This window comes from Eptesicus fuscus, chromosome 9 (assembly GCF_027574615.1).
Source record: "Eptesicus fuscus isolate TK198812 chromosome 9, DD_ASM_mEF_20220401, whole genome shotgun sequence".
Classification (NCBI taxonomy): Eukaryota; Metazoa; Chordata; class Mammalia; order Chiroptera; family Vespertilionidae; genus Eptesicus; species Eptesicus fuscus.
Genome location: NC_072481.1, coordinates 16,340,633 through 16,458,418, shown reverse-complemented (window position 1 = coordinate 16,458,418; position 117,786 = coordinate 16,340,633). Strand labels below are relative to the sequence as shown.

Here is a 117,786-nt window from a genome sequence, read left to right as displayed (position 1 = left end):
TTTGCCTGTGACAGTGCGAACTCAGAAGGCTTATCTGCACAGAGCTCCTTCCCAAACCGCACCCCTTGGTCCAATCGGTTCTGCCTGGTCTTCTGCGCCACAAGGCCCACCAGGACCCCCTTCTTTGATCTCCCTGGGGCAGTGGAGAGGTTAGCACAGAGGGGGGACTGGAGTCCTGGGAGGGGTCCGATGGGGTTTGTTCCCCACCAGGCAGGCCCTTCGCGCCAGCAAAACAACGCTGCGTCCGCCTCGGCTTTGTAAACCTTGATGGACCCCCCAGAGGAGCCCCGGACCCCACAGTGTGCAAAATTCTCCCCATGCCCCTGCTCCTGTTTGCTCCTCCCAGTAGATGTCTCACGCCTTTACACTGAGGGGAAACAGACCTAGAAAGTGCACTGCAGGTCTGTCGCTGAATCTGGACCACTGGATGGGAGCAGCTCAGCCATTTATGCCCTCTGGGGGCTCAGATACCTGGGTTCCTCCTGCCATAGGGGAGGAACCTTGTCATCCTGGCAAAATAGAAAACGGAGCCCTGCCCATTTTCCCCACAACAGAAATGACCCTGCCATACCCGCTCTAACCACTGGCCCAGACGCCAGGGCCCTGCCTCCGTTTCCATCTCTTTAAAGGTGCCATCAGAGATGGGAGGTCCCTGTAATGGGTGGGGCGGAGGCTGGAGGGCTAGAAAGTAGTTCCTACGGATTGGGAACTGCAGCTAACCCTGGGCTCCGGGGGACCCGCCAAAAGTGTGGCCAGTGTGACTACTGCCCAGGCTGAAGAGGAGGAGATGGGGGAGCCGGACCGGCTTGATGTGGAGGAGAACAGGGAGCCTCCCCCTCCATGCTTTCAGGCGCCTTAAATTGAGTGATTGGGACTAGTGGGCGTGACAGCTGGGCTCCTGAGGAGGCAGCTCAGAGAGGAGAGAGAGATCCATGAGGGGACCAGGCTCTGTGAAGGAAGAAAGACTTAGGAGGAGGAGTGAGGGAGACTCAGTGGAGGGCAAGTAGAGGGAATCAGTGAGGGCAAGAAGAGGGGTTCAATGACTGATGGCTCGGGGAGGGGGAGGAGTTTAGTGGGTGCATTGGTTCTAGAGGAGGCTCACAGAGGGGGAAGGAGATAGGGCCTCAGGGGTTCAATGGGGATAATGGAGGCTCAGGAGTTACCAGGTTGCCCCCAGTAAGAAGGAATGTCCTGTTTAATGTGTCATCCCTGTGAATGGTCTCCTTTGTGTCATCAAACCTTGTGTCTTTCTCTGTGCAGCACACACTCATCATCATCATCATCATCATCATCACTCTGGGGAGATTGACAGGTGTTTTGTCTGAAGCAGGCAGATCACTGCTCCCAACTTCTGCGAGATGAATAAGGGGAACAAGACTAGGAAGTACCCCCACTGAAGCACAGTAATTCCTCCTTTAGAAAACTGCTGTTTGAAACTGCTGTTTGAACTACTCTGTTATTCTTAGACAGTCTTTTATTCTGTAGGTCCACTCTGTTATTTTCAGATAGTCCCTTATTCTGTAAAAAAAATGTTTTAGTTTGAATAATAGAAAAAGATAAAAACTATCTGACCTTGCAAGCTAGCCGTCTAACATAATAGGCAAATACTGATAATAATTCCCATATACTCATGCCAAGTGTTTGTTCATTATGTATCCAAGGTTACAAACTGTCTATATAACTTACATAGAGCCTTTGTAAAATCTGCAGACAAAGGGCTCAAAAAGGTATAAACAGAGAACTTCCTCTATGTGTTAGTTCAGAATTTGACAGAGGTATTCTGCTCTGAACCCGCACGCAATAAACGACTCCTAATTAATTGGCTTGTTAAGGCGTCTTGTCTCGCTCGATGATTTACGATATACCACCACCAGCAGCCAGATCCAGAGAACCAGCCAGTTAAAATCCCACACAGGGCCCATCTGGTGACCTTGGGAAAGTCCTTTCCCTAAGTAGGAAGAAATACTCAACCTATTTTTATTTAATGGATGAATGTTCTCTATCTCCCCATAGCATACATAAGAAAGGAGCATAGACTGGCTGGCATGGCTCAGTGGTTGAGTGTTGACCTGTGAATCAAGAGGTCACAGTTTGATTCCGGTCAGGGCACATGCCCAGGTTGCAGGCTCAATCCCCAGTTTGCGCCTTCAGGAGGCAGCTGATCAATGATTCTCTCTCATCATTGATGTTTCTGTATCTCCCTCTTCCTTTCTCTCTCAAATCAATATAAATATATTTTTTAAAAAAGAAAGAAAGGAGCATGAGCAACCTTTTCTTTCTGATGAGAAGCCAAAGCCCAGTGAAGTAAAGAGACTTGCTCAGGGTCACACAGCAGGTAAGTGGTCAAGCAAGAATTCAAACACAGATCTGATCCAACCCGAAGTCACAGCTCATCTCCCTGCTATTCTCTGATATGTCCTCTCTTCCTATCCTCTATGGCACTTCCCACAAGTTATATATGTATTTGTTTATTATTTACTTATTTAATAGTCTCTCACCTATTTGCTTATCATTAGACTCTGCTGAAGTTAAGTAGGATGGTTGGCCCCAGAAAGCATCCAATAAACATTTGTTTGAATTGAAAAACAATACAAGGGTAGTTAAAGTGTGTTGAGAATAGAAAAGTCCCCTTCGTCATGCATTCTTTTATTCATTCATTTGACAAATTTGATCATTACCTTCTCTGTTTGACTGGCTGCTGGAGTTTACAGCAATGATCAGATGGGGCCCTGCCCTCAGGGAGCAAACAGTCTAGGGGGCATACAGGCATGTGATGGCAGTTCAGTGAGGTATCTACTAGGATGGGAAAACACAGAGGTTCTGGGAACACAGAGCAGACATTAGGTCCAGTGGGGTGGGGAGGGAATCAGGGAGAGTTCTCTGCAGGTGACATTTAAACTCAGACCTGAAGGATGAATCAAAGCCAGTGATGCAAAGATAGTTGGGAGTGGAGGGGGGTGGTGGAAAAGGAGACGGATTCACGAGGAGAATAATGCTTGCACAGGACAAGAGATGAGAGCTTTGGCATTTGCTCGCTTTGTTCCTGGCTTCCTTAATTGCCCTGGGCTCTGCACTCTCAGAAGTGGACAGGGGCCACAGCCAACCACCTCTTAGTGCACAGCCAGCCTGGCAAACACAACACTGGGAATTAGGAAGTACATTTTTAGACCGTACTAATCATTGTTTTATTCTGATCCTTTTAAAAATGTTTTCATTGCTTTTAGAGAGAGGGAAAGGGAAATGGAGAGAGAGAAAAACATCGATGTGAGAGAGTAACATTGATTGGCTGCCTTCAGTATCTCTCCCCCCCCCCCCTGTCCCCTGTCCCCCCCCCCCCCGACCACATTGAGGATCAAGCCCAAAATCCAGGCATGTGCCCTGACTGAGAATCCAACTAGTGACCCTTTGGTGCATGGGATGATGCTCAACCAACTGAGGCAGACTGGTCAGGGCTGTTTTCATTTTGTTTTATCTTTATAAGTTACATAGTCCTCTTGTAGAAAAGATGGGAAATAGAAAAATATTAAAAATTTAAAAATAAAGAAAGGAATCTGGAATTAGAGAGACTTAAGTTTGACCTGAAGTTCAGTCCTAGCTGTGCAATCCTGAGAAAGGCATGTTTTCTCTGTAATCTTCAGGGTCTGAGGAATGGAACTGCTAACACATATGGTCTAGACAAAAGCATTGATAGATGCAAGAATTTGTCCAAAATGTCAGAAGCTAGACATATCTGTCCTTGGTCTGAGCAAGAGACCATGAAAGAGAAGGGGCAGCACTAGCCAGTTTGGCTCAGTAGATAGAGCATCAGCCTGCGGACCAAAGGGTCCCGGGTTCGATTCCAGTCAAGGGCATGTACCTTGGTTGCAGGCTCCTCCCTGGCCCAGATCCTGATCAGGGCTTCTGCAAGAGGCAACCAATCGATGTGTTTCTCTCATATGGATGTTTCTCTCTGTCTCTCCCTCTCTCTTCCATTCTCTCTAAAAGTCAATGGAAAAATATCCTCGGGTGAGAATTAACAAAAACAAAATAAATAAATAAATAAATACATAAATAAATAAATGTGATTAAGTGTTTAAAGAGAGAGAGAGAGAGAGAGAGAGAGAGAGAGAGAGAGAGAGAGAGAAAGAGAGAAGGGGCAGCTGAGGAGGACTTGAATCCAGAGTCCTGTCCATTATAGCCACACCTCTCCCAGGGCAGCAGCCAGCAGAGACAGAGCCTTATGGTGGGAGAGTGTGGCTGTAGCCCAAATCAGGGCCCCTCCATCAGCTGAGAGTGGGGTGGGGCAGGAGGTCAAGGCCTAAGAAGTCTACTTCCATCCCAGCCCAGAAGATTCAAGGCCTCTGCTAAGAGATCCAACCTCTCCCTTTCAGTCTCTTCCCTGCAACCTGACCTGGCACCCTCCAGGATGTGATATCAGTTTAATAATTTAGCAGATGCAGATAAAGATAGCAACTCTGAAAATAAACCAGCTGGGCTCAGCCGCATCTCCTCTTTCCCCAGCAGACTCCCTGCCCTCCCCCCAAGGTTTCTGGTTGCCCCCATACCTGTCAGTGCCCCTGCCCACTAACGGGCACCCGACTTGACACCTCCTCCTTTGCCTTCTCCTTCTCCAACCTCCTCCTCGCCTCTCCTTTCTCTCAGTTTTCATATTAAGAGCTTTTATTTTAATTAGAGCTTAAAAGAATCTTGTGCTGGAAGTCAGAAGCTTAGATTTAATTCATTATGTGCACTGAGCAGGTATGTCCCTTCTCTCTGAGTCTCTGTTCCCACATTTGTAAAATGAGGCCTCTGGATTCCCAAGTGTAGCAGGAACAAAATGTTTGGGCCGTGACAATGACCTGGACAGGGGACTAGATGTCGTTCCCATGAAGACACAGCTGCAACGTCAGTGCCATCTCAGCCTGCAGCACTACAATTCATCTGCTGCTCCATCCAGAGAGCTCACAGGTTCTCTTTGTTTTTAACTTCTCTTGTGATGGAAATTTTGCCCTGGTTATTATTCCAAAAATAAAAGGCTGTACGTGACTTGTGTTCACAATGGATGTAGCAGGTCTCATGTGGTTTTGGTGCTTCATCATGTTTCTGACAACAGGAGGGAAATCTTATTTCCCTCTGGGAAGTTGGGAAGAGCAATATGCCTTCCCCCTTGATGGGTCTTTGCTCAAATCACCCCACCTTTACAGGTCTCAGCTTTCCCATCTCTAAAGTGGCCAAGTGTTGAACAGTAAGCAGAACAAGGTAAGTAGGACTCCGCCATCTTTAGATTGTGAGCTCCAAAAGGGATGAGATCACTTCTGTTTTCATTAATTCATTCAACAAGATAATTAGCACTTACTCTGAACCAGCCACTATGGAAGGTGCTAGGGGCACAGAAAATAAACGAAGCATAGTCCCGCTCTAACAAGTTAGGCTCAGTGGATAGAGTGCTGGCCTGAATGATCCCGGGTTCAATTCTGGTCAAGGGCACATGCCTAGGTTTTGGGCTTGATCCCCAGTAGGGGGCGTGCAGGAGGCAGCCAATCAGTAGTTTTCTCTTATCATTGATGTTTCTATCTCTCTCTTCTCTCCCTTCCTCTCTGAAATTAATAAAAATATATTTTAAAAAACAGAGTCCTTGTTCCCTCAAAGCTTACATTTCAAAAATCAAAATAATTAAATCCCAAGGCATGTGCCATGAAGGAATAATAAAATGCCTGCTAATATTTACTTAGTGCCAGGTTCTGATCCTATAAGGTGCTATTATTAACATACTCCACTTTATATATTAGGAAACTGAAGGACAGAGTGACCAGGTAAATGTGGCCAAAGTCACATGGTCAAGGAGTGGCCAAGCCCCATAGGATTCAACATGCAGGCAGTCTGTCTCCAGAGCCTGTTTCAACCACATAGCCATAGGGCTTCCGTAGGAATACACTGGTGACACAATGGAAAGTGCAGTTACATGGTGATATTAAGCTGAGACCTGAAAGATGAGTAGGAGACAGTTATTTGGAATAGGGGAAAGAGCTTTCCCAGCAGAAAAAAACAGTATGTGCAAAGGTCCTCAGACCGAGAGATTGGTGTGTTCAGTGTCTGGTAAGCTAACAGGAAAATGGCAAGAGCTGAGGTCAGAGGAGCAGGGTGGAGGCCAGGGTGAAGGTTTTGGATTTTACTATAAGAGCAGGGGAAGCCTTTGAAAGGTTTAAGTGGGGTTCAACATGATCTGATTTTTTAAAAGATTGTGCTGTTGAAAAAACACACGCAACACTGTGCTGTTTGCTGTGTTGATAATGAACTTAAAGGGAATAATGGAGACCAGTTAGGAGATTACTGCAGTAATCCAGCAGACATAGGACAGTGCCAGGCCAGGAGTAATTTATTCTCCTGCTGATTCTCAGAGGCAGTGGTCTTGCCTCAGAGAGTCCTACCCCGAATGGCTGGGGAAGCTGGGATGGGGCAGGAAGAAGAGGTCAAAATAAAATAGCCATCTAATTAGCACTTACCATGAGCCGGCCCCTGTTGTAATCACCACATGAAACTTACTACATTCACTTTATAGACCAGGTACATACAAGTTCTGTAACTTGGCCAAAGTCACCCAGCTAGTAAGTGGCAAGTTTGGGGCACATATTTAGTCTTTCTGACTGCAGAGTTCACACTCTGAACTACTGTACATCCTACTTCACATTAAGGGGTATGATGAGAAATGCTGAGGTTCAGAGAGGTTAAGCTCACACTGCCGCTGAACAGGGAGGGGTGTATCTAGGACTTCAACTCTGATCTTGTGACCCTGAAGTTCTGGCATTTATGCTGCTGGGTGCTGCCCTCTAGTGTCCCCTATGGGAGAAGCGCACCAAAGGCAAGCAGCAGATACCCACGGCTCCTGGTATCTGGGAGCCCAAAGCTGTAGGTCTCACAGATACTAAATGTCATTCTAAATGTCTCCATATATACAGTCATGCTATTTCTTGGCTATCTTACAAATCCTGCAATTCATCAGATCTAACACCATCTTCGTACTTTTTCACCTCAAATTTGCCCTCCTCAGTCATTTCTTCTTTATTTATTTTTAGATTTTCTTTGGGCTTATGAAATAGCTCTGTATCTTTTCTTTTTAATTTGATTTCAGAGAGAGGGAGAGAGAAATAGAAACATCAATGATGAGAAAGAATCACTGATAGGCTGTTTCCTGCATGCCTCCTACTGAGGATCTAGCAACCTGGGCATGTGCCCTTGACTGGAATTGAACCTGGGACCCTTCAGTCTGCAGGCCGATGCTCTATCCACTGAGTCAAACTGGCTAGGGCTGTATCTTTTTAAAAATATATTTTTATTGATTTCAGAAAGGAAGGGAGAGGGAGAGAGAGAGAGAAAGATCAATGATAAGAGAGAATCATCAATAGGCTGCCTCCTGCACTCCCCACACTGGGGATCGAGCCTGCAACCCTGGCATATGCCTTGACAGGGAATTGAACTGTGACTCCTGGTTCATAGGTTGACACTCAACCACTGAGCCATGCCAGCCAGGCCTCCTCAGTCATTTCCATTCTTCCAGTAGCACAAGCCAGAACCCTAGCCATCCTTGACACCTCCATCTCCCCACCATCGTCTGTCACCAGCTCAGGAGTCTGCATGGTAGCCAAGGAAGAAGACCAGAAAAGTAAACAGTGAACACAGCAGTGTAACAGTGGTGGAAGCAGAGGATCAAGACAATGTCCCCCAATCATGGCACGAGGCAAAACTGAGCTTGGGTGGCTCCAGTTAGAAAGGCAGGTCTTTCTGCTTAGAAAGAAGCCCAAATGCAGCTTTATGGCTGGGAGGAGGGTACTGTGCTGGGAGCCAGAAGGGCTGGGTTCCCACCCAGCTCCACTACTCAGTCATAATAGGGCCTTCGGACTTGATGAGCCTCCGTTTCCACATCTGTAAAATGAATATGACAATGCCAATCTAGGGCTACTGAAAAGATCAAATTAAAAACTGTCTGCTTTGCTCTGGCCCTGTGGCTCAGTTGACTGGAGTGTCATTCCATACATCAAAATGTTGTGGCTTAGATTCCCATTCATGGCACGTACTTAGGTTGCAGGTTCGACCCCTGGTGGGGGCGCATATGGAAGGCAAAGAAGGCAACTGATGGATGTTTCTCTCTGACATCAATACTTCTTTGTCTCTCTCTCTTTCTCTCCCCCCCCCCCCCCCCCCCCCCGTCACCTCCCTCTTTTCCATTCTCTCTTAAAAATCAATGGGAAAAATATCCTCCATTGAGGATTAACAAAACAAAAGAAGTCCTTGAATCTACCATCCAACCCAAGAACCAGAACATCACTAAAAATTAAATCTGCTAATGGGCTCTTTGCCATCTCTGACCCCTCCCCCAACTGACCCCAGGTAATCACTACTCTGAATTTTGTATTCCTTGTTCTCTTGCTTTTAAAAAAATATATGTATTTTTTTATTTCAGAGAGAAGGGGAGAAGGAGAGAGAGATAGAAATATCAATCATGAGAGTGAATCATTGATGGGCTGCCTCTTGCAGACCCCATACTGGGGATCAAGGCTGCAACCAGGCATGTGCCCTGACTGGGTATCGAACCTGGGACCTCTTGGTTCATAGGTTGATGTTCAACCACTGAGCCACGCCAGCAAGGCTCATTCTCTTGCTTAAAAAAAAAAAAAAAAAAAAAAAAAAGTTTTTATTGATTTTGAAATTTTTATTTTGTTCTTTTTTGTTTTCTTTTTAAAAAAATTGATTTTTTTATAGAGAGCAGAAGGGAGGGAGGCAGGGAGGGAGAGGAAGAGGAAGAGGGAGAGGGAGAGAGAGAAACATTGATGTGAGAGAAACATCAATTGGCTGCAGAGAGAGAGAGAGAGAGAGAGAAACATCAATGTGAGAGAAACATCAATTGGCTGCCTCCCATACACAGCCTGACCAGGGATCAAACCCAAAACCTGGGCATGTGCCCTGACTGGGAATCAAACTGGCAACCTTTCGGTGCATGAGACAACACTCAACCAACTGAGCCACACTGGTGGCCAGGGCTCTCTTGTTTTTCTTTAATAGTTATTTTTTCACACATAAGTTATGCTTAACCTTATGAATTTGCCATTTTTTTAGGTCAAAACATGTCAAAAACAGTAATTTCATACGATTCAACCCACAATTATATCCAAACATAACAGTTCTAGTTGTATTTGAACTTTATAAAAAGGATACCATTCTGTATGCACTCTTTTGGGATTTGCATTTTTTCACTCAATATTATATCACCATGATCCAGCCAGCCATATTGCTGTTTTTCATTTTTAAATCTTTTTTTAAAAATATATATTTTTTATTGATTTCAGAGAGGTAGAGAGAGAAACATCAGTGAGAGAGAATCATTGACTGGCTGTCTCCTGCACGTCCCCCACTGGGGGTCAAGCCTGCAACTCAGGAATGTGCCCTGACCAGGAATCAACCCTGATCTCCTGGCTCATAGGTCCACCCTCAACCACTGAGCCACGCGGGGCTGGGCTGAGCTTGTAAGGCCCGGCAAGCGCTGCTGGGGCTCAGAGATGCTAGGACCGCCTCCCACAGCAGGGAAGAACGGGCCCCAGCGTCTGTCCACTCTGCCCCTAGGCCTCACTTACCGGACTAGGCGGAGCACAGCTCTCAGAGTCCGCAGGCTCAGCGCCCAAGCCGGGCCTTGGTGCCAGCCTAGCGCCCAGGGCGGGGCCTTGGCCCAGGTGAGCGGCGGCGGCGGCGGCGGCGCTTCGCGGAGGCAGGAAGTGTGTCCCCAGCGGCGGCCCGTGCAGCGCTCCCGCGAGACGCTTACCTGCACCCCAGGTGAGCGGCGGGTGGGGGGGGTGGAAGGGGGCGGGGGAAGGGGCCGAGCCGGAGGCGCTCACCTGGCGGGACAGGTAAGCCCCGCGCGGGCCCGAGGGGGCGCGAACCGGGGAGGCACCACTGTGTAGGGACATCGGAGGCTGCGCGCGGGCGGGGGAGGGTCCCGGGCCGGGTTCTCGGGGACCACCCTCCCACTTCCGGGGTGCGCGGGCCGGGCCGGGGAGCGGCCTGAGCAGAACCCTGGGCCGGGACGGCTGAGTGGGGTCCGGGGGGCCGTACTCGCCCTTAGGGCTGCGCTGGCTTGGGGCGGGGGCGTGCACACCCTGAGGAAGTGTCAGGGCGGAGGGAGGCTGGGTTCACCGGGGCGGAGGCCTCTGCAGCTGGAGCGGGTGGTGCTCGCCCCCAGGGCGCTGCTGATGTAGGGGCTGCGATAGTTCGAGGGGCAGCCTCGGGGTCTGGTTCTCTCTCGCCCGGGACCAGGTGCCCGCGGATGCGGGAGTCGCAGGCTGAGCCTTTGGAGCGGGAGACCGAAGGTGCAGGGACGCCGGGCGCGAGAACCGACGGCTGTTTCCTGAGTAGGATTGGGTGTCCCTCCCGGCCCGGTGTGCAAGACTTAGCTGCGCATGGGTGGGGGCAGAGGCCGGTGCAGCCGGGCCTGTCCTGGGACCTGGGGAGGAGGGAGGAGGGAGGGAATCAGACCCCGGAGTGTGTTTGTTCCCAGGGACTACGGAGGTGGGGAAGCGCATCAATAAGTCTGGGGAGGGTGGGTCTGGGAGCCTCTGGCCCTGAGGAAATCTCTGCAGTGCCCTGGGGCTCCCAGTGACCCAGTCCCTCCCAGCTGCTAAAGCCCCTGCACGCAGTATCTCATTTAAACCTCACCTGGTGCTTGAAGATACTCATCTCGCCCGTTAAAGATGAGGAAACTGCTGGCCAGGGTAGCTCGGTTGGTTCGAGTGTCCTCCGGATATGCCAAGGTTGCTGGGTTCCATCCCGGTCAACCAATAAATGCACAAGTTAAGTGCAACAACATAGATATTTCTCAAATCGATATTTCTCAAATCGATTTTCCACTCTACCCCTTCCTCTCTCTAAAATCAATCAATAAAAAATAATAAAAAGATGAGGAAACAGCCTAGAGTCTTGGGCTAGACCTCAGTAGAAGCCGGGGCTCTCCCCTCACAAAACCAAATGACCAAGTGTTGTTAGGATTTTGGAGGTGGGGGCATTGAGGGGAAGATAGAGCCTAGATGAAATGGGCTGAATTTGACTTCAGGAGGGTTCAGGGCCTAGAGGGGAGGGGAAACTGAGGCTAGGCATTTTCCTTACCTCAGTTTTTGCTCCCCTTCCCTCCATCCCACTCCCATTCGAGATGTGTGGCACAGAGCAAAGTACATGGGCTCTGGAGTCTGGCGGACCACAGTACAAATCCAGCTCTATCTCTTTCCAGCTAGGTGTCTCTGGACAAGTCACCTCAGCTCTCGGCTTCAGACTCCTCATCTGTAAAGTGAGATATAATATTTACAGGGCAATTGTGAGTGTTAAATAAGGCTCATTTGTGATGCAATCCTCTCGGGCTGGAGCCTGTTTCTGGCCCATTCCATGCTGTTTCTCCAGCATTTAGCACAGCACTGGGCACATAGTAAGTGCTCAGTAAAAATTTGTTGGATGAATTTAACGATTAGTGGCAAATCCTAAAGCCTCAGAGGTGGAAGAGATAGTGATCCAGACTGTCATCAGTAACCCCTTATTCTTATAAGCCCCAGGTACCCCAGAGTTCAATGTGGTTGAAACAGTGTTCATACATTCACCCTTCTCCCCATCCAAGGTCTGAGCCTGAGTCAGGCTCCCTCTGCAGACCCACCTCAGGCAGAGGCTTGTCTATGGAGCTGGCAGCTAGCCACTTTGCCCCCTTTCTCCCAAGTAATAGACGGGATGCGGTGGTGGATAAGAGTATGGATCAGGCAGGTTGGGTACAAATAAATGTGTGGCTTTGACCAACTTATTTAGCCTCTCTGTACCTCAGTATAGTAATAACAACAACAATATGGATCAGGCAGGTTGGGTACAAATAAATGTGTGGCTTTGACCAACTTATTTAGCCTCTCTGTACCTCAGTATAGTAATAACAACAACAATAATAATATCTAAAAGTAGGGTTATGATAATTAATTGGTTTAATATATTTAAACACTTAGAACAATGTAAGCCATCAATAATAAATCACTAGAATGCAAACTCCTGAGGTAGGAAATTTTATCACTGTGTCCATAGAATTTAAAACAGTGTCTGACACACAGTAGGACCTTAGTTAAGATTTGTTAATTGAGTGAATGGATAAATCTATTCCCACCCCCACATTGTTCAAGCCAAGGCAAAGGGTTTTTTTTGGGGGGGGGGTGTAAATATTTTATTTTTTAATATATTTTATTGATATTTTACAGAGAGGAAGGGAGAGGGATAGTTAGAAACATCAATGAGAGAGAAACATTGATCAGCTGCCTCTTGCACACCCCCTACTGGGTATGTGCCCGCAACCAAGGTACCTGCCCTTGACCAGAATCAAACCTGGGACCTTTCAGTCCACAGGCTGACTCTCTATCCACTGAACCAAACCGGTTTCGGCAAGGCAAAGGTTTTAACCATTTGCCTTGCCTCTCTGGGCTGTGAGGGACTATTACAATTTCAGTTTGTACATTTTGGAGAGGGGATTTCACACACACACCCATCCAGACACTGCCACCTCCACTCTGATCAGTCTAGAGCCCAAGTCCTTCTGATTTCCACCCAGTGATCCTTGTTCTACCCTGAGGTCACACAGAATGCACTTACTGTACCCAAACCTGTTTCAGACACTGAGGCAGAAAGGAATTAGACATGGTCCCTGTCCCTCAGGGTCTTATAGGCTTATCTTCAAACAATGGGTTCAAGGCCAACTCAGCTGACAGCCCAGCAGAAGGCTGTGGGGAGAGAGACTTGGGTTCTGGAGAGTTCTTGGAGAAGGAGTGCTGAGTGGGGACAGCAGAGTAGGTTGAAGAGATGTAGGAATAGTTAAAGAACTCCTGTATCCTCATCCCCAGTCACCATGGCTAACAATCCCTCCCTCCCTTTCTTTCTCTGTTTTTAGGGGAAACCTTTTGAGATGTTCCAGACATCATGCTCCTTTATCCCTAAATTCTTCAGTATATATTTCCTAAGAATAAGAACATTATCTTATATAACTATAGATTACATAGATTCAGGGAATTTATTTAACACTGACATATCTTTTAACATTGACACAATACTATTAAATAATATACAGCCAACATTTAAATTTCACCAGTTATCCACATTATCCAATTTCCAATTTTTCCTCTTGATCCAGGATCCAGTCCAGGATCACACATTGCGCTTAATTGTCATGTCCTTCAACTTGGGCTTGTCTGATGTTTCCTCATGATTATTTTTAGGTTATGCATTTTGGGCAGGAATACTTCAAAACTGATTCTGTATCCTTAGTGTGTAGTATCAAGAAGCACATGATGTCAGTACATCCCATTATTGGTGATATTAACTTTGATCATTTGATTAAAGTGATGTTTGCCAAGTTTCTCCAGATTTGTGGGTTTTTAAGTTCTCACTGGCTGCAGTAAGTAGAAAGGAATGGAGGTGGCCAGGATAGGGGTCTTGAAAGTATCTGGGTGAGAGATGATGGTAGTTTTGTTTAGGGAAATGGTATTGATTTGCCCGAAGCACATTGTCTATTAGAGCCAGAACTAGGACTAGAATACAGGTATCCAGATACCTAGTTCTTCTCCCACATCACCAGTTATAGACTCCCCAGTGCCATTAAATCAGGGTTAAAAAGATAAGGGATCAATATTTTAGAAAATCCAGGCTAAGGGAAATTACTGTCCTGCAAATCCCTACATGTGATCAAGGACCCTCCCAGATATATCAGTATATAATGTTTCCCAACTCCCTACAGCAGAGTTATTTACTCCCATAATGCCTCATCTAAACTACATATCCCCCCCCCCAAAAAAAAAAACAACAACAACACAGCCACACAATAATAAACTACATGTTACAAAACCATGTGTAAATTACAAGAACAGGGTCTAAAGTTCATTCATCTTTGGTTCTACAGTGCCTAAAAGGGCCAGGCTCAGTATTTATGAAATGAGTGAATCAGCTCTGAGCTTGCTAGCAACCAAGTCATAAAGGGAAAGACGTATTTTGTGGCTCGGCTTCCTTGTCTAATCAAAGGAAGCAAAACTGCTTGGTGTTAAATGTTTCTAGAAAAGCAAATCTGAGCCAGACTAAAATATTGATGGGGTACTTGTTATATTCCCATCTCTAATTTGAAGGAAGAGAGTAAGAGAGAGAAGATGGTAATGATCAGGTTCTGTAGCAAGTCACATGGAGAGGCATTTGTTGAGCAGCCTCAGAGGCTGTGCTGGATGGGCTTACCAACAGTGGGAATAAACTGGGGAGACCATTCCCCAGACAGCAAGATTCCCAGGAGATTTTTCTTTTTATCTGGTAAAATACCCATAACATAAAATTTATCATTTTTAAAAATTGTGTGTGTGTGTTTTGTTTGTTTATTTGTTTTCTTTTTTGTTTGTTTATTCTTTCCTCTCTTTTTTTGTTCTGCATTTTAACATTTAAAAAAATCTTTATCATATACTAGAAGCCCAGTGCACGAAATTTGTGCACTGCAGGTGGAGGGTTCCTCAGCCTGGCCTGTGCCCTCTTGTAGTCCAGGAGCCCTCGGGGTATGTCCGACTGCCGGCTCAGGCCTGCTTCCCAGGGGGAGCGGGCACAAGCCGGCAGTCGGACATCCCTCTCGCAGTCTGGAGCCCCTCGCTCCTTACTGCCCACTTGCTCGCTGCTCCTTACTGCTTGCTGCTCCTTAGCGCTGCCATGGAGGTGGGAGAGGCTCCCACCACCATCGCTGCACTCACCAGCCAGGAGCCCGGCTTCTGGCTGAGTGGCGCTCCCCCTGTGGGAGTGCACACACCATAAGGGGGCAGCTCCTGCATTGAGTGTCTGCACCCTGGTGGTCAGTGCACATCATAGTGACCGGTCGTTCTGGTTGTTCTGCCATAATGGTTGCTTAGGCTTTTATTATATAGATTCCTGTGGCATTAAACACAGTCATAATGTTGTGTATCCATCACCACCATCCATCTCCAGAACTTTTTCATCTTCCCAAACTGAAACTCTACCCATTAAACACTAACTCTCCATTTCCCATGCCTCCAGTCCCTGGCAGCCATCATTCTCCTTTCTGCCTCTATGAATGTTACTATTCTAGATATTTTATATTTGTTCTGTTATGTCAGGTTTATTTCACTTAGCACAATGTCTTGAGGTTCACCTGTATTGTAGCATGTATCAAAATTTCATTCCTTTTCAGAGCTGAACAATATTTCATTGTGTGTGTACATCACGTTTTATTTCATTCATTCATCCATCAAGGGACCTTTGGGTTGTTTCCATCTTTTGCTTGTGAACAATGCTGCTGTGAACATTTGTGTATACATATATGTTTAAGTCCCTGTTTTCAGTCCTTTTGTATATACCCAGAAGTGGAATTGCTGGATCATATCATAATTCTATGTTTACATTTTTTGGAGAACAACAGACTGTTTTCCATAGCAGCTGCGGCATTCTGCATTCCCACCAGCAATGAACAATGTTTATTAATTGAGTGAATGAATGAATCCAATTTCTCTACATTCTCTCCAATGCTTGTCACTTTCTGTTTTGTTGTTTTGGTGTGTGTATGTTTTTCCCCCCAGTAATAGTCATTCTAATGGATGTGAAGTCCTAGAGATTTGGACATGTAGGTTAGACCATAGAGAGAACTTCCTCCTTGGGCCAACCTGGGTCTGTCCACATCACAGGCCTCTCAGAAACCAGAAATCTAAAACTCCTCATCTCTGCCAAAACCGGTTTGGCTCAGTGGATAGAGCGTCGGCCTGCGGACTGAAAGGTCCCAGGTTCGATTCCGGTCGAGGGCATGTACCTTGGTTGCGGGCACATCCCAGATAGGGGGTGTGCAGGAGGCAGCTGGTCGATGTTTCTCTCTCATCGATGTTTCTGGCTTTCTATCCTTCTCCCTTCCTCTCTGTAAAAAATCAATAAAATATATTTTAAAAAAAATAAATAAAACTCCTCATCTCTGATCCTGACTACTTCCTGGTCTCTCCCCACAGGTGTCTGGCTACAGTAAACCATGTAATGAGCCATGCCCCGCCCTGGACACCCCCGCCCATCATCTGGGCCCCCACGCTTGGGACCCTGGGAGCGGCCAACAGAGCTAAGTTTGGAGACCTATGATGAGCCATCTCAGCCCCCACCAAGCCGCCGCACTCGGAGGCCAGACCCCAAGGATCCTGGCCACCATGGGCCTGAGAGCCTTACCTTCATCTCCGGCTCTGCTGAGCCTGCTGCTGAGCCCCCAGCCTGCTGCCCGCTCTGGCGACCTTGGGTGTGGGACTGGTGCCTGGCTGCCTTCTGCTTCCGCCGCTGCCGGGATTGCCTCCAGCGCTGTGGAGCCTGTGTGCGGGGCTGCAGCCCCTGTTTGTCCCCCGGGGACTCCCCTGATGGGGCTGCCGAAGCCAACTGGGCCAAGGAGCACAATGGAGTGCCCCCCAGTCCCGACCGTGCACCACCCAGCCGGCGGGATGGCCAGCGGCTCAAGTCAACCATGGGTAGCAGCTTCAGTTACCCTGACGTCAAGCTCAAAGGCATCCCTGTATACCCCTATCGCAGTAACACTGCCCCAGCCCCTGATGCGGACTCCTGCTGCAAGGAGCCACTGATGGAGCCCCCACCCATGCGGCACAGCCTGCCGAGCACCCTTGCCAGCAGCCCCCGAGGCTCTGAGGAGTACTACTCCTTCCACGAGTCAGACCTGGACCTACCTGAGATAGGCAGTGGCTCCCTGTCGAGCCGAGAGATCGATGTGCTTATCTTCAAGAAGCTGACAGAGTTGTTCAGCGTACACCAGATTGACGAGCTGGCCAAGTGCACGTCAGACACTGTGTTCCTGGAGAAGACCAGTAAGATCTCAGACCTTATCAACAGCATCACCCAGGATTATCACCTGGATGAGCAGGATGCTGAGGGTCGCCTGGTACGCGGCATCATTCGCATCAGTACCCGGAAGAGTCGTACCCGCCCGCAGACCACAGAGGGGCGCTCAACCCGGGCTGCTGCCCCTGCTGCCATGGCCCCTGACAGTGGCCATGAGACCATGGTGGGCTCTGGGCTCAGCCAGGATGGTATGTGGGGCCCCCCAGGGCTGAAGGGCAGAATGGAGGAGACTCTGGCCAAGGGAGGGCAGCGCTGGGGCCTTTGGCCGCTATGGGTCCACCCCTCAACCAATCCCTGCTCCTCCTCCTCCTCTTCTTCCTTTTTCTCAACTCATCTGCATCCCCTAACAGGCTCCTTCTATCTCTTGCTACCAACTGTCAGAGTAGCTTCCAGGTCTGGCCTGATTAACAGGACTCAGGAACCCATATGAATTTGGACCTCTGACCTGTCCTGGCCTAACCAATATACCCACTACCCACCACTGTGTGTACTCATGAGCACATGCAGAGACACACATTCTCTATCTTTGTTTTAAACATTGTTTCTTTAGCCTGGCTAGAGTAGCTCAGTGGTTGAGTGTCAACTTATGAACCAGGAGGACATGGTTCGATTCCCGGTCGAGGCACATGCCCAGGTTACGGGCTCAATACCCATTGTGGGGCGTGCAGGAGGCAGCCGATCAATGATTCTCTCTCATCATTGATGTTTCTATCATCATTGATGTTGTGATGTTGTGATAAAGATGTCTACCTTGTATCTCTTCCTCTCCCTTCCTCTCTGAAATCAATTTTTAAAAATTATACATACAAACAGGGTGAATGGGCCCATTGTGCTGGGTGCAAAAGTGGGAACTGGAGTTGAAAAGTTGTGGTAATGACCACTGCCCCCCTCATGTTCCCTTTCTAGAACTCACAGTGCAGATCTCCCAGGAGACGACTGCAGATGCCATCGCCAGGAAGCTGAGGCCTTTTGGAGCCCCAGGTTTGGTCCTGACCTGATGAGTGTTGAGGAGAAGGGAGTGACCTAGGAGCCCCCATGCCCCTCTTCCAGCTTCCTCCTGGGGTGGGTGAGGATGGGATCAGAAAGGGACGAGAAGCTTCAGAAGGCACAGATGCCATCCCAGTCCTACAAGCTAGCTTAAAGGGTTCAGTTGGGAGAGTCAGGGGCCTGCCCCTGAAGCAGCAGGAGGATGGTTCCCAGAACAGGCAAGCTGGAAGTGATGGGACCCCAGCCTCTAAGCTCCAGGCACTGGTGAAGAAAGTGGGGAGCAGGAGGCCATGCAGCCTGGTGCTGAAGGCACTCTGTGTGATTTCTACTGCTGTCTTCTTGGCCTTCACAAGCTCTTGGGAGCGGGGTGGTTACCCTGTTGCAGAGAGGAAGGCTGGGGCTCAAAGTTTAAGGAACTGAGTGGGTCGCCCAGACAGGATCAGACTAACCCAGGCTTAAGTCCCATTCTGCCCCTTTTCAGGGGGTTTCTCCCTGCCCCTGGGATCTGGATGAGCTTCTTCCCCTCTCAGCCTGTTTCCTCCTCTCTTCACCCTCAGGATACCCAGCCAGCCACGACTCATCCTTCCAGGGCACCGACACAGACTCCTCAGGGGCACCCCTGCTCCAGGTGTACTGCTAACCCCTGCTGGGCCCAGTGGCCACAACCCCTTCTGAGAGAAGCACAGCCTGCAGAATGAAGAGGGGGACCAGGACTCCCTTTGGGAGAGGCAGAGCCCACTCTGGCTCCTCCAACCTTGGCTGACTGGTTCTTGGACCACATGCATTTCACTGGGCCATAGTGCCCACATTCCCCTGGACCCCCAGCTGGCCTGACCTGTCCCTTTCTTCAGGCAGCCGGGGCCATGGAAAGCAGACTTAGGAGTTACCTTCTGGGATTGAATCCCTGCTCTACCCCTATAACCTGCCATCCTAACCAATCATGCAGACTTCCCCCTCCCTGTGTGGGGCGAGAGGATGACAGCTAAAAGCAGTTTATCTTAAATGGATTGGGTTAGGGGGCAAGAGGGCCTCTGTTGAATTCTGTGGGCAGTGCCTACTCCATGTTTCATTCTGTTGAGCAGTTTGTTTCTTCGTTGATGTTCTACATACTGGTATGACCATAGTTACAAGTACAAAGGAAATAAAGATGTCTACCTTATCTTGGCTGTGATACTGTCCTTTCAGTCCCATTTGCCTACTGCTTGCCCACAGCAGGACACAAAATAGAGCATTTAGCCTGGTTTGGTGTTGTGGGGTCAAAGCCAGAAGGCTGAAATGGGAGTGAGAACACCTACCTCTCAGATTCACCGAGTTCCAGGAGATAGAGCCAGCCGTGTCTGTACTTAAGGTCTCACATGGTTTGTCAATGTGAGGTTCTAGGCTGCCTGTCTGGACTACCCCTGCTGCCTAGGCTCACTGCCTGCAGACCAGCCTGCTTCTGGCCAGCCCTAGTTTCCCCAAGTCCCCAACCAGCCACAGACCTGCTGCTCCCTCCACCTCTCCTTGGTGTTAAGAGAGCACTGTGGTTCAGCTACCTTCTTGACCTTCCCAACAATACTGGAGTGGGATCCTTTCAGAGAGGTCAAGAAATTTAATGGGTCACAGAGCTAGTAACTGGCTCTGGACCTGGATTTCTGCCCGTAAGCTGGCAAACTGACCTGCTTGGGGCAGAAGCAGGGTCCTGGAGACCAGCTGGGTACAGAAGGGTCCTACTTAGCTACTCGCACAGAATCTTTCAAGTGAGGCCAGAGCAGGTCCACCAGGCCAGTTGATTGATAAACTGTGTCCAGGACCTCTGCCCCCACCTCACCTAGTCCCCATAGCCCTTTTTACTGTCCTCATGGGCATCCACTGGAAAGTGACAACTAGACAAACTGTACTTGTCTATTCAATTTCCTATGGGACACTGGATGGTCCCGGGGGTTATCATCACTGGGCCCAGTACGTGATAAAACTGGCCTCTTAAGTTGTTTCATCCAGATCAAGGCTTCTCCAAGATTGAAAATGACCACAGGACACTGGAGCCCAGGGATATCACAGGACATCGGATTCAACACTCCTTGCACCCTACCCTTCACTCTAGAGCACAATTTTCCAAACACAGCCTTGGGAACCACTACTGGCTTTCTCAAAAAAAGAAGCTGGGGTGGGGGGCCTAGCTGGTTTGGCTCAGTGGATAGAGCGTCGGCCTATGGACTGAAGGGTACCAGGTTTGATTCCGGTCAAGGGCACATGCATAGGTTGCAAGCTCAATCCCCAGTAGGGGGTGTGCAGGAGGCAGCTGACCAATGATTCTCTCTCATCATTGATGTTTCTCTCCCCATTCCTCTCTGAAATCAATTTTAAAAAAGGAGGAGGGGATTGTCACATTTGGGAAACAAAACTAGGTACTGCACAACCTCTTGAAGTCTTCAACAAGCTATTCTGAAATGTCAAAGGATATAGTGTTCCAGAAATTCAGGGGTCCCCTTCACACACAGAGCAAAGCACTCTGGGCGAGTCAACCTAAACATTCCTGCTGTAACCATAACCTCTGTGGCTACTACCCTCAGTGACCTCCATTCTCTGGCCAAGGTGGGGTAGGGTGAACTCCAGGGACTGGATTTAGGCAGAGGCGAGCACCTCTCCAGCCTTGGCACTGCCTTGGCAGGTGACTGAGAGGTCCTGAAACCTGTAGAGGTCTGGGTCAGAGGAACAAACAGGGCCCCACTGGACTTTGCTCTGCCCTCTAGGTGAGGTGTCTGTACCACACTTAGAGCAGACTTGAGCCCAGGGCTGTCCCCCAGCCTTTGTGGCTCTCGGCCCCTGGGAGACAACAGTGTGCAGCTTCAGAAACAATTGATCCAGGGCTGGAGAACCCACTGCAGCTGGAAGTTGTCTTAAGGATGAAAATGAAATCAAGTCCCTGGTCTTAAACTCTGCTGAGTCATGGGCCCCTATGAAAATCAGACATATGTTCTGGTCCTGTAGCCAGAAAAACTCACCTTTGCTCAGAATTATACACACACTAAAAGTCTTGTTTTATTCTTCCAAGTAATGAGAAACTGAGCCCCAGAGAGGGGCAAGGACTTGCCCTAGGTCACATGGCAGAATCAGCTAGAAGACAAGCCCCCAGCTCCCTGCAGCAGCCCTACGGGGCCTGACCCCCAGTAAAGACTACAGCAAGCATGTCAAACTCAAAGGCTAACATGGGCCAAATAAACGAGGCATGTGGCCCCAGGGGCCAAGAGTTTAACATGCTTGGACTAGAGGGAAGAGAACACAGGTGGAATTGGGTAAACAGTTTTAATGTGTAACAGTGTGTCAATTAGTGAAGACGAGACCCCCAAAGGCCCCAGCCCTTCTCCCATGGTGCCCTGGGACCTCTGTGCCTGGACCAGTCCCATGCCTGTCCCAGCTCTGAGGCCCTCAAGTCCCAGGGAAGGGTGGAAAAGAAAGGTTGATGGCTGAAGACTCAGATCCAAGAGTTCAGGGAGGCAAACAAGCTAGTTGAATTTGGCCTTAGAAAAATCCATCTCTGGATGTTGATCCATGAACCTGGGAAGGGAAATAGGAAGATAGTGAAACAGACTGTCCCTCTCCCCTAAAGTTAGTCCCTTACTCCTAGCCTTCCACTTGAGGTCTAATCTCTTTAGAACCCTTAGCAACCTGGAGCCAGGCCAGGCAGGGTCTCTGAGGCTCATCTGAACCCGAGGCTGGAAGCTGAGGTGCCAATATTGGCACTTTTCACCTGTAGATGGCAATGACCACCTATTACCTTCCTTCTTTCCTATCTTCAGGTGGCCTTGGCCTCAAAATTACCTCAGCAAGTGATTAGGATTGGCAAGCCAAGGCTATAAAGCCATAAACTTGGCAGCTCATTCTGGAAGGGGCAGGGCAGCTCCTGTGTCCTACTCAGTGACCCACTTGCAGTTGTCACCCAGATCCAAGCCCCCCAAACTCCCATTTTTAAAGTGCTCACTTTTTCAGAATTTCCTGTTTCTTCTGCTCATCTGAGGTGGGCAGCCCCATGGACTTCTGTCTCTGGTCATACATCATCTTTTCCACCATGCTGCGCGTCTCACTGTCCAGGTCTGACAGCTGGGGGCAGGGAGCAGCAGGGACAGGTGAAGCTCTTGGGCCACCTGGGCCTCTCACCTCCCAGTTGAAGGTCCCCCAACCAACCAGGGCTCACCTTGGAGTTCTCAGGGTTGATCTTCTTGGTATTGATCTCAGGATCACTGGACACCAATCGGCTCCACCACTCCATCTTGTTGATCTGTGAGGAGAACCACCTTTCACTCACTCTATATCCTAGGAACCACCCACCAATCAACCCTCTCCCACCCACATCCTACACTTAGGACCCAAAGCAAGGCTGTGCTGGGACCTGAGGCCTAGAGGAGCAAGACCTCTCCCTTCCACAGCGGCTGGCGTGGTTGGGAAGACTGACCCGAACACAGTCACAAATCAGAACAAGCAAAATAAAGCACAGAGGAAGATACCATCCAGGGTGAAGGGAGAGAAGCTACAGAGAGACACCTAGCTGGGACAAGCAGTTTACAGACTAAAAATTCAGGGAAGGGACATTCCAGTTGAGAGGAAAAGCAAGTGCAAGGGCATGGAGGGGTGACTGAGAGGCAGCCACGGCCAGTCAGGTAGGCTGGGACAGGCCTCATGTGCCATGGGGAGTTCTCCTCGATGTTTGGCACTTTACAGAGACCATCTTTATTTACTGGTGTGTCTGTGTCCCATCTCTCTTGAGGGAAGGGGAGAACATAGGTGTCCTGAGGGCATTTTCTACGTTTTGTTCATTGTTTTCTCTCCAGTATATAGAACAGTGCCTGGCACATAGTAGGTGCTCAAATGTTTGTTAAATTGAATATATTCATGAACCTAATGAAAGGTGAGGATTTGGTTAACAAAGACTATTTTGATCCCGATTCCACCCTTTCCTAGATGTAAGAGCCTGGGCAAATATATGAGCTACCCTTTTCCTGACTCTACAATGGGATAGACCTGTCTGCCGGCATGGCAAATATATGAGCTATCCTTTTCCATTGTAGAATGGGATAGACCTGCCTGCCGGCATGGCTCAGTGGTTGAGTGTCGACCTATGAACCAGGAGGTCGTGGTTCGATTCCCAGTTAGAGCACATGCCCAGGTTGTGGGCTCACTCCCCAGTATGGAGCATGCAGGAGGCAGCCGAACAATGATTCTCTCTCATCATTCATGTTTCTATCTCTCCCTCTCCCTTCCTCTCTGAAATCAATAAAAAAGTATATTTTTAAAAATGGGACAGCCCTATTTGGCTCAGTGGATAGAGCGTGGGTCTGCGGACTAAAGGGTCCTGGGTTCCATTACGGTCAAGGACAAGTACCTTGGTTGCAACTCCTCCCCGGCCAAGGCTAGTGCAAGAGGCAACCAATCAATGTGTTTCTCTCACATCGATGTTTCTCTCTGTCTTTCCTCTCTCTTCTACTCTCCCTAAAAATCAATGGAAAAATATCCTCAGGTGAGGATTAACAAAAAAAATATATTAAACATTTTTTTTTCTAAAAAAGGAACAGACATACTGTAAGTATGATGGGATTAAATAAGAAATGTCTTATCCAAAGAGACAGATGGCCAATAGACATATGGAAAAAAAAGAAAAGAAAAGAAAGAAATGTCCACCAGGTCCCTAGCATGGACCCGACTGAATGAGCAGAAATCCTTCCCTCTTTCTTCATTAAGATGCAGGCCAGAAGGCTGGGCCTCTTCGCACCTTCTCCAGATGCACCGTCACCACCTTGCCGTCCTCAATGAGCCAGGAACTCTCCTCCACCTTCACCTCGTTGTAGAGCTCCCCGTCAATGATTGCAGGCTGCCCCTTGAGCCCCACCCGGAGATGCTTCCGCTGGATGTCCACCACTACATCCTTCCCTTTCAGCCGGAAGTTCACACGGAAGGGCACTGCCAGCTGCATGGGACAGAGACAGTCAGGAGGGGCCCCAGGCTGGCTCCCTCACCTCTGCCCTGACCCTGCCACTCACGTCCAGCTCCGACAGGGTCTGGGTCCAGCGATAATTGGACAGGTCTGCCCCATTGCCGAGATTGGGCTTCAGTTTCCCTTTGTCCTTCTCGTCCTCCTCCTCGTCTTCCTCAGCCTCCTGCTCATAGTCGGAGTGCTCAGCTACTTACTTGACAGACACAGACTGAAACTCTCTGGGCCAGGCCCAGGACTGGCACTGGACATACAACCACAAAATGAAACAGACCTGTCCCTGCCTACTCCATGGCGCACTGGGAGCATAGGTGAAACGTAGTTCTGATCTCTGAGAGGAGCTCAGACTGTTATAAGGACACAGCTGGGGGGCCGTGACAGTCAGAGATAAACCTATAGGACCCAGCTGGGGTGTCAAGCCAAAGGACTTAGAAAGCCAAGCACAGAAAAACAAAAGGTCACCAAGTGACCACGAGCAGGGTTGCCCTAAAATAAAACCAGACACCCCCAGCTGGTGTGGCTCAGTGGTTGTGCGTTGACCTATGAACCAGGTGGTCACAGTTCCATGCCTGGTGAGGGCACATGCCTGGGTTGCAGGCTCCATCCCCAGTGGGGGCATGGCGTGCAGGAGGCAGCCGATCAATGATTCTTATCATTGATGTTTCTATCTCTCTCCCTTCCTCTCTGAAATCAATAAAAACATCTTTAAAACAAATAAAAATAAAATAAAATAAACCCAGGATGCCTAATGATCAACATCCTTTTTCTGTGTCTGTAGGGTTAAGACCCCTAGTCTCACATCAGAACCTCTGAAAAGCCAAATGAATGCCCCCAAAGTCGTTTGTGAATCTGGACTTGAGTAAGTGGGAGAAGCTCTGAGGGGCTTGTTCCGCAGATGTGTCAGAGTGACCCACCACAAAGGCCCAGGCTGGACCCCCAGACCCCAGGCCACCTGATGGCACCTGCACAGGCACTAACTGCCCTCTCTTGCTTTGGGGCTTTCTTGCCAAGGCTTAAGGCCAATGGGTTTTTGGTGTTTTTAATACAAAACCTTTGGTCCAATATCTCTGAGTGAGATCTTGAAGTATGGGGAGGAACACAAAGCTGAGGGAAGGAGGGCAGGGGAGGGCATCCTGGAGACAGGGTAAGGCTGTAGAGTCCCTGGAAGTTCCCAACCCCTGGCTAGTCCCAAGCACCCCCAGTCCATCTCACCTGCTTCTCTGGTGAGCCAAGGCTGCCATTCTTGAGCTGGGCCTCATGATTCTCTGCATCCTTTTTCTATGGCAAAGGGCAAAGCAGTTGGCAAGAGGGTCCCCTCTTCTAGTGCCAATAGTTGAGGGGATAGGGGAGGGAAGCCCACTCTTACCTGGTCAATCTCCAGCTGCAGCCTCTCTGCCTCCTCATCAGTCAGCTCCTTGATCTGAGGCCCAGAGCTCTCTGACTTGGCCTCCTTGGCCTGCCTAGCTGCCCGCTCCGCCTTCTCCCGCCGCTCTGTCTCCTGCCGAGCTCTCTTTTCCCGCCGGGCCTTCTGTGCCAGCTGGTTGTGGTGGTTGAAGGTCTGTGTGATGAGCTGGGGACGGAAGTGAAAGCAATGAGGCATCAAGATAGGGGTAGTATCCCAAAAGCACAGTCCCGTCTCTATCTGCTGGGTGCCTAAGCAAGGCACTGCACTTAGAACCCCAGTTTCCTCATCTAGAAAATGGGAAAATACACACATATCTGATCGAGTTGTAACAACAATATCTGCAAATACCTGGCTTGGTAGACAGTGGCTACTTTAAAAAACCAAAACAGTTTTGGCCTGGCTGGTGTGGCTCAATTGGCTGGGCACTGTCCTGTGTACCAAAAGATCACAGGTTCGATTCCTGATCAGGGCACATACCCAGGTTGCGGGTTCAATCACTGGTAGGGGTGCATATGGAAGGCAACCGATTGATGTTTCTCTCTCTCTCCTGCAAAGTCAATAAAAAATGTATTTTTAAAAAACAACATTCGCTGAAACCGGTTTGGCTCAGTGGATAGAGCGTCAGCCTGTGGACTCAAGGGTCCCAGGTTCGATTCCGGTCAAGGGCATGTACCTTGGTTGCGGGCACATCCCCAGTAGGGGGTGTGCAAGAGGCAGCTGATTGATGTTTCTCTCTCATCGATGTTTCTAACTCTCTATCCCTCTCTCTTCCTCTCTGTAAAAAATCAATAAAAAATATTTAAAAAACAACAACATTCTAACAACTAAGAGTATGGACATTAAAGTTGTAACAACCTGGGTTCTAATCCTGGCTTTGTCACACACTAGAGATTGTATTTTTATTTTTATTTTTTTTTAAATAAATCTTTAGCCGAAACCGGTTTGGCTCAGTGGATAGAGCGTCGGTCTGCGGACTGAAAGGTCCCAGGTTCGATTCCGGTCAAGGGCATGTACATTGGTTGCGGGCACATCCCCGGTGGGGGGTGTGCAGGAGGCAGCTGGTCGATGTATCTCTCTCATCGATGTTTCTAGCTTTCTATCCCTCTCCCTTTCTCTCTGTGAAAAATCAATAAAATATAAAAAATAAATAAATAAATAAATAAATCTTTATTGTTCAGATTATTACAATTGTTTCTCCTTTTTTCCCCCCAAATCTCCCCATCACCCGGTTCCCTCCGCCCCCCATTGTCCTTATCCACAGGTGTATGATTTTTGTCCAGTCTCTTCCCATACCCCCCACACAGACACCCCTTTCCCCCTGAGAATTATCAATCCACTCCCATTCTATGCCTCTGATTCTATTATGTTCACGAGTTTATTCTGTTCCTCAGATTTTGAATTCACTTGATTTTTAGAATCACTTGTTGATAGATATGTATTTGTTGTTCATAATTTTTATCTTTACTCTTTTCTTCTTTTTCCTCTTTTTAAAGAATACCTTTCAGCATTTCATATAATACTGGTTTGGTGGTGATGAATTCCTTTAGCTTTTTCTTATCTGTGAAGCTCTTTATCTGCCCTTCAATTCTGAATGATAACTTTGCTGGGTAGTCTTGGTTGTAGGTTCTTGCTATTCATCACTTTGAATATTTCTTGCCATTCCCGTCTGGCCTGCATAGTTTCTGTTGAGAAATCAGCTGACAGTCATATGGGTGCTCCCTTGTAGGTAACTAACTGTTTTTCTCTTGCTGCTTGTAAGATTCTCTCTTTGTCTTTTGCCCTTGGCATTTTAATTATGATGTGTCTTGGTGTGGTCCTCTTTGGATTCCTCTTATTTGGGGTTCTGTGCGCTTCCTGAACTTGTAAGTCTATTTCTTTCACCAGGTGGGGGAAGTTTTCTGTCATTATTTCTTCAAATAGGTTTTCAGTATCTTGCTCTCTCTTCTGGCACCCCAAAAATTCGGATATTGGTACGCTTAAAGCCATCCCAGAGGCTCCTTATGCTATCCTCACACTTTTGGATTCTTCTTTCTTTCCGCCTCTCTGGTTGGGTGTTTTTTTCTTCCTCATATTCCAGATCTTTGGTTTGACTCTTCGGGTGCGGTGGTCTACTCTGTATATTCTTTATTTCAGACAGTGTATGCATAATTTCTGACTGGTCCTTTTCCATTTTTTTGGTATTCTCATTTAGGTCCTTGAAGGTCTCTTCAAGTTTCTCAGCGGTTTTTAGAAGATTCTTGAGTAACCTTATAAATATGGTTCTGAACACTGTGTCGTCCATTAGTTTGCTTTCATCTATCTCTCCTATTGTGACATACTTCGATGTCTCCACATTTTGGCTGCCTCCCTGTATTGATGGGGTGGCTTTGTGTGGTCGGTGACCTATAGGGGCCGGTAGCTCAGCTTCCCAAATCACCCTAGGTGGTCGCTCTTGGTACTCCCCTTTGTGGGCTGAGTGGAAAGTCTTGGTGTCGTTAAAAGCCCTGATTACTGTTGGTACACTGGGAGGAATTGACCTCCGGTCCAATTGGTTGTGAGGGCCTGCTGTGTCTATAACGGAAGAATTGCTGTGCTGGAGACACAGTAGGGCTTTGGTGCTCACTGAGTCTGCCTCTTGAATGTGTCCCTTATGAGAGTGGTTGAAATCTGGTGTCGTCCACACCGACAGAAAAGTCACTCTCACTCTCAGACCAATGGCCAAGAGTCCCGTAGGCGTCTGGGTCCCCCGCGTGTCCCCAGAAACTGGAGTTCAGAGTGATTGGGATTGTTGGTATCACTGGCGGGAATTGATCTCCAAGCCAGTTGGCTGTGAGGATCAGCAGTGTCTCCGCTGGGAGAGCTTCTGTGCTCAGCTTGGATGGGGCGGAGTCTCAGGGTGGCGCAGACAAGCTTTGGTTTCCCGTCTGCTCCGCCCTAAGAGGGGCGGTTTCTCTGTGCCCGAATTAATGGCTGCACGCCTCTGAGAGAAGGCAGCTTTCGAGCCTCTCCCGCTGCCTAACCGACCAGTTTCTCCCCAGCTGGGGCTGGATTTCAGTGCAGACCGGAGGTTTTGTTTTTTCCCCGAACGAGAAATCCAGTCACTGGGAGGGCTGTGCTCAGCTTGGATGGGGCGGAGTCTCAGGATGGCGCAGACAAACTTGGTTTCCATCTGCGCCGCCCTAAGAGGGCCGGTTTCTCCGTGCCCTAATCAATGGCTGCGCGCCTCTGAGAGAAGGCAGCTTTCAAGCCTCGCCCGCTGCCAGACAGACCAGTTTCTCCCCTATCGCAGCTGGATTTCAGTGCAGTCAGGAGGTTTTGTTTTTCTCCCAAACGAGAAAGCTAGCCACGCAGCGTCTGCTGCCCTCCCTCTCCGTGTGCTGCGAGCAAGCCTGCCGCATATTCAGCCGCCCGCCCTTTCCGTGCTCACGGATCTCCACACCTCCACAGCTCCTGAGGCTCAGCGTCCCCCTCTCTTTTTTTCTCTAGTTGTAGGTTTTCCACTCTGCCAGCTTTCCGGTGGTTCTGGACGGTGTGCGCTGTTTCCCAGTTGAAGTTTCAAAATAGTTGTGGTAGGGAACAATTAGGTGTTTACCTTATGCCGCCATCTTGGTTTTTCCCAGCTATTATATTTTTAGCAAATTACTTAACCTCTAATAGCTTCAAAACCTTCATCGGTAAGGATGAATCCCACCTCACAGGGTTGTTGTGCAGACAAAATGATCAGTGCTCTGAAAGTCCTTCAATAGATAGTGAAGCTATAAGAAGTCCAGACTCAACCCCTCTAAGAAGCCTTTCCTGAGCTCAGGCCCACTGACCCACTTGCTCTGACTGATCTCTCTTCCTCCTGCGTATCTGTCTCCAGGACTGCAGCCCCAGCTGTGTAGCACTCAGCACCACACCCAGGACTGCCACATTAGCAGAAGGCAGAGAGAGCTTTCTTTCTTTTCTTTCTTTCATTTATATTTTTATTGACTTGAGAGAGAAAGGGAGAGGGAGAAACCTCAGTGATGAGAATCACTGATTGGCTGCCTCTTGCATGACCCCTACTGGGCATCAAGCCGCAACCTGGCATGTGCCCCTGACGGGAATTGAACCTGGGACCCTTCAGTCTGAAGGCCGGTGCTCTATCCACTGAGCCAAACCAGCTAAGGCGAGAGAACTTTCTTGAGGGAAAAGGAGCCTCTTCCTCTCCTCAGCCTGCAAGCTATCCATTTCAAATCCTTTCTCTCCCATTTTCCTTCCTAGGATGTTTCCAACCCATAGCCTGCTAGCTGGCCTCCCTGCTGCCCAAGAGCTACCCCAATACTACTGCCACCTGTCACTGCCTGTCAGTGTGGCCTTGGACAAGCAAACAACTTTGACACTTTCTAAGCCTGTTTCCTCACCTGTCATGAGGATCAAAAATGACCAACATTCATCTAAAGCCTGGCACAGTCCTTGCCACATCACACAGCTTGCCTGGAGGAGGCTAACCCAATGTCAGCTTTGGGGGCCTGGGAGAAGTACTTTCTCTGCAATAAAAATACGATGGGAGCGATGGCTCCACCTCCCTGTTATACTAGTAGCCCTCAAAGTATGGTTTCCTCAACCTGCAGCATCATTATCATCCAGAATTTGTTAGAAAAACTAAATCTTAGCGTGCCCCCCACCCTAAAAAATAATAATAATAATAATAATAAATCTTTGTCCCCACTCCAGACTTACTTAATCAGAAATTTTAGAGGTTGGCCCAGCAGCCTATATTTTTAATCAGCCTTCCTGGCTAATTCTCATAAACACTGGAGAGTCACATCTAGATTTGAGTTCCTGGTCTACTTCTTTTACCTGTGTGACCCTGTGGAGCAGCTTTCTCTGTGCTTCTATTTTAGTCTAAAATTGGTTTTTTAAGCTCTGGCCAGGTAGCTCAGCTGGTTACAGCATCGTCCCAATATGCCAAGGTTGTGGGTGATATCTCTAGTCAGCACACATGTAAGAATCAACCAACAAATACATAAATAAGTGGAACAACACACTCTCTCTCTCCCTTCCTCCCTCTCTAAAAATCAATAAATAAAAATTAAAAATAAATTAAATAAAAGTCATCTTGCACAGCTGTTCTTTGCCTAGAATGTCCTTGTTCCTACTTCCAGGTCACCTGGCAAACTCCTACTCATCCTCCAGGACCAGGTTAAGTGTCTCCTGAGTTTCACCTCTTCATCTTCGGCAGGCCCAGAAAAGAGTGTGGCAGTTCCTTTAATAAAATAGAACTACTAAATGATCCAGCAGTCTCACTTCTGGGAATATACCCAGAACTCTATGTTGACCCACACACCTGGAGACCTCACAGGCCACCCACTACATGATCAGTGGTCAATAAACCATCTTTCAAGAATTTCTGGGCCCGAGATGGAAGGATGAAGGAAGCTGAGAGGGCCTTGAAGTACTCCAGGTCACCAAAGTTACCCACAGGCTCCTGACCGAAGGTTCTGCCAAATGCCCTGTGACTTCTCATTCATTTAATGCCAATTCCTCCAGCCACCCCCAAATTCCCAACCCCATGCCATACTATAGGAGCTCTGTACTCTACAAAGTTAAAAGGGCACTGGACCCCCCAAACCAACTGGGTTAATAAAATGGGATGTGCGAGAGAGAGAAATGAGCCACCTGAAGGCCATTTAATATAATTAGTCATGAGACAATTACACCAGCAGAGGCTGTTCCACCACAGGGCCTTGGTCCCAAGTCCCTAATCAGGGAGACCTTGAACTCAAGCCATTTGCTAACCAGTAGCCAAGGGTAGGCGGGAACAGGGTCCTCCCCTCTCCCAGCCTGTGAATCATGTTACCTCCCATCCGTCCTATTCCTTCCTAGCTGTGAGGTTAGGTGAGGGCAGAGCTGAACCACAGGGCAGAGTTAAGACCAATCACAGCAGCCTCTGAAGCTGCCACCCGGTCTCCTCCCATCATCTTTACCCAGCCCCAGCCCCAAGCAGAGACCCTAGGGGTATGTGGCCTACAGAGGTGCCAACTGACAGGCTGTGACAGTCAAGCTCTCTCACTGGAAGCATCCTTGGGAACCAGAGCCCAGGAAAGTGGAGAAGGGGTGAGAAAAGCTGAGCTAGCTCTAGAAGACAGGCCCCAGACTGCTCAGTGGAATATCGAACACAGGTTTTTCCTGGCCTAGGCTGGTAAAGAGTGGTTCCCACCAGTCTAACCAGAGAAGACACAGAATCCAATGGCTGAGATTCTGAACCTGTGTGTGGGAGGGGGGGAGGGGGGGACAAGTATGAAGATGACACACTTCTATTCTAGAACTTCATATAAATGGAATCTTACAATATGTGTTTCTTTTGTATGCTCATCTTCCTTTAAAAGGCTAAATAATATTCCATTATACGCATATATGATGTTTTGTTTATCCATTCATCTATCAATGGACAATTGGGTTGCTTCCACCTGGTGGCTATTATGAACAGTTCTGCTATAAACAAAACTTTCTCCAAAACCTTGCTTTCAATTCTTCTGGGTATATTCCCCGAAGTGAGACTGCTGGATCCTATAGTACTATTCTAATTTTTCGAGGAACTGCCACACTGTTTTCCACAGCAACACCATTTTACACTCCCACCTATAGTGCACAGGCTTCCATTTCTCCACATCCTCACCAACACTTGTTAGTTTGTGGTTTTTTTGACGGAAGACATCCAAATGGGTATGAGGTGGTATTTTTTGGTTTGATTTGCATTTCTCGGATAATAAGGAAAGTTGAGCATCTTTTATAAAAGTTTTTATAAAGAGCTACAACAATCCACTTTTACCAGCCATGTCCAAAGAGCAGCCTTTCCCCACATCCTTACAAGCAATTATTTAGAAAATTTTTGATAGGAAGAAAAAGCATCTGTTTCTTTAACTTACATTTCCTTGACTACTTGTGAATTTGAGCATCTGTTCAAATGCTCTTTAGATTTGCTCTTCTTGTAATTGCCCATTTTTTGTTTATTCTTTTCTTGGCAATTTACAAGAGTTCCTGCACATTAAATCAGCTATTAAATTTTACCTGTCCTCTGCATTGCATTTTCCCAAATCTATTGTTTTTCAGTTGATTTTATATGTCAACATCTCTTTTGCCATACAAAAGTTTTCAATCTTTGAAGAGACAAACAGATACCTTTTCTTTCATAGCTTCTAGGTTTCTATTTGTAAGGCTTCCCCACACAAGATTATACATAGTTTCCCAGATTTCCTTACAAGACTCTGCTTGATCTGCACTTTATTATTACATAGGAGTTAAACAGATGGAAAATTTTGGTTTTTTACAAATAGCCACTTGTAGCGGCATGACTCATTAAATCATCCTTTGTCTACAGAAATGAATTGCCATATTAGATACATATTAAACCCTTATATATGCTAGACTTTTTCTAGGTTCTCTTTTCTGCTTCACTGGTGTAGACTTCTTTCTGTGCCCATACCATAATGATTTGATCATTATGGCTCTACTCAAATCTACAATCTCTTCTCCATAATTCCTCGCCCCCAAAGCTACAAAAACTAAAAGTGTTTCTGTACTTTTTCTAAGTTTGTGGTATGAAAGTATTTATAGTCTCTTATCTCCCACTTGGTATGAATATTGATAGACATTTCTCTGCAGAAATGTAAATGTGCCCTGGCTGGTGTGGCTCAGTTGGTTGAGTGTCATCCCATGCACCAAGAGGTCACAGGTTCAATTCCTGGTCAGGGCACATGCCCTGGTTTCAGGCTCAATTCCCAGAAGGGGGCATACAGGAGGCAGCTAACTGATGTTACTCTCTCCCTCTCCCTTCCTCTCTCTCTAAAATCAATAAAAACTTAAAAAAAAATTTTTTTTTTAATGTGCTTGATTATAGGATGCTGCTCCTGACCTCTGGATTGGGGTATTGTATGAAATATAGAGTATATATTATTGCCTTGTAAAGTCAAAGAATTCTAAATCCCCAAAGCATCTGGCCCTAGGAGGTTCAGAAAAGAGGCTCTGAACTGGTATTTTCATATTCCAGGCACTTCATCAACATTACCTTCTTTTAAAAAACAAAACATGTTTTTATTAATTTTTAGAGAGAGAGAGGGAGAAGAAACATCGATGAGAGATAAACATCGATTGGTTGCCTCCTGCACACCCCCCACTGGGGATCAAGCCAGCAACCCGAGCATGTGCCCTGACCAGGTACTGCACCTTTGTCCTCTCAGTGCATGGGACAACACCATACTGGCCAGGGCTACATTTCCTTTTTATCCTCATGACAGCCCCATAAGATTATCCCTGCTTGTAAGAAATTGAGGCTCAGAGAGATAGTAATTCAGATGCCACACAGTTGTCAAGTGGGAAGTGAAAAGACCAGGATTCAAACTCACATCTGCTTGACTCCAGAGCCTTTGCTCTTTCATCACTATACCTGGAGATGTTCCTGGCAGATCTACACCATAGTGTGGTCAACACAAAGGAGTTACTGTGTTGCAACTGGAGATCAGGTGGAAAGGCTGGACAGGTTTATGCCTGCCTAAGAGTCGGACCAACCTCCTGGGAAAGAGCTGAACCTACAGTAACTAAGAGCCAAGGAGCATAACAAGATATAAGAAGTGACCTGCAGACAGCCGGTAGCTATCATGACCGAAATACTTCTGAGGCTTCTTAATATTAATCTTCTTCCCTTCTACCAGGTACATCTTACTCATCCTTCATGCCTCGCACATTACTTCCTCATTAAGTCTTCCTAAGCCAGTGGTCGGCAACAGAGGTCGGCAACTCATTAGTCAACAGAGCCAAATATCAACAGTACAACGATTGAAATTTCTTTTGAGAGCCAAATTTTTTAAACTTAAACTATATAGGTAGGTACATTGTTATTAACTTAATTAGGGTACTCCTAAGCTGGCCTCTGCTAAAAACTCAAGGGGCCAAAGAGCCACATGTGGCTCGCAAGCCGCAGTTTGCCGACCACTGTCCTAAGCCCACAGCCTAGGTTAATACTCATTTTAAGCTCCCAGGGCTTCTGCCCTAACACCTACTTCTTCATTTTCCTTTCCTATTTTTATTTTTGTGGGGGGTGCTATACTGTGAGATCCATGAAAACAAAGGCCATGTCTGTATTTGCCTCTGTAATCCTGAAGGATTTGGCATAGTATCTAACACAGGCAAAGTATTAAATGTTCAATAAATATTCATTGAAAAAAGTTTTAATAAATATTTATTGAACAAATGACTAACTGCTGGTATTATAAGGTAGTTTGGCCCACAGAAAAAATGGGAGGTGCTAGTGCTAATACACAAGAATATTTGAGATAGAACAGGTCCTACAGATCAGAGCCCACCTTTTCCCATTTTACAGATATGAAAAATTGACAAGACCAGAAAAATTGTGAAAAATCAACCAAGACACACAAGTAGGCCAAGAACCTGGGACTCCTAGCCCAGGTCTGCAAGATACATTATAGTGCATTCTAGATCCTGAGAGCCCTGACGCTACAGAAAAGGGTTTGCAAAATGTCTCCTTCTTGTTACTATGTCTCCTAAGTTTAAGTGAAAACAAGTATTATGGTTATAAAAATCATAGTTCAGTGAGGTGGCACCATGATTTACCAATCTTCAAAAATGTAATTCCAGTGTGGGCTCTTTCTGGAGCATGTTCACCTTTCTCCCTCTGCATCCCCCAGGCATGTTCCTCTACCTTTTTTTAAAAAATCCAACTGGAAAAAAAAAATCCTCACCTGAGAATATGTTTCTATTGACTTTCTAGAGAGGAAGGGAAAGGGAGAGAGAAACATCAATTGGTTGCCTCCTGCACATGCCCCGACTGGGGTTCAAACCTGCAACTAGGTATGTGCCTTGATCAAGAATCAAAACTAGCCGAAACTGGTTTGGCTCAGTGGATAGACCGTCGGCCTGCAGACTGAAGGGTCCCGGGTTCGATTCTGGTCAAGGGCATGTACATTGGTTGCGGGCACATCCCCGGTGGGGGGTGTGCAGGAGGCAGCTGGTCGATGTTTCTCTCTCATCGATGTTTCTAGCTCTCTATCCCTCTCCCTTCCTCTCTGTGAAAAATCAATAAAAATTTTAAAAAAAGAATCAAAACTAGCCCTAGCCAGTATGGCTCAGTGGATAGAGCATCGGCCTGCGAACTGAAAGGTCCCAGGTTCAATTCTGGTCAAGGGCACATGCCCAGGTTATGGGCTCGATCCCCAGTGGGGGACTTGCAGGAAGCAGCCGATCCATGATTCTCTCTCATCATTGATGTTTCTATCTCTCTCTCCCTCTTCCTTCATCTCTGAAATCAATAAAAATATATTTAAAAAAAGAAAAGAAGAACCTGCGACATTCCGGTGCATGGGACAATGCTCCAATCTACTGAGCCATACCAGCCAGAGCTGCCTTTCTTTTTCCTAAACTCCAAGGGCCCTTCTTTTGCCTCTGTAACTATTTCCTGAGCCCACGTAGCCTGGTTGGCTCACTTCTTCCACAACTCACTTCTTCTACCTCTGTGACTTTCTAAATGAACTTTTGCTTGTAAAAAATAAATAAATATAATTACAACCTAAGGAATCAGAAGGAAGTTCAAGGTGTTCGAATCTGTACCACAAAATACAATTACCAAATCCTTGAACTTTGGGTCACAATCCCTAGGAAGACTGGGATTGGTTGGCTTTGAGTTTTCCTCTATTTCTGTCTTCTAAGCTCAGTTTCTAACATTTGCCCACTCTCACCACCCAGCAAGGTAATTAGATAAAACCTACACAGTGGAAAAGGAATCAGGAAGCATGGTGTCAGGGGCAGAAGGCAGTTTACAACTGCCTTGGCTCTCCTGCAACTCCACTCAAGACTTTGGATAAAGTGCCAAATACCCCAAAGCCAATTTCCTCATTTGTCAAGTGAGGATAGTAACACCTACCCCTTTGGAACTGCTAAAGGATCATGAGAAATAGGGAAGATTAAGCATCTGGCAGGAAGAAGGGCTTCAATAAATGAAGCTTGCTTAGCTTCCCTGACTCTTCGCTCTTGGCATTTTACTTCTGCTGAAGTTGTTATTATGCAGAAGAAAGGCCAGGTGAGCTTTTCTTCTGAATAAACCGAACTACCAAAGGAACAGCAGCTCCCAATACTCACCTTCTCTGCCATCCCCTCTTCTCCTCCAACGAAAAAGTCTGTTTTGCGTCGAAGAAAGCTGAAGAAGGTGTTCACAAGCTGAAAAGACAGAAGAAGACTGGAGCTATGGAGATGTCCTACTGGGAGCCCAGCAACTGCACAGAAGTCAACTTCCTTAGTCTATGAGGGAACTCAGAGCTTGACTATTTCATCCCTGAGCCTCTCAACTGAGAAATCCTCTCAAACAGGCCTAACCTTAGTCACTTCTGCCAGAAAGCCTAACTTAACCTTACCTATATCACCTGAAAGGCGGATTTCTCATTTCTCCTGTATATGTGTGCGCATGTTTCACATTCCTTGTGGCCCTAGAGGCAGCCTAAGGATAGGGAGGACTCCTCCTGCATACAGGGCTTAAAACACTTGGAGACTTGACTATGGGTGGTGAACATACAATACAATATACAGATGATGTATGATAGAACTGTACACTTGAAACCTATATAATTTTATTAACCAGTCACCCTGATAATTTCAATAAGATGTAAAAATAAAAAATATAATTTTAAAAACAGAAAAAATATCAAGAAGACAGACAATAAACAGGAATCAGACAAGGAAGCAAGATAATTTCAGATGGGTATAAGTTTTAAGCAAGAAAGAAAGTGGTCTTGCCCTAGCCAGTTTGGCACAGTGGATAGAGTGTCAACCTGTGGACTGAAAGGTCTTGGGTTTGATTCTGGTCAAGGGCACATGCCCAGGTTGCAGGCTTGATCCCCAGTATGGGGCGTGCAGAAGGCAGCCAATCAATGATTCTCTCTCATCATTGATTTTCCTCTCTCTTCCTCTCTGATATCAATTTAAAAAAAAAAATTTTTTTTTTTAAAAGAAAGAAACTGGTCTTGTTATAGAGCAGTAATCCTTATGATGTGGTCCAGAGATCTCAGGATCCAGAGAGACATTAATTTGTCTTTTTCATCTCATTTCCTCACAAGTGTATATACAGTGGAGTTTTCCAGAGGCTACATGACATGTGATACTGCAAGACTGAATGAAGAAGCAGACATGAGAATCCAGCAAAAAAAGTTTGGTTTTCGATTAAACCAAACATTAAAGAGATTTAGCCCCCAAAAAAGTAAAATAATGCTTCTCACTAAATTTGTTTTAGAAACAGTTATTTTTCATAAAGAATGTTATTAATATTAGCATGCAATGCGTTTATTGGTGTTGTTTTTTTCCAATGAATTCATAAACAAGTTTAAAAAAAAGCCTGGGGCTAGCTTTCCTCTCCCAAGAGTAAAAAGCCCAAGTACAGTGGCAACAGCTGAGTTATTAGGGCAGAGCCAGAAGGAGGGGAGCAAATGAAGCCACTTCAAAGAAGGTTAAGGCCAACTAACTCTGGCTGGGGCACCAGTGTAGCAAGTGAGTAAGAGCATGGGTTTGAGTAGCAGATTGGCATATATTAGGTCTGTGACCTTGGGGAAGTTTCTTAACTCTGTGAAACAGAAATAGCAGCAGGACCTATTTCTAGGTACCTTGTAAGGATCAAATGAGATGTTGGAGGTGAGGGCCTTACAGTGCCTGGTCTGGAGCAAGAGCCCTGTTGCTTCAGTAACTCACAAACAGGCACCACAAACCATGGCTTATTCTGTCTACATCCCCAATGCCTGGCAGCAAATCTGGCTCAGAGTACATGCTTAGTAAAACTTTTGCTGAGTGAAAAATCTAGTGGTGACCTAGGGTAAGCACATATAAGCCCTTTTATTTGCCCAAATGAATGATTCCAAATCTGATGCTACAACTTATTTTAATGGTTTCAACTCCTGCTTCTAGACACTTTAAATTCATTCAAAACTGAATTCATACCCAAATTCAGTTTTGTGTCAACAACTTAGGGGGGAGGAGGGAGAGAACCTTTTCATACTTGCAAATTGGTAACTCTCTTCCCACCTCAGAGGGCTTAGGAGTCTTTGGTCACCATAGGCACCTGGGTAAAAGATGGGAATGGAAAGCTCAGTGAAAACTTGTCCCAGTGATACAGAGAATCAGCAAAGAAATGTAGAGAGCACACAGGCCTAAGGAGTCTGGTCCCTTTAGGTCAGGAACCTGTTGGATAATCTTGAGCAAGTTCTCTTGGTCTCTTTACAGAACGAGAGTTTTGGACTGATTTTAATGGGCTTTTCTATCGCTAACTTTCCATGTTTCTGGTCCAAAATATCCAACTCCAGAAGCAATACTAGTTGGTCCATAGTGTTCATGCACTAAACAAAATAACTATGTGTTATTTCGTGTGGTCACTAGGTATGAATTATGCTTTTGAAAAGCACTTGTAAGCTCCATCAGGCCAAGGAGAGGTTTTTCCTCGAGTCTGAATCCCCAGGTCCCAATCCAATGAGTGTCTGACACACATCAATCATTCAACAAATTTCACTTCAAGACACTACTCTCCTACAAAGATTCAGAAAATAGGGATTCACAACTCTTTTACGAACACAAAGAAACTAAGGCTTGGAGACATGTAAGGGTCCCAAGTGGGAGTGGTGGAAATCAATTGTGAATCCAGGCCTTTAATTCCCCATTCAAGGCCTAAAAAAAATACGTGTAAACATCACCCCGCCCCCCTAACCCTACCCCACACACACTCCTCGGCTCGCTCCAAGTCGGTAGCTGCAAATCTCAATGTCTGGGATGGTTCCTGGAATGTTCTTTGCAGGCAGCCATCAGAGAGGAAACGTGGCCCTAAGAATGTGTGAGACTTAGGGGAGGGGAATCTCACGGCTCTGGGGGTTTTCCAGGGACGCCGGAGTTGCTAAGATAGGAACTACTGAGCAGTGCCCTGGCCCGGGACTGATACGAAGGGGACAACACATTAGGCGGGGAGACCAGACCGGAAACCGGGGCGCGGGGAGGCTGTGGGGAGGGGGAGCCCTGAAGCCCGGAAGGCCCAAGCGTGGATCTCGGCCCCTGAAGGAGAAGGGCTGAGGGAGCCTGACTAGGGCCGCCGGGGTGGGCGGGCTCCGATAAAGCAGGCCCGGCCGATGCCGCGCGGGCCGTTACCTCCTGCACGCCGCCCTCATGCTGCTGCGCCATGGCCAGCAACATGCCGTCGAACCGCTCTTCCTCCTGCTCTCCGCCCATCGTGTCGGCCGCTAGCCACGCTCCGAGATACGAGCTCCGCACTGGCGTCCCGCGTCCTCCCAGCTCCTACGTTTCGCGTCCGACCCAACGACTCCAGTCCTCCGCCTTCCGCAGCGGAGCCGGAAACACGCACGCGTCCCGCCGCTCCGGCCCGCCGGCTCGCCCTCTCTTCCCGCCTTCCTCTCGGCTAGCGACCATTGAGCGCGCGGCCAACAGCCCGCTTCGCCGACCATTGGCCAACTTACTGAGCCAATCAACGAGAGCGTCCAGGAAGCGGTGGGCGGGACCGAGGGCCCGGGAGTTTGGAGTGAGTTGCTATGGTCACCAGACGCTTTGGAGCCTTCCAGAAATCGATGAGCTAAAAGGGGGTGAGGGGAGTGTTGGAAGTTAAAAAGGGACAAACTTTGCTCGCCCGCCTTGAGAGTGACCTCCCAGTTTGTAGAATGGTTGAGCTGAAAGTGTCAGTCATCTCTTCCAGTCCTCCCAGAAAGGAGAAGGGACCTGCCGGAACAGCCTACCTGCCTCGGTCATTACAAACTCCACCATAGGCATACACGAGGTTCAGAAGCACTGGCCCCGAGCTTAAAAGGACTCTGTGCTTGGTTTAATGCTCTTCTGTCGCAGTTCTGAAATTCTTAATACTTTTTAAACAAGAAACCTCACATTTTCATTTTGCACTAGGCCTTGCAAATTGTGTAATGAGTGTTGTATTCAACCTTCACTCCTGTTAATGTGGGAAACAGGTTCCAAACATCTAAGCCCAATTTTTCCACTTTGCAGTGAATTTCATCATCCTAGTCTTTCAGGGACTCTACCCTTATTATTATCCTTTCTTTAACTTCTGTTTCACAAATTTGTTTCTTCTGGATCATTCCCTTCAACTTTCAAACATGTTTTAATGTCACCTTTTTACTATTATGTGACCCACTTTCTCTTTCTACCACCCCAATTTACAGAAAAACTTGGAAAAATTGCTATATTTGTTTCTCTACTTCCTTACTTTCCATCTCACCTTAGTTTAATCAGTCTTTTCTTAAAAGCCACTGAACAATGTTATAATGATCTCCATCCATGCCAAGACAATGGACCACTATTATCTTTCTCAGCTTCTCAGCTGCATTTGACACAGTTGACCCCTTCCTTCTTGCTTAAGAAAACACCCAAGGATATTTTCCCATTGATTTCTAGGGAGAGTGGAAGAGAAGGGGAAAGACAGAGAGAAACATCGATGTGAGAGAGAAACACATCAATAGGTTGCCTCTTGCACATGAGGAGGAGCCTGCAACCAAGGTATATGCCCTTGACCAGAATCGAACCCGGGACCCTTTGGTCCGCAGGCCGACCTCTATCCACTAAACCAACCTGACTAGGGCTCATGTTTTTTATTATATATGTATAGGTATAGAACTAAATAGAAATGTGTATGTGCATGCACATTCACCTACGTTCCTTAGCCCTGGGAGGGCCTGGGAGCAATGACACCGTAATAGCAATGAGCAGATCTTGGTTTCTAAATATGACTCTAGTGCCCAGATCATGGTTTTTAAATACTATTCTCCACTAAAAGATTAAACTAGAGCTTCTTGGCGTAGTGGTTGACTTCATTAGGCTGGAAAAATGACATCTTGTTATACCAGAAAATAAAGGGTGTTCAGAGAATGATGGAGAATGTCAAAAGGATACAGACTCCAGCTTGAATGGGACTCCCATTGGCCAAACCTGTGACAACCTGGCATCAAAATAAATAAGGATAATAACAGTTTACAAGCCACTGAATGAAATAGGAGACCATGAGTTCATACTTAAATACATGCACGCACATACATACATACATAGATTCAAAGTATGAGAAGGAATAGCTACATCATTTCAAAATGCCTCCTCACAAAACACTGATTCATTACAAAGAGGAAAGAGAAACTATAGTGAAGTTTGGCAGACATCCTTTAATCAGTGACCAAAGTGGCACAAATGGAAATGTGTGCTCCCTGATAGGGTATATCAAGAACACAGGCCCTAGCTGGTTTGGCTCAGTGGATAGAGCGTTGGCCCTCAAGCTGAAGGGTCCCGGGTTCTTTTCCAGTCAAGGGGATGCACCTGGGTTTCAAACTTGATCCCCAGCCTGGTCAGGGTGTGTGCAGGAGGCAACTAATCTATGTGTCTCTCTCACATCAATGTTTCTCTGTGTGTGTGTCTCCCACTCCCTTCCACTCTCTGTAAAAACCAATGGAAAAATATATTTGGGTGAGAATTAGCAACAACAACAACAACAAAAAGAACACAGCATTGCTTCTGTGATATTCCTACTAAAGACACATAACTTGAATCTAATCATAAGGAAGCCTCGAACAAACCCAAATTGAGAGCCTTGCTACCAAATAACTACAACTCTTTCAAAGCATCAAGGTCTGAAAGGCAAGGAAAGACTGAGGGAAAGTTTCCTGACTGACAGACTAGGAGACATGATAAAAAATGCACTGTGAGCCCTAGCCGGTTTGGCTCAGTGGATATAGCGTCAGCCTGTGGACTGAAGAGTCCCAGGCTCCATTCCAGTCAAGGGTACAAGCCCGGGTTGTGGGCACAATCGCCAGTAGGGGGTGTGCAAGAGGCAGCCAATTAATTATTCTTATCATTGATATTTCTACCTCTCTCTCTCTCTCCCTTCCTCTCTGAAATCAATAAAAATATATTTAAAAAAGAAAGAAAAGAAAGGAAGGAAGGAAGGAAGGAAGGAAGGAAGAAAGAAAGAAAGAAAGAAAGAAAGAAAGAAAGAAAGAAAGAAAGAAAGAAAGAAAGAAAGGCTCTGTGAAATTCTGGACTGAGCCCTTTCACTGTAACTTATTTCATGGGAGCATTTGATGAAACTGAAGTAGAGTCTGATATTAGATATTCAATTACACACTCAAGTATTTGAAAGTTCTGAGGCATCAGGTTTAGTAATTTACTCTCAAATGGTTCAAGGTTTTTTAAAAAAGTTCCCTGTACTGTACTTGCAACCTTTCTGTGTTTGTAATAGTCTCAAAATAAATAGTATTGACATGTGAAGAGGTGAGCAAAAAGCATACAGCTAAAACACATTGGCAAATATTGTCAGGCAACTGGTCAGTAGAAGTATTTTGTTGTTCTCCTAGGTTTGAGATGTTTCTGTTTTCAGTCAGTTTATTTTACTTTGTAATTGGTAGTAACTTATTTTCTCATTTTAAATATCCACTTTTATACCTGCTTTTCTATTATTAAAGAGGGTGCTCCAAATTGCATAGGCTTCAGGTCCCATAAAAGTAATACCCACTATAGGGGTATTGCCTTTCTTGCCACCCTTTTAAGGATGAGGAAACTGAAGCACAGAAATCTCAAATGACTTGCCCAAGGCCACTCAGCTAAGTGATGGAGCAGGATTTAGACCCAGCCAGTCTGACTCCAGAGTCTCCTTTGAGGGATGCTGAGAGGATTCAGTGAGAAAAAAAAAAAGACATGACAGGAACTTTATAAATGTAAGGATTAAGATTATTAACAATCAAATGAAAAATGCATGCCTGTTTATCTGCTGAGGCCTGGTTCCTGAGGCAGAGGCAATGGGGAGCAAAGTCCTAATGTATGCCAGAAGCTGCTTGGAATATGACATCCTGGACCTCACTTTGTCCATGCAGCAGCCCTGCAGGCAGGCGTTACTGTTCCAGATGAAGCTCCGGAGGCCCACAGAGACTTGGGGATCAGCTCAAGGTAACACAACTGGGATCCAGGAACAGAAGTCAGGGACGGTGATAGCTGCCCAGGCTGGGCTTGGCAAGGTCCACAGACATGACACAGCCAAGGACCTTCCCGCCATTCTCACACTCCATGTCCCACCATCTGAGACAGTTGCCAGGGACAGTCGCCATGTGGCTAGTGGCAGAACAACATTTCTGCCTAGATCATAGGTGGGCAACATCTCCAGACAAGGCAGTATCAAGTGGGGGCCCAGGTAGCCACCAACTCTGAGAAACTGGGGCCACACAGCTCTGGCTGCACTATTGGGCCAATGGGTCCAGAAGAACAAACAAGGACTTTGAAATCAGACAGATCTGGGCTCTCCCTCTTCTTAGTGGCATGACCTTGGGCAATTCACTTCACCTCTTTGAGTCTCAAAAAGTAAAAATCTTGCTCATAGGGAAGACCTGAATATTCGAGTAGAAAGTTCCTGGCACATAGTAGGTATTCAATAAACAGTAGCCATATTTTATTATCCTTCTGCAAGGGCTTCTCAGCAAATACAGCCTCTCAGGAGCTCTAGGAATCCAGGCTGGGGAAAGAGAGTTCTTAAGGATCTTATTTCTGCAGGGCCTCCAGAACTGGAGTCAGAAGAAGGGGCCTCCTAAACTGCACAGCGGACAAAGTCCTCGCAGCCCCCCAGGGTCCTGGCTCCCTTCCCTATAGCCTGTTCCTTACCGAAAACAGGAGCTGAGCCCCAAGGTTAGGCAAACAAGCTAGTGATAAGGCACTTCCAGGTTGGGCCTGTGTTCAAGGCTTGTCTAGCTCTGGAGCTGACATCTCAGCTTAGCAAGGGTCCTGCAGGCACCAGTAGGGACACCTGCCATGGCCACCTGCTGAATGTGCACCTGAGGCCTTGGTGCCCTGGTACAGCTTGGGTTAATGACCCTGTTTATCCACTTGAGTCATCCGATAAGGGACAGCCGGGGCAGCGAACGGGCGGCCCCATGCCCTGCACCATCCACTTCATTGACTAAAGTGATATCAGGGCCACGTGAAGCTTCCAAGTCCCCTCCCCCAGCACTTCCCCACCAGTCCTGCCAGGGTCAGTGTGTGGTTGTTTCTTTTTTTTTTTTTTTTCAATGAACATGACTTTCTAGAGTCAAGGTTGTTGAACCATTCCCCCCTCCTACCATTGGGGATATAAATAGCACCCACAGCGCAGATCAGAGGGCGGGAGAGCTGGGAGGAAGGAGGAACAGATTCTCAACCATGAACTCCAGTCAGCCGGGGACCTGTCCATGCCAGCATGCTGCAGGGCGCCCAGCCATTCTGTATGCACTTTTGAGCCCCAGCCTCAGGGCCAGGCCTTCTGTGCCCCCAGCCCGTAGGCATTGCCTCTGCAAGCAGCACCGGCCTGTCCAGCTGTGTGCTCCTCATCGCACCTGCCGGGAGGCCTTGGACGTTCTGGCCAAGACAGTGGTCTTCCTCAGGAACCTGCCATCCTTCTGCCAGCTGCCCTTCCAGGATCAGCAGCAGCTGTTGCGGGACTGCTGGAGCTCTCTCTTCCTGATTGGGTTGGCCCAAGACACTGTGACCTTCGAGGTGGCAGAGGCCCCTGTTCCCAGCATACTCAAGAAGATCTTGCTGGAGGAGCCCAGCAGCAGTGCAGGCAGTGGCCAGCAGCCGGATCTGCCTCGGCCCTCACTGGCTGCGGTGCAGTGGCTTCAGTGCTGCCTGGAGTCCTTCTGGAGCCTGGAGCTGAGCCCTAAAGAGTATGCCTACCTGAAAGGGACCATCCTCTTCAACCCTGGTGAGTTCCTGGACACTCCAGGATGAGGGCCAAGGCTAGAGGGGGACAGGGCCTAGCCAGGGAAGACACCTTCTAAGGGTTTGACATTCATTATCTCTCTGTGTCCTTATTACAATAGTCATCTCATGAAAGGGGCTCAGAGAGGCTAAGTGACTTGCTGAAGGTCACAGCCAGGTAGGGGCAGAAATCAGGTCTGTTTACACCAGAGACTGGCCCTTGCCATTCTGCCCCCCCAAAATTTGCCCTAACCCACAAGGAGGGTAGGTGTAGGGAGGGGGCAGACACAGCTGTGCCTCAATCACAGATAATCTCTGGGTTCAGAAAGATCATATAGAATAGAGGAATGAAAGTGAGTGGATGTGGGGGAGGAGAGATAGGAGCCTTTATAAAATTCAGCTAGGAGAGCAATGGATAGAGGTAGTGTTTTTTGTAATCTGGAGAGCATCTAGATGATAAGTCCTCACCATGAGGCCCTTAAGAAATGTGCAAATTATAATAATTAATTATAATAATAGTAGGGAAATACTCATACTACACTTACCATATGTTAGACCCAATTCTATGGTTTTATATATACAGCTCATAACGAACCTAAGAGACAGGTATTTATATCCATTTTATTTTATTTTTAAAATATATTTTCATTGATTTCAGAGAGGTAAGGAGAGTGGGAGAGAGATAGAAACATCAATGATGATGTGCCAAAACCGGTTTGGCTCAGTGGATAGAGCGTCATTCTGCGGACTGAAAGGTCCCAGGTTCGATTCCGGTCAAGGGCATGTACATTGGTTGCAGGCACATCCCCATCCCCGGTAGGGGGTGTGCAGGAGGCAGTTGGTCGATGTTTCTCTCTCATCGATGTTTCTAGCTCTCTATCCCCCTCCCTTCCTCTCTGTGAAAAATCAATAAAATATATTTTTTCAAAAAAAGAAAAGAGAAACATCAATGATGAGAGAATATCATTGATCGGCTGCCTCCTGCACACCCCTACAGGGGATCTAGCCCACAACCCTGGCATGTGCCCTTGACTGGAATCAAACCCGGGACCCTTCAGTCTGCAGGCTGATGCTCTATCCACTGAGCCAAAACGGCTAAGCTATACCTATCTTACAGATGAGGAAACCAAGGCACAGAGATGACATAATTTGCCCGAGGTCACATAGCTAATAAGTGATAGCCTGGGATTCAAACTCAGGCAGCCTGGCTCTTCACCATTACTCTATACTGCCTCTCCATAAATGGATGGATGAATAAAATGATAAGTAAATAGAGGAAGTAGTAAGGGGCCTCAAAGGCTGAGCTGTGGCCTCAAGTCTGGGGCCAGTCTCACCCTGTCGTGGCAGGGAGTGGGGAGCTCATCACCCCTCTTTAACCTCTGCCTACAGACATGCCAGGCCTCCATGCCTCCTCCCACATCTGGCATCTGCAGCAAGAGGCTCATCGAGCACTATGTGAGGTCCTGGAGCCCTGGTGTCCAGCTGGCCAAAGCCGTTTGGCCCGTGTCCTCCTCATGGCCTCCACCCTCAAGTCCATTCCACCCAGCTTGCTTGGGGATCTCTTCTTCCGCCCTATCATTGGAGATGTTGACATCGCTGGACTACTCGAAGACATGCTTTTGCTGAGCCGACCTGCTCCAGCCCAAGCAGAGATCACCTGTAGCCTGGGCAGAAGCTGGCTGCAATGATTTGGCCAGGTTATCCCCAGGGGTGACCCAATGCTCCCAGAGGAGGCAAGCCTGTACAGACCCTGGCCCAGCTAGATGGAATGTATGAATCCTCACTCAGCCACACCTCATCTTGGCCTTCTTTGGTTTGGACATAGTGCTCCAGCTGTCTGGCTGGCCCTTGGTAGTCCCCAGATTCTCTGGGCAAAGATTCCTATCCTCTCCTGGAATGGCAATGGAAGCTGAGACTGTCCGTTGGGGCAGACATTCTACTGACTTTGTACAGAACTGACTTAAGTTATTGGTTTTTGTAATAAAAGGTTTTACATCCATGGAGCCTGACACTGTGGAAGGGACCTTCTCATCTCAGCCCCCAGCTCCCAGCCCCTATCGGAGGGAGCCCAAGAGGAAGGAACCATGAGGGATGCAGAAGCCAGGCCTCAGAGAACTGGGATATTAATTTTAGAGTGGAATATTTCATTTCTGAGGATATTTATTTTGCATGGGTCTGAATCCAGAGGATAGGATCAGTTCAGGACCCCGTCACCTTCTTGTCTTTATCTTTGGGGGGAAGGGGTTTCTCTTTGTCCACAAACCCCTCACTGACCCTTCCCCTCCCTCAGCTCCTGCCCCCTAAAGGCTCCCTCTCACCTCAGGGAGAGTCAGATCATAGCCAATAAAGAAAACTGAAACAGACAAGGTCACTGGAATTTCTGTAGTTTGGCATCATTCACTTCCCCCATGCCTGCAGACAACAGAAGAGGATGGTCCATTGTTCTCGCAATGGGAGGGGTCAAGGACACCCAGGGCTGGCCTGGCAGCTGCTCAAAGGTCAAGGCAAGCAGAGATTTAGCTGCCACATTCGCTGTTAAAGTCTGAAACACTTTCATGACAGTTGGTTCACAGCCACTGCCCAAGCTCCCCCAGCTCCCTTGCACTGCCCCTGTATCCCTCCCAGTCCTTCTCCTGGAATCCATTCCCATTGTCCAGCAACTAGAGAGACAATGGTTGGCATAGCATAGCCTCCAGAACTGCTCCATTTCAGGGCACGGCTTATATCTGTACTGACTGGTCAATCTCTGTTCCTCACTGTTTGCTAAATATTTTGAATAGCATCCAGGACAGGGTGACTGACCTGCAGGGTAGACAGGAGGGAATGATAACAACACACATGCCTATAGGACCCCCTTTCAGACCTCCTCCTTTCTCTGGCAGTAAGGCCTGTCTCGACCAGGTCCCACCCCCTTCACCAACACAGTTTGAATTCTTCCCACGGGGGACAAGTTAATTATTGCTCAATGAGAGGTCATTCACTCAGGGACAAGTCTAGGAGCCAAGCAGCTGAATTGGTCCTGTATGCATTATGGACACCCAGTGGCAGCAGCAAGGCCCCCTGTCCCTTACCCTATCAACCACTCATCACTCAGAAACCCAGAATGAGACAGAAACACACAACTCAGACACACAAAACTCAGACCTACAGCTCTCTCTCACACACACCCATACACTACTCAGACACACCAACACAGATCCATAAAATAGACCCTCCATCTACCCACACACAGCAAGGAAATACAGACACACTTACTCAATGACATACAACAGACCCAACCAAACACATTCACACTACAGAGAAATGTACCCAGGCCAGATGATCACACATACACCCCTGTACCCAAGGGTGGGACACACAACATAGAGACACCCTCACACCAGGACATGTTCTCCATTGTTTTTGTGTCACAGTAAAAGGAAAAGTGACCCCCAAAATAGGCAGACCTGCATCTGCACATCTACCAGGTCTGCTCAGAGGCTGCAAATCCAGGCCAAACGGCTCTGCCTGGCATTTGGGGCCTCCACTACTCAATCAACCCCTTTCCCTATGGTGACCCCAATATCCACTCTCCTCTCAACCAGATCATGCCCTGTTCAACAGTTCCTCCTAGCCAGGACCTAATCAAATCCCCAAATGGAAGCATCCTTTAGAGCCCAGAACGAGTCCTGCATCTCCCTTAACCCCTTATCCCCCTCCAGACACCACAGACCCAGACCTCAGGCCCTCAAGCACTCCGCCCTGCCCTGCCCTTCCCAGCATTTTGGCACACACCACCCCCTCTCACCTTGCAGATGCAGGAGGCCATTCTTTCCAGAGCAGACACCTTGTCTCCCCATAGGAGGTTCAGGGATTTTGGGCCATTTTATTGTTTGTGTCTGTTCACTAACTGATCCCATGAATTTACTGTTGCACCTCTTAGAACCCTCAGGCTGTCTTCTGGCCTTTTCCCCTCCTCCAACCTTGAAAAGCCATTAATTAGAAGGCACTCCTCTCCACTTCCCACCCCTGCCTTTCCCCCTCAACTTATGTTTCCATCACCCAAATAACTTCCCTTATTAACCCTACCTTGCTCCTTTTCAAATTTCTTCCCTACTCCTCTCTGTGATTTGGGAGCTACACTTAAGTCTGTTTCTCATCTGTATCTCGAGTCACTTCTGACACCTTTCCCAAGCTACCTGGGAGAAACACAAAGACAAATATAGCAAAACTAAAGAGAGAATTGTAGGACAAGGCAAGAAGGAAAAGAATGCTTCCTCTGTGAAACCGCAGGCTTTCCAAAGGTGGGGGACTGTTTCTCCGCTATCAGCATCTTAGGTGTGGGACCTGTGTCTCATCAACCAGGGAGAGTAAGAAAGAAACAGGCTCAGACAGGGTTTATTTTTATTTTATTGATTTTTTACAGAGAGGAAGGGAGAGGGATAGAGAGCTAGAAACATCGATCTGCTGCCTCCTGCACACCCTGCACTGGGGATGTGCCCGCAACCAAGGTACATGCCCTTGACCGGAATCGAACCTGGGACCCTTCAGTCTGCAGGCCGACGCTCTATCCACTGAGCCAAACCGGTCAGGGCTCAGACAGGGTTTAAAACTTACTCAAGCCCGGCTGATATGTCTCTGTGGTTGAACATTGACCCATGAACTAGGAGGTTAGAGCACACGCCTGCGTTGCAGGCTTGATCCCCAGTGGGGGGAATGCAGGAGGCAGCCGATCAATGATTCTCTCTCATCATTGATGTTTCTATCTCTCCCCCTCTCCCTTCCTCTCTCTGAAATCAATAAAAACATATTTTAAAAATTAAATTTAAAAAATGTACTCAAGGTCTGGGTAGATCACTGTGCTGGGATTTGAACACAGGCCTATGGGACTCTGGAGATCATGCTTTGCCACCAGCACAGGCTGGAGTGAGTCATGGTCAGGGTCAGGCTGTCTGGAGCCAGCTCAGCCACTGTTCAGTGACCATCTACCTTTCAGCCTTGATCTCTGTCCTCAGGTCCAGACAGAGATGAGTCACTAGGAAACAGAGTCAGCCTCAGGTACTATTTTATTATTATTATCACTACCTTCATTAGCCAAATCATTGACTGCTTATTAAGCAGTTAGCCAGTGACGTGAGCTGTGCCCCGAACTGACACACCCTGGCCTTGGGACAGTCACAGATCCTAGAATCGATGATGCCACAAAAAGCCAACACGCATTCACCATCCATCCATCATTCCATCATTCAACATTTCTCTTGACATCCACCATGCCAGACCCTGTGCTAGATGCCAAGTGACACAGAATAAATAAGATACAGTCCCTGATTTCATTGAACATCCTGTCTATGGCAAAGAGAGACACATAAGTAGTACTTGTAACACAGAATGATCTGAAGTGTAATAGAAGGAATACAATGGGCAGCAGGAGATAAGAAGAGGAAATGATTAAATCTGCCTGGGGGGGGTGGGGAATCTGCCTGGAGGTGGGAAAATGCTTCAGCCCAGTGGTGACTGCTCTGACCTAAAGAGAATGAATAGGAGTTTGCCAGGCAAATCAAGGGAAGAACATTCCAGACAGAGGGGATGGTAGGTGCAAGGGCATAGATGTATCAGAGAGCAAAGGTGCTTAGCTAACTACAAGTAGTCTGAGGCCACTGGGGCCCAGGGCAGCAAGAGATGGTAGACAGAGACCATGTCACAGAACAATGGAGCAGAGAAAGGCAACCCCAGGGAGGAGGAGAGACACAGAAGAGGAGAGGGAGGAGGAGAGACACAGAGAGAAAAACATTAATGTGAGAGAGATACATCAATTGGTTGCCTCCAGCATGCGCCCCCACCAGGGCCAGGGATTGAGCCTGCAACTGAGGTAGGGGCCCTTGACTGGAATCAAACCCAGGAACCTTCAGTCCATGGCCAACGCTCTATCCACTGAGACAAACCGGCTAGGTATGCTATTTTGTGTCAGGGATGATGAACTGGAAAATAAATACCAGCACCTAGACTCCTTCCCCTCCCCAGGGCAGAATGAGAGTGAAAATATAGTCTTGGTTACTTTGGGTTTGCATTTGTTGTTTTTGTTTTTAATATATGTTCATTGATTTCAGAGAGGAAGGGAGAGTGAGAGATAGAAACATCAATGATGAGAGAGAATCATTCATTAATCGGCTGCCTCCTGCAGGCCCCCTACTGGGGATGGAGCTTGCAACTTGGGCATATGCCTTGGCAGAATGGAACTGGTGACCTTTTGGCTCCTGGGTGGAAGCTCAACTGCTGAGTCACACTAGGCTGGGCTGGATTTAAGTTTTGATGAGAAATCTGGCCTGTGTGTTCTCCCACGGAAATGGCCCCACATTTTCTAGAGAGAGTTCCCAGTCAATACCCAATGGCACATCCCCATGCTAGTGCCAGGAATATTCATTTTATCAATGATGATTTACTGAGAGTCTTCTACATACCTTACCTAGCATCATGCAAGGTCCTGGTAATTTAGTCACACAAATGGCAATTGTGTGTAATAATAAGTGCATAACTTCTCAAGTCATCTAACATGTTTTCCAAAGCACACCATCTTTATTTTGGTCTACGTTATTTTCTGTAAAGCATTTATTTTTCAATTTTCATATTTCCAAACTATAGTTTTAACTAAACCTTTTTTGTATAATATACAGAAAAGTACACAAATCAAACCTGTATAGTTTGATGAATTATCACAAAATGAATACATCCCTGTAACAACCACTCAGCTCAAGAAATAGAAGAGCATTAACAACATCCCAGAAAACTTCCCCATCACTACCCTCGCCCTCCCTGCAAAGGACGTCACTATCATTGACTTCATAAATGAGATTGCTTGTCTTAAACTTTATATAAATGAAATCATACAGAATGTACTCTTTGGTGTTTGTCATTTTTCACTCAATATTATGTCTGAGATTCATTCTTCTGCTGTGTGGCAGTAATCCATTCATGTTCATTGTACAATATCCCATTACACTACAATTAATTTACCCACATACTGCTGATGAACATTTGGTTCATCAAATAATATTGCTAGGATTATGCTTGTACATGTCTTTTGGTGCACAGATGTTTGCAGACCTGTTGCTATATAACAAGAACTGGAATTCTAAGTCATAGAAAGTGTGCTCAACTTTTGTAGATCTTGCCAATTTTCCAAAATGGTTGTACCAATCTATACTTCCATAAGTGAATTTTAGAATCTAGATGTAACGTTTTTCCCATTCACAATTACCCAGATGTTCATTAGAACTGTTTTTATTTTTTAGATTTTTATTGTTGAAAGTATTCCATATGCCCCCTTTTCTCCCCATTGACCTCTGCTAGCCCACCCCTGCCCATTTTTATTTCTCAAATAGATATAAACTTGTGATCACCACAAAGTAACCACTTGCTTTATGTTTTTGAAATATGAGTTATTTTCCCTTTTAAGATATTTTCTTAAAATTGAATAAAACAAAATAATATTTATAAAATATATGTAAAGAATAAGAGTACAATGAACCTTCATCATTGTTCCATAGGTCATTATTACCATCAACTTTGAAGTCCCCAAAAGTAATGAGTACCATGAATTTTGAGTTGATAATTTCTTTACTTTTCTTTATGATTTTAAAGCTTACTTATGTATCCCTAAAAAACATTCTTAGTTTGTATTTTTGAATCTTTATATAAATAGAATCTTTATATAGAATCATTATCTTTATATAAATAGAATAACTGTTTTCTGACTTGCTTATTTCCACTCAACATTATATACCTGAAATTATTAGTACTAAATGTCAATATATTTTTTTCTTATAAATAATGAAGCTATGGCCCTAGCTGGTTTGGCTCAGTGGATGGAGCGTTGGCCTGTGGACTGAAAGGTCCCAGGTTCAATTCCGGTCAAGGGCATGTACCTTGGTTTCGGGCACATCCCCAGTAGGGGGTGTGCAGGAGGCAGCTGATCAATGCTTCTCTCTCATCAATGTTTCTCTCTACCTCTCTCCCTTCCTCTCTGTAAAAAAACCAATAAAATATATTTAAAAAAACAATGAAGCTATGAATATTCATGTATACTGTCAAATAAAAACAAATCTGGACATAATAAGGAGAGACTTTATTTGAAATGATTATGGAAAGGGAGGAAACGAACTTTTGCAATAGAAAAAGGGAAGCTTTTTATTTTTTATTTTATTTTATTTTATTTTATTTTATTTTTAAATATATTTTTATTGATTTTTTACAGAGTGAAAGGGAGAGGGATAGAGAGTTAGAAACATCGATCAGCTGCCTCCTGCACACCTCCTACTGGGGATGTGCCCGCAACCAAGGTACATGCCCTTGACCGGAATCGAACCCGGGACCCTTCAGTCCGCAGGCCGACGCTCTATCCACTGAGCCACACCGGTTTCGGCGAAAAAGGGAAGCTTTTTAAATGGGAGAACACTCTGATCATAAGATCTACACATGTTTCAAGGGTTGGCCAAAAAAGTTATTCTTTCATAGGAAGGAGTAAACAAGGCTAGAAAGAACTGGGTGTGAGGATGTGATATGACCATGAGTGGCATGATGGGTCAGTAGATCAGAGAATGTTTACCCTGAAGCCAGACTATTCTCTGGAGGGGCTGTTAAGGAGGGGTTGTTTGATGGCTTAAGCTGAGGGGGACCTGGGGGATCACAAAGTTCAGGGACCTGGGGGAAGAAGAGAAGCTTAACCATAGTTGTTAACAAGACTTTTATTATTATTATTTATTTATATTTTTCCATTGATCTTTTAGAGAGAGGGGAAGAGAGAAAGAAAGACAGAAATATCAATGTGAGAGAAACGCATCCTGCACCAGCCCCCACCAGGGCCCAGGGACGATAGGAGCCTGCAACCAAGGTAAGTGCCCTTGACCGGAATGGAACCCGGGACCCTTAGGTCCATAGAACCACACTCTATCCACTGAGCCAAACCGGCTAGGGCCTTAACAAGCATTTTGTTGTGATTGATCAGTGAGGACAAACAGACCATCTAAGTGTTTATGAGGTGAGAATTGGAATTTGGAGTCTGTCTATTGTCATAGGTAAACAAGGGGGCGCCCATAAGTTTTATCTGTCATAGAAGGGTGTTTCTTTGCAGTAACCTATGTTTCAGAACACAGAAGGGTGGGAGGGGCTTCATAACCTTCCCTATTTTCCAGGATCACAGGGTTGGTAAAGTGAAACAACGTCAATAGATGTCCTGATAAACATAAGCAAGAATTTATTTGAAGTATCCTATCTAATAAAAGAGTAATGTGCAAATTGACCATCATTCCAACACACAAGATGGCTGCCCCCATGTGGACACAAGATGGCCACCACAAGATGGCCAGCAGAGGAGGGCAGTTGGGAGGGACCAGGCCTGCAAGGGAGGGCAGTTGGGGGCGATCAAGTCTGCAGGGGAGAGCAGTTGGGGGTGACCAGGCCTGCAGGGAAGGGCAGTTAGGGGTGACCAGGCCTGCAGGGGAGGACAGTTAGGGGTGACCAGGCTTGCAGGGGAGGGCAGTTAGGGGCAAACAGGCTGGCAGGGGAGCAGTTAGGCATCAATCAGGCTGGCAGGGGAGTGGTTAGGGGGTGTTTAAGCTGGCAGGCAGAAGTGGTTAGGGGCAATCAGGAAGGCGGGCAGGTGAGCAGTTGGGAGCCAGCAGTCCTGGATTGTGAGAGGGATGTCCAACTGCCCATTTAGGCCCGATCCTACTGGGATGGGGCCTAAACGGGCAGTCGGACATCCTTGAGGGGTCCCAGATTGGAGAGGGTGCAGGTTGGGCTGAGGGACACACACCCCTGGGCACAAATTTCGTGCATCGGGCCTCTAGTATACTTATAAGTGAATTGCTGGATCAAAAGATATGTGTAACTTCACTTTTATTGGGCAATGCCAAATTGTTTTCAAAGTGGTTGTACCAGTTCACACTTCCACTAACAGTGTATGGTATCTCCACTTGCTCCACATTATCACCAACACTTAAGGATTAAAATATTTTTTGCCAATCTGGTGGATATGACGTGGGTCTTATCGCCTTTCCTTGATTAATGAGATTAAACATGTTTAAGTCTCTTCTGTGAAGTGACTTCGGCCCACATTGCAACTGGATTATCTTTTCTTACTGATTTGTGTAGGTCCACTAATATGTCTTAGGAGATAAATGGATGAACGACCTTAAAGTCTCTAAAAGGAGATTAGGTTTGGAAGATCCCCAACAACTAAAAATCTTGAAAACTACGCACCTCCCACAGGCTTCTAATTTGATTCTCAAGAGTTTATGAAAATCACCCCACTTCTCAGGTGATCTTTCCCATCATCATCGTCGTCTCTCTGTAGAATAAGTACCCGAACAACTTATCCGGCACCTCTCCAGTTCCAGGTTCCACATCCACATCCACGTCCACAGCCTCGGCAGCCGGATCGGGGATTACACAATTGTGACACAGATCCCTGCGTCACTAGTGCCGTTCTCGCGAGAATTGGTTCAGTGGATCATGTGACAGTCCAAGATGGCGGTGCCCGGCGAGGCGGAAGAAGATGCGGCAGTTTACTTAATAGTGAGTGGCATCCCCTCGGAGTTGCGCTCGGCCCAGCTACGGAGCTACTTCAGCCAGTTCCGGGAACAGAGCGACTGTGGCTTCCTTTGTTTCCATTACCGGCATCGTCCTGAGCGGGCCCCTCCACAGGCCACTCCCGCATCTGCCCTAACTCCTATCGGCCAGAGTCTTGCCCAGACTTCAGTCACCGATGGCCGCACTCGGGACGCTGTCCCGGTCCAGACCCGCACCTGCTGCTGTGTAGTCTCCGTACGAGGGGCCGCTCAAGCCCAGAAGTTTCTTCGCATGTATTCCGGCCGCCAGTGGCTAGATTCTCAGGGGACTTGGTTGCCCAGTCGTTGTTTCATTCGCAGACTTCGGCTACCTACTGAGGCAGCAGGTACGGTTGGGAAAGATAATAGACTGGATCTGGAACGCAGGCACGTTTCTCTCCTTCTTTTTAAATATATTTTTATTGATTTCAGAGAGGAAGGAAGAGGGAGAGAGATATAGAAACATCAATGACGAGAGAGAATCATTGATCGGCTCCCTCCTGCAAGCCCCACACCGGGGATCGAGCCCGTAACCGGCCATGTGCCCTGACCTTATTATGTCCCCTTCCAGACCCCTTTCTCTATCTAAGGGGTTGATTTTGCATTGACACAGAAGGGTAAAAAGGAAGTCGGGTTTCCAATCCTCTTATTATCTTTATCTCGCTCTCCTCCTGCTCCCCACTCAGTCCTCTCTTGGCAAGATACAAATGAAGAGAGTTTTTCTCACGACAGCTCCCATTTTCATTGGAAATCACTTCGATGGGGAACAGGACACAGTGCGGAGCCTTTAATTCATTCAACAAACCTAGCTTATATCGTTAGGCCTAGTGTTACTCTAGCTGGTAGGCAGAGAATTGGACACGTTCTTGTGCACAGAGTCCAGAGATTTGTAATAAGGTAATTGTCACAAAGATGCCATTCTCGTTGTTAATATTTACTGAGCACTTCCTGTGTACTTCTTATGCACTGTTCTAAGCCTTTCTTTTTTTTTTATTGATTCCTCACAGCAATACTATAAGGTAGGATCTATTGTTACTCCTGTTTTATATGTGAGGAAACTGGGGTGCAGAAGTTATGTTGCTTGCCTAAGGTTAGAGCTAGTAAATGGCAGAATCACAATACAAACCCAAGCATTTTACTTCAGAGCCTATGCTGTTTGTCACCAAGTGCTATGAGAAGATAGAGGAGGGAGAACCCGATTTCCAATAGGGATCAGGCTTTCCTCTGGATCTTGAGAAAGATAAGTTTCTGGGGAAGAATGGTGTTCAAAGTAAATGGTATTTGCAAAGACACAGATAGAGATGTGAAAGCCCATGAGACTTTCAGGGTGTGTTAAACTGTTTCATGTGGCTGGAGCACATGATAGGAAGGTGTGCAGGGGCTGATGGTTGGTGGTAGTTGAGGATCAAAAGATCAACAGGAACCAGATCAGGAAGAAACGTGTGCTCAGCTGAAGTGATGAGAAATAGCATGAAATTACTAGTTGGTTCTGGTCAGGGAATGGAGGAAGGGATTCTGGGAATTTGAAAGGGACGAACAACATTGGACTAAAGGATTTAAACCTTGAACGACTTCTGGCTCAAGTGTTCCTGGAGGCTTCTAGGTTTCAAGCGCCATTCTTCTCTCTGCTTCCCAAGGTTTGGGCTCCTTTCCCTTCAAGACCCGGAAGGAACTGCAGAGTCGGAAGGCTAAGAGTGAAGCCTTCACTCTCGCTGACCTGAGGCAACTGCCAGAGCTGAACCCACCAGTGCTAATGCCCAATGGGAATGTGGGGACGCCCCTGCAGGTCTTTTTGGAGTTGATCCGGGCCTGCCGCCTGCCCCCTCGGATCATCACCCAGCTGCAGCTCCAGTTCCCCAAGACAGGCTCCTCCCGACGCTACGGCAATGTACCATTCAGGTATGAGGACTCAGAGACTGTGGAGCAGGAAGAGCTTGTGTACACGGCTGAGGGTGAGGAAATACCCCAGGGAACCTGCCTGACAGACATGCCAGCCAGCCTCTGTGGAGAGCCTGAGGAAGAAGGGGAAAAGGAGGAGGAAGAAGAATCACACTCTGATGACGTGAGTACATTGAGCCATCCTTCCTTGCTGGCAGCTTAGAGAGGCCAAGGCATTAAGAATATCACTCTCACCCAGTGTGGCTCAGTGGTTGAGCATCAACCTATGAACTGGGAGGTCAAAGTTCAATTCCCGATCAGGGTACATGCCCGGGTTGCAGGTTCCATCCCCATTAGGGGTTGTGCAATAGGCAGCCGATTGATGATTCTCTCTCATCATTAATGTTTCTGTCCCTCTCTCCTTTCCTTTCTGAAATCAGTTTAAAAAATAATAATTCATCTATGTCCCCAAAGCTCCAAGCAGAGTTGCTAACACATCTGGACCACATCCTTGTGTGGTACTGTCTTGACTTTTCTCCAGCACCTGTTCTGCAACCGTGATTCCTGAGGTCTCTTGAAATTTAACCCGGACAGGGCCCCCCAAGATTTCAAACCATGAGTCATCTTATCATTTTATAAGTCCAGTCAAGCGATTGTAAACATAGCAACTATCATAGGATTCCAAAGTTAGTCTAAGACCATTTCCTGCCTTCAGAAAGCTTGAAATCTCCCTGAAAAGAGAGAGGCAGCATCTGGAAAGGCTGTATGGGGTGGCAAGCTGGGTTTGAATGCTGGCTCTGCCACTCCCTTGGTGTATTTTGGGCAAATCACTTTATTCCTCTGAACCCAAGTTTCCTCATCTATAGACTGGGGATAATGGTACTTACCTCACAGCGTTGTTGGGGTGATTAAAGGAGCTAAATTATGTGAAGGCCTGACACACAGTAGATAGTAGGTATTACTTCTTGTCCCTTCTTTCTTTGTGATAGCCTATATAAGGCTAATATGCAAATCGACCTAACGGTTGACGCTATGATGCACACTAACCACCAGAGGGCAGACGACCAATGAGACTGCTGTGGGCCTCAGTGTGGCCAGCTCCATGTAGGCTGTAGAACTTGAGGGATGAGGAGGATTTTACCAAGTAAAGAGAGGGTGGTGAGAAAGAAGAGCAGATATTTCAGGCAGGGGGAACAGTATGACCAAAAACACAGAAGTAAGAGTGAATTAGGTTTGTCAGGGGAAAGAGCCATGTTGAGAAACAGATGGAGAGATGTGTTTGTCAAGACCTCAAGGGCCTAATATGTGTTGCATCTTGGAAAAATTTGGAGGAATGATGCTGAGGGCTCATCTCATGGGCCTCCTGTACCTTGAGCTGCCCTCCTTGTGGACGTAAGGTCAGGAAGCTAAACAGGCAAGTCACCTCTCCCCTTTCTCCAGGACGATGACCGGTGTGAGGAGTGGGAACGGCATGAAGCGCTGCATGAGGATGTGACCGGGCAGGAGCGTACCACTGAGCGGCTCTTTGAGGAGGAGATCGAGCTCAAGTGGGAGAAGGGCGGCTCTGGCCTGGTGTTCTACACCGATGCCCAGTTCTGGCAGGAGGAAGAAGGAGGTAATGCTGGCACCAGACTAGGGCAGGAGCGTTCCCTGCTGCATTTGATCTGGGCTTTATGTTCCACAGGGTGGAATCCCTGACAGTGGGTCCAATAAAAGGCTAGGAAAATGGTTAACCTTGACTGTATCTGAGACCAGTCATCCTTTTTAGGGGTGGGGGGATCAGTGGAGTGGAGAGAAAGTACCCTCCCACAATCAAAAGCCCCAAGTTCTTTAACATATGTCTAAGTCTAGATTTAATTCTCAACAGAACTGAGAGTCCTTAAGCTGACTCTGCTTAATGCTTTTATACCTGCAGACTTCGATGAACAGACAGCCGATGACTGGGATGTGGACATGAGTGTGTACTACGACAGAGGTACTGGGCCAGGGGTTGCGTTACTGGGAGGTGGAACTGGTGGTCTTGCAGTGCCACTTTATCAGACCTGCTTAGCAAAGGCTGAGACAGAACATCAGTTCCCTTGGGGTAGCTCACTAAAGGGTTCCTCTCTTAAGATATCTCTAGTTGAGTGCCTTAAGTGCTGGTTGTAGGCAGAGCCTTTTTCTTTGTTTGTGGAGCAAGGACAAGTAGGGATAGCCCTTAGGGAACTCTGCTTCTGGTAGGCAGACCCTGGAATTGTGGGCATTGGTAGCTCACGCTCTGGTTAAGAATTTAGATTCTAGAGTCAAAAATGATCTGGGTAGGGAGAGGAGGGGAAGACCTGGGCTCTAAATCTCTCTCTTTGTTGGCTCTATGACTTTTCTGCACCATAATTTTCTCATTTGTAAGATGGGAGAACCATGGTTCTATTCTTGGTAAGCTCCCATCTAATGAGAGAGAGAATTTATAAGGTAATAAAATCATCATAAAGATGAATATGTAAATCTTGTGAGGAGGTCTTAGACACCTGATTTCCTCCCTTCTGCAAACTGGGCTCTGCTTCCTCAGATGGTGGAGACAAGGATGCCCGAGACTCTGTCCAAATGCGCCTGGAACGGAGACTCCGTGATGGCCAGGAGGACGGCTCTGTGACTGAAGGCCAGGTGGGCACCTTTGAGCGCCACACCAAGGTGAGGATTATGCCCAATCCATTGACCTCTCTTTTCCTTCTCTACCCCATTCTTTCTCTCCCCCCCCCCCCCCCGCCCCTGCCCTCCATAAGAGCTCTATCTCTTGAGTCTTTTCCCTTTCCTCTGCAGGGCATTGGACGGAAGGTGATGGAGCGACAGGGTTGGGCTGAGGGCCAGGGCCTGGGCAGCCGGTGCTCAGGGGTGCCTGAGGCCCTGGATAATGATGGCCAGCACCCCAGATGTAAGCGTGGACTGGGGTGAGTATGACTGGGTGATTTCCCTGGGGGTCCAAGCTAGCCTTTCAGCTGTACCCTGGTTCCCCCTTCCCTCTGGCTTTGGGGTGGATGCTGGAGTGTCCTAGAGAGTGAACTTCAAAGTAGAGTTAGAAGGAAAAAATAGGTCTGGATCTCCTGGTGGGGTCATTACTCCTAGTCTGAGGAGTTAGGACTTGATGATTGCCTTTGGGGAGTGGAGTGACTGTAAGTCACAGAGTGGTGACAGTTGTTCTAAACTTTGTGCACTATTTAAAATGAAAGCATTGAGGCCCCTGGTTACTGGCACTGTCAATGAATGGATAAAGCAAAAGTTCAGATTTAAAGGCTCTGTCTTGGGGACAAACCAGATATGCAGTAGCTATTTCCCTGTCCTTTCCCAACCCCCTTAACTGGGGTTTGAGAGAGAGCAGTCCTCTCACCGAGAGCCTTTTTTAATCCAGGTACCACGGAGAGAAGCTACAGCCATTTGGGCAACTGAAGAGGCCCCGTAGAACTGGTTTGGGACTCATCTCCACCATCTATGATGAACCCCTGCCCCAGGACCAAGGGGAGTTGCTGCTCCGACGCCAACCACCCACCAGCATGAAGTTTCGGACAGATATGACCTTTGTGAGGGGTTCCAGCTCTGCCTTTGACAACTTCTCAGAGCCTGAGTGACGAGTTCAGGGACTTCCTTAGTTAGGATCACGCATAACTGCCCTGGCCTTTTCTCCCACCGAAGCAGGAAGAAGTCTGGGAGCAGCAACTTGCCGCACTCCTTCAGGGTGCTTTGTTCTGAACTTGCCTTCTGGCTTTCTACCTCAGGGGCATTTTTCAAAAAGCCCCCTATTCTCTCCTTTGATATTAGGGCTTAATGACCGCTCTTCGTTGATCTCCTAATCCTGGTCCGTTTGGGCTTGCCCCTGTCACCTCCCCCAGTACCTTGAAAAGCTGGATTGATTGAGGTTATCAACACAACCTTCTTTGGGTGGTGTCACCTTGAAGGCCGGAAAGAATGAGAAAGGGACCTGGAAGAGAAGAGGATTTATGGTGCTCGGAACAGACGGTCTCGGGACGGGCCTTCCACTGCCTGTCCCCCTGACAGGCTGGGACTAGACGGCAGAGAATCTGCGGGAGGTGGTCCGGATCTGCGATTGAATGGTAGAATAAAGAAGTTTATGCCCTGACTGGTTTGGCTCAGTGGATAGAGCATCGGCCTGCGAACTGAAAGGTCCCAGGTTCGATTCCGGTCAAGGGCATGTACCTTGGTTGCAGGCACATCCCCAGTGGGAGGTGTGCAGGAAGCAGCTGATAGGTGTTTCTCATCTATGCTTCTAACTCTCTATTCCTCTCTGTAAAAAATCAATTAAAAAAAATGTGTGTATATATATATGCATATATATATGCATATATATATATATATATATATATATATATAAATATATATATATATATATATATATATATATATATATTTTAAGAAGTTTATGACCGGATTTCTTTGTCTTCTAATTTGGGCCTTAGAGGAAGGTTGGGTAAATCCCGAAAGTTTCCTTGCCCCATACCCCAACCCATCTCCTCGCTGGTGGTGAAATGCAGCGCGCCGCCACGACCTTTGGCGCTAAGCTGTGTCGTCACCGTGAGGGCGGGACTTCCTCTTCGGGACCCTATCATTTCCGACGTCTTCCGGAAGTTGCTGGGGTGCTCAGTACCGGGCGGTTTACTCTGCGTTGCTGGGCTCCCTGCTATTCCACCGTAGGCAACTCCGGGGCTCCGCCACCGCGCCACCCCCCAAAGTCACGTCGGGAATCCCGTCGCCCTCGGCTCTCGTCTCTGGCGCGGTCGCCCGCCTTGTTTCCCCGCCGAGCTTTCCTGCTGCGCACGGGGCCATGGCGGGGGCCGCTCGGACCCCGGCCTTTGGACAGGCTGTGATCGGCCCGCCGGGCTCGGGAAAGACCACATACTGCCTGGGCATGAGCGAGTTCCTGCGCGCGATGGGCCGGCGCGTGGCGGTAGTGAACTTGGACCCGGCCAACGAGGGGCTGCCGTACGAGTGCGCCGTGGACGTGAGCGAGCTGGTGGGTTTGGGCGACGTGATGGACGCGCTGCGGCTGGGGCCCAACGGCGGCCTGCTGTACTGCATGGAGTACCTGGAGGCCAATCTGGACTGGCTGCGGGCCAAGCTTGACCCCCTCCGTGGCCATTACTTCCTCTTCGACTGCCCAGGCCAAGTGGAGCTCTGCACGCACCATGGCTCCTTGCGCAGCATCTTCTCCCAGATGGCCCAGTGGGACCTCAGGGTGCGTCTTGGGTCGGGCAGGCCCATTTTGCAGATGAAGGAACTAAGACAGGGAGGGCATGCCACACCCCCATGTCACACAGGGAGGCAAGCGCAGAGTTGCTTTGGACTATAACTGGTATAATTTCGAATTCTGGCTCTGTCACTGACACTGTGTGATCCTGGGCAAGTCAGTTGATCTTTCTGAATCTCAGTTTTCTCATCTGTAAATGGATGTGTTAGCACCCAATTTGGGATTATTACAAGTATGGAAGGAGTTATGTGGAAAATAGCGTGGCGATTGTTGTTGTGAGTTGGGGGCAAAAGTAAGTGAAAGATTGGAGTCAGATGTAGTGGAAATTGAACCAGTTGCCCACTGGGAGGCTCAGCCCAAGGCATCTTCTAAGAAAAATGCCCATATCTCCTGGGAGAAGGAAATGAGTTGTGGCCGTTAGAACGAAACAGAAGGAAAAGACTAATGGGGAAGACAGGCATCCCCAATCTGATGGGGGAGGTATATAGGCCCTGATGTTCCCTGCCTCCCCAGGCCACTCACATCCTGTCTCTCCCTCCCCTCCCAGCTGACTGCTGTCCATCTGGTAGATTCTCACTACTGCACAGACCCCGCCAAGTTCATTTCAGTGCTATGTACCTCCCTGGCCACCATGCTGCATGTAGAGCTGCCCCACGTCAACCTCCTCTCCAAGATGGACCTCATTGAGCACTATGGGAAGCTAGGTGAGTGCTCCTGTTTGGGCCAGGCAAGGTGTAGGGCAGTGGCTGGGCTGGAGTGATGCAGAGATCTCAGCTGAAGGAAGCTTCCTCCAGGGACCTGGTGATCATAGCCACAGTCAGGTGCTGACCTCTCCCCATTTATTTTGTTCCATTTACTGTTCTGGGTTTTGGGGACAAGAAAACTATAGATGGTAATATGTATTATGAAGGAATTAAAACGAAATGATGGACAGTGAGTGGTGGGGAGTGAGCAGTGCCATCTGAGCTGAGACCTGAACGGTGAGGAGCTAGCTAAGGGAGAACTGTTCTAAGCAGAGGGACCAGTAGTGAGTAAAGGCCCTCAGGTAGCAAAGCGTTTATTTGTTTCCAAGGAAGGTGGGGGCAGGGTAGCTGAGATAGCATTTAGGGCAAGGATGGTAGGAAATGAGGTCAGAGAGGTTGGCAGGGGCCAAAACTTGTACTATTTAAACAGAGGAAAGTCATTGATGAATATTAAGCAAGGGAATAGCACGAACTGAAAAGGTCGTTCTGGCTGCTTTGGGAATGAATTGAAAGGGGCAAGAATGAAAACAGCTCCTTTCGTATTTTTGCAGCAGCCCAAGCAGTGGTGGTGGGAATGGAGAAAATGAGATTCAAAACTTGCTCAAGAAATAGGATTTATTTGTGGATTGGACCTGGAGACAGAGAAATTAAGAATGACACTCAGGTTTTTCTGACGGAGCCAGTGTACAAATAAGGGTGCCATTTGTCAAGGTGGAGAAGATTGAGGGAAAAGCAGGCTGCTGAGGCAGGGGAGTTGCATAAGGACCCTGTGGCTAGCATTTCTTTTCTGCAATGTTAGTGCTCTGCTGAGCTGGGGCATCAGTTCCCTAAATAGCATCTCTAGCCACAAAGAAGAACAGCTGAAGTGAGCAGTAAGGGAAGTCATTGGGAGAGTGATTGTAAGGGCCTTGTTCAGCGAAGGCAGGACATGGAGGGAGGAATGTCAGCACTTCCTGGTCATTCAGAGCCCTGGTCCATCTCTGGGCAAGCCCAGAAGCCCCATTTTACCTATGTGCAGATTTGTAGTCATCCAAAGCTTCTCACTCCCTTCACAGCCTCCACCAGGTGGCTACATGGTGGTCTTTAACCTTCCTAGCCCTGTCTCTTGATAGGCGTCCTCACAAAAGGCTGATAAGCAAATCAGATGAGGCCATTGAGGCCCAGAGTCCTTACATGAATCACACAGCTAGTATGTTAGTTGAGGTGAAATCTAAACCCAAATGTACCTGGCTCTAGTTTCTTAATTCTCATTGAGAAACCTACCTGTCAAGCAACCCAAGAAGTTTGTTGGAATGCTTAGACATTCTTCCTTGTAGTGGTGTCAGTTTCTAATTAGAGCTGATTAGAGCGTGGAAGTCAGAGCACACCAGTGAGTTGATCAATCTCTGACAGCCTGTTTCCTCAGCTCACCTGCCGAATAGCCCAACCACTTGAGTTTTCCAGGCTGAAATGGACAGTGCAAGCCCACTTTACTTCTCTTAGTGGGAAGTTTGTAGACATAGAACTGAGTCAGAAACCCCAGAGTCATCTAGTCTGGTTTGCTCGTTTTACATTAAGAAGGAACTGGCCCAGAAAGGGAAAGAGATTTATCCAGATGCCACCCTGCTAAAGTCCTTACAGTGTGTGCTGGGTCCTGGAGGTACTACCTGAGCTTCATGAGGGCGGCACCAAGTACTGTACTTGGTACACGTTCGGTATCATTATTTGCTACCACTAATCAAGCACTTCTTTGTACCAGGCACGAGGTTCATAGCATTTAATCCTCACAGCAGCCCCATGAGGTGGGTATCTGTCCATACAGCTAGTAATGACAGAACCAGCTGGTGAGAGAATGAAGGCAGAGGAAGGAAGAAAAAATATGGTCTCTGTCCTTGGGGTTTTAGCCTGATGCCACCTGCTCCTGACTGGTTTCTCTCCTTAGCCTTCAACCTGGACTACTACACAGAGGTCCTGGACCTCTCCTACTTGCTTGACCACCTGGCTTCTGACCCTTTCTTCCGCCACTATCGTCAGCTCAATGAGAAATTGGTGCAGCTCATTGAAGACTACAGCCTGGTCTCCTTCATTCCTCTCAACATCCAGGTACCATGGACTAAGAGGCCTATTCCCTTGGTATAGGCTCTGACAGTGCCTTGGACCTCTCCAAGTCAAGAGTACAGGAGGCTTTGAGGCTCAAACAGTGGTCGTTGTCCTAGGTCATGCTATCATTCAGTCCCCCTTGGTTTTGGTAGCAGGGGCTCTGGTGGGCAGGATTCCACTAAAAGAGGTTGGTCCAAACTTTAGCCCTATCTATTTTGTGTTGCTGGGTCCTCTCCACAAATGTTCCCTGAAAGTTACCAGCAAGGGACTTGACCAAGGTCAGGGATAAGTCTGTCGGGCTCCTTCAAGATGAGCAACTGCTTATTGACTTTGCAAAGTAGTATCAACCCGTGTGCCTCTCACCTTCACCCTGCAAAGATAACCTGGGAGACACCCGTGCATGTTTGAGTCCTTTCTGCAGTATGTGGACTTGAGCAAACTTGTTTCTTCCCTTTTTAATGCCACACTCTTCTCTAAAAATGAGGTTAAACCTATGATATTAATCTTAACTACCACTTACTGCAGGTTTTCTTTTTTTTTTTTTTAAATATATTTTTATTGATTTCAGAGAGGAAAGGAGAGAAACATCAATGATGAGAGAGAATCATTGATCGGCTGCCTCTTGCACACCCCACACTGGGGATTGAACCCGCAACCCAGGCATATGCCCTTGACCAGAATCAAAACCGGGACCCTTCAGTCCACAGGCCGATGCTCTATCCACTGAGCCAAATGGTCAAGGGCAGTTTTTTGTTGTTTTTTTAAATACTTTTATTTATTTTTATTGATTTCAGAGAGAGAGATAGAAACATCAATGATGAGAGAGAATAATTGATCAGCTGCCTCCTGCATGCCCCCCACTGGGGATCAAGCGGCAACCTGGGCATGTGCCCTTGACCGGAATCGACCCCGGGACCCTTCAGTCAGCAGGCCGATGCTCTATCCACTGAACCAAACCGGCTAGGGCCAGGTTTTCTAAACTAGGCATTGTGGTAAGAACTGTAATACCTTGTTGTTATTAATCCTCACCCAAGGATATTTTTTCCATTGATTTTTAGAGAGAGTGTACGGGAGGGAGGGAGGGGGAGACAGAGAGAAACATCAGTATAAGAGAGACATATCAATTATTTGCCTCCCGCACACCCCCCAACCGGGGCCAGGGATCAAACCTGCAACACAGGTATGTGCTCTTGACCCAAAGTCGAACCTGTGACCCTTCAGTGCGAGGGCTGACTCTCTAACAACTGAGAAACACCGGCCAGGGCTTTAATGCATTATTTTGATCTTTCCTTCCTATCATGTGATGTATGAATTGTACTTATTACTTTTATGTGGATAAATAAATAGGTTACATGCATATTTATTGGGTGCCTACTGCTAGCTAAGTACTGTGCCAGGCACTGGAAATACCTCGACCTTGAAGATCAGTCAAGTAGGGGAGGCAGATGAGTTAATAACTTACTAGTAGTTAGTAAGACGGTAGGATCAGAGCTACAGTAGGAATAAATCCAGGGAACTATGGTTGTGCATTGAGGAGCTTACCTGTTCTAAATTAGGTGGGGTGGTGGTCAGAAAAATGGAATGTAGCCAGGCCTCTGGGAACATGTAGAACTACTTCAGGCCAGCGAAGCTGCATATACAGAGACTTCAGGAGGCAAGATTGAGGTGGGGGTTGGGGATTGCAAGCAGTTTGGTACAACATCAATTCCACACCTCTGTTTCACTCACAGAGCTGTTTTCTCTCTTCCCTGCCCAGGACAAGGAGAGTATCCAGCGGGTTCTGCAGGCTGTGGATAAAGCCAACGGCTACTGCTTCGGGGTCCAAGAGCAGCGAAGCCTGGAGGCCATGATGTCTGCTGCAATGGGAGCTGACTTCCATTTCTCCTCGTATCCTTGCTCTCTAGCCTCTTAGCCACAGCCAGTGGGGGTGGGTGGTGGGTAGTGTATGGGACTCAGGAATAGCTACTTACACCTTTGTAGATGACTGATTCATTTTGACCTATTGGGCCCCCGGTGACTGTCTTTCATGTTCAAAGGCTGGCCCCTTAGACAGCTTCAGGGTTGGTTGTACCTTAGGACATGGGAAGATATTGATCAGAAGGAGCAAAAATACAGAGACCCAGGAATGAAAGCGCATTCGTCACTTGAAAGAGAGGTAAGGGGTTCAGTTTGCCCGGTGTCTTGAGTGTGAAGGGGAAAGGAGGAGGTACAGGCTGGCGATGGGGGTGCTTGAGTGCCCTGCTAAGGAATGTGGACTTCGGCTCATGGGCGAGCAGTGTTGCTCAGGGTATGAACAAATGTACATTTTTGAAAAGCCCCTCCAAGTGTGGAAATGCATTTAAGGGATGTGATTGGGGGCAGGAGAGTGTTTACAGTTTCTAGAAGAGAAGAGATGAAACATTAGTAGTGAGAATAGAAGTGTGTGAGTTGGAAAAATATTAAGGTGATAGGTGGTTATAGGTAGAGGTAGAGCAGAATTTGGACTCCCGGTTTCAGGCTTAGATGGTATGGGTGGTTGTGCTAGTCACTGAGGTAAGAAAAGAAAGAGGAAGGTTTGTCGGTTTGTCATGGAAATGGAAGGGATGGGAGCTAGCAGATGTGCTATGTTTGAGGGGGATCTGGCACCGTCAGAGCTGTCTGGGAGGCAGCTAGACCTTCAAAACTGGGCCGGAGGTGGTAGAGCTGAGGTCATGTGTAGGTGTCTCTCCTGTCACAGAGGCTACTAGTACATGTGAGGTAGGACAGGCTTTCTAGGCTGGTTTCAGAGATTTGGTATCTACACGGGATGCTGGAGACAAGGCAGGGGTGGGGGAGGTGCACTCCAGAGTCCTGTGTAGGGAGGAAAATAGTTCCAGCCACCACTTACTGTCAGGCCCTTTCACACGTGGGGAACAAAGTTCACAGGGAAGTAGACTAGTTACAGATGATGGCACCAGAGTGTGCAATAAGTACCTGAAGGAGGGATGAGGACCTGCCTCACACAACATGCTGTTAATGGCCAATTCAACTGCACGTACTCAGCAAAAAAGGGAAAGGGCACTTTAATAGGGCTGTGATATTTTGCACACTGTACATTACTTTATGTACAGTCATATTCTACTCATAAAACCATGTATACCAAGCGTATCAAACTCAAATGCTAACACGGGCCAAATAAACAGTTTAAGTTTATGTGCCACAAAAAAAACAGCTTCAGTCTTCATAGAAACATAGGTTTATTTCAATAGAGACATGCTGAATACAAAGGACTGAAATAAATGACTAATTGTTAACATAAAATAATAGAACATTTTAATAAAAATTAATATTTTTCTTGAACATTAACTTACCAGACACTGAATAACTGCACATATTAATAAGTGTAATGCAAATAAAATTATTTTTCTTGTTCTCTGAAAGCAAAATATTTCCTGTTGCGCACACCAAACAAGTCAGTACAGGACTAATGACGTGGCAATCGGCTGCTAAAATATTCGCTGCTAGTATTAGTGGAGAGAAATGTTGTGCCTGCATGTAAAGTGCGTAAGGGAAATGAATGCAACACAATTATAGTAATCAGTCATTAGTGAATGTTGTAGTTCGTTACTAATAATTATGTATAACAGGATATTATAAAAATTAAGTTACAAAAATTTTATTAAAACATTTCTTACATATCGTTATGTTGGCTGGGCCACAAAAATATTCAGTGTGAGCCTCATGGGGCCCGAGGGCCACAAGTTTGACATGCTTGATGTATACTGTATTTAATAAGTGATTTAAGGAATTTTAAGGTTTTTTGTTATTCTGATTCCCTGAATTGCTTTGGTTTTTAATTTTTCAGTTACAGTTCAATATTATTTTGTATTGGTTTCAGGTGTATAGCCTAGTGATTAGATAATCATATACTTTACAAAGGAATTTTAAGAGTATTTCTCACCATATACATTTATGCTGATTTTAGATTCTGCCCTCCCCCCACCCTAATCTTCTTAAGGTTCAACTTTATTCTGTGTATTAGGCAATTAGGGAATGGTATAAACATGGGAAAGTCAGCTCTGCTGATGAGTGAGTCGGTAAAGAAAGCTTCAAAGTGGTAGTGACATTTGATGTGCATCATCTCAAAGTGAGGGTTAGCCAGGTTGATTAAGAGGAAAGGGAATTCAAGGCAAAGAGAACAATGTATACAAAGGCATAGGAGTTTAAGACTGAGACATGTCTTGAGGGGGGTTGCAAGTAGAATGGTGACTTGTGGGCAGGACAGGACTTCTGGCTGGGGAGCAGTGATAGTGCCAGGAGATAGGCAGGAGAACGCAGGGTTCATGTGCCCTGCTCAGGAATGTACGCTTCAGGCCAGAGATAAGACAGGTTTGATGTTATTCCAAGTCAAGCAAATGATCCTCAGGACTGCCTGGCACAGGAACAAAGCATTACCTCCTGAGGAAAAGTGAAGGGAAGAGGGCACAGGTTCAGAGTCAGTTTGTGTCGGGTTGAGTTGGATTTGATGGATGGATCCATGAGATGGTAAAGAAAGGTCTAAGCTGAACATCATTTGGTGGGCTACATACTCCATTTGCAGGATGTTATTTAATCTTTATTCAATCCCCTTTTATAGATGAAGCAGTTGGAGCTCTGAGAGTGATGACCCCAATGTCCCTCACTCAGCATGTGTTAGAAGAACCGTTCAAATCTCACTCTCCCTGGTTGTAGAGTCTCAGTTGCTGACACTGGAGTCATCTAGTAGAGCAGCCATGGTGTCCAACATGGTCAACCCCTATCTCCCACTCAGACCCCAGCCTCAGGCCAGCCAGTCTTACAGGGTTCCATCAGCAGTGTCATGGTCTTTGTCCTTGTGAATCTGGGTTGTGTCCTTACTGCTGTCCCAGAGAGGTAGAAGGCACCCTGTGGCCCAAGCAGAAATGTTTTGTTTTCTTTGAGCTCACTTGTGTTCTCCTTTGGCAGAAGAGAAGTCACAAACATTTCTTAAGCACCTACTGTGTGCCAGGTGCCATGCTAGGCACTCTATTCATTATCTCACTTGATCCTCATAACAACTCTTGTTTTACAGATGTTGTAAATGTTAAATCAGGATTTAAATCCCCATGGTCTGGCACTGAGCATTTGTCATAACAACAGAGTTGAAGGGTTAGCATTCTGGTCTTCTGATCCTCAGCAATTCGAGGAAGAGGAGCATTTGAGTCTCGTTGCTTTGATAGGCTTCTCAGACCCTATTGGTCCCTGTTGCCTGAAGCTATAATTAAGAGGAAGGGAAAAGGATGGAATTACTCTGCCAGACATGGTTGGAAGATGGGCATCAGTAGAGGTCAGATTCCACCCAGACCAGTTTCCCATCCTTGCCCATGCTATCATCCTTGACGTGCCCTCTCTCAGCACCCTGGGAATCCAGGAGAAGTACCTGGCACCCTCAGACCAGTCAGTGGAGCAAGAAGCCATGGACCTGTAACAACAGGCTGGGCTCTGGAGAACAAGACATGTAACCCAGTTGCTGGGGAAAGCTGTAGCCCCAGTGAACAGTGGACAGCTCAGCAGGCTGCAGACCCAAGAACAGTCCTCCCAGCCAGATGGAAGGCTGATGAAGAGACACCCAGCCCTGCAAAGGACTTCTGACCAAAAGTCAGACGTGGTGCAAGAAGAGCACCCACCACATCCTCGGTGCTCCTGAGCTCTGGGCACTGCCACCTGGCCCCACTTGGACTATTGTGGAATGTGAATACAAGAGTTTATTTTCTCCTACATGTTGTGACTTTTAAGCTTTCTTCAACCATCCAGGGAGCTGGGGTAGAATGAGTGAATGTCACTTTCTCTCAGAAGAGTTCTATTTCTTCATCTAGGGCAATATTTCCCCAAAGAACAGGATAATACGGAGGTTTAACACTTATTCTCCAATGGTGCACTCCAGTTTTAACTGATCCTGAAGCTTGAGGTTTACAGGGGATACTTCTTAGCTAGATCTTTTTTTTTTTTTTTTTAGCTAGATCTTAATGTTTTATTTTCACTGTATTCATTTCGCGGTTTTATTCTATTTTTGGCAAGTGCTAGCTAGTTTCCATTTATAGTAGTAATTAAAAGTTTACTTTAAAATGAAATTATTTATACAAAATGCATTGTTTAAAGAAAAATATTAAGTATATAATATGGCATGAGGGGGGTGGCAAAAATTAAGGTGGTTTAAAGTTGGAAATCCTGGTGATACTGGAAATACTTTCTTTGCTCTTCTTGCAACTGGTTGAGTGCAATTTATATTGGCAACCAATAGGTGGCACCCCAGGCTTAGTTTTGCAGTCTTAGTTTTGCAGTCGTAGCTTGCAGCACAAGAGGGACAGATGGCAGTTGTGCCAGAAGTCTTATTTGCAGATACTTGGTCCTGTTAATACACCGTGAAGGGCTTGGCATTTTACAAAGTGCCTTCATACACATGGTCCTCATGTGGTTCACACAGCAACTTCTAGAGGTACAAACAAGATTGGGACTATTACTAAGCCCCACTTTATATAAAGGAAACAGATGTATTTGAACTTCAGTCAGCCTAGCTCTCTCATAGTTCACTTTGCTGACTTCTTAATTGTGGATACTAATGGTGAAACATTATGGCCCATATCCCACAGGATTTGAGACCAGTTGGAAGAAAGAATTTCGACACCTGTAGAGTATTACTGAGTCACAAATCAAGAGGAAGATAGGTCACTGGTGGTTTGGGCAGTTTAGGAAGATCTATTCAGAAATAGCCTTGAGATGGCGATGACCGCTCTTGCTTTCCAGCTTTGACAGCCAGAGCAGAGTGAAGGGCTATGAGGAGGCTCCTGTGGCTGGAACAGTATGAAAGCAGCCAACCTCTGCTCCCACGCCCGGCCTTATAGGGGATAATAATTGGGTGCTGCTTCCCCAGCCTCTTTCATCTGCAGAGTTCAAAGCACCTCATTCCTATTAATACCCTGCACAGTAGGTAGAGAGTATCAACAAAGCAAGCCAGGGAAACTGAGACCAGGAGTCCCAGCCTTCGGCTGGCTGTGAGTCACCTATGGGGCCTGGAGCCCAGGAATCCTGACGCCCTGGCCACTGAACAAATCCTTCATCAGAGAGTGAGGATGCATGCTCTGTTTTTGAAAATAGTACCAATTGCTGTGGTCATGGGTGTTTCTTTTTTAATATATTTTTAATGATTTCAGAGAGAGAAAAACATCAATGAGAGAATCCTTGATTGGCTGCCTCCTGCACGCCCCGACTGGGGATCAAGCGCACAACCTGAATATGTGCCCCTGACCAGAATCGAACCCGGGACCCTTCAGTCCACAGGCCGACACTTAATTCATTGTGCCAAACCAGCCAGGGCTGGTCATGGGTTTTGATGCTTACTCCATCATGGAGGCCACAGCCATCACCAAAACAAACCAGTTGGAGAGAGGTGTCATTAGAGCTTTATGGGCTCGTATCCAAGCACCATGAGCATTTATTCTCTGCAGTCATGGAGTAGACATGGATGGGATAATCCAAAACTTTACTTTCAGGCATTGGTATGACAGCAAGGATGTTTTCTCTAATAAACGTATCTCTCCACCTCCCACTGATAGCAGAATGATTTTCATGTTGGGGAGGGTATAGCACAGTGCCGAAAGGACTCTGGGTTCCAGGTGAGGTCTGTTCATCATGAAATGTATAGGGTAGGAGAAAGACTGTCCTCCAGTATGGCTGGGATATGGCAACCGTCCTTAAGATTCCTTTTTTTTTTTTAATTTAATTTCATGATAAAAATAGCAAAGTGAAAAACTTGAAAAATAAAATTAGGCTCATAATCTCATAACAAATAAAAATACAATCTATAATAAATTTTATATCGAAATGTATATTTTGTTTATTTTTCTATACATACCGAGGGATAGTTATAGCATTTATGTAAGTGAGATATGTTATTGCTTTGTAACCTGCCTTTTTTAGTTGACACTTTTATATAATTAAAAATATGAAGACCTTTTAATGTTTACATGATAATATTCTGTGGTATGGCTATAATATTGTTTACTTACTCAAATTCCCATGGTTAGCCATAAGTCATTACCAATTTTTTGCTATTGGAAATAGTGCTGTCTGAATCTTTAACTTTTTTTAATTGATCTTAAAATGGGAGAGATAGAGAAACAGATGTAAAAGAAATACATGGATTGGTGGCTTCCCGAATACAGCTGGACCAGGGATCAAATTTGCAATCTAGGTATATGCCCTGACCAGCAATCGAACCCACAACCAGCCAGTCTGCTCTCCACTGTTTCTGAATTAGCAAAAAGCTCCCCTCCAGTTGGCTGAGATAGGAAGCCTGATCCCAGTAGGGTGTGCAGGAAGGTTGATCTTGGAGAGTCTCGGTCCTTTCTCAAGGCTCCCGAGAAGGGAAGGGAAGTGATTTCAGACCCATTCCAGCATTACCAAGGGCCACCCAATTTTTTTAAATATATATCTTTATTGATTTCAGAGTGGAAGGGAGAGGGAGAGAGAGATAGAAACAATGATGAGAGAGAATCATTGATCGGCTGCCTCCTGCACGTCCACCACTAGGTTTCGAGCCACAACCCTGGCATGTGCCCTGACGGGATTGAACCCGGGACCCCTCAGTCCTCAGGCCGACACTCTATACACTGAGCCAAACCAGCCAGGGCCCCACCCAGTTTTTGAAAGTAGTGGGGAGGCCCAACTGCCCCAGACACCTGGAAGGAAATTCTCTAGTAAGCTGAGTAGCCCCCTTCCTATACTTCCCCTTTTCTTCTTTCTTGCCCCTGGCCATTGAGCCTTTACCCAGCCTGATCGGGTATGCCCACCCCCACTTCCTATCCCCTGAAGAAGGAAGAGTTCCAAATTAGCACATACCTCAATGGCATTGGGCCTACTGAGGACAGGGGAAGTCATAAGTCTCATTTACAATGGACTGTCCTTCATTTCCTCCAGGAAGCCAACTTCAGACAGTCCCAGAAGTTCAGGTGTCCAGGAGGCTTAAGACTGAGGAGCTGTGAAGGGATGGGCTGGGGATTTGGAGCCCAACTAAGATGAAAAAGAAAAATGAGTATTTTTTTCTTTTACTTCTTTATTTTTATTTTTTACTTTTTAAAAATATATTTTTTTTATTGATTTTTTTACAGAGAGGAAGAGAGAGGGATAGAGAGAAACATCGATCAGCTGCCTCCTGCACACCTCCCATTGGGGATGTGCCTGCAACAAAGGTACATGCCCTTGACCAGAATTGAACCTGGGACCTTTCAGTCTGCAGGCTAACGCTCTATCCACTGAGCCAAACCAGTTAGGGCAAAAGATGAGTATTGATAAAAATGTGCTGAACTAAAATACAGAGCAAAGTTGGAAATTTTCTGCATCCAAAACCCTGAAGCAATTGTGGAGGACTAAGATGAAAGGCCCCTTCAATCTATCCCAAATGAACGCAAATTCTCAAGAAGTGTGCTTACTGTGCAAGTACGGCTCCCTTCACACTGATTGGTGGCCTCTTCCTGTATATTCATCCTGGAACCTCCACATTGCTCTGTGGAATCATATAAACTGCACAGAAGGGATATTGGGACATGAGTAAGATTTCTCCCAACTCATAAAGAATACCAGTGGTTGCACAATCTATTCTGAGTTAAAAAAACATCAGTCCCTTGTACACTCAGAAAAGGAAATTCAGGATGACTTTATTCTGGAGGAAGAAAGAGGGGGGGGGAATGTGTCTTCCTCCTTCCCTCCATTCTTCCCTCCCACCTTCTCTTTCAACATATATTTCTTAAATGCCATAATCTGATATATGAAGTACTGTAGGTAGCCACAGATTGAAGACTCCATGAGTTCAGTGTCTGGGATCTCCCTCTTTTATCTCTAGACAAATAAAGAGTTAAATTTCCCAGAGAACAGTAAGTAGAAAATTGGGTGGAGATGAGAGATGAATCAGCCTTTGACATACCTGTCTACTGCCCCCACAGACATTCCTGGCCCCTGACTCACTGTGTAGGTGGGGCTGGGGGGGTTCTGAGAGGAGGGGGGCCAGTCTGCAGAAACCTGCTTTTCTCCCCCTCTCCTGGCCCCTCTCCCCACCCCCCCCCCCCACACACACACACACAGAGCAAGGATTGGGGGATGAGTAGACCCTGTGAACAGGTGAAGAATTGAAAAGGAGCAAAGGATGTAACCAGATTAAGGAAATCTTAACTTGGTCAAGAGCAGGAAATTGGTCCACTACAGTTTTTTTCTCACTTAAGACAATTCCTTTCTGCTGGGCCCTAGGGTGGCATTAGATTGAGAGTAAGCCTTTCTTGATTCTTAGAAGCAGGGCAGCATAGCATAATGTGGTTCTTTTCAAGCTTATTTTTAACTCACAATACAGACATATGTGTGGCTATTTTAGCCATATGTGGAAACGGGAAACCCTGACCACTGGGCTCCTGCCCTGTGCTAGTTTCTGGGGAACCCTCTGAACACAATTTGAAAACAGCTGTTGTAGTTTAAAAATCATGGACTTTGGAGTCCGATCCATTCCATTCCCCAGGCACATTATTAGGTTATTTAGCTGCACTGAGCCCCATTCTCTTTATCTGCAAAACAAAGATGATGATAGCAGTCATGTCTGTTGCTATTTTTATTTTTATTTTTTATTTTATTTTTTTTAAATATATTTTATTGACTTTTTACAGAGAGGAAAGGAGAGGGACAGAGAGCTAGAAACATCGATGAGAGAAACATCGACCAGCTGCCTCTTGCACACCCCCTACCGGGGATGTGCCCGCAACCAATGTACATGCCCTTGACCGGAATCGAACCTGGGACCTTTCAGTCCGCAGACCGACGCTCTATCCACTGAGCCAAACCGGTTTCGGCTGTTGCTATTTTTTAAAAAAAATTTATTTTGAGAGAGAGAGAGGTTGATTTGTTGTTGCACTTATTCATGCATTCATTGGTTGACTCTTTAAATGCCTGACCTCAGAATCTAACCTTGGCGTATAGGGACAATGCTCTAACCAACCAAGCTGCTCGGCCAGAACCCGCTGCTATTATTACAGTACTCTGTTCTCTAGGAAGAAGCAGGAGTGGGGCACTGTTGGTCAGAACAATCTTGGTGAAAGCATCTGAAATCAGGTTTCCCCCCAAAGGCACTGGACATTTGGACCTTGGACGTGTGTGTATAGGAGTATCTTGCCTTTCTAGAAGGAGCCACAGTGGCCTGCCTAACCCTTGGCCTCCCTAGGGTGCCTGGTTGGTTCTGAGAAGGCACTTTGAACCCAATGCCTTGCCCTCCATCACCTGTGGATCTACAGAGCCAATTAAGAGTAGGTATCTTCCCTAGAAAACCTTAAGTTGCAAATTTTCCCCATATCAATCAAATTCTTTTTTAAAAATATATATTTTATTGATTTTTTTATAGAGAGGAAGGGAGAGGAATAGAGAGTTAGAAACATCCATGAGAGAGAAACATCGATCAGCTGCCTCCTGCCCACCCGCTACTGGGCATGTGCCCCCAACCAAGGTACATGCCCTTGACCAGAATTGAACCTGGGATTCTTCAGTCCTCAGGCCAATGCTCTATCCACTGAGCCAAACCGGTTAGGGCTCAATCAAATTCTTGAGAGAGGAAGATCTTTGCAAGCCCTGGGCCTCCATTTCCTGGAGGATAGATACTCTGGCAGTGCAGAAAGAATAGAGCTGGGATTATTTGAATCTTTGTGAGCCAGTCTCTGTCTAGATAGCCCTCCCTCTTCTCAGAACCAGCTATATTTCTATTTCCACAACTGAGGACCTGGCACTAAACCGGATTTCCAGGCATTTGGGAGGATGGTTTTAAAAGTAAGTTCTGAGCACCTTCCTGTACACAAAACCTTGCTGGAGACACTGGGGGAAGAAAGGATGAATAATGGGACAAAGTTACTTTTTTTAGAGAGCTTTCTGAGGAGACAATAAATAAACCCAGGACATAGTTACAAACCCAGGGGTAGAATCAAGTAGTTATGAAATTATAACTGAATAAATGCATTTAATAAATGAAAGGAGTTGGTAAGAGAGCACATATCCAAAGCTCTGTATATGTTGAAGGGAGAGGGAAGCTGGTTAGTCATGTTTTGACCTGAAGCTGGGCTTTGAAATTTAGAGGTTATAACAGGTGCTCAAGTGGAAAGGATAATGTGAAGGGGAAAATGGCCACCATGAAATTTCCAATGGAACCTGCTTTGCCTTCTGAGATTGATTTTTTTTTTTTTTTAAGATAGAATGAGAGAGAGAGAAGAAGGGAGAGGGAGACATTCAGCCAACTGAGCCACACTGACCAGAGCTTCTGGGACTGATTTTTAAAACAGTTATATCTCACACACTATAAATTTTATCCTTCTAAAGTGTACAGTTCATTGTCTTTTATTTATTCACAAAATTATACAAATATTACCTCAGTTTAAATCCAGAACATTTTGTCCTGGCTGGGTAGCTCAGTTGGTTAGAGTGTCATCCTGATACATCAAGGTTGTGGGTTCGATCCCCAACCAGGGCACATACAAGAATCAACCAATGAATGCAAAAATAAGTGGAACTACAAATTGATGTTTCTCTCTCTAAAATCAACTTAAAAACAAAGTAAATAAGCCCAGAACATTTCATACTCCGAAAGAAACTCTATACCCATTAGCAGTAGAACTAAAATTTCTAAAACAGCAATCTAGGCCAGGGAAAGATGGCAAGAAATGCTGACGGAAACCCCACTCTGGGTAATAGTAAGAAAACTTTACAGACCTCTGGCCGGTGTGGCTCAGTTAGTTGGAGCATTGTCTCATGCAATGTTTCTCTCCCTCCCTTCCTCCCTCTCTGAAATAAATAAATAAAGTTTTACAGAGATTAAAACAAAAAACATGTCAAAAATAAAAAGTTCTGGGATCCTCATGGTCTGATGCCTAAGCCAGCTTACATTTAGCCATCTGATTTGATTATGTTCCAATCCACACCATATACTTAAAAAAAACCCCACAACTTTATTGTTGTAAGTATTAGATATGTCCCCTCCCCCAACCCCCCCACCATTGTCCCCCTCCAGCCCAGCCCACCCCCACCCCAGGCCCTCACCTCCCCATTTCTGCGTCCATGGGTTATACATATATACATACAAGGTCTTTGGTTGATTACCTCCCACGTCCCCTCCCCTCCCCTACCTTCCCTCCAAGATTCCACCCTCTGTTCTGTGCCCCCACGTCTCTGGATCCACTCCTTTCATCAGTTTATTTTGTTAATTAGATTCCACATCTGAGCAATCCACACCATATACTTTTTAAAATATATATTTTATTGATTTCAGAGAGGAAGGAAGAGGGAAAGAGATAGAAACATCAATGATGAGAAAGAATCATTGACCAGCTGTCCCCTGCATGCCCCCTACTGGGGATCCAGCCTGAAACCCCAGGCTTGTGCCCTTGACTTGATGGGATCAAACTTGAGACCCTTCAGTCTGCAGGCCTACGCTCTATCCACTGAGCCAAACCAGCTAGGGCCACACCACGTACTTTTGAAATCCTTCAACACCAACATGCTCATTTCTTTCCCCATATAGGGCAACCATGAGTGGTGTAGGGAGGCTGAGAGAAAAGAAAGGAGTTCCTTTCCCAGGACCTACCCCTTTAAGAGAAAGTTACCAGACCTGTCTGGTAAGAGAAACCGGGTCACTTTCAGAGCTGAGGGGGAGTCACTTGCCCTAGCCCAGAGTCTCTGCCAGGTTTGGAAATCCAACACACTTCCAGGAAAGGAGGGGAGAAAACAGGGGCTCAGAAGGCATCGCTGTGGTCTTGCCAACTTCCCCTGTAGAATTACTACTCTGATAAGAGCCCTTCAATTTTGAGTCTCATGGGTGTGGCCAAACTTGGGCTCTGGGAACCCGATGGGGCTGGACTGAGTTCCCCCAATCATGCCAGGTGAGGAGTGACCACTTGAAGTCAGGCCAGCATCCTGGGGTGGCCCAGTGAGCATGCAGATCAGCTGCTCCTCAGTACTAGGTCTGACTGATGATTCTGCTTTTAAAAAAATATATATTTTTATTGATTTCAGAGAGGCAGGGCGAGGGAAAGAGAAACATCAATGAGAGGGAATCATTGATCTGCTGCCTCCTGCACGCCCCCTACTGGGGATCAAGCCTGCAACCTGGGCATGTGCCCTTGACCAGAATCGAAGCCAGGACCCTTCAGTCCTCAGGCCGACGCTCTATCCACTGAGCCAAGCCGGCCAGGGTGATGATTCTGCTTTTGGCACAGAAATGCTGGGTAAATCCTAGACTACGGATGCTAGAAGGATTGATAATAAGCTAACATGCACTATGAACTACTTTAAGTGCATTTATTTTCTCAAACTTCATAGCAATTCTTAAGAAGAGGAAGGTGCTGTTTTTTAATCCCCACTTTATAAATGAGGACACAAAAGTAAGCAAGGTAAGAGCCTTGGCCGAGGCAGGCTGGGAGTCAAGCCCAGGCAGCTTGACTCCAGAACCCAGATTCTTCAGTGTTCGTTAGAGAGCCTTTAGTTCAAGCCCCTTTGATACAGAAGAGAAAACTGAGGCGCAGGGAGGTACAAAAACTTTTCCAAGGTCGCACAGCCAAGTCTTGGGACACAATCTAAGTCTCCCGGCCACCCGTTCAGGCTGCCTGGACTTTGGTGTGTGGTGGAGAGAGACGCCTTGGTGGCCTTTTCCCAGCCGTCCAGTCAGCCGGGAGCCGTCGGGTAAGCAGATGACTCAAAGGGAGGGGACTGCTTTTCCACACCGCCCCGTCCCGCCGCTCTGCGCTCTGCGGATGCCTAGCTCTCCGGCCCGGCGGGTAGCAACTTGTCTGAGTGAAACCGGAGCGCGCCGCCCCTGGCGCTCGGGGTGGTGGGGGCGCCTCAGCCCGGCAGGGGCGTCTCCGAGCCCTCCTGGCCCGGCGGGCGTCGGGAAGACGCGCAGTAGCGCGCGGCCGCCGCTCACGCTCTCATTGGCCAGTATCCGAGCATCCCCCGCCCGTGATTGGGCGCTACCGGCCTCGGGCCCGCCTCCAGCCCGGGCTTTTAGGGCGGGGCCGAGGGAGGCGCCGGCAGAGCCGCGAGTGTTGCTTGTGGGACTGAGGTGGCGGGTGGGCTGCCGGGGGCCGGCCTCCGCTCCCCCCCACCGGCCTCCGCTCCCCAGCTCGCGCCTCCTCTCCGCCAGCCCGTTTCATTTGGTCCCGTCTGCGCACGCTGGGGGGCGTTCCCCTCGCCTCAGAGCTGGGCTTTTCCTGGCGGCGTCACGCCCCTGCCTCAGATCGGAATTCCCGCCTCAGATCTGCGCGTCTAAGGGGACTCCACTCCACCCCCCCCCCCCCCCGCCCCCGCGCTTTCAGACCTGGTGCTCAGTGCTGCTCACTACAGCGTATCCCGGCGGCGCTGTCCTCGGACCTCAGAGACTTCACTGTTTCCTGTCCCCTCAGAGCTGAGGAGCAGAGGAGCCGCCTTGGCGCTACCCGACCCTCCCGAGACCAGACCGGCTTGTTTGGGGCCCGACGGGGAGAGCCTGTCCCCGAGCCGCTCGCCGGGAGTCACCGGCCCAGTCCGGTCACACACCAATCCCAGTCCCAGCCCTCTGCCAATAACTGGAAAAGACAAGGGGGATTGTCACAAGGGAACTTTATTGAGAGGAAACATGGTCACACCCAGCAGACATGCTTTCCCTCTCATTCTGGTCTCTCTCTCTCTCTCTCTGTCTCTCTCTCTCTCTCTCTCTCTCTCACACACACACACACACACACACACACACACACACACACACACACTCTCATCTCCAACCTCTGCCATACGGTCCAGTTCTCAGCCACTGGGTGGGACACTCCTCAATTCCTAAGATCCAGAGGCAGCAGGGGCAGGAGGGAGTCAAGAGGGGGGAAGAGGCAGAAGTAGCGGGGTTCACGGGTAGGGTCTGGAGGGGGCGCAGAGAGCAGGGCTGAGTGGAATGACCAGTGGTTAGGAGAACCCGACAGCTGCAGGAAGAGTGGGATCCAATGGCTCCAGGGGGCCTCAGCTCTGCTGGTCCCTCTCCATGGAGCCTCCCTGAGCTGGGGCCCAGCATTCAGGGAGAGAGTCGGGCCTCCCACCCCATACTAGTCCTCTCTGCTGGGGGTGGTGGGGGCTGGAGCAGGCAGGGCAGGGCAGGGAGGGTAGCAGCATGGCTCAGCTCTCCTCAGGTGCCTCGCCCCCCTCTTCCCCAGCGTTGTCGGCCGTCCACAGAGTCAGGTTGTCTCGCAGCAGCTGCATGATGAGGGTGCTGTCTTTGTAGGAGTCCTCACTGAGCGTGTGCAGGTCACCCATGGCCTCATCGAAGGTGGTCTTGGCCAGTAAGATGGCCTCCTCAGGGCTATTTGCGATCTCATAGTGGAAAACGGAAAAGTTCAGGGCCAGGCCCAGGCGGATGGGGTTGGTGGGCGGCATCTCCTTCTTGCTGATGTCCATGGCCTCCTGGTAGGCTGACCGGGCAGAGTCGATGATGCGCTTCTTGTCATCGCCGGTGGCCACCTCGGCCAGATAGCGGTAGTAGTCGCCCTTCATTTTCAGGTAGAAGACCCGGCTTTCGGCGTCACCGGCCTCCTTGATGAGGTGGGAGTCCAGCAGGCCCAGCACGGTGTCGCACACGCCCCGGAGCTCAGTCTCCACCTTCTCCCGGTACTCTCCCACCTCTGGGCCCTTCTCCTCGGAGCCCTCCTCATGGCCTTTCTGTTCGATACTGGACAGGACCCTCCAGGCAGCCCTCTGGCCACCCACCACGTTCTTGTAGGCCACGGACAGCAGGTTTCGCTCTTCGCAGGACAGCTCCTCGCCCTTCTCCACAGCACTCTTCATGAAGGCTGCCATGTCCTCATAGCGTTCGGCCTGCTCTGCTAACTTGGCCTTCTGGATCAGACTTGCTCTCTCCATAGCTCAGCTCTGGGGACAGACAGACAGGCGGCAGGCTAAAGGGCTGCCTCGGGACCAAGCAGGATTCTGTGCTTCCCCAGATCCTTACCTGCCTTTTGGCTGGATGGCCTGGCCCAGAGCAGGGTGGGGTGGGGAGGGGCAGAGGGCGGGACTGAGGCTCTGGACCTACCGCCTCTCTTCTCCCCACACCCTTTCCGGCTCTTCCTTAAAGGTAAAAGGGCTGGGATGTGGGGTGAGTCATCCGGACAGTCAGCAGGAGAAATCTGGGTGTTGGCTCCACCTGCACAGGCACCTTTCCAGGCTCCAAGCTGCCCCCTCTTGTTCAGGGCTTCCATTACATGGGTGCCCACATGAGGTAGCTGCCCCAGTTTCTCAAATCAGATTCTCCTTCATGATGTCCTTCCAGGGGCAAAGGATGGCTCAGCCACCAGGCTGCATCAGCCTAGGCAGACCCCATAAAGCCAAGTGCAGGAGGATGGGGTTCTTATTCCTGCCAGATAAGTTCCCCCCTTGGTTCAGGTGAGAGGACTCATGTGTAGCAGGGCTCCAGTAAACCCAACCTTGGTATCCAGTATCCAATCTAATCCCTATGATGTCTCTGTGAGGTGGGCAGGACTATGACTACTACCCCATTTTAGAGACAGGAATACTAAGGCTCAGAGAGGGATGAGATTTGCTCAAGGTCACACAGCCATTAAGTCCCCTGCATCCTACTTCCTTGACTTCTCTCCCATCAAGCCCTCTGGTTTGTGAGCTCCAGGATGTATTTAGAAGTGTGATCCAAGCTTCTGAAATGGTTCCATCCCCCATCCTCACTCTCCCTCAGGATCCTGTCCCCTCTGAACTCCCAGAGTGCACAGGTGGCAGCTTTCAGGGTGCCACTTAATGAGGTGTTTAATGAGCAGCCTCTGACGCTCCAGCCCAGCCGTCGTAATTAGTCACTCAGTAGGTTTGCCGGACACCTTTCCCATCACAGCACAATTTTCCCTTTCAAGTTGGTGGCCTGTTGCCACTTGTTTGAGGACTTACCCTCTGCCTCTCCATGCCAGGTCACCTGCCCCCTCCAAGTCCCCAGCCATCCTGTATGAGTGGGGCTCACAGAGGGTGGGGGCCCAGGTGCTGGCTGGCCCACTTTCCTGCCTGACTCAGCTCACCCTCTGCCAGAGGCTGGGAAGCAGGCCACCTGGGTGCTCAGCCCAGTTTGGTTCCCCAGGGGGGACGCTAGCAACCGGGGAGAGAGACAGGGCTAAGAAAAAGGAGGTGACACATACCATTTTGTTTTATGGGGCAGTAGTCCCAGCTGAGGACTGCCTCCCAAAGCCTGACTCTCAGGAGTTTTCCTGCCCCTTCCCTTTGACCATGGCCCCACCTCTGACCTCTGGCATGGATGGAGAGGTCTCTGTTGTCAACCTTCTGTCCCTGTTAGCTGGGTGGTAACTATTATTGTTAGCTGTCCTCGTGTCAGCCAAGGGTTTCTTTCATCTAAAGGTGTTGGCACTGTGCCCATGAAGGTGGGTTCCTGCTTATCTGCCCCACCCCTAGCTATAGCTCAGATGGGGCTCAGGGGTGGGGCTCCCCTCACTGGGATCTAGCCAGCTTCACCCTGGAGCCAGGACCATGTCACAGGCCTGTCCTTCCCTGGGTTGTTCTTGGTGTCTGAACACCCATCCTCCCCTTCTGGAGGGAGGGAGGCCTAGGCCAGAACTCTGAGGCTCCAAGATGAGATCTGCCCCTTAGAAGGAAAAACAGGGACATATCTGGGCTAATGCTGTAGGTTTTCCAAAGAAGCAGAAGGGATTTTAGGCTTAATATCTTGAAGGCTTTGCTCAATCCAGACAGAAAATGATGGAAAGGAAATACTAGTACACTAAAATACAACTTACTGAGGGTATCTTTAGGGAGTGAAACTGACTTTTTTCCTTTTCCTATTCCACTCAAATCATCAATCATGAATGTGTATTATTTTTCTGAGAGATAGAATAGCCAGTATATTTGGAATCAGACCAGCCAGGTTCAGTTCTTACAAGCTGTTGTGGCCTTTGCCAAATGACTTAATAACCTCTGTGCGCCTCAGTGTTCCTAAGTATAAAACGGGGTTGTGAGGATTAAATAAGTTGATGGAAAATACTTGAGTGGATGGTAAGTATTATCAACATGTAGAAAAAAATCCAACTTTATTATAAAAATATACACTCACAGCATGAACATGGATCTGAGGCCTATGAAATGAGGAAGGGCCCATCACCAGGCCTCAGCCAAAGACCAGAGCCTGCCCAGCTGGGTGTCCACATGGGAAGGAAGATGGATGCATGGTCAGATACGCTCACTCAACACTGCCTCCTCCTTCTCCATCTTGGACATTCCTCTGGCCTATGAAAACCCTGGGCCCTCGAGGACCTTCTTTTGATTAGTCACCCAGCCCAGGCTTTCCAAGTCGTGAGGGAAAGCTAGAGGTCCCAGAACAACATAAACTTGGGACCTGGCAATTTTGGAGCTATTTCAGTCTCTAGGGAGGGAGTATTCTCTTTTCCATCACTCAAACCTGGAGACCTGGTGGCATCCCCTCAGCACAGACCCTGGGCAAGAGAAAGGAAGCCCCTCACTCCCCTTTCCCTGCTGAATCTGGGAGCCAGGCTGCCTGACATCTCCTGCTGGCTCTGGCCTGTCGATTCTGAGATCCTGAGATCCTGACTCAGATCCTGTCTGATGCACCTCCCTTTGCCTCCAGGCTTCCATTTCCCAAGTCCAGAAGCCCAGGCAGGCAGGAGGCAGCAGGCAGGAGGCGGCAGGCAGGAGGCAGCAGGCCCCGGCAGGGCACTGAGTTCCACAGTCAGCCGCCTGAGTCAGCAGGGCAGGAGCTGGGGCTACAGCCCAAAGGGGCTTTCCTCATCTTGCCTACCTCCCACCCTTCTGTATAACATCCATCCTACCAGCATGCTTAAGGCCTCTGGTCCCAGAGACAACCAACCTTTAACTGGTAAACAGGCTTTCGAGGGTTGTAGCAGAGAGAGGAAGGCAGCAACTAGTTGTCTATCTCTACTGAGAACAGAGGACAGGACTCTGATTGCAGCAGGAAGGACTATTAAGATTCCAGGAAGCACTTCCTAGGACATTTTTCCGGTTTTAGAATGATCAAACTAAACAGGTGATCATCTTCTCCCCCTAATTATAAACTAGAGTTCAGTTATCCAGTCAAGAGCTCACTCTACTAGTTGCCTTTGGTGGGGGATTATATTACTTTTAAGTGAGTCAGCTGTCCTGAGACTTTTCCTTCACAAGACACTGCTATTTAGAGTATCCCACATTTCCTAGACCAGTCCAGTCTAGAACATGGTGTGGAATTTTTGGAAAGAAAATGGAATGAGTTCAGGGTGTGGGACTGCATTCCAGCTCAGTTATAAAGCCTTGGGCAGGTTCCTTCCTCTGGGCCTGTTTCCCCATAGGTTCAAGGAGGCCTCACAGATCTTCTCTAAGCTCCCGGCTGGCTATGAATGACATTCTCTAATTTTAGGGTTTCTCCTCTTGAGATACCCTTCTCTTGAAGCAGCAGTATTCATTCTTTGGGTAGTACAGAAGGGTTAGAGGTCAGGGCAGAGATCAGGTTCAAATACTGAATTTGCTACTTTATCAGCTGGGAGACCCTGAGCAACTCCTATGCCTTCCTTGAGCCTCAGTTCCCTCATCTGTAAAAAGGCTGACAGCACTTTCCTCATAGGTTTAGGTGAGAAAATGGGCCTGGCACTTGGCAAGTCCTTGCTAAATGGCCACTGTAGTTATTATTATTACTATTATTTAGCTCCTAGCATACTGTGTGTGTATTTTGATGTAGGGAAGCATCTGGGAGAGGGAAGGCTCCATGAGAGTGTTACCCTGGGCTAAGCTCAGTTCAGGGGTGTGACAGCCCCAGACTGGAGTCAAACCCTCTGTCCCAGCCAAGGCTGGGACCTTTCAGAGTTCAGAGGTCAGTTAAGGCTTAAAGGTCTCTGGAGCTGAGACCAGGAGTTCTGGAGGGGCACAGTGAAGAGGATGCTGGTCATTCTTCCTGTGTCACTTCTGGCTTTGTTATGTCTTTTTTTAAAAATTTATTTTTAGAGAGAGAGAGAGCAAGAAACATTAATTTGTCGTCTACCCATCCATACATTCATTGGTTGACTCTTGTATGTGCCCCGACTGGGGATGGAACCCGCAACCTTGTCATTATCGGGACAACACTCCCACAAACTGAGCCACCCAGCCAGGGATGCTGTGCCTTTTAAAAAATCTCCAAACAGCACTGACCAGCTGGAACAAAGCTCGCAGCTGTAAGCAGTGGTTCTCCTGCACACTCGTCACAGGCCGCACCCCCAGACCCCCAAAAAGGGTGGCACCAGACAGCCAAAGATATGGCAAGAAGAGGGAAATCTTTATTTTGGTTTAAAAAAGGTACAGGACAGCAGATAAGCAGCCCCCAGCCATGGGCTAAGCAGATTTCGGAGGCCCAGCCCGGTTTCCTTTAATTCCTCTGAAGAACAAGGGGCTGCCAGAACTAGCTCAGTCCCTTGGTGCCTGGAGCAAAGGGTACAAGCATCTTCCTTGCAACCTTTCTACTCAAGTGCTGGGGTGGAGGGGACCGTGGGAACAGTGTCAAACCAGTTGTGCTTAAAACTGTTACCAAACTTGTTCAGCAGCGTCATCAACCATAACACCCCAGACAGCTCCTGAAGAAACCTGCTCAGCTCGACTATGGCTATGCCTGATTCTGGGGGGCAGGCTGTAAGGCAAGATTCCTAAAGAGTCTTGACACCTTACAAATCTGGGGAAGGGGAAGTAAGGTGGAAGAGGGGCGGGTGAGTTTCAGCATAGTATTACATTATTGTGCTGACAGCTGCGTTATGGCTTTTCTACACTCTGGCCAGCATGGAGTGGGGATGGGGACAAAGAAGTCAGTCCCCTGGCCCCTTTGGGGGGACCCTAGAGAGCACACATGTGGGGCAGGCTTGGGGGTAGACCCTGTAGGCACAGATGGTGGCAGATGGGCCACAGGTTAGGCAGGTGGAGGTGCCAGGTGCTTGGCTCCCCCCAGGCCACTCCTGGAGAGGAAGAGAGCGGCGGTCCTCAGGAGGTCCTTAAGCCCCCGCACACACTGGAGATCCCGGGCAAGACAGCAAAGAAGGAGAAGAGAGAGGGTTAGTGGATTGGGAGGAAAGAGGAGGCCTATAGGGGTTCCACAGCACCTGCCTCTTCCCCACAGAAAGGCCTCTTCCCCACAGGAGGACCAAGGCTTAGGCAGCAGGCAACGAAGCAGGACAGAAAACGGGCAGGTGAGAGCAAGCTCAGCAGGGACAGAAAGCCAGGACACAGTGTTAGTGATCAAAGGCCCCTTACACCAGGACACCACCAGAATAGGCCCAGGCATCTGAGAGCAGGTACACCATCCTTTCCCCACCCTCACCCTTCACCTCCTGCGTCAGTCAGAGAGCTGTTGTGTGCGAAGCTACTTCCTCATCCGGAACGGGGCTGGGCTCTTCGCCCTGACCCCATCCTTCTGCTCAGGGGGGAGCCCTGGGGACCCTACCACCAACAGCATACACACCACACCACACACCAGACAGATGAATGGGCTCCATGGGGTTGTGAGGCATGCGATGAGGATGAGATGGTATGTGAGGGGAGCGGGCAGTGCTGGCTGACAGGGGAGATGGTCTTACCAGCTAACCCTCTGCAAAGAGGACTGTTAGCTCCCCTCAGGCTGTGCAGGAGATGGCAAAATCCTGACAGGTGTCCTCCTGGAGGAGATACCAGAGAGGTGGGCCAGTGTTATGAGGTGTCTGGCTGGGCTCTGCTGCCCAGACGGAGGTGAGGGCCAGGAAGGCTCCAGCTCTCAAACTGGAATCTACTGTCTCATAAACATTTTCTTAGCTGAGCAGTCATGGGAGGTCAGAGGAGAAAGAGAGCAAGGAACAAGAACCTGGGGGTCTCCAAGCCCCTGTGGCAGGGGAAGGTGGAGGGGACAGGTGGCCTCTTCTTACACGCCTATCCCTAGCCGCAGTCCTCTCTGTTCTGCCTCCAGCAGACAGACTCAAGCCAGGAGAGAACTTTAGCCAGGTCGGTGGGCTGCCTGCCTTCTCTCTGTATCCCCAGGAAAGACAAAGTTTGACTGAAAGAATAGACGGCTGCCATTTGGGGCCTCAGCAAAGAAGAGCAAACAAAAACCAAACCAAAGCAAATCAACTCTTAAAAACAAAAGTTTTATTACAAGCAGGAACAAAGAATACTAGCTTAAATAAAAGTCAGATGGGAGTCGACCTCCTCTAGCCAGCTTCCTGCTCCCCTCCCAGTGCCACTGCAGCGTGGCGCAGGGCACTAAGGCTGGGTGAAGGGAAGCTATTTTCCCAGAGGAGACCTGTGGCTGCCACTTCTCAGCTGCCTGTGACACACTAGCCTCCGGAGCAAGGAAGGGCAAGATAAGGGGACTTCCTATGTCATTTTCCAAGGACTTCAGCCATTTGAAGGGCCAAGGAGGGGGAGAGAAGAACAATTTCCTATGTATTTTGACAAAAAACTATAGTTCCCAGCAGAGGAGGGACATCCTCTGTGTTTCTGGCCTAGATTTAGGCCAATTTCACTCACGTTGGCCCATCTTGTTCCTTCATTCCTTCCTTCCTTTTCTCTGGACGGAGGCCTCCAGTTGGCAGAGATTCCCTGTCCTTTAGCCCTTGGCACTGGGTCCCATACTCGGGGCTTGGAGGAGGGGGTGTGGCTTGTAGGGTGGCAGCCGCTCCTCCCAACCATTACCCCATGCACCACACCCAGCCTCAGCCTGTCTAGGCAGATCTGAGCCGGAAGCCTGACCTGGGGGCTGGGTGGCAGGGGTGGGGTTGGGGGTGGCTGAGTCCCCAGCCACTGGCTGTCTGAAGTCCCTCGAGAAGGGGAAGGAAGGAGGATGTGGGCTGAGCCACAGCAGGAGCCCAGGGGTCTCTTGTAACCACTGCGCACATTCCTTGTCCCCATGGCTCAGGCCCATACTGCTGTTGCAGGCTCACACTGGAGGGGGATGGTGAGGAGGAGGGTAGCCCAGGGGATGTGGGGAAGTGGGAGCCAGCCACATTTGTACAAGGGCAAGCGCACACACACGCACACGCACACACACACGCACACTCACAGTCAAAAGGTCTCTTGTAATAAACTTAGTAAAATCAATTTGCCTTCTGATAACCCTTAACCTGGCACTACACAGACAGAAAAATGGCTGACTTTTTAAGAATTCTTCTTCCATTTAAAAAATGTAGAAAAGAGGTCTATAAAATTGTGCAAAATACCCAGCATTAATAAACCCGTTTCAAGTATTGCCAGCATGAGTATTACCTACCCATCCCAGACCTGACTTGGGAAAGAGATGGGGGGGCCAGCCTGGGGTCCCATAGAGAACCCTCTATGGGCGGAGAAATGGCAAGGCCTCACTTCCTAGTGTGCTTCCCAGGAATCATGCTGGAGCTGAGGTCTTGGGTGCCTGGCCAGCTGGTTTGGCTTCCTCTGACACAGGCTACCCTGCCCCCCTCGCCCCCATCCACCTCCAACTCTGCCTTCTCTACCTAGAACCCAGCTCTATCCTATTGGCCAACTCCATATAAAAAAAATAAAAACCGAAGAAAAACAATGATCATCACAAAAAGAATGAAGGAGCCCTAACCGGAGTGGCTCAGTGGATAGAGCATTGGCCTGCGGACTGAAGGGTCCCAGGTTCGATTCCGGTCAAGTGCATGTACCTTGGCTGCGGGTACATCCCCAGTAGGAGGTGTGCAGGAGGCAGCTGATTGATGTTTCTAACTCTCTATCCCTATCCCTTCTTCTCTGTAAAAAATCAATAAAAATATATATTTATAAAAAAAAAATAGAATGAAGGAGCTGGCAAACCAAAGTAGCCCATGGAAACATCCTGTCCCATAGCCCGCTGTCCAAGGCCACTGCTCCTGGGTCTTGTTTCACCCCAGAACCCCAGCTCAGCAGGGCTCAGCAGCTTCCCCAACTGGGAGGCATTACACTCAGTCCGCACCCTCACTCACACAGGGCTCGCCCTGGCACAGAGACTTGGTGTGGTCCTCTGGGCACCTGGCCCTGGCCTCTCTATCCTGTCACTCCTGCCACTGAACAGCTGGGGGGATCTCACGCCTAAGGCCGTGGGAACCTGGGTCTGAGGAGCAGAGGGTACAGCCATGGAACGGTGTGGGGACAGCACGCAGGGTGGGAAATAAATACGAAAAGACTTGAGTCTTTGGTGGCTCTACTTCCCTTGGGTGGAATGGGGAGGGTCCCGGCAGGTGTGGAGTGCGGCAGGTGAGTGCGGAGGGCAAACAGGCCAGCAGGTGGCAAGTACTGAGCCAGGTTCAGGGGTGGCCTCCTACCATGCTGGCATCGGCCTTGGCTCCACAGGCTGGCTCGTCGCTTCTGATGGGCGAGGGCAACAGGGTGTCAGGCTGCACAAATCCCCTCCGGTCAATCAGGCTTCAAAAACACAAGGTGGACATGTGAGGGCTCCGCCTGACACCAGGGCTCCAGACTGGGGGCTGTTTTGGTGTGGTCCTCTGGGCACCTGTCCCTGGCTTCCCTATCCTGTCCCTCCTGCCACTGATCAGCTGGGGGGATCTCACACCTAAGGCCGTGGGTACCTGGGTTTGGGGAGCAGAGGGTAGAGCCATGGAAACGGTGTGGGGACAGCACACAGGGTGGGAAATAAATGGCCCCGCTAAGGGAAGTCCAAGACCTAGAAAGTCTGAGGAAAAGGGAGCTGTCTTCCCTCTGGGAGCTCAAGACTCCTTCCTTCCAGAAGGGCTCTCTCTCCACACTCTGGACACCTAGCTTTTGGCCACAGAATTTATTCACTGTTAATTCAAACTAGCTCACCTTTCTGTGTGGCTGCCAAGAAGCCAGGCTGCAGGCGAGAGGAAAAGGATGAAAGGGCATTTGGAGATAGTGCGACTCCTACTGTCCCTTTTCTGGCAGAATTGGTGGGAGGAGAAGGGGACAGTGTAGGAAGTTTTGTTCCCAGTGTCCACTGCCAATTAGCTCCCATCTGGCGCCCTCTGCTGTCCGGATGGATGGGGCGCTTCTTAGCAGGGCTGATCCACCAGGGCTTTCTCCTTCTAGGAGGGAGAATGGAGGCCCCCCCACCCCCCAGTCTGGCCAGCAGCACCAGCAGCACCAGAAGGGCAGCGTTGCTCAAACGTGGCCAAAACATTAATTGTGGTTATCCCTGGGGAGTAAGCTTACATGTGAGACCTAATACTTTTCTTTTTCATATTTTGTACTTAATTTTTATTTACAATGAGCACATGACTTAAAATTACAACTCTCCATAGAACTCCTTTATATGACAAATGCCCTGAGAGCATTCAGCAGGGGATGGGGACAGAGGAGTGTAATGTGGGGAGAGGTCTGCTGATTCCAGAACCTCTTTGAGAGATGTGGACTCACAAGGTCACTCCGTCTCACCTGGGAGGTAGGGGGCCGCAGAGCACAGCACAGCAGTTGGTGATAACACTTTTATGGCTGTAGGGATTGACAGAGGCCTCGCCACCTCTCTTGCTGGACCACGAGCCTTTGATCTGCAAGTAGAAGGTCTGGGTCAGATACCTATCTCCATTTGCTTGCTTTTCTAAGAGGGGGGGTCTAGAGGCATGGGAAAACTGGCAAATTCTGAAACCAGTTCCAACTAGACTACTGGAGAGGACATGTCTTTAACTGGGGCCATTCAGAGAGAATGTGGGGGACTTCTGGATGGTGGGGGGCACCTAGCAGAGAGGAGGAGGCCCCAAACAGGAGAGAAGCCTCCAAAGAAACTTTTTGGGTGCATCCTCCCTTCTCTGGCCAGCCTCCTAAGGTGGAGGGCAGGACAAGGGCACAGGGCTCAGGCTGCCTTCCCTGCCACTGACTCACTGCATAACCCCGGATAGATCACTATTTACTTCTTTGAATCCTCATTTGAAAAATAGGGAACTCTCTGATACCAACTTTCTGATAGCACTGTTGGAGCATCAGACGAAATCTTGCCCATCTCTAGCTCTGTGAAGCCTACTATCAAAGGCAGTGAGGAGTTTAGCAGTGAAGGACACCTGCTTAACTTTAACCCAGAGATTTCCAAATTTATTTGGCTATATCAGTCCTCTTTACTTAACCCCCTAGTAATATCCTACAGAACCAGCACCCAGGAAACCACCTTAGGAGATTCTGCTCTGTACCAATCACCCAGCACATGATACCCTATCATGCGTGTTAAGTTTTGTTTCACTAAATGAGAAACTGAGGTCACAGAAGGTATTTTCTGTTGGTCAATGGGCCCCTTCGTATCAGATAGTGACCCTGGAATGGACGCTCTTGTTTGCTTATTTGTTATTTGGGAGAACGGGAAGGGGAGGTCAGGTCCCTGGCCCAGGGTTGGGCACACAGTGAGTGCTCAAATAATGCTTGTTGGTAAGGCAGCAGGTAGGGAGGACTGATGGAACCTCAGGGTCCTGTCCTGGCTGTCCCCTCAATAAGGAAGCCCCAGGGAGCCTCAAGGACACCTCAGAACAGTCACATCTCTGCTGTCTACAATTGCAGCGGGGGACAGTGAGCATGGACATGGCGTCTGGGTGAAATCCTGGCTCTATCCCTTCCCAGCTGCACAATCTTGGGGCAAGTCACTCGGCCATCAAATGGAGAAAAAGCATCCCTCAGAGTTGGCAAAAGGACCCAAAGAGATGATGGGAACTGAAAGAACTCTGGACACAACATTGTGCTGGCCAAATGTAATGACTATTATGGTGCGAGTGCTGCTTTTCTGGGGTTAGGGAGAAAGCATCTTGGGGGCCCCGGGAGCCTGCACTGAGCGCCAAGACATGTGGGGCCTCAGAAGCCTGCCCTGGGTCTCAGGGCCAAGCCAGGAGCACTGAAGGCGCTGTCTGGTGGCCTGTCATCTCCACCCACGTCTCCCCAGCAGGCTGAGAGGCAGGGCTGCATGGCTGCCACTCTAGCTCCTTCAGCCCTGCCTCTTGCCCAGGGTCCGGCCTGGAACCAGGGGTTGCTCCAGTCTTACTCACATCTTCGTTAGTTGTCAGGTTGGAGGCGACGAGGTAAGTGTGAAACCCTGAGAGGCCCAGGATGGACCAGATGGAGAAGAAGCAGATCACCAACTCCAGCACAGTGAGCAGGCGGTCAAGGACCCACAACCAGGATCAGGGCTGGGAGCCTCCCCTGCGCCTGGGATCTTGCCACGCCCAGCCTTTCTCCCCTCTCCTTCCCCAGAAAGGAAATAAGTGTGTAACCTTCCTATGGCCAGTCACCACCTCTCAGCAGGATCACCTCCTGGGCCTCAAGAAGGGTTGAAGAGCTCCCCTCAAGAGCAGGATGAGCCCAGGGTGATGGGCAGTAGTTGGAACTGAGGGTTCCAAGCACCAAGAGCTGTGGACGTGGTCCAGGGAGCTTGGTGCCTTAAGGGAAGACAGGGACTGTGGCTCCTGAGAGTTCCCGGACACCCCGTCCCACAAGAGCCCATTTACGATCAGCTCAAGCCTGGGTGTATATTGGATTCTAGAGGACAAACACCTGCTCTACATCACTGCCCTCTGTTTATAGGATGAGGTGTGGGAACCCACCCCAGTGACGGGGCCTCAGTCCCCACCAGGCTGCCCACTAGCAGACAAAGGCAAAGGATATCTTGCTGGTGTCTCCTTCAGAGTGGAGAGGAAATTGCTTCCCTGAGAGCCTGGAAGAAACAGGAGAGGACACGGCTCAGAGGGACGGTGACCACAGCTCCTCAGCCTGGCTGAGCTGGCTGGCCTGCCCTCTGCCTGTCCCTGCTCCCACTGCCACTGCCAACTCACGGAGCGTCAGGTGGGTGACCACGCAGGCGAAGATGAAGGCCGTCAGGAATGAGAGGGAGAGAATAAACGCATAGAAGAAGCGGTAGTTCCGTCTCCCCACACAGTTGCCCACCCAGGGGCAGTGATGGTCAAACCGTTCTGGAAAAGGGCCGGGGGAGAGGGGTTAGTGCAGGCCTGGCTGGCAACCAACCAGCACAGGTGTTCAGAGGCCTCACACCTTGGCTGGCTTTCCCACCCCCTCACTCTCTGCACCAGCAGCTCTTAGTTCCTCAGACACTCCCTGCTTCTGGTCCTGTGAGAGCTCACACATTCTTCCCCGTCTTTCCCGGTGAAGGGAAATTCCTCTTTCATGTCTTGGCTGCAAAGCCACTTCCTTAAGAAAGTGGCCTCTGACCCCAGGCAAGGTAAGGGTTCCTGTTATCTGCCCTGTTTCCCTGGCACTTATCTTTTGCAGCACTTTGTCGATGGTGTTCACATATTTATTTACAATTAGTGGACTGGCCAGTGTCCCCTGCTCAATTGTAAGATCCATAAGGGGGGCCTGTGTTGGCCTCACAATGAGCTGAATACCAGGGCCCAGGTGTGCCTGGTACAAGGAAGATCCACAAAAAGTACTTGTTGCCCAGCCTACGAACCCTGCCATACACCAAAAACTAATGACCCTTGTCCCTCGAGCTAGAACTAGAGGCCCACGGAGGGGCTAGATTGCTATGTAACTAGTGGAGAACTGGCACCAGAGGCCTTGGTCAGAGGGCTGATCTCACACCAGCACCACATCCCCGGGGGTAGGGTCACACCCAGACTGGTGAGGAAAGTCCCCTGTGGGAATATGGGTCACAAGCCCGTTGCAGGCCTCGCACCAAGGCCAGCACCCTTTGCAGGGGGTGGGTGGGGCTGATTCTCATGGATGAATGACGCCCACTGAGTCACCCACTTCACTGCCTGTCGTCATGGGGTGTTCCTCACTATTCTCTTGCTCAGGGAACGCTGAGCCAGCGTGATGAGCTCACTGCCCTGGGGACTGTGCACAGTCACAGAGGCACAGCTCACCGGGCCCTCTTGCATAGCATTTACCTTATGATACCTCCCAGGGGCACACCCTTGGTCCCCATCAGAGCTGCCAGCCTCTGGAAAGCAGGGAGAGGGGACAAACAGTCTCTGGTTCCCCAGCAACCACTGCAGTTGTGGGTCAGCAGCTCAGCTTCCAATCCTGACTACCTCTTCTCCTCCTCACCAGCTTAAACCCCTGTTCCCAGACTCTTGTCCCTCCCAAACCCTGAGAGTCAGATCAAAGTATTTCAGTATAACTGGTCCCGGGAACTGGGTGGTAAATCATTTCCCTTCTGGCCCAAACGCATCTAGAATGTTATTGGTCCAAGTCTCTGGTTCCTGGGACCTGGGACCTCTGAGGACCAGGCTGAGGCCTAAAAGAAGAGTTCAGGGCCTCTCTGTGTCTGCCCCACTTCAGAGCTGCGGGGAAGGAATCCACTGGTCCCGGGCTGAAGCCAAGACACCAGTGGTCACACTCAGAGCCCACTGGTCATTCTCAGGTTACTCCTTGGTCAGAGCAAATCTGAGTGAACCAGACTTCCTGCCCAGCCCTGGATCTTTCCAACACGCCACCCCACTCCAGCCCCACACGAGTGACTCCCTTTTCTCCAGTCTTCATCTCTCTCAGGGTTCTCCACATCCCTCCCTGTGGCCCCTCACTTACCCACACAGTTGTCGCAGACACTGCAGTGTGAGGTCCGGGGTGGTCGAAACATCTTGCAGGTGAAACAATACTTCAACTTCACCATCTGCCCGTTGATCATCACCTCCTGGGTCCGAGGGGGTGGCCGGTAGGTGGAACTGCCTGTGTTGTCTGAGGGTGGGAGAGAAAGATGGGGATGTCCAAGCCTGGATCCAGGAGCCCCAGCTGGGGAGAAGCCACAGCTTCCTGGCTGGGACAAGAGAAGCCTTGGGGAAACTTTCCAGGGAACAAATGTTAGAGTAAAATGCCAGCCTAAGAACTGCTACCACTTACTAGGACTGGGAAGTGTTAAAACTTTACACGCCTGCTCACACACGGAGACCCTTACACAACTCTGAAAAGGCTATCAGAGAAGGCCCCGGAAAGGCGTGGTGAGGTTTATCTGCATCTATTCAAGCCTAGATCCAATTTCCAAATCCAGGAGGCTCAGGATGTGGAGGGACAAAGTAAACAACGCTATGAGAAATAGTCAGATCCAAAATGTGGGGCACCTACAAGAACACTGGCCTGATCGCCAACAAAAGTCAGTCACTTACAAAAAGAGAGGGGGAATGAGCCCTAACCGGTTTGGCTCAGTGGATAGAGTGTTGGCCTGCAAACTGAAGGGTCCCAGGTTCGATTCCGGTCAAGGGCATGTACCTTGGTTGCGGGCACATCCCCAGTGGGGAGTGTGTAGGAGGCAGCTGATCGATGATGTTTCTAACTCTCTATCCCTCTCCCTTCCTCTCTGTAAAAAAATCAATAAAATATATTTTTAAAAAAAGATTTAGGAGACTTAAGCAATGCATGATCCTAGCTTGGATCCTGTTTTGTAAAACAAAATAAAACACAGCAACAAAAGACAGTTGGAGGGTAACTGGCAGAAAATGACTACAGATTAGAAATTTGGGAATTATTAATTTTCCTAGATGTGGTCATGGAATTGCATTTATGTTGGAGGCTGCCCTTAAATTTTGAAGATACAGCCTGGCCAGTGTAGCTCAGTGGTTGAGTGCCGACCTATGAACCAGGAGATCACGGTTTGATTCCCAGTCAGGGCACATGCCCAGGTTGTGGGCTTGATTCCTAGTGGAGGGCGTGCAGGAGGCAGCCAATCAATGATTCTCTCTCATCATTGATATTTCTATCTCTCTCCCTCTCCCTTCTTCTCTAAAATCAATAAAAATATATTTTAAAAAAATAGGAGAATGACTTCATGACTGTGAAGTAGACAAATATTTTTTAAACAAGACACAAAAGGGCTTGTCTGGCTGGGTAACTCAGTTGGTTAGAGTATCGTCCCAATATGCTAAGGTTGCAGGGTCGATCCCCAGTCAGGACACATACAAGAATCAACCAATGAATGCATAAATAAGTGGAACAACAAATCGATGTTTCTCTCTCCCTCTCTAAAAATCAATAAAAATAATTTAAAAGATACAAAAGGGCTAATCATAAAAGAGCAAGTTGCTAAACTGCATATGTCACAATTAAGAACTTCTGTTCATCTAAAGATATCATTTAAAGAATGAAGAGGTGACCTTCAGAGTAGATGACATTTATAATATCTGACAAAAGACAAAGGATTTATATCCAGAATATATAAAGAAGTCTTATAAAATCAGTAAGAAAAAGTCAGACAACTGAATTCAAAGTGGACAAAAGATTCAAAAAGGCATTTCATAAAAGAAGCTGTCCAAATGACTAATAAGCACATGAAAGGGTCCTCATACTCCTTAGTCATCAGGGAAATGCAAATTAAAACCATAATATGCTACCACTACACATGCACCAGAATGGCTAAAAAAAATTAAATTAAATCCAGTGTTGGCAAAAATGTAAAGCAACTAGAAATCTCATATGAGCACTTTGGAAAACTGATACTAACTATGTAAGTTCAACATAGGCACCCCAGCAATCCCACTCCTAGGTGTCTTCCCAACAGAAATGTGCATGATGTGATGTGAGCCAAAAGACATACACAGAATGTTCACAACAATTCTCCTAATAGCCAAAGGCTGGACCTACCCAAACGCCCATCAACAGTAGAATGGATTAAAAAATATAGTATATTCACACAATGGAGTTCTAATACAGCAATGAGAATGAGTGATCCACAACTACACACAGCAATACAAATGAATCTCATCAACATTGTGTAAAATGAAGAAATCACACATGTAAGAACACAGAATGTTCAAAAACAGGTAAAAGTAATCTATGGTGTTAGAAGTCAGATCGTGGTTACACTTGGAGGGGTGACAGTGATCAGAAAGGGGGAAAAGGGGACTCCTGGGACACTGCTCATACAGTGTTTCTTTTTCTTTTTAAAAAAATATATTTTATTGATTTTTTACAGAGAGGAAGTGAGAGGGATAGTTAGAAACATCGATCAGCTGCTTCCTGCACACCCCCCACTGGGGATGTGCCCACAACCAAAGTACATGCCCTTGACCGGAATCGAACTCGGGACCCTTCAGTCCGCAGGCCGATGCTCTATTCACTGAGCCAAACCAGTTAGGGTGAGTGTTTCTTGATCTATATGCTGATAACATTCTATATTAGCATATAGACACTTATGATTTGTACACTTTTGGTAGGCCTGTTACATTTTAGTAAAAAGCTAAGAAAAAGAAAGGACCAAAATCTCATCCGAGGTCATGTAGTTGGAATGCTGGCCAAACAGGAATCTGAAACCAGGTCTGCCAATACAAAGCCCACAGTTGTACCCACTGAGCCTCTTGGTACCCAGGCCACAGAGGACCAAGTCCCCAGAGCAGTGGCTCCTCCCTGGACAGGCTGCCTGTCATCCCCAGCACTCAGCCACCACTTCCACTGGAGACTCCCCAGATATCTCCAATTTGATGACTTGCCTCCAATGATTCTTCACTGAGTATGTACCATGTGCAGGCACTATTCTAAGCACATGGCAGGCATCGGTGAAGCAACCAGACTCACATCTCTCATTCCAGCTACCAGAGGCTGTTTCACCAGCACCTCAGTGTGCTTGAAATGGAACTAAGTATCTGAGCATCCATTTCTTTCTTAAAACCCAGCAGCATGGTAAAGGGCAGGGGGATTGAGTCCAATGGACACACTCTGAAACCTGGTTTTGCCACTGACTGGTTGTGTGTGAGGTTGAAGTCAAACTTCTCTGAGCCTCAGTTTTCTCATTTGTAAAATGGGAATAACAGGTAGACTGGCGCGTGAATCCTGGCTCCCCCTCTTACTAGCGGGTTTCTCCTGATGATACCATTGGCTACCTGTGTGGCAGGGCAAATCATTTAACCTCTCTGTGACTCTGTTTCCTCAATCACTGAAATGGGGATAATGGTACCCTCCTCATCAGGTTATTGTGAGGATTAAATGAGTTAAATATGTGAAGTAGCACAAAGTAAATGCTTAAGAAGTGTGCCTGTTATTACTGGCTCGTAGAATAACTGAGAGAAAGAAGGGGAAAGACGCTCTAGCTGGTTTGGCTCAGTGGATAGAGCCTTGGCCTGCAGACTGAAGGGTCCCGAGTTCGATTCCAGTCAAAGGCACATGCCCAGGTTGTGGGCTCGATCCCCAGTGTGGGGCTGTGCAGGAGGCAGCCGATCAATGATTCTCTCTCATCACTGATGTTTCTCTTTCTCTCTTGCCCTCTGAAATCAATAAAAATATATTTTTTTAAAAATGAAGGGAAAAGGCAAGGGAAAGAGAACACTTCACTTAGGGTCTGCTGTACCAGGTATGCTGAGCACTCTGTTTACAGTTATCTTCTTTATCCCTGATAACATCCTAAGAGGTTAGGTTATCATTATCATCAGGTTACGGAGACTTTAAAGTGAGCTTAAGTGACTTGTCCAATGCCACACAGCTAGTAAGTGGCAGAACCAGGATGTGGAACAAAGTTTCCAAAGCTTGGGGTTGAGGTTTTTTTGTGTGTAAAATTTAAAGTGTCATAATGAGTGTTATTTATCCCTGCCTGGTTCCTTATTTCTGCCGGTGGCACAACCTAAGAGCTGGCAGGGACCTCAAAGAACAGAATACACAGCCCCAGCACATAGCAGATCATTGATAAATGTCCCTTTGCTCACTGCCTCTGTTCTAACCCATTCAGTTTATAAATAAGAAAGAGGCCCAGAGAGGTTAAGGGATTTGCCCAAGGTCACACAGGCAGGGACAGGGGAACCCAGTTTGGAGTCTCTTTTTAAAAAAATAATTTTTATTGATTTCAGAGAGGAAGGGAAAGGGAGAGAGAGCTAGAAACATCAATGATGAGAGAGAATCATTGATCAGCTGCCTCCTGCCCATACTGGGGATCGAGCCCGCAACCCGGGCATGTGCCTTGATGGGAATTGAACCATGACCTCCTGGTTGTATACAACTGGAACATTCCTCTAAATAGCCCCTTTTGAGTCACCTCTCAGCTCAAAACCCTTCATTTGCCTCCCCTAAAAAACAAAATAGAAGAAAAACTTCTTGTCATGATATAAGGGCCCTTCACAATCTGGTCCAATCTCCATTCCCGGCTTTCTCCCACTTCTTTTCCCTCATGAGTCACTGGAGCTTAGGGCTTCCTGCCCTTACTCCTACCACGTCCCAGCTCCTCCCTCATAGTTGCTCACCAGGATTTGCTGGAGGCCTGTCTAATCTCTAACAGCTTCTTTGACCACTTCAGCCTCAGTGCTCTCATTCTCTGCCCACAGCACCTAATCCTGCTCTCGGCTGTGTTGAGGTGTGACAGGACTGCTGTGTGTGCACACTGTCTCTCCAAATAGACTATACATCCCTTAAGAGCCGGGGGAGTGGAATAAACAGGCACTCCCAGGCCTATGAGCTGTGAGACAGCAGGCAAAGAGGAAAGAAAATATGCTTTGGACTTAGGCAGGCCTGAAGTTCAAATTTTGACCCTTCCATTTATGAGCTGGTGTCCTTAGGGAAGTTACTCAACCTTTGTGAGCCTGTTGTTGCATCTGTAAAAGCAGACAAATAAGAACATCTACCTTGAAGGGTTGTAAGGACCAGACTAGTACACATAAAGGAACTGGCACTTGGTGAGTACCTATTAGAAGCTGTTTGCAAAAGGGGCAGCGAGGGGCAGGCTCTGGAGTCTGAAACCCTGAGTTCAAACCCTGGTTTTGCTAACCACTTGCTACGTAAGGAATTCCCTTCACCTCTCTGAGACTCAGAGTCCTCATCCATATATCAGAGATAAGACAGTCTCAGTCTCAAAGGGTTGTGGTGAGGGCTGAATGAGATGCCGTTAGGATAGCTGAGCACAGCACTAGATTCACGGGAGCCTTGGTCCTGACAAACAGTTCATGCTGTGGCTGTGCTCAGATGTGTGAGTATGAATCTTGACCCAACCACTTACTAGCTGTGTGATGTGGGTCAAGTTGCTTAACTTCTCTGTGCCCTCATATGAAAATGGGACATAATAAATTCCACCAGTTTTTTAGTGTTGTTAGGAGTATTAGGTGAAAATTCATTAAATGGGTTTAGTCAAGTGTCTAGCACCTGGCAGAAACTTAAGAAATATTAGCAACCCTGGTGGATAGCTCCATTGGTTAGAGGGCCGTCCTGATATGCCAAGGTTGTGAGTTCGATCCTTGATCAGGGCACATACAAGAATCAAACAATGAATGAATAAATATGGTAAGTGGAACAACAAATCGATGTTTCCCTTCTCTCTTCCTCTCTCTCTAATATCAATTAAAAAAAAAAAAAGAGCCGTGGCAGATGTGGCTCAGTTGGGCAATGTCCCATGCACCAAAAGGTTGCTGGTTTGATTCCCAGTCAGGGCACATGCCCGGGTTGCAGTACAGGGTGTGTAGGAGGCAGCTGACAGATGTATCGCCCTCACATCAATGTTTCTTTCTCTCTCTCCCTCCTTCTCTAAAAAAAATAAAAAGTAGCCCTGCCAGCATGGCTCAGTGGTTGAGCGTCGACCTATGAACTAGGAGGTCACTGTTAGATTCCCGGTCAGGGCACATGCCCAGGTTGCGGGCTTGATCCCAGTAGGGGGCATGCAGCAGGCAGCTGATCAATGATTCTCATCATTGATGTTTGTCTCTCTCCTCCTTTCCTTTCTGAAATCAATAAAGATATATTAAAATATATATATAATCAATATTTTAAAAAAAGAAATATTTAAAAACAAAAAGAAAACCAAACAAACAAAAAATACAAAAGAAAATAAATTAAAAAAAAAAGAAATATTAGCATTATTGCTTTTTCTATGTAACACTATATTCCAAACAACTGATTTACAAAAAAAACTTCAGAACACAACTCGTCATAAGTGAAGGACAACCAAAGACCCTCTTCAGGACTAAAAGTATGGGTGTCCTTGCAGGGTTCCCACAAGCCCTCCCCAGAGCAGGGAAGAACCCAAGCCTCTCTTCCAAGGCAGGGAGGGAACTCCTACCAGTATATTCTGGCCTCAGGGCCAGGATTCCTCCTCTCTAGAACTCAGAGAAAGTAAAGCTCTGCACACCCAACTTCCTTAGGCTGCCAAGAGCCAGAGGCAAATGAGAGACTGTGTCACGCTAGAGCAAGGAGGCCACCCAGATGCTGAAAGAAAGTCACCAACTGCAGGGCCCTAAATAAGTTGGACCAAAGGAGGCTCTGTGGGGATGCCCCTACAGAGGCTGGACCCCATGCGGGATGACAGGGTGGGGAGGAGGCAAGCAGTGGTTTCACTGCTTGTTCTCAGGCCAAACAGTCCAGCCAGGCACCACCCTGGATTTGGCCTCAGAATTCTCCTCAACCCACTCCTCCCAGCAGCCACTACAATGGTAGCTTGTTAGTGCCCGGAGCATGTCCATTTGCCATTCTTACTACAAGGTTCAAGCTCTTAAGTTTCAATAGAGGAAAACAATTTTCAAAGTATACTGACACTCCCTGTCTCACCTGATGCACAAAAAAGTGCTCTGGGCTGGGTAAGGGGATATGTGCCCACATTTTATAGATGGGAAAACTGACTTCACTCCAACCATATAAGATGGGGCTGAAATAAAAATCTTTGTCTTCCGATGCATTCATTTGTTCATTCTTACAAACATTAACATCTACTATGACAAGCTATTGTACAAGGCCTGACTGAGGGTGACAGGTGAGAAGCAAGTACATATAGATGAGTCAAACATGTTTTCTTTGGCCACCAGTTCAGAAAATAATTTGTTGAAGAAATGAAGAGAGCCTGGCCAGTGCGGCTCAGTAGTTGAGCGTCGATCTATGAACCAGGAGGTCACAGTTCGATTCCTAGTCAGGGCACATGCCTGGATTGTGGGCTCCGTCCTCTGTGTGGGCAAGCGGGAGGCAGCCAATCTCTCTCATCACTGATGTTTCTATCTCTCTCTCCCTCTCCCTTCCTCTCTGAAATAAATAAAAAAATATATATTTTTAAAAAAGCAATGAAGAGAGTGATAAGAGATGCTATCCCTACCTAAAGGGAATCTAAGATCCACTCCAGGGCTCTTTCTACTTTAGGTTCTTCCCCAAGAAGTCAAAAGGCACCCTCCTGCGAGTGAGGCCTTCCTGCTGCCTTCCTGGTGGGACACCAAGCCCCTGGGGAAGTGGCAATGGGGAGAAGACTCCTTCCCACTGAATGGCCATGAGAAACAAATGGGTCTCCAGACATCTGTCTCCTGACCAAGGGAAAGGGCCTGCTACACCCCAACCACAACCCACAGAGAAGAGCAGGCAGGTGTCCTGCAGGTAGAACCTAAATGGTTGGGGCTGTGAATGAAGCCCAGTGGCTTGCCTGAAAGCCCCTGGGGCTGGTCATGACCTTCTCAGAAGGCTTTAGTGAGGGAAAGCGGGGACCTCTACCCGCCCTACAGGGCCCTGTTGCCCTTCTGTTGTTCCCACCTATGGAGGAAACAGCTGTAGGTTTGCGGTCTCCCCAACTTCTGTTTCAGCTCAAGGTCAGTCACAGTGCCCAGGCTGTGAGTGCTGGGTCACACCCTGACCCACCTGACCATTTCTGTTCATTCCAGAGGTTTATGGAGCCTCTGCCACAAACAAGCTTAGTGGTAACCTGGGAATACAGGAAGAGCTCAACCTGAGGGCAGCATGAGCCAAAGTGGATAATTACAGAGTCCGTGTAAGAGGCTCTGTGACTCAAGCGTGGTGACTCTGGGGCCAGCCTGATCTCATTTTGAAACCTACCCTGGCCACTTGTTAGCTTGTGCCTTTGAGGAAGTTGCTCAACCTCTCTGAGCCTCAGTTTCCTCACTGGGTAATAGTATCAACCTTGTAAGATGATGATGCAAATTAGAGATGACATAATGGAAAAGTCTAACCCATAGCTAATCAATTCATGGTATTACTGATGTCTAGATTCAATACTGTGAGAATACAGAGGGAATATGTGGGGTGGGGCAGGAAGCAGCATTCAAGAAAGCCACAAAAGATGAAGTGGCAATTACTAGTAAGTTGGATCAGGAAAAAACGATTCCTCGGGCTTGCCAGGGAAGGAGGGCATGGCAGTGAGCAAAGGCTCCAAGGCATTAATTGCACCACGTGGCTGGGGGCACGGGAGCGTGGCAGGAGATGGGAGGAGGAGGGGGCTGGAGCTAGCCTTGATCCTGCAGGCAAGTGCGCCTCTGCGGACAGGCGCGTTTTCAGGAAAGTGGAAGATGGTTTGTTTACTGATCATGACACTAAGCAACCTTGAATCATGTGATGAGAAAGTTAATTCCCTTTTTATTTATTTTAATTTTTAATTTTTTAAACCTGGGCATGTGCCCTGACCGGGAATTGAAGCGTGACCTCCTGGTTCGTGAGTTGATGTTCAACCACTGAGCCACCTTGGCCGGGCTATTCCCTTTTCTTTTTTTTAAACAAATCCATTTTAGATCTTTACTTTTCAATAAGTTTACATTCTTGAGGGGTGCAGCATTACATGGATTCTGTGTCCAATGGCCTTAGTGGGAAGGTTGCTTTGGAATTTAGCACGAACCATGCCGCTGTTTCCGTGAGCACAAGTTCCCTTTCCCCAGATTACTCTGGTTTTATCCCTTTTGCCACCAGGAGTCACTGTCTTGTTCTTCGCTTTGTACACATAAGCACATCTCTTGCCTAGATAGACTTCAGTTTCATCTTGAGCATAAGCACCTTTAATTTTAAAAAAATATATATTTTTTTATTTCAGAGAGGAAGGGAGAGGGAGAGAGAGATAGAAATATCAATGATGAGAGAATCATTGTTTGGCTGCCTCCTGCACGTCCCCTACTGGGAACCAAGCCCACAACCCAGGCATGTGCCCTTGACTGGAATGGGACCTGGGACCCTTCAGTCCGCAGGCCAACGCTCTATCCACTGAGCCAAACCAGCTAGGGCAGCACTTTTAATTTTAAGAAGAGCTGTGTGCTCCCTCTGGTTCTGGAGACCCTGCTTAGAGCCAACAAAAATGGCCTTGAACCACAACCTTCCAGACATATGTGTTGTTACAGAAGCCCTGCTCCCATCAGGCCTCCACAGGCTCCGAGATGGCGCAAAGAAGAAGGCAACGTTATTCCCTTTTCAGTTCTCTTTCAAGCCTTTCATCCCATCAAGGGAAAGTCTCCACTTTTAATACCTAACACCTGTGATCCTCATAGGCCTCAAAGCGGCCGCTCTCAGCAGGCAACTGCAACCACCAAAAATTCCATTACATTATGTTTTGGTTTTATCTGCTATGCAGAACAAGTGGCTTTCTGCTTACAGGGGTGATATAAAGTTTCCTTGTAAACTACATTTAAAAGCAAGCCATTTGAAGGAAAATACTAAGAAATGAAGATACAAGGTACAATGCAGAAAAGGCAAAAGTCACAAAGGTTGTACTCCAGTGACTGAACTTCAGGAAATGCTGCTGAGGGCTCTAGGAAGTCACCCAAATTCTGAGCCTGGTAGGGCCAGGGCCAAATATGAGTCTTGGAGAGACAACCATGACCGAAAGGAAAGGCCAGGTGTCCAGGCCTGGTCAGCAGAGCCCATCGGGATGGAGTCAGTGCTGGGACTATGGAAGGACCTAAGAGGAGACATCCTGGGGACAGCACGGCGTTTGTGACCTGCTATGTGCTGGCAGAGGAAGAGGCCTTCGTGTCTGTCCTATGAGTTGTGATTCTAGATGAGTGTCTGTCCATGGAATTTAGATGTTTCTATCGTCTCCCATCACAGCAGGAGGTTATGGGTCAATGTTACTACCTCCTACCCCTTTGCCAACTGCCCAGTGCACCTGAGCTCTGTGTGGCCCTGCAGGGTGATCCAGCTGCATGACCTGCCAGCTGACAAGTCAGAATCTCAGACCAGGGTGACCAAGGGCCCGGTGTGCCTGCAGCTGAGGGGTTTCCCAAGACAGGAGACTTCAAAGTGCTCAACGAGGGACAGGGACAGTTCTGGGAAAACTGGGAAGCCCTGGTCATCCAACCTCAGACAGTGCTTGTGGGGTGGGAGCGGTGGGAGCCCTAGGCCAGATCCTGTTGGGCTGCTGATCTAAGGGCCAAAGTAAGATGCCCACAGCCTGCATGGAACCAGGCCTAGTAATCAGTTCACGTTTATATGAACAGCACCACCGCCCCAGAGCCAGCCCCCAACCTTTTCAAAAACACTCTGTGAGCCGAAACCGGTTTGGCTCAGTGGATAGAGCGTCGGTCTGCGGACTCAAGGGTCCCGGGTTCGATTCCGGTCAGGGGCATGTATATTGGTTGCGGGCACATCCCCGGTGGGGGGGTGTGCAGGAGGCAGCTGGTCGATGTTTCTCTCTCATCGATGTTTCTAGCTCTCTGTCCCTCTCCCTTCCTCTCTGTAAAAAAAATCAATAAAAATATATTTTAAAAAAACAAAAACAAACAAACAAAAAACACACAATAAAAAACACTCAGTGAGCCCTGGCTGGTTTGGCTCGGTGGATAGAGCGTCGGCCTGCAGACTGAAGGGTCCCAGGTTCCATTCCAGTCAAGGGCGTGTGCTCGGGTTGTGGGCTCGGTCCCCAGTAAGGGGCTTGCAGGAGGCAGCCGATCAATGATTCTCTCTCATCATTGATATTTCTCTCTCTCTCCCTTCCTCTCTGAAATAAAAAAACCAAAAACAAACAAACAAAATGCTCAGTGACCTTAGTCCTTTTCAAGAAATGTTTCACCCTGATTGGAAGCCTCCTGTTCAAGTTTGAGAATTCAGAGCCCCCAAAGATGCCACTTTCTAGGCTTGGCAACTGTCCTCAAAGGAAGGTCTCCAACCCTTACATGTGGGCCCCACTAGACTGCCATCACCCCATCCCATCCTCCAATGAGAATTTCCCAAATTCTCTGAAGTACTCCCTGTGTTCCAGTCAACATGGCCTGATCAGGGTCCCCCACCTGTCCCCCTTCCTCCCAATCTGTCCTCTCCTCCTTCTGTTCCAGCCTGGAGGGCTTCCCTCACACATCTTCCTGTGCTTGAACTCGACCCAAACTTTACAGTTTGGCTCAATGCACCCCTCTATGAGGCCTCCCCATATCCTCTGGACAGAAGGTACTCCTGGTTTCCCTGTTCCTCTTCCAAAGCCTCACCTGTGGCAGCCGGTCAGGCCTACCTTTGCCCACCGCCCCCCACCCCTGTCCCAAAACACACACAGTTAGTAGTCAGCATATAGGATCAACACATAAATGGTCAAACCCGTAATGCCTAATTGGGAGAAGTTCCACTGTCTCTCCACTGTCCCATGGGGACAGCAAGGAGGCTCAGACATTGAGCCCAAGCCACTCAGCTGTCCAGGCGGCTGACAGGTGAAGAAGAGACTCACTGGGAAAGGCTATTGGGCCTGCCTGACAATTCCATAATGATCATCAAGCAGCACAGGACCAAGATGGCAGGAAAAGGTGTTTTGGGAGTGTGTCATGGGAGGTGTGGCCCAACTGGGGTCACAAAGGCTTCCCAGAGTACAGGACATTTGAGCAGAGACATTAGGATAAGGGGTTTGGGAGTCAAGGCACACACTCAATCTCTGCATAGGCACGGCCGGCTACTGTGAGGATTTGTGGGGATAATGGACGGGAAGCCCTCAGCACACAGTCAAGCTCTCCCCAAACATGGGGGATTACTGTCGTCAGCATTGCCCTGACAGCTCACAGGAAGCAGAGGACTCCAGGCGGCCAGGCCTCTGAGCTCAGGTTGCGCTGGATAATAATCCTGCCTCCTGATTAGCCCGACCACGAGGGAGGAGAAATGGGGCTGCAGCTGAGCCTCCCCGCTGCTGGGTGGACTGGCCCAGGTCAGACCTTGGGGTTCTGACAGAGCAGAAACCAAGCCAAGTGGCTCAGACGTGCAAGAGGGAAGGAAGCTGGATGCAGGCAGAGGAAGACAGCAACCAAGGGCGTGACTGAGGACGTGCCTGGGAGGAGGATGAGACAAGGAGCAGACAGAGAGCAAGAGAATATTCTCTCCCCTCCTACCACCCTCCCAAGCTGCTGCAGAAAATTAGTGGAATGACTCCTGTGATGGGTGCAGCAGGCCTCTGCATTTATAGGCCACGAGGTCTTTTCAGGGCCAACTGGGTGTTTAAAAGCTTGTCTAAAAGTCACCCTGTTAGGGGAAGGAGCCAACCACGAACCGGAAACCTGTGAGGTGTACAAATACTGACGTCACTTCTCAGCAGGAAGGAGCTTGGGTGGAGCAAGCTGAGATTAAGGCCCTGCTGCCCAGCCACCAGGGGGACCCACACTATGAGGAGTCAAGGGCCATGTAAGGTGCCTGGGAGCACACACCTTCTGCCATACTGGCTTTCCTGCCATTCCTCAAACACACCTATTTATTTGCAACTCCAGGGTTTTGTTTTTATTGTTTCCAAACCACATACTACTGGCTCCATTGCACCATTCAGGGCTCATATCAAGTGCCACCTCCTCCTAGAGGCCTCCCCTGACCACCTAACTAAATTAGCCCACTCCCCAACCTACTGTGCTCTCCCCTCAGATCCTCACAACTCAAACCCTCATCTCCGCAGGTTTTTGTTTCTTTGCTCAGATGTCATCTCATTCACAAAGCCTTCCCCGACCACCCTATTTAAAATCCAACACTCTCCCCCAGCTCTCATCCCACCTCCCTGGTTTCCTCTTCTCTGTCTCACATCCTAAATCAGTGATGGGCAACCTTTTGAGCTTGGTGTGTCAAACTTCGCCAAAAAACTGAGCATAACTCAGATAGTGTGTCACTTTGAGGAAAAAACTAACTCCAAGACTCTAGTCGCAAATGTTTCATCCTCAGGAGCAGCAAATGTTTCATCTTCGACATGCGGCCCGCGTGTCATCAGAAATGGCTACGCGTGTCAGTGCTGACATGCGTGTCATAGGTTCGCCATCACTGTCCTAAATCTTTCTTTCTATTGCTGTTTAATTCTTTCCATTGGAATGTCAGCTCCAAGAGGCAGAGATTATTGTCAGATTTGTTTACTGCTGTATTACCAGCATCTAGAAAAGTACCTGGCACATAGTAGGGACTCAATAAATGTTTGATGAGTAAATGGATAAGTGTATATAAGTGTTTAAGAGCAGGGGCTCTGGTCAGACTGCCGGGGGTCTCATCTCAGCTCTTCCACTTGTGTGATCTTAGACCATTTACTTAACCTCTCTGAGACTCAATTTAATTAGTGAAAGGAGAGTAACAACAGTACTTACCTCAGAAGATGATTGGGTGATTAAATAAGATCATGCATATAAAGAGGTGGAAACAGTGCCCGGCACCCAGAAAGCTGTCAGTGCTATGCTGGCTGCCATGACAGCTTTCACTTGCTAGCACTTCTTGTTTATTACTCCCTTATTTATCATCTGTCTCCTCCATTCTAGTGTCAGCTCCCGCCTGCCTTCTTCACTATTGACCCCCAGTTCCCAGCATAGTGTGGGGAGAGAAGACCAAGCCTCCTCTCAAATCGGGGAATGTGGACCTGGGGGACACAGCTTCAACTGAAGTAGGAGCCTCACCGATCTGCTTCTCCAGGGCGGCTGCTTCACAGACGGTGGCCCGGGGCAGAATCCCAGGGTCGGTGAAACTCGTCTGTAGCAGGCAGCTCATGACGAAGAAGAAGAGGATAGCAGCGATGATGGGGATGGCAAGGGTCAGTTGGCGGGCCAAGAAGGGACAGCTAGAAAGAGAGGGAGAGAAAGATGAGCAGTTACCCCACAGGCTCCCTGGGGCACAGGGCTACAATGCTAGGCAGCTATTGCCATCCCAGCAAACACCCCCGCATAGATGAATAGAGCCTCTCCCAGAGGCAGCAGCCACTTCCCCATGAGCGCCTGACATCACTAATTAATCCTACACTTTCGCCCTGAGCCATGGCAGATGTGATCAGTAGATACCAGCACTGTACACTTAGCTGCAGCCTCAGAATCCTTCTAAACACAGAGCTTCAGGCAGCTACTACCAATTAATTGGAATGTCACTTGAGGTGAACCATCCATGACAATGTTCACTCATTCATCTAGTCCAGGGGTCCTCAAACTTTTTAAACAGGGGGCCAGTTCACTGTCCCTCAGACTGTTGGAGGGCCGGACTATAGTTTAAAAAAAAAACTATGAACAAATTCCTATGCACACTGCTAAGTCGGTTGCTAAGCAGGACAGGCAGCGGCGGCAAAAACACCCGGCGGGCCGGATAAATGTCCTCGGCGGGCCGCATGTGGCCCGCGGGCCGTAGTTTGAGGACCCCTGATCTAGTCAGTCAGTCACTCACTCCACAAATATTTACTGAGGCCTTCTACATGCCAGGCAACACCTTCAATAAGAAGCAGGAATACTTGGCAGTGAATAAGACAAGAGTCCCCTGTTCTCTCAGTGAGGCTTATGGTCTAGTGAGGAGAACAGACATGTAAACAGAGAATTGCCAAATGGCCCTGCATAGTATAATGGGGAAGGGAAAGGCAGTAGAACAGTCAGGAAAACAGACTGGCTGAAGGAGACGCCTAAGCTAAAACCAGAAGAATGAGTAGGATTAGCCCTGGCGGTGTGGCTTAGCAACCGAGCATCGAGCATCGTCCTATGCACTGTGAGATCGCTGGTTTGATTAGGGGTCAGGGCATATGCCCAGGTTTGCGGGCTCAACCCCCAGTAGGGGGCGTCCACTGCTGGGGGCAGCCAATCGATATTTCTCTCTCTCCCTCTTCCTTCTCTCTCTCTTAAACCAATAGAAAGCATATTAAAAAGGAAAAACAGCCTGACTGGTGTGGCTCAGTGGTTGAACATCGGCCTATGAATCAGGCGGTCACGGTTTGATTCCCAGTCAGGGCACATGCACGGGTTGCAGGCTTGATCTCCAGCAGGGGGCATGCAGGAGGCAGCCGATTAATGATTCTCTCTCATCAGTGATGTTTCTCTCTTTCTTCTTTCTTCTCTGAAATGAATAAAAATATATTTAAAAACAAAGAATGAGTAGAATTAGCCAGGTGAAGGGGGTCAGGAGAAGAGCATGGTCCAGCCACCAATACTGTTACCCAAAGCCACTAATACTGTGTCCCAAGTCCGTTCTGTCAGGCCTCTGACCCCAGCTGGCTTGGAGGACACCCCGTGCGCAGGCCTGATTTTGAGGCCCACCCATATTAAAAACCACTGTCCTCTGCTGCCTTCCCTCCCAGAGCCATAGTGAGTGAGGAGCTGCTATTTGGGAGATGACTGGCCACTGGGAGGCCCAAATCAGCCAAGATTCCAGGAACTGGCATAACAGCAGGAAGCAAACCTGTGGGCACCTACATGCTATTACTGGAGCTTCCATCATTTGAGGTTCTGGCTTCCAGAGAGGCCCACACCTTGAGGAGCAGAGACTGCCAAGGCCAAGGGCTCCAGTGGGACATATTCTGCTCCAATCATCTCAGTGCTCCCCAGGTCCAAACCTCAGAGCTGAGCCCTCCATGGCACCCACATGACAACTCTACCAGTTCATGTCCAACCAGACTTTTTGGGGAATAGAGAAAACTTGAGGTCTGAGAGTTATACAGCCCTCAAAAACAGCAAGTCCCAGTCCCCAGATTTTACAAAAGGGGATTCAGAAACCCACAGCCATATCCAAGGGGCTCCCAGCAAATGCTCGGTCCATTCATATTCAACAAATATATATTGTACTTAGTGGCCACTACACACCAGGCCCTGTTCTAGGCACTAAGGCTACAATAGTGAGGAGAATAAAATCCTGCTCTCCTGGAGAGAGGCCCGAAACAAAATGTATACATTTGGTATGTCAGATGAGAACAATAAGTCAGGGCAAAGGGACTGGTCTGCTATATTATAGGGATGGTAAGGGAAGGACGGGAGACAGTAAGGGAGTGAGCCATGAGGCTACCTAAAGATGCAAAGACCTGGGGCAGGAGTGTGCAAGGAGGCCCATGTGCCTGGAGGGAAATACAGGGGTAGCGGGAGGAGATGGTACAGGGAGAAAGTCCTTTGTCAGGGCTCTGGCCCTAATCCAGAGAGCCAGGGAGGACTTACAATTAAAGATACACCATCTGGGGTGGGAAGCTGGGCAGAAGCTGGGAGCCCTGCTTGGAGGCCTGTGCAATAATCCACCAAACCAAACAACGAAGCAAAACCATTCTCAGCAGGAAGGCCCTGGAGAGCCACTCTGCCTTTCCCCAGAGCAATAGGCAAGCATGAGCACCTCTCATCCTCCACACCCTCACCAACAGCATTCCCGTCATGCCAGCTCCCTACTGAGTTTTCACCCCAGTCCAGACTGAGGGGAGCTCTTGGCCCAAACCCCAACCCCCTGCCAACTCCACTACCCCAAGTGGGGAGGAGTAGAAATAGACGAGATGTTTCACAAGCTCCCCCCAATCCCAGAAGTCCTCGCTTCCTCCCATCTGGGGACAACTCTGTCACCAGTGAAGACACCCACTCAGCCCACAGAAAGTCCTGCTTCTGAACTGACCACACTGCAGGTCACGGGGCCAACCCACGGCAAGCACCGCTTCCTCCTGCCCTCCTGCCCTCGCTGCAGCCCTGGTGGGAAGACCCGGGCAGGATACTGGAAAAGGAACTTTCAAAACATCCCCGTGGGCAGGCCCACGACATGGATCTGAAACTCAGCCAGGGGCCATGGAGGCGGCCCTGGGGGCTCCCCAGAGCTTCTGTTTGCTAAACTATCCCAGAACTTTGAATCCACCCTGACTCAGAAGGGAAGGGTGAAAGGGAGAAGCTAAGCTAAGTGGTAGGAAGTCCTCACCTTGCTTCAAGGGGAAAACCAAGATTGCAGATACATGACCTGGCAGCCCAAAAGGTTACCTGGGGGCTAGTGTCTTTGTGGCAGCCTCATTCATCACGGCCCCAGGCCCCAGGCCCCAGGCCCCAGGCCCCAGGGAAGAGTTTTTGGCACAAATAACAGTAAGAGCAGCAGCAAGCATTAAGTTCCTGTTATAGGCTAAAAGCTACATGAGTGACCATGCCACCCTCATGACAGCCTGAGGGAGTGGGTACTGTTATAAACCCCATTTTATAGATGAGGAAACTGAGGCTCTGAGAGGTGAAGTGACAGCCCCGAAGTCCCACAGTTCGTGTGTGGTAGATCCGGAATTTGAATAAGGTCTCTTGGCTCCAGAGATGGCATTCTTAATTACACTGTATAATGATGTAAGACCACAAAAGATGGGGAGAACTAGGAAGGAAAGTGGAGCTCATACAGCATGGCGTGGGTGTGTACATGTGCGTACATGTGTGCATGCAAGGAATCATGTAGCAGGTAGCTGAAGCTAGAGACCAAGGGTAAGGTGGAAAACTTCTGATACAAATATGTGACCCTAGTAAAATGACAGGTGTTCCCTCCTCATCCATAAACTGGAGTTACCATGTGGGCCAAACCTGGGGACATGAAGACTTTAGAACTCACAGGAGCAAACATGACCTGTCACACAAAGCACTCCGGACTCTCCTGAAAAATAGAGGCACTGCAGCTGTTCCTGCCATGGAACAGCCAGAGGGATGCTCCACAGGCTGAGAGGGGAGAAAGCCAGGAGGTTAGGAGGGGGAGGGGCTTGGGAGATGTCTGGGGGGAAACAGGAGGAGATTGAGGAAGGAAAAGAAGCTAAGGAAAGTGCTGGAGAGGGAAAGGAGGTCAGAGAGGCCCAAAAATGTTTGAGGGAAGATTGCCCAAGGACCCCGGCAATGGGAGAAGCAAGGTGCGAGGGTCTGAGAGTAGAGAGATGACCAAGGGGGTCCTAGAAGGACCCTGAAGGTAATGGGAAGACAGCTAGGAAACCTGTGGTGGGGAGTATATAGCCAAAGGCCATGGAAGAAACTCAGAAGTTATCAGGAAGGGATATCAAGAAAAGATGCCTCAAGGGGTCAGAAAGAACCTGGGGGGCGGGGGACAGGGCCAGTCCTGGGGATAGGTAAGAAGAGAGATCTCCAAGGAGGGGGGGTGGGGAGGGTGCAGAGTCTGAGATGGCAGAGGGAGGGGGGTCGGGGGTCAAGGGACATGTGAGGGCGGTGTTCCTGGCAGAGGCTGGCAAAGGCAGGGTGCCAGGGAAGGATGGGGGTGCTAGGGAGGGATCACAGAGATTGGGGTGGCTAGGAGGGTGGATGGGGACCAGGGAGGAAGGATAAGAGACAGGCAAGGAGGAGGGGCCTGAAGGCAGACTCTAAGGCACTGGGAGGACGCAGGCCCCAGAGCCAGGGATCCGAAGGTGCCTGCAGGTGCTGCGAAGGGTGGAGTGAGAGAGGACGGGTGCCCAGCGGGGACCGGAGGGGCTGGAATGCCCATCAAAGGCTGGCGAAGGGGGGAGGGGTGCGCAGGGGTCGGAGGAGGCCGGAGGGGATAGGGCGCCGGAGGGGATGGGGATGGGGGCGCCGCGGAACTCACTCGAAGACGAAGAAGAGGACGGTGGTGGTGAGGATGAGCAGCAGCGTGAGCGCGAAGACCCCGCCGTGGCCGGCCAGCATGAGGCGGCCCCCGCAGTAGAAGCGGTTGCGGCCCGGGAACACCTCCCACTTGCGCCGCGGGCGGTGGCCGATGCTGCCGCTGCCGCTGCTGCCCCAGCGCGGTGCAGCGGCGGGCGGCTGGGGCCCGGGGCCCGGACCCGGGGGCGCGGCGGGGCCGGGGCGGCGCGCCCCTGGGGAGGCGGGCGGCGGGGCGGCCCCGGGGCTGATCTGCTGGTACTCACAGTCCTTCATGCGGCCGCCGCGGGCCTCGCCTCCGCGCCCCGCGGGCCGGCCGCGCCGCACCGGGACCCGGCCAAGCAGCGGAGCTGGCGGCGGCGCGCGGCGCTCGCTCACTCGCTGGGGGCGGCCCCACCCCACCCGCCCCCGCCGGCGCGGCCTCCCGCCGCAGCGCCCCCTCCGCCTGGGCCGGGGATGGCGCTCGGGCCCGCGCCCGGTCCTGCCCCGGTGCCGGCGCCCGCCAGTCCCTCCGCCCCCAGCTGGCCCGGCCCTTTCTGCACAATGACTGGGCAGCAGATGCGTACTCGAGGGCGTTCCGTTCCCTTTCAAGCAAACCATTTGTTGGGCGGCCCCTGGGTGCCGCGCACCGTGCCAAGCGCCGAGATTCGGTGGTGGACTTCTCAGTCTGTAATTCTAGGGCCAGGCTTCACCAGTCTCAGAGGACTGACTGGAAAGGCATTTTGCGGGGCAAGCAGGGGTGGGAGTGGGGACACAATCTTATTTGAAAGCCAGGGGCCTGTTAACCACTGTCTTGCAGTTCAAAGTGCCCAAGAGTTGTGATCTGGCCTTCCTTACCCAGCTCTGTGATCTGGACCCAGACACAGGGTTTCCAGGTATCACCTCATGTCACAGGTCCCACTTTAACACAAGAGGAAGATTCATGCTTCAGGGACGCAGTGTCTTTCAGGAATTCTGGGTATATTTCTATTGGTGTGTAACAAATTTAGCGGCTTACAACAACACATTATCTCACAGGTTCTAGGTCAGGAGCTCCCGCACAGCTTAGCTGAGTCCTTAGAGTCTCAGAAGGTTACAATCAAGGTAAGGTGTCAGCCAGGCTGCATTCTCCGGTGGAGACTCAACTGGGGAAGAATCCACTTGCAAGCCCATTCAGGTTGTTGGCAAAACTGATTTCCTTGCGAATGTATGACTGAGGGCCTGTGATTTTTGCTGGCTGTCAATTGGAGGTGCCCCTCAGCCATCTGCAGTTCCTGGAGGTTACCACAGTTCCTTGCCATGTGGGTTTCTCCAGCATGGCGCTTACTTCAAGCCCACAAGGAGAGTCTTAGCTCTAGGCTGCCAAGACAGAGTTTTATATAATGTAACTTATTCTATTATACAGTTGACCCTTGAACACCATGGGTTTGAACTACACTGGTCTGTTTATACACAGATTTTTTTCCCAATAAGTACCTGTATTTTTTTTTTTCTTCCACAATTGGGAGTCCACAGTGAGAGGGCTGACTATATGCATTGATGTACACCATTTTCTATAGGGGACTTGAGCATCTTCAGATTTTGGTATCTGCCTGGGTCCTGCAACTGTTCCCTCATGGACACTGTGAGAGTTAAAAGTTAAACATGGATTTTTGACTGCACAGAGGTTGGTACTCTCAACCGCTGCATTGTTCAAGATTCAACTATATATGTAACGGGAGCAACATCCCATCACTTTTGCCATATTCTTTAGGCTTAGAAGAAAGTCACAGGTCTCCCTTTAATACACGAGGAGAAGATTACACAGAGGTGTGAATATGAGGAGGCAGCCATCACTGGGAGTCATCTTAGGGTCTGTCCACCAGACTGGGGTTATTGGAAAACCTAAGGAAAAGTATAGGAAGAAGGCTGGAACTAGGGTAGGAAAGAGTAAGAAAGGAAGTCAAAATACACGATGGGAAGGGGTAGAAAGGCAACAACAATAACCTCAAGGAACACTAATTGGTACACATGCCCAAGGCCACCCAGGTATGGCCTTGGTGCCAAAGATTCTGAATTTGAAGAACCCTACCTTGGAGTGAACCAAGTTGTGGGCTCCCTCCCCTCTCACTTGTTGGCTATGGGGGAAAAGTTACAAAACTGGACATACTGGTTCCAGTACACATTCCTGCTGTCCCACCTCAAGTGGGTCCTCTTTAAACCCTAAATCTTTTCTTGTTCCTTGTCACTTTGTACAAACCAACTTGATTTTCAGCTTCCCTTCTCTCTACCTTATCATATCTATTTGAATCTATGCTTTCCTCTTATCTATAATAATAAAAGGGTAATATGCTAATTAGACTGGACATCCTTCTGGACGAAGCTGGGGCCAGAGGGAAGCCAGCCCGGGTCCCAGGTGCCAGAGGAAAGCTGGTGGCAGCAGCCGGGAGAAGGAAGGCCTACTTCTGCATGAATTTCGTGCATCGGGCCTCTAGTCCTATATAATAAAAGCATAATATGCTAAGTGTCCAGTTGTCTGGTCATCTGTTCAACCAATCAAAGCATAATATGCTAATGATATGCTAAGGACGCTCAACCGCTCGCTATGACATGCACTGACCACCAGGGGGCAGACGCTCCAATAGGTAGGTTAGCTTGCTGCTGAGGTCCAGCCGATCAGGACTGAGCAAGACGGGCTGGACATGCCCTGGAGCCCTCCCGCGGTCCCTCCCTGGCTTGCCAACCCCCCCCCCATCCCTCCCCAGCCCCAATCATGTACCAGTGGGGTCCCTTGGCCTAGCCTGCGCCCTCTCACAATCTGGGATCCCTCGGGGGATGTTGGAGGGCCAGTTTTAGCCTGATCCCGCAGTCCGAGGGACCCCACTGGTGCATGAATTCATGCACATGCCTCTAGTCTTAAATATGTGGACCTCCCTCTGCCTATAGCGAACCCTCCACTCATGTCTTATCTCTTCCTGTTCATTGAGACTGCAAACACATACTCAATTCTCCTCTATCAATTAAAAAGCAAAACTAAACTAAAAAACCAACAACAGCCTGGCTAGAATG

At 48.4% G+C, this 117,786-nt stretch overlaps 8 protein-coding genes across 16 annotated transcripts; 4 read left to right on the top strand and 4 right to left on the bottom strand.

Annotated features, from left to right (window-relative positions):
* The first annotated feature begins 9,734 nt into the window (after positions 1-9,734).
* On the top strand, positions 9,735-19,036 carry KDF1 (keratinocyte differentiation factor 1). Of its 4 annotated transcripts, none has more exons than XM_054721049.1 (5): positions 9,735-9,801; positions 11,249-11,305; positions 16,008-17,078; positions 17,797-17,871; positions 18,435-19,036. In XM_054721049.1, the coding sequence occupies exons 3-5, from the start codon at positions 16,040-16,042 to the stop codon at positions 18,515-18,517; spliced, it is 1,197 nt and encodes a 398-aa protein (XP_054577024.1). In that variant the 5' UTR covers positions 9,735-9,801; positions 11,249-11,305; positions 16,008-16,039; the 3' UTR covers positions 18,518-19,036. The 4 variants fall into 4 exon arrangements, with proteins under 4 accessions (XP_054577024.1, XP_028011043.2, XP_008146247.2 ...); XM_054721050.1 differs by lacking the exon at positions 9,735-9,801 and adding an exon at positions 10,338-10,376 and having other exon boundaries at positions 11,253-11,305; XM_028155242.2 differs by lacking the exon at positions 11,249-11,305.
* Positions 19,037-21,147: 2,111 nt separating this feature from the next.
* NUDC (nuclear distribution C, dynein complex regulator) lies at positions 21,148-39,597 on the bottom strand. 2 transcript variants are annotated; one of them, XM_054721076.1, is made up of 10 exons: positions 39,375-39,418; positions 38,242-38,304; positions 36,342-36,419; positions 25,209-25,412; positions 25,055-25,120; positions 23,892-24,008; positions 23,624-23,818; positions 22,052-22,135; positions 21,839-21,957; positions 21,148-21,414 (listed from the first exon to the last, which is right to left on the bottom strand). In XM_054721076.1, exons 3-10 carry the CDS (start codon positions 36,351-36,353, stop codon positions 21,363-21,365), a joined length of 849 nt encoding a protein of 282 aa, XP_054577051.1. In that variant the 5' UTR covers positions 36,354-36,419; positions 38,242-38,304; positions 39,375-39,418; the 3' UTR covers positions 21,148-21,362. The 2 variants fall into 2 exon arrangements, with proteins under 2 accessions (XP_054577051.1, XP_008146248.2); XM_008148026.3 differs by lacking the exon at positions 38,242-38,304 and having other exon boundaries at positions 39,375-39,597.
* Positions 39,598-44,414: 4,817 nt separating this feature from the next.
* NR0B2 (nuclear receptor subfamily 0 group B member 2) lies at positions 44,415-46,639 on the top strand. Its single transcript, XM_008148027.3, has 2 exons — positions 44,415-44,955; positions 46,341-46,639. The coding sequence occupies exons 1-2, from the start codon at positions 44,415-44,417 to the stop codon at positions 46,637-46,639; spliced, it is 840 nt and encodes a 279-aa protein (XP_008146249.2).
* An 8,808-nt stretch (positions 46,640-55,447) lies between these two features.
* Positions 55,448-61,692, top strand: GPATCH3 (G-patch domain containing 3). Its single transcript, XM_008148028.3, has 7 exons — positions 55,448-55,881; positions 57,172-57,596; positions 58,853-59,027; positions 59,328-59,387; positions 59,958-60,079; positions 60,209-60,336; positions 60,795-61,692. Exons 1-7 carry the CDS (start codon positions 55,455-55,457, stop codon positions 61,009-61,011), a joined length of 1,554 nt encoding a protein of 517 aa, XP_008146250.2. The 5' UTR covers positions 55,448-55,454; the 3' UTR covers positions 61,012-61,692.
* A 224-nt stretch (positions 61,693-61,916) lies between these two features.
* GPN2 (GPN-loop GTPase 2) lies at positions 61,917-73,434 on the top strand. Its single transcript, XM_008148029.3, has 5 exons — positions 61,917-62,633; positions 63,193-63,349; positions 65,310-65,470; positions 67,224-67,354; positions 70,838-73,434. The coding sequence occupies exons 1-5, from the start codon at positions 62,223-62,225 to the stop codon at positions 70,908-70,910; spliced, it is 933 nt and encodes a 310-aa protein (XP_008146251.1). The 5' UTR covers positions 61,917-62,222; the 3' UTR covers positions 70,911-73,434.
* An 880-nt stretch (positions 73,435-74,314) lies between these two features.
* On the bottom strand, positions 74,315-115,165 carry ZDHHC18 (zinc finger DHHC-type palmitoyltransferase 18). Of its 5 annotated transcripts, none has more exons than XR_008556925.1 (10): positions 114,725-115,165; positions 109,864-110,024; positions 95,921-96,070; positions 94,207-94,344; positions 94,040-94,088; positions 93,424-93,526; positions 91,838-91,950; positions 90,751-90,850; positions 74,911-75,001; positions 74,433-74,491 (listed from the first exon to the last, which is right to left on the bottom strand). XR_008556925.1 is itself a non-coding variant. In XM_054720651.1 (10 exons), exons 1-9 carry the CDS (start codon positions 115,033-115,035, stop codon positions 88,093-88,095), a joined length of 1,167 nt encoding a protein of 388 aa, XP_054576626.1. In that variant the 5' UTR covers positions 115,036-115,165; the 3' UTR covers positions 87,447-87,491; positions 88,057-88,092. The 5 variants fall into 5 exon arrangements, 4 of the variants coding, with proteins under 4 accessions (XP_054576625.1, XP_054576624.1, XP_054576626.1 ...); XM_054720651.1 differs by lacking the exons at positions 74,433-74,491; positions 74,911-75,001 and adding exons at positions 87,447-87,491; positions 88,057-88,134; XM_054720650.1 differs by lacking the exon at positions 74,911-75,001 and having other exon boundaries at positions 74,315-74,491.
* On the bottom strand, positions 81,072-82,479 carry SFN (stratifin). The gene has a single exon (XM_008148030.3). The coding sequence runs from the start codon at positions 82,367-82,369 to the stop codon at positions 81,629-81,631; it is 741 nt and encodes a 246-aa protein (XP_008146252.1). The 5' UTR covers positions 82,370-82,479; the 3' UTR covers positions 81,072-81,628.
* Positions 104,805-105,394, bottom strand: LOC129150180 (60S ribosomal protein L35a-like). The gene is made up of 2 exons (XM_054720652.1): positions 105,274-105,394; positions 104,805-105,043 (listed from the first exon to the last, which is right to left on the bottom strand). Exons 1-2 carry the CDS (start codon positions 105,365-105,367, stop codon positions 104,805-104,807), a joined length of 333 nt encoding a protein of 110 aa, XP_054576627.1. The 5' UTR covers positions 105,368-105,394.
* Positions 115,166-117,786: the final 2,621 nt, after the last annotated feature.

Excerpts from the sequence above, each read along its gene's own strand:
- NUDC (XM_008148026.3), bottom strand. The coding sequence starts at position 39,455 with ATGGGCGGAGAGCAGGAGGAAGAGCGGTTCGACGGCATGTTGCTGGCC. Across the intron at positions 25,413-36,341 it reads AAGAGGGGATGGCAGAGAAG|CTCATCACACAGACCTTCAA; the intron begins GTGAGTATTGGG and ends TTCCGTCCCCAG. Across the intron at positions 21,415-21,838 it reads AAACAGGAAATTCTGAAAAA|GTTCATGGATCAACATCCAG; the intron begins GTGAGCACTTTA and ends TTCCCTTCCCAG.
- NR0B2 (XM_008148027.3), top strand. The coding sequence starts at position 44,415 with ATGAACTCCAGTCAGCCGGGGACCTGTCCATGCCAGCATGCTGCAGGG. Across the intron at positions 44,956-46,340 it reads GACCATCCTCTTCAACCCTG|ACATGCCAGGCCTCCATGCC; the intron begins GTGAGTTCCTGG and ends CTCTGCCTACAG.
- GPATCH3 (XM_008148028.3), top strand. The coding sequence starts at position 55,455 with ATGGCGGTGCCCGGCGAGGCGGAAGAAGATGCGGCAGTTTACTTAATA. Across the intron at positions 59,388-59,957 it reads GAGTGTGTACTACGACAGAG|ATGGTGGAGACAAGGATGCC; the intron begins GTACTGGGCCAG and ends CTGCTTCCTCAG. Across the intron at positions 60,080-60,208 it reads CCTTTGAGCGCCACACCAAG|GGCATTGGACGGAAGGTGAT; the intron begins GTGAGGATTATG and ends TTTCCTCTGCAG.
- SFN (XM_008148030.3), bottom strand. The coding sequence starts at position 82,369 with ATGGAGAGAGCAAGTCTGATCCAGAAGGCCAAGTTAGCAGAGCAGGCC.
- KDF1 (XM_028155242.2), top strand. The coding sequence starts at position 16,040 with ATGCCCCGCCCTGGACACCCCCGCCCATCATCTGGGCCCCCACGCTTG. Across the intron at positions 17,079-17,796 it reads CTCTGGGCTCAGCCAGGATG|AACTCACAGTGCAGATCTCC; the intron begins GTATGTGGGGCC and ends TTCCCTTTCTAG. Across the intron at positions 17,872-18,434 it reads GAGGCCTTTTGGAGCCCCAG|GATACCCAGCCAGCCACGAC; the intron begins GTTTGGTCCTGA and ends CTTCACCCTCAG.
- GPN2 (XM_008148029.3), top strand. The coding sequence starts at position 62,223 with ATGGCGGGGGCCGCTCGGACCCCGGCCTTTGGACAGGCTGTGATCGGC. Across the intron at positions 62,634-63,192 it reads TGGCCCAGTGGGACCTCAGG|CTGACTGCTGTCCATCTGGT; the intron begins GTGCGTCTTGGG and ends CTCCCCTCCCAG. Across the intron at positions 65,471-67,223 it reads TCATTCCTCTCAACATCCAG|GACAAGGAGAGTATCCAGCG; the intron begins GTACCATGGACT and ends TTCCCTGCCCAG.
- LOC129150180 (XM_054720652.1), bottom strand. The coding sequence starts at position 105,367 with ATGTCTGGAAGGTTGTGGTTCAAGGCCATTTTTGTTGGCTCTAAGCAG. Across the intron at positions 105,044-105,273 it reads AGCTCTTCTTAAAATTAAAA|GTGCTTATGCTCAAGATGAA; the intron begins GTGCTGCCCTAG and ends TTAAAATTAAAG.
- ZDHHC18 (XM_054720649.1), bottom strand. The coding sequence starts at position 115,035 with ATGAAGGACTGTGAGTACCAGCAGATCAGCCCCGGGGCCGCCCCGCCG. Across the intron at positions 96,071-109,863 it reads CGCCCTGGAGAAGCAGATCG|ACAACACAGGCAGTTCCACC; the intron begins GTGAGGCTCCTA and ends TCCCACCCTCAG. Across the intron at positions 94,345-95,920 it reads TGTCTGCGACAACTGTGTGG|AACGGTTTGACCATCACTGC; the intron begins GTAAGTGAGGGG and ends GCCCTTTTCCAG.